The 144179-nt window shown below is 39.4% G+C and overlaps 1 protein-coding gene across 2 annotated transcripts; it reads left to right on the top strand.

The window, feature by feature from the left end:
- Positions 1 to 689: 689 nt before the first annotated feature.
- LOC126248501 (alpha-soluble NSF attachment protein) lies at positions 690 to 64670 on the top strand. Of its 2 annotated transcripts, XR_007545494.1 has the most exons (7): positions 690 to 857; positions 1007 to 1203; positions 31162 to 31427; positions 34448 to 34621; positions 37985 to 38107; positions 62614 to 62764; positions 64507 to 64670. XR_007545494.1 is itself a non-coding variant. In XM_049949539.1 (5 exons), the coding sequence occupies exons 1-5, from the start codon at positions 766 to 768 to the stop codon at positions 38132 to 38134; spliced, it is 879 nt and encodes a 292-aa protein (XP_049805496.1). In that variant the 5' UTR covers positions 690 to 765; the 3' UTR covers positions 38135 to 44641. The 2 variants fall into 2 exon arrangements, 1 of the variants encoding a protein (XP_049805496.1); XM_049949539.1 differs by lacking the exons at positions 62614 to 62764; positions 64507 to 64670 and having other exon boundaries at positions 37985 to 44641.
- Positions 64671 to 144179: the final 79509 nt, after the last annotated feature.

Consider the following 144179-nt stretch of genomic DNA (forward strand, 5'->3'; position numbering starts at 1 on the left):
TGTGAATGAAATTTAGATAATAACTAATTTCTAAACATAAATGAATGTCACTTGCCTTCTGTATAAGTAGTTTTCTGGTATCAAAAAAGCATTTTTTCTTATCAAAAATTACCTCAATAATACAGTAGTGCAGATTTGGTTATCAGAAAATATCCAAGATAGCGAGTGGCAGAATAACTCAAACACATGCGCTTTTAGAAACTGTCAGCTGTTGGACAAAATGAACGATGTTTGGAATTGTTTATTAAGATAATTACTAGATATGACTGAATCTTTTTTCATAGACGAAGCAAAGTTACTCCCCTGGGGGTAAAGAATCCCCGGTTTACCAGACCAGTCCGCAAATGAAACAAAATGTGTATGAAATTAACTGCGACCAGTGATTTCGCGGACGTTCTTGTAAGAGCGATATTTTGCAGTATAACCAAATTACACTTCACTTCGCGAATAATGACAGATTCTCTATCTCTACGAACAGTGCTATTCACGCAAAAGTAATTTGACAGTTTTGATTGATCACAATTTTGGCTGATTATACAAAATTAGCTAATCAATAATTAATTTCTATTTTGTTCGATCTATTTGGTTCAGTTTTCGTCGTTTAATCTGTGTGATAGCACTATTTCTTAATTGTGAGTAGGCTATCTGTGTGCAACTGCTTTGGTTTTTCGTATAGCAGTTCCCTCTAGTGGAAGATCATGAATTCATTTAGTCAATAAGTGAAGGTGTGTGTGTGGTGGGTTTGTGAATAATTTTCTGTGAAAAATGGCAGACAACGAACAGAAAGCGATGCAGCTGATGGCTGAAGCCGAAAAGAAGCTTAATTCTTCGAAAGGATTTTTCGGATCATTGTTTGGGTTAGTACCGTTCTGTCCGTACATGAATTTTACGTACGGGAGTTACGTCAAAGTTGCTTATGTTGCGAGTAGAGCCCACTGTGTGAATCAGCTGCCAAATGTCATTTTAGGATTGTGTACGTAATTCTTTCGTTTTCATTGTTCTGCAGAGGCTCATCGAAATTAGAAGAGGCAGTTGAGTGTTATCAAAGAGCTGCTAATATGTTCAAAATGGCAAAGAAGTGGGGGCAAGCGGGAAATGCGTTTTGTGAAGCTGCGAATCTTCATGCAAAGTCGGGCAGTCGGCATGATGCAGCCACTAACTTTGTTGATGCTGCCAATTGCTACAAAAAGTCGGAGCCAGAACGTAAGTATAGAGGTATTTGTGATGTAGGGTTGTAAAATTGTGTTAGGCCTTAGGTTTCTGGTCAGAATGTTTCCATAGCAATTCATGTTTACATGATTTTTACCGTCTCATTGTTAATATTCAGCCTCGCTAATGCCATATTTTAGGATTTCCGCAAATAAGCAAAGATTAAAACCAATATGCATATTGTGCTGAACATCGTGTGTAATTTTTCAAATGCTTTAAACTTACAGCATAAATGTCTGTACAAGAACTGCATAAATTCTTTCAAAGACTGCTTAACTTCGCGTCTTGGCCCTACGCATTTTAACGAATGTTTAATTTCGGATCACTCAGTTATGGCAGGATTCTATGTTATTAATCCATCCATCAGGGTTGTTTATAAACTGGCCGCGCCGTATTCCGCAAAGTGGGAAGCTGAACGTTTTGGAGAATCCATATAGTTGTTTTGAAAATAACGTAGTTCTTGATGGTATGTATCCGAGCCCTGTGTGCAGTATATGTTTGTGGAACTGTACTGAAATTGGGGCCTTTCTGCGTAAAGATTATCCTTATTACCGGTACATGTACAATGCAAGCTCATGTAGTGTAATGCAAAAATGGATGTTTATTTACATGTATATAGTAATAGTTGGAAAGTCAGGGAAATACAGTATAAATACTATGGCTGGTACAAATTTTCCTGATGATAATTTTGTAACGTACATACATCACAGTTAATTATTGTAACAGTGAGGTGTAATATGATGTGGACAGTAAGAAGTGTTCTGTACCCAGTAGTCCACTAGTTCATTATAAATATTCTTGATGAGGGTGATATAAAATTTTTTATAAAAAATATATATTGTGAGGCATAATATTGTAGTGCACGGGCATTTACGGTATGTTTTCATTTTTCACTGGTGAATGGACTTACTTTGTCCTGCTCACCAGGAGTTCTGCTGTTGTAACTGTGACTTCAACACAAACCAAGGGTGAGTGTGCAAACACAACCACCACCACCCCCACAAACTCACACGGTTACAAAGTTTCTGGAATATTACATGATGATATCCTAGTGGAGATCACATTTTGTCATTGTTCACCCACCTAGTTCACTGGTGGTACAAGTTCTGTCTTCTGGAGGGATTGTGTGTGTCAGAAGCCATGCATTAGTACTGAAGTTTTGATCTAAGACATTGTAACATATTGCTTGTAAGCAATTTTGAAAACCTTGTGGGTGTAAAATATAATATTATTAACAATTGTTACATTTTGTTTCTAAATGAAAGTTAACATTTCACCAATTTTGTGTAGTTTCATGAAGTGAAGTGTGTGGATGGCAGTGATGGCAGCATTGTAACTTTGTTGTGATGCTATATGAGAAAGAGGGGGCATATTGGGTGGTGGTACTAGTGGGGATTAGAGCTGTATGTATAATTTTACTTTGTTCAGAAAGATAGATAAGAATATGAGACAGAGTTAAGTGCACATGCTCTCACCTCCAGTCTTCCACACGTACTGTTGTTTGTTCTGCGTAACTAACTGTACGGATAATGTTGCAGCACTTGGTAGAATAGTGTCGTTGTCACTTCAGGACAATTTACTTTCTCGAACTACCGTATCTGAATTGTAAATGTTCCTTTATTGATTTCATTTTAATGTTTTCTGCCGGTAAGACTTTCCATCTATACTACATATAGTTGGTCATACACCAATCAATAAATTTGGCGATTGTTTTGTGAAACTGATGTGAAACATTAGTCTGAATTTGTCAAGACAACAATCACTTGAATGAGAGTCCATTGTATAGTGAAGGATGTAATTTGTTGCATGATTAACTTCATTAATTGTGTGGTATTTTGAAAATTTCAGAAGAATTAGGACTTCCTCTTTCTCCTCATACAAATTTGCAGACTTTATTAGCTTGTTTTAATATTGAAATTTTCTACAGGTCAATTGGGTCTAAATTCAGCTTCATGTAGTTAGTGGAGAGGTGAGACTCTTTGTGGAAGATAGCAGTGGTTACTGCTGGAAGTAAAATTCCTTGGTGTTAAACTTAAGATTTTGTAGTGAGTGAAGTTTATTGCCAGCACACCCACAATGGGGTGAAGGAAAATAAGATCATACTGATTCTGGGTAATAAGGAAGTTTCTGTTCATATCATATATTTTGTTCTGACTTTCTGCACATCACTGATCAAGCCAATGACTCACATTAAATACTCCTTTCTGTCCCAATTTTCATCACAACAAGAAAGAAAAGGCAATGTGTATTTGTAAGAGTGGAGGAATCGGTAAAGTGACAGACGTCGTGTTGTGAAATAAAATGCCAAATCAGGAAATTCAGTATGGCGAATGTTTTCATGTGATCCATCCTTCTCCGCCTTCCTCTTCCTCATCTCAAATTTCTCTCGTCGTATCTGTGTGGGAAAAAAGTCAACAATATCCATGTGCTTTATACAGCTTGTTTCTCACGACTATTTTGTATACTATGTACAGAGAATATGCACACTTTCGGGTGATGCTCATCCGGTTCTTGCATTCCACTGTTACACCATAATCGGAGCTTAGGTCATTCAGGAAAATGAAATGTAGACTATACTACAGTGCTACACTCGTTCCTTATTGAGATTTTCTAGTTACCATTACATCAAGGATAGTTTGTGTTCATGCTTCAGTGTTTTATATGCTGATAAAATTTTTATTGAATTATTTTACTGGCGTGTGAGGTGGAAGAAATTGGGGAAGGGGAGATAATGAAGCTACCCTAAACCTGAAGTTCGGTTAAAACACTGTGATGCTTTACTAACTACTGTCATTTTGGAGATGGTATGCTCTTGTCTTATTTCAAACTGACTTACCTAGCCAGTTGTTGAGGTGCATACTGTTTAACATTAGAATGGAACCATTTGACAGTTCGGAATTTTAACATATATAAATCATTATCAAGGATGAAAGAAGTTGTGATAGAAAAAGTCTTAGGACTTACTGTAGGTTGTACCTCAAACCTTTTAACTTGTCTGATGCTGAGTGTCAAACCCACTTGAAAACGATATCTTTACACTGTTGGTTACAGGAATGACTGAAACATCATGAGTGTTGTGTACTGTAAGGAAACAGGCTGGAAAGACATGTATTCTTTGTTTGCTAGAGGCTGTGTTGAAGGAACTGTATTTGGAGGGGGCAAGATACAGGAAAATTTGTAGTTAACATTAAGAATGATAAATTTGTTAGTATATTTGCATGCTTTGTTGAAGGGACAGACATCACTTTACTGGTATGATTCAGAAACATTTTGCGATTTCTGTAGCATTTTGTCAGTTTTATGAATAGGAAAGGTGGCAAAGAATATACCAAAGTAAGTTTATTGAAAAAGTAGTGGTAGTATCTGATTGTTGCTACACAGAGTGATCTGCAGATAGATAAGATAATCAGATTTGGAAGATGCTGACAAATAATGCAGTTTGCTCAAATTTTGACTGATGAAACAAAGTTACACTGGATGGTGATTCTTCAGTAATAATAATAATAATAATAATAATAATGGAAAAAGGTGAAAGTAGCATTGGTTGTTTCCCATGGAAGCATAACTGACCGTGTACGTCATTATTAGGTACAAATAAACTGTTTTCAAATATGGTCAGCTGTACTCAAATTGTTTGTGCTGTTTTACACATGAGTATTGTTGCTGGGTGAATATGAGGGGGTGCAGAATGATGTCCACTTCATATTTTAAATGACAGCCCCCTCCAAATTTGTAAAAATGCAGGATAAAACACCCCTCAGTAAGAGAATGAACCAAATACTAATCTAAAAGAAATGTCATAAAACACCATAATGCAATGTATTCTAGAGTATTGTTCCAGTGTCTCGAGTCGTGATCAAGTAGGCATGACAGTAGATGTGGAGTAAATTGAAAAGTATGCTTCTGATACTTCAGCTGATAAGTATAGCTCACTGGAGAGATCAGCTTAGTTAATCAGGAAACTTGAGTTGGCAATCATTGTGGAAGAGGTGCAACAGGATTCTTTTTAAATCTTTTGGGTAAATTAAGAGAACTGTTTGATGAAGAGAGCAACAGTTCTGCTGCCTCTTTCATGTCAAAAAAAAAAAAAAAAGGCGATAGTGGCCGAAGAGAGGTTAAGGCATCTACAGAGGCATGTATAATGTTCTACCCCCTTTGTACATCAATTGAATGTACGTGCTGATGGAGATTGTACAGTGGTTTGTGGAGTACGTATACAGGGTGGTCCATTGATCGTGACCGGGCAAAATATCTTATGAAATAAGCCTCAAACAAAAAAATTATAAAGGACAAAACTTGTCTAGCTTGAAGGGGGAAACCAGATGGCGCTGCCATAGGTCAAACGGGTATCAACTGAATTTTTTTTAAGTAGGAACCCCCATTTTCATTACATATTCGTGTAGTACATAAAAAAATGAATGTTTTAGTTGGACCACTTTTTTTGTTTTGTGATAGATGGCGCTGTAATAGTCACAAACATATAGCTCATAATTTTAGACAAACAGTTGGTAACAGGTAGGTTTTTAAATTAGAATACAGAATGTAGGTACATTTGAACATTTTATTTCGGTTGTTCCAATGTGATACATGTACCTTTGTGAACTTATCATTTCTGAGAACGCATGCTGTTACAGCGTGATTACCTGTAGATACCACATTAATGCAATAAATGTTCAAAATGATGTCCGTCATTCTCAATGCATTTGGCAATACGTGTAACGACATTCCTCTCAACAGCGAGTAGTTCACCTTCCGTAATGTTCGCACAATGCGCTAACACATGTTGTCAGGTGTTGTTGGTGGATCATGATAGCAAATATCCTTCAACTTGCTTCACGGAAAGAAATCTGGGGACTTCAGATGCAGTGAATGTGCGGGCCATGGTATGGTACTTCGAAGACCAATCCACCTGTCGTGAAATGTGCTATTCAATACAGCTTCAACTGCACACGAGCTATGTGCCGGACAGCCATCATGTGGGAAATACATTGCCATTCTGTCATGCAGTGAAACATCTTGCAGTAACATCAGTAGAACATTACGTAGGAAATCAGCATACATTGCACCCTCTATATTGCCATCGATAAAATGGGGGCCAATTATCCTTCCTCCCATAATGCCGCACCATACATTAACCCACCAAAGTCGCTGATGTTCCACTTGTCACACCCATCGTGGATTTTCCATTGCCCAATAGGGCATACTGTGCCGGTTTACGTTACCGCTGTTGGTGAATGATGCTTGGTTGCTAAATAGAATGTGTGCAGAAAATCTGTCATCATGTAATTTCTCTTGTGCCCAGTTGCAGAACTGTACACGAAGTTAAAAGTCGTCACCTTGCAATTGCTGGTGCATAGAAATATGGTGCGGGTGCAGTCGATGTTGATGTGGCATTCTCAACACTGACATTTTTGAGATTCTCGCGCAATTTGTCTGCTACTGATGTGCGGATTAGCCGCGACAGCAGCTAAAACACCTACTTGGGCATCATCATTTGTTGCTAGTCGTGGTTGACGTTTCACATGTGGCTGAACACTTCCTGTTTCCTTAAATAACGTAACTATCCGGCGAACGGTCCGGACACTTGGACAATCACATCCAGGATACCGAGCAGCATACATAGCACACGCCCGTTGGGCATTTTGATCACAATAGCCATACATCAACACAATATCAATCTTTTCTGCAGTTGGTGAACAGTCCATTTTAACACGGGTAATGTATCACGAAGCAAATACCGTCCGCACTGCCAAAAGTTAAGTGATACCACGCACTGACATGTTTGTGGCTATTGCAGTGCCATCTATCACAAAGCATACTACACGAATATGTAATAAAAAATGGGGGTTCCTATTAAAAAAACACAGTTGATATCCGTTTGACCTATGGCTGAGTCATCTAGCGGGCCAACCATAGCGTCATCTGGTTTCCCCTTTCAAGCAAGACTAGTTTCGTTATTTGTAGTTTTTTCGTTTGGTGCTTATTTCGGGAGATTTTTGGCCCGGTCACTATCAATGGACCACCCTGTATAGACATAATTTTCAGTGGGTATTTTCATACTAAAGTATCAGAAAGCTTAGCCTGTTGTTTGAGCATCTGATCCAATCATAATTTTAAATATGTTGTGGTTTCAAGGTGTTTGTCTTTCTGGCTGCATTAAATATTTTGTTGGTAGTATAGCATGTATTGAACACATTGGTCATCATGTATTGAACACATTGGTCATACCAATAGAATCAGCAAGAATTAATTGGGAAAGTTATTAATGTATTCAGTGGGCCATCCATTACTTTTTTGATTCTGATGGTGAGACCAGTACTTTATGATGTGAAATTTGTTTATTAGACTGGCATTAAGTAATGGCAACATTCTGGAGTACAAATTTTATTTAATCTTCGATATCAGTATGACACAGTAGTAGTAGTAGTAGTAGTAGTAGTAGTAGTAGTATTCTTCCAGCATGGCATAATGAGCCATGCCTGGATCAGTAAGTAATGAGTATCTTCAGTCATATGTGGAATGTACATTTAAGCATATCATTTACATGAGGAAGAAATGGTAAGGCTTTCTTGAAATGAGTAAGTGAAGTAACTTTTGCAAATAACATTTTTCACATAAGTGGGGAGTGGCTATCTGCAGTGCAACTTCTTTCCGAAGTTCATATATGGCAGTACTGAAAATTTTTTTGCCAGCTCCAATAATTGTTGGTGAATCAAAAGAATTTTTCTGCATAGTGTGTAATCTGATCAGATTACAGTAAGGCGGTGGGTTTGTCTAGAGGCACAGGTGTGATGAACCACATGACGTGAAGGGGTAAGATAAAAATTTGGAACATATTCTTATAGTAACAGTTTTTGTTTGTCTGTCGACCATTATGTGCAATGGTATTGGGCATATCACATTTACAAGGAGTTTATAAGTTAACCAATGACATGAATATATTGATAAAATGAATGATTATCATAGTATAAGTATCAAAAACACAAGTTTTTTTTTTTAGTGTGTTACATGGAGTTAGGTAGTACATATTGGTAGATGGAATGCTTATTTATCTTCAAATAACTACTTAGAAATGGAGAATACATACAGATTTAGTTATCATTCATTAAATTTAGATGAAGCTATCTGAAATAATTCTACACATCTTTATTTAATGTGACGAACTGTTGCATAGGAAGCATCTGGCACTTACAAGCTTTTCGTCAGTTAATTTGAGCTGATTTCTTCCAATATTATTATCATTTTTACTTGTTACAATCATGCTTATTTATGTTGAACAATGGAGCATGGTTAGGTTTTACATATATATTTGTTTCATATGGTTTTAGTGATCATACTATTAATATGTTTAGTTCCCTGAACTTATTTAACCAAGAATCTTTAGGAGGGACTTTTCCTATGTATCCTACGATTTCCTTTTGTAACTTTGTCTTCATATGTGCACAATTTTAGCACTTCCCTAGACAAGAATACCATATTATAGGTGTGACTGAATTAGTCCATAGAGCATTTGTACTAGTTTGTGTGTTTATTGTTCTCAACATTTTTTCATGAAAAATATGCTTGAATTTATTGTGCAACAGATGTTTTTATCCAGTATTTGATGTAGAAATACTTCCATAGTAGAGGAAGGTGACCATTCAGGTTTGGCACATCTTTGAAATAGAGAAAGGTCTTGACTGCACAATTCTTTATTAAGCATTACGCATTCCAAAATTTCATTGTCAGATTGAAGCTGTGGAATGAAATGTACAAGAAATTAATATTAGAAAATATACAATATTTAGATGCACACTTATGTATATTTTCTGTCATTAATTTCTTGTACACTTCATTCCACTGCTTCAGTCTGACGATGAAATTTTGAAGTGCATAACGCTTAATAAAGAATTGTACGATCAAGACCTTTGTATATCTCGAAGATATTTTTATGATTCTCTCATTTCGAATACCTATCCACACACACCCAGAAGTGGGAAATGCGTAAGCGTCCGATCCCGCCCGTCTGCTTTGACCCATGACGTCACAAATATGGTGGAAACAAAAACACACACACACTTTCCACAAGAAGCCTAATGACACTAACAGGACAAGTGCTGGAAATGGGGTGTTTTGGGTGGGGGGGCAAACTAAATATAAACAAATTTAGACGCCTTGCGTAAAACAGAACTGGAGACAGCCACACTCAAACCAAACTCTGCGCCGTCATGACGTCACACACGACAACACCCTTACGTCACGGGTCAAAGCCGACACGTGGGATCGGACGCTTCTGTCGACCCCAGAAGTGTATAACTTTCTCTCTCTTCGATCCAAGTCTCCAAGCTTGACAGTAATGTCATTCTTTGTGTGTTACATTTGCATGTATGTGGTTTTGGGAACATTTTATAGAATGATTATTTTCACTGAAGTAATTAGTTTCCATATTTCATATTTAGAACAGCTTTCTTTTGGAAGTTTCCCGTTGAAATGCTGTTAATGACAAATGAAGTATCGTCTGCGTACATGACAGCATTTTCACCTACTGTTGTGAGTGTCTTATTTATGTATAACAAGAAAAGCAGTGATCCTAGCACTTACAATAAAAGCACAGCATATTTAACAAATTCAGAGTTGTAATAGACATTTGTAATATTATTGTTTACTTTGTTTTATTTCTAAATGCTGTTCGCTATTTCCCATGAATGATTTCGTAATATCAACTGCTTTCCTCCTCGTATCATAGCACTGAGCTTCTCTAATAATGTTATGGCACACAACATGAAAGGTCAAGAAACATACAACAAACTTCCTTCTGTTCGTGTAGTTACTAACACTAACAAACTCAGCTATTGCAGTTTTAGTAGATCTACCACACCTTACCCATTCTGTGCCTTGTTCAAAATATTTTGTTCATATAAAATTTAATATTCTATCTTTAATGACACTTCCTGTTATTTTAGATGATACAGTTGTAATAATTATTGATCTTTAATTTCCCTGACTTTCTGTACTGCCTCCTTTGCATATTGGGATAACTTTACTCCTTTTTAAACGTGTTGGATCTATTCATTGTGTAATAGCTAAGGTTGTAAGAAAAGTCAAAGGCTGTGCTACCCACTGCAGGCAGCATTCAGTTAGTAATACTGTGTGGTGCTTAGTGTTTTTGTAAACTGCATAGTGTTCTTTCTTAATCAGTCATTTGTTGGGAAAAGCAATAAATATCTTGTCTTATGTGTAGTACTTTGTATGCATTTCATGACAAAAATTTTGCTTTATTTAATTTGACCATTTCCTCAACTTAATATTTCTGTAAATAGTACTGACTTCTTGAGGGTTCAGAATTTCCTTTCCTTTCTTTTAGACAGTTAAATTCCTCCTGTGTATGTGTTTACACCTTCCCTCTATTTCATCATGTAGGATGTTATGGTCTTTGTGATATTAGTAGAAGCTGCAGTTTTGTTTTTGCGGTTAATGGACTTGGTTTCTTTTAATAGTTTATGTAACCTCTTATTAACCCTATAGGCACAAGAATTTACTTAAGTTGGTTTAAACTGACACTTTGTGCACAGTTTTTGCCATTTCTCTTGTCCTTATTACACCTGTTGTGACCCAACTTTTTTTGTACTTACCATTTGTATGTCTACATACTATTGGACATGCAGGATTTAGGTTGTAGGCTAATGTTTTGCAAAATGATTCCCATCCCTTATTTATGTATCCCGTTATGCAAACATTTCTGGCCAGATGTTTTCGACCACCTATCGCAATTGTAGATAAAACAGGTATTCCATTTTGAATATTCAATCATATTCCTATTCTGATAGTAAGAGACACATAAAAATGTAAAGACGAGACAGTTCTATTCAGATAGGCCTCATTCCTTCAGCTGTCTGTGTAGCAACCAGTTTGCATTAGTTTACAGTACACTGTGTGTGTCTAGCACTGTGTTTGTATACCTGATCAATTTCATACCACATTACGTCGTAATTGGATGGAAGGAGGAGATTGGAATTAAAAATTTGCTGTAATTGTAGCTCTGCATCACAAAGGCTGTTCTAGCAGGACAGTAGTAATAAAAGTTGGCATAGCCCAATCTACAGTGGTTTACACATTGCAGCAGTTCAAGCAAACTAGTGCCAGTGGAAGTGTTTCACATTCTTTAAGACCCCAAGTAACACCATGCAGGGAATATCAGTATGTGTGTGTGTGTGTACAAAGCAAACAACAGAGGACATGTATTGCACTTGAAATTTGCAAGGAAGTAAATAGTATGTGAGGTGCTCCAATTTCTGTCTCAACAGTGTAATGCTGTCTTTGTGAATGAGGTTTAAACAGATAAATAGGGGTGGAAAAAACCTTCATTTTTTCAAACAAAATAAAGTGAAAAGATTGCGGTCAGCACAGCAACATAAAAACTGGAGTGTACTACAGTGGCCCTGAGTGTTATTCAAGGATGAACCTAAGTTTGATGTATTTTGAAGCAGTTGTCGAATATTTGCTTGTGGACTTTGTGCAGAACGTATGAAGAGTCAGTATGTGATGACCACAGTGGAGGATTGATCATGGTGTGGGGATATTTTGTGAGTGATGATTGATGATCTAGTGAAAATTCATAGAACATTAATGAAGAAAGGCTATCACAGGATATTGATAAACAGTTCTGTTTCATCTGACAAGAGACTTATTGATCATGAGTATGCAGTAGGACAGTGATCCCAAACATGCTTCTACATTGTGCAGAGCATATGCCATTAAAAATGAGAAGTGTAGGGAGCTGAAGACTGATTCAGCAGAGTCAGTCACCAGACTTAAATTTCATTGAAATCTTACAGGGTCAACTTGACAGGGAGGACAGAAAATTGAGCTTATCTAATGTTGAAGATCTGTGAAATAATTTACAGACATGTTGAACTGCAAAAACACTAAAGAATCTTATCTCCAGAATGCCAAGAGTTTATTCTGCAGTTCTGAGGGCAAAGGGTGAATGATACTGTACATAATGAGAGAGAGAGAGAATTTATTTTCTTCATCTATTTAGTTCGTACATTCAAATAAAGTATATAGTTTTTGTCATGGGTGATGGAAGACTTTAGACAGGTAGTGAACATTTTTCCACTCCTCAGATTTTAGTAACCTTTGTAGCCTGCCTAAGTTTTTGGCTGTCACAGTTCTTTAAAGATAAAAAGTTTTTGCTATATTGTCTGATACTATAATTGGGTCAACCAAAGTTTGCAGTCCCACCATCTGCTTTGACCTGTGATGTAACTGTGTTGTGTGTCATTATGGTGGCATGTTGTATAGAAGAGGGGTAAGCTGGAGTGTGCGGTGGCATTTTCTAATGGGGATCTCTGTTTCTAAAATGTTCGTTATTCTGTTAGTGATACAGTGGACTTCTCGAGTGCTGTTTGTGAGAATAGTATTGGAAGAGTTGTAGTCGGTTTGTTAGTGAATCATTTTGATGTTGTCAGTTATGGGCAATACTCTCATTTTTGGGTTTGGAATAGCTGGTGCTTTGTGTTATTTTTATTTTGTGTTTATTACAGAGATTACAATGAAGTTCACGAGTAGGTCCCTGCATGCTGCAATAGGGGACATGATGTTGACCACAGCTGAATTTCTACAGTTATGCAGTTCAATTGCTGAGTATGTGAAGTGTTAAATTTGTTGAGCAAGTGTGAGACTGAACAAAGGAGCTGCATTTCAGACCAGTGACCAGTATGCCTCTTTAACCGGAGGGGTTCCTGGTTTGAGATGTCTAGGCTGGCCATTTGAGATTGTGTCAGTGACATGTTATTTTTGCAGTCGCTAGATTGCTATATTTATGCATTGGCCGATGTTGGTTGGTAAGCGTGTTTTTTTTTTTTTTCCCTGGTGGACATGAGCTTTGACCTGTGACGTAATGTTGACAGCTGTTGTGATGTCACCTTTTGGTGCATATTCACAGTTGGGTTACTAGTTGGTGAATCCAACAAGTGCGAATGCAGAAAAACCTGGTTGTGATGGCAGACTGATCTGTAGCTTAGTCGTTAAAAGATCGGCACTACCACATTGTGGTCACCAGGAAGTGGCTATTGGGTAGTGGGGGCTGTGTAGAGGGGACTAGGTGGATTTTTAGGTTAGAGGGTCTAGAGAAAAGACAAAAAAAGTGTGTCTTCTAAAGGCATGGAGAGCAAACACAGGAAGGTAGACTTAGCAACAATCAGTATTGTAGCTGTAAATTGTTGTAGCCGTATTGGGGAAAGAACCAGACCACCTAATGCTAGTATGAGACACTGAAGTACGAATTGTAACAGCTATGGAAAGCTGACTACAACAGCAAATAAGTTTAGCCAAAATTTTTACAAAGTACTCAGGAAAGATTAATTAAATACAGTTGGTGGTAGACAATTTATTGCTGTCAGATGCAGTGAAACTGAAGTAAATAGTTCCTGTGAACTGGTATGGGTAGAGGTTATACTTAAACTCTGGAATAAATTAACAATTGATTCCTGTTACTGTCCCCCAGACTCAGATGATGCAACTACTGAACATTTCAAAGAAAACTTTAGTCTCATTTCAAACAGGTACCTGACTCAGTGGATGGTGACTTCAATCTAACCTTGATGTGTTGGTGAAAATACATGTTTAAAGTTGATGATAGGCATAAAATATCTTCCAAAATCATACTTAATACTTTCTCAGAAAATTATTTTGAATAATTAGTTCAGGAGCCCACTCAAAGTGTAAATAGTTGCAGAAACATACTTCACCTCCTGGTAACAAATAATCCTGAGCAAATAAGGAGCATTATGACATGAAGACAAGGACCTAGTGTCAACAAGGTTGTTGTACTGAGACTGAATACTGTAACATCCAAATGCACCAAAAATAAATGCAAAATTGCTTCAAAAAGTAGGTAAAAATTCGATTGACATCTTCCTAAGAGACAGTCTCCACTCCATCCATCTGATTTTGTAAGAATAGATTAGATGTGATTTAAAGTCAAAGAAATAGTATTGATGATAGTTGAATGACATACACCAAATAAATTATTAGGAGGTGCTACTGATATCTCCATGGTATACAAAACAGGTCAGAACACTGTTACAGAAGCAACGAAGAATGCAAGCAACATTTAAAAGAACGTAAAACTCACAATATTGGCAAAGTTTTATCGAAGCTCGAAATTTAGCGTGAATTTCAATGCGAGGTACTGTTAATAGTTTCCACCGTGAAACTTTGTCTCAAAATCTGGCAAAAAAACTGTACATTTTCTGGTTGTATGTAAAGTACATCAGTGGCAAGACACAACCAATACCTTCACTACGCAGTAACAGTGGTGAAATCACGACAATGCCACTAAAGCATAGTTATTAAACATGGGTTTCCAAAGTTCCTTCACCAAAGAATACAAAGTAAATATTCCAAAATTTGAATCAAGAAGAACTTCCAACATGAGTAACTTAGAAGTAGATATCCTTGGTGCAGTGGAGCAACTGAAATTACATAATGAAGGCAAGTCCTCTGGTCCAGATTGTATTGCAGTCAGATTCCTTTCAGAGTATGCTGATACAGTAGCTCCATACTCAGCAATAATGTACAACTACCCACTTGTCAGAAGTTGCACAAGTCACACCAATATCCAAGAGAGGAAATAAGCGTAATCTATTGAATTACAAACCTATATCATTAATGCTGATTTTCAGTAGGATTTTGGCACACATACTGTGTTTGAACATTAGAAATTACCTCAAAGAAAATGATTTATTGACAAACGGATTCAGAAAATATCATTCTTGCAAAACACAACAGGCTCTTTATTCTAGTGAAGTAATGTTGCTATTGGCAGGGGATGCCCAGTTCAGTCTAGATCTTCAGATTTCCGGGAGGCTGTTGACACAGTTGCTCATAAATGACTTGCAATCAAATTGCATGCTGATGGAGTATTGTCTCAATTGTGCACTGGACCCATGATTCCTTGTCAGAAAGGTTAAAGTTCATAATAATTGATGGAAAGTAGTAGAGTAAAACAGAAGTAATATCTGGCATTCACCAAGGAAGTGTTGTAGGGCCTTTGCTGTTCCTGATCTGATCTGCAAAAATGATTTAAGAGACAGTCTGAGCAATGTTCTTAGATTATCTGCAGATGATGCTGTCATTTACTGCCTTGTAAAGTCATCAGATGGTCAAAACCAATTGCCGTATGATGTAGAAAAGATATCTGTATATTCCAAAAAGTGGCAATTGACTCTCAGTAATGAAAATGGGAACTCGTCCACATGAGTACTAAAAGGAATCTGTTAAATCACAGTTACATGATAAATGGCACAAATATAGAGGCTGTAAATTCAAATAAATACATAAATTAAATAGGAATGATCACATAGGTGATACTCTGGGGAAAGGAAACCAAAGACAGTGTTTTATTGGTAAAACACATACGCAACAGGTCTACTAAAGAGACTGTTTACACTAGACGTGTCCGCCCGATTCTGGAGTATTGCTGTGCGGTTGGGGTCTGCATCAGATAAGATTGACAGAGGACATAAAAAAAGTTAAGAGAAGGGCAGTTCATTTTGTATTATCACAAAATAGAGGAAAGTGTGCTGCAGATATGATAACCAGATTGGGTTGGGAGTCTTAAAAACAAGGGTGCTTTTTGTTGTGGCGAGGTCTTTTCATGAAATTTCAGTCACTGAATTTCTTCCCTGAATGTGAAAATGTTATGTTGGCATCCACCTGCTTAGAAAGAAATGCTCTTTGTAGTAAGAGAAATGAGAGCTCACACGAAAAGATTAAGTTTCCATTTTTACCATGCACTGCTAGCAAGTGGGATAGGTAGAGAAATAGCTTGAAGGTGGTTTGACAAATCCTCTACCAATCACTTAATTGTGAATTACAGAGTACTCGTGTAGAGGTAAATGTTGTTTACGATGTTTGTCGTATGTTTCCTATGTCAATGGGAAAGGTCGACAACTAATATCCAATATTCGTCTCTTTGCAGAAATTGGTATGAAGGCAGTTTTCCATGAATTTTTTGTTATATTGTTCTTGTTGGGTTTTGATTGGAAAGTATCATGCAGTTTGTTTGACCTACTTTGGCGAGGATAGATTTTTTGCATAAATTATATGTGGGAATTTCAGTTTTGTGGTACTGTGGACTTCATTGTAGTTATATAGATCAAGTGAAGTGTTAGATTTTGAATATGTCGAGTTGTGTGGGGTTTTATGGTATTGCAGTTTTTGTATGAGCTATGTAGGTCAAATGGAATTTCAGATTCCAATTTTTGTTCAGCTTTTTAAATGTGGTTTTGTTGATTGCTGAGAATATAGCTTGTTTTATTTTTGTTTTAGTATTTATTTTGGTATGTCTTCATTATCAATATTGTCATATACTTAATTTGACCATGCCCAAAACCCTCTAATTTCCACAGTTAACCTATTATGTTCATGCTATTTCTGCTATTAAATATTTTCCATTTTGTTGGTATCTCTCCCACCAGCATCCCCTCTCCCACTTGGGGTGTTTGTGTGCACGTGTGCAATGAGTGATGTAATTGTCACCATATTGTATGAGCTTGAAATTGGCTATCCACCATCTTGAAGGTGTCAGTCATCAAATCTGACTTGTGATGCTTTAGTCTTTGGATTTGCCCTATAATTAATGCAGCATAGTTATCTGCAGTGACTGTGTTTAAGACATGTAGTTTGATAATTACATTATCTATTAACATGTCAGTATTGTTTCTGCACCTCGTGGTGCTATTTACTACAAGGTTAAGTTCATAAGTGTTGATTAGATCATTGACTCTCATTGTATAACAGTTTCCTTTCACTGTGTTAATGTTTACATCACTGGCTACTATTGTGTAAGGGAATTCCCGGATAGCTGTGGCTAACATTACTTAGAGTTCCTTTAGAAAACCATTTACATGACTGTTTGCTAATTTGTATAATCCTAATATTGAATGCTATTCCCCTTCCAACATTGTCAGTATTGTAGCCAGTTCAAGTAACATTGCTGTACAGGGGCCCACTGACTTTGAACGTCATCCTTCATTTCATTGTGTATATATACATCATCCCCCACCTTCATGATCAGAGCTGCATAAATTTGCCATCTTTTTAGTGAAGACATTAGATGCATGTAAGTAACACTTGTTGCCTGCCATTTCCTGAGCAATATTTTTGGGAATTCCACGCCGCAGATAGACTTCAGAAATTTGTAAAATGAAGTTTCAGTCCTTGTTTCCTGCACTAAATTGTATTTAATTATAAGACTGCAACCACTGTGCCCATTTTCTTTACACAGAAGTTGTCTTACGTGTACATCAGATCATTGAGTAATAAAATTTATAATTGTTGCAATAAGATGTGAAAACATTTCAAATTATTTACCACATGTGACAGAATAAACTGTTTAAATTGATAAATCGGCATTTTTGTGATAACCGATGCCCTCTAATTTTAAAACACTTGTGAGTGACACCTCTACAAGGTTATCTGGAAGAAATTTAAGTTGTTTGAACTAACACAGGTAAATAATTCCAAAGTGTGGAAAAAGATAAAGCACCTCTCACTTCACCTGTTACAATTTGACAGATTAAAGCTATGTATATTTTTTAGAATGAATTCAGAGTATTCAAGAAATTTCATTATTTATTATGTAAAATATCACTACAGTACGAAGCTGTTTATAGTACTGACATATTTCACTATAAATAAGTGTTGTCATATCTCAACTTCCAACAATTGGATTGATGAAATAAAATTGTGAAAGTAAAAGTGCACATAAACTTTTGTTGTTGTCTTTGCAGTACAATGAGGAAGCTATTTTGGCAACTGACAAGTGAGGATTATGTTGGATTTCACTGGAGTATATTCACTGTGTGAAAATAGTACATGGATTTGATTGAATACTTCTATGAAGTACTGAGTGAGACAGACCCAACTGTAACATTGGATTTCATCAGCATTATAAAGACAGAGAAACTTGAAATTGATGTTAACCTGGTATAATTGTTGAGTCCAACTGTTAATTAAAGCAGCAAAAACTAATGTGATAGCAAAGCTATTGAAAGTGGGGGGAGTTGAAGGAATGTCAGTTTACTGCAGTAATGAAGAGTAATTGTCATGTGTTTGTATTCGGTAGTTGGAGATGAAATAATTGTCAAAGGAAGGCAGATTTTGTGAATGGAATAGCAGAGTCACGGTGATTGTGTTAGCTACTAAATAGGTGCTATGCATGTTGTTGCTCTGGTGAGTGCAATATGAAGGTGATTCATACCATATTTTACAGACTATAAGACATACTTTTTTCCTTCGAAAAATTGCCTCCAAAATTGAAGTGTGCCTTATACTTGAGATGAATATAAAAAATGTCCAGTGTTTGATTTAAACTTCCTGTCAGTCATAAAAATGGCCATATATTCAGTGCCATGGGAAATCTATCTCTATCTGGCAACAATGGATTCAGCTGGCAGCAGCAGTACACTGATGCAACGAACATGAGTAGTGGGGATTCACAACTGTGATAATTCTGTCTGCCTCCCACCCCACCATCACAAACCCAGAACACTGTCTAGCCGATAATGCCTCACTGCAGTCTGTGGTGCCACTGAATTTGAATTGAAAGTGATTTATGTTATTGGTAACAGTACAATATTTTTATTAGCAGCTAGTTTCATAATGGAAAAAAATCAAGGTATTCATATGATGAGAGTTATAAATTGAAAGTAATAGAAAATGCAGAACAACATGGAAAAATAGCAGCTGAGCAGCATTTTGGCCCCCCACCAACAGAAAGTGCCATTCGTGATTGGCGGGCTAGTAAAGAAGAACTGAAAAACATGAGGAAGATTGAATGTGCAAATAGAAGACTGAATGCAAAATGGACAAAACTTGATGATGATGATGATTTTCAGGGATTTTAAAGGTCAGTTTGGTTTTATAAAGAAAGGTATTTTTAGTCTTGCTTTGCAACCAGACAATGAAAACAGTAAAAATGTGTTTTTTTTTTAAATGCTTGAAAATCTTAATTCAGTAAATTCCAGGGGGATTTGATTTGCGGACAGCATGTACCTCTTTTAACTGAAAAGAAAAAAAAAATGTGGAAAGTAACAAGACCTTATGGAATTCACCAGAATGTTTCTTTCCACCAACCATTATCTCGGCCTTAGAAGTCACATAACAACTTGTATTTCCTTCCTGATTTCTGGATCATCTCATTGTCTTAAGGCACTAAGACCCAAATGCCAGTAGAGTCGGGTCTTTGTGCCTAGAAACATTGGCCCGTGTGTGTGTGTGTGTGTGTGTGTTTTCCTACTTCTGAGGAAGGTCTTTGTCCAAAAGCTGAAATATTTCTAGCATTGTTTTTCATAATGCTTGCCTGTGACTCATAACTTCCTCCATGAGGTGAGTAGTGATCTATCCTTTCTACATTGTCTATAATCAGGTCCTTAACAAGAGGCTGTCTCCTCAGATGTTCCTCAGCAGAAGATTATTACTGACTGACACAAGTGACCAATTCTTAATGAGGACATACATGTGTGGGCAAATTGCTGGTTATGCAAAAATGTCATGCAGCATACAATTTTTTGAATTCAAATTTTTCATATTTTCTTTGAAACCTGAGATCAAGTATCATTATACAACTGATAATTGAATCAGTGAGCCCTGTTATGAAAGTTAAAATTATGCAAGTGATACATTTCCACATACTAAAAAAAAAGAATTTCCCAGAAATTTTGACTAAGTTGGAGTATGGGTCAGGATCCAATTGCAGCCTTAATTTTTCCTTGAAAGTATTCTGATAATGGCCATGTATTTAGCAATTTGCTATGGTCTGCTCAAAATTGTGACTCTTAGGGTCACTGAAGTGTAAACCATATTTTTTTGCGGAAGTTTACTGATGATGAGAATTAAAATTGCAAAAGTAACACAGTTCCTCATTCATTTGTTTCCTATGGAAATGCTAAATAGGTAGCTTCTTGATCTCTCAACAAAACAGGAAGAGGGGTACTCTGTGCCTAGCTTTTCCAACTCTACTATGAGGCCCAAGCATTTGAATACTGTGTGCAGATAAGTTGAGATTGAAAACTATGTTAGATCAACAGGTGTCAAGTGAATTTCACTCAGTTTTCAACCACTTGTGTGACCCTACCCCATCTCCAGCATTGTATTGTTATGGAAAAACATAATGCAATACACGGGTTGCGACCATTGTATGATGCAGTAAGCAGGATTCACATTGTCTAGCAGTTTGTGGTATTGTGCTACATTTTTAGTTCTTCTGTTTTGAATAGTCAGTGAATTTCAAAACTGTAATGAGAAACCTCCAACAGTTACAAAAGTTTAAATCACTCATACTGTTATCAGTGACACTTGAATATAGTCTCAGATTGTGAATTCCTGTTACATTGCGATCACTGTGAGGTTTTGGCCTACAGACAAACTTTGGTGTACTAATAAAGTAGTAATGGTGAAATTCATCACTTCCCCTTGCAACATGATGAAAATGTCAGTGAAATCTCATTTGGAGAGATTTGATAATGGACTGTGCAGCTTCCAAAAGTGGATCTAGCTTTTTAATGGTTCCGCTGCTAAAGGACCTCTGTGAGGTGGTGATGGGGTTTCCTACCTCCAGACATCACACTAACTGCCCTTCATTGGATCTTAACTTCAAAATCTGTTATACAATTGAATGAGCATTGTGTAAGTTATTTGATATGTATCACTTCTTCCCGAAAGTCATTGTTTTTGTAATGGGCTAATATTTGTTGTCATTGCCACAGGGCACACACATGACCAAATTGTAGTTTTGAGAGGGACTTCACATTTGTGTGTACTGCATCTTGAAAGAGGTGGTTGTGAGGTGCACAGTGCTGTTAGTGATCCTTTATGGGATGTTGCATGTTACTGCTACAGTGGTGGTGTTTGTGCCCATGATTTGCCAGTGTCTACTGTACTATTAACTGCATAGCCATATTCTTTTGCGTGGGATGCCCCTGACAGTAAAAACAAAGATGGACACCAGGTACTGTGAGCTTCCCAGTACAGACTGGCTGTACAGCACAAATGCTGTGTGTGTTGAGGCTCTTCTAATCTAGACTTCAGTGTTGTTGGAGTATGTGGGAAAGTTAAAAGGTTGAATGGCATCCCTCACATAACACCTATAATGATGCTTTGTAGTGCTATTGGGTATCATGAGATGCTACAGTTTCTAAAACCAGTGACTGCAGTGTCAGGAATTTTGGTTGGGAGTGGTACCATGCATTTCCTGATTTTCTGATAAGACATTACATATCACAGGTTTTAGCTGAGAGCAAGATTGGTGGCTACTTCCACATTATCCTTGTCTCCGAGGCCCATTGCCATTGGAACAGGGATTTTGTTCGACAAGTTCATCACATTTGAGATAACTAATAGTTCCTCTTCATTTTTACAGTCCATTGTTCATTGTTGTCCTTGACCCCTTCTGCTGCCAACTTTTGTGAGCAGTGAAACATTCCCTCAACATGTTTGTTGCATTCTAACTTCACTACAAAAGCTGGTTTGGGTATAGTCCAGTGTCTTCAATTTGAGAGTCGCAGGTTTCCTTACAGCAGGTAGACAGCAATCAAGGCAGCAAAAGATGTGTTGTAGCAGTTGCTGAGCTTTTAGAGTGTGTGTTGCATGTCCTTAGAATTTTGTGCCTGGTCACAGGGCAAAACTATGTACTGCCGATACACGAAGTTTTTCAGGACTTGCTCACTAAATGGAGATTGTGCATAAGACTTTTACCTGGTGGCCATTAGTGTGCTCCTTTCGCTGCTCAGAAGACAGCACAGGTGATTGTGGATAATACTTTAAACGATCAGCAATTTATGTTCAGATTTTTTGGTTTCATTTTATGATGTATGAGACATGCTGTCAGGTCACCAATTACGATTCGTGGAATTTTTGTTTTTGTTTGTACATTACTTTTCCTGTGTCATGTGTAGGATAAATGTCATTTATTTCTGACTAATTGACCTGTGTGAATAATTCACACGCTGTCATGATAAATCGCCAATAGATAACATAATAATGCAGAAATAAGTAAATACAAGCATTTATTAATAAAAGGTGTTATATTTCAAATAGTAGTAACAGATGTGTCTCTGTAAAAAATAAATATCATTATATACAGTATGATTAATTGCAAAAAAAATTAAAAAGGAGATACCATCTTTGTCTGTTTAATTTTATTTCTCAAAACTTCTTTATTTTGTGAAACATTCTTCAAAAACAATGTTAGCAGCTAGCATTTGATCATTGTTTGTATTTTGGCTGTATGTGTTTTTAGCACAAACTTAAATATAACTGAATGTATGGACTCATAAAAAAGCCATGTAGAACGGTCCATGTGGGGGGGGTGGGGACATGCGAAACAGGTTCTGGTGAATACACTCCTGAAGTGTGGGCCCTGTGCTTTTTTAATTGCCAGAGCAATGACAACTTTTACTGAGAATTGTTTTCTTATCATTTGGAAAGACTTGGTTGGATCAGAATGGGTGAGGTTAATGCGGAGTATGAGCACAGCTTCTTTGGAGTCAGTGAATTTTGACAGTGTTGATATACTTGTCTAAGGGAGTTTACACTAATCTTGCACAATTAATTAATCCCTGATTAGTGTTAATGTTTCTAATTAACATAATAGTAGCATTTTTCTTTAAAAGCAGTTATTAAGGTGGCAAACAGGACAGATTTAGAGTCCAAGAATTCTAAGGGTACAATTAGATGTTGTTCGTATCTTCAAGTTGGACAGAATCAGAACTGATTCACTATCACTGCCCGCCTGCTTCTTTCAGATATTTTGTTTGTGGATTCTCAGTAAACTCTAAAATATCAGTTTGTATGTGGTGTGTCTCACACCAAAAATCATAAAAACTGAGTATACAGCTGATTGATATATCTGCTCTCTGTGCAAGGGTTAGTTTTTATATTCACAAACATGCTGCTGCTCTAGGTGAGGTGATAGGAGAAGGTAGGGTCACAATATAAAGGTTTTCAAAGACAGTGTACTTACTGTGGGAAACTCTGACAAAAATACTGGATGATTTGTAATATTCTATACAACATGATTTGGTAAATATGGTGCTGGTGTTGAGGCATACCACTATTGGGTTAGTATTAATTTTGAGCCACCATGATTTATTTCATTTGAGCTCCTTCGTCGGCAAAGTTAGAACGGCTGCTTATATCGGATGTTTAGTCACATGTTGGTGCATTTCCTGTGTTTCCTATCATTAGCAGGGAACACATTACACTACAGCTTTGCCCCAACAGGAAAGCTGATTTAAGAACATTGATGGTGGTAGGAACCATCACAAGCAGTTTAATACTTGAATAGGAAAGTAGCTAAACAATATAAGTGTAGTATACTCAATTCATGCATCTATTACTCTAGGTAGAGTCTTAAGAGAATTTTTCTCTGAATATTTAAAACTTCTGCTCAGAGCCACATCTAGAAGCATGTGCCACATAAGTATAATTTAACAAATTCTTCACGGACAGAGCACCTATTGGCAATTTTAGCCCATTTATAAAACACCGTAAAGATTACTTGGCATATTTAACAGAAGAAAGTAGTGGTTGCTTGTTGTTTTAACACACATTAAAAAAAAAAAAAGAGATAAATTATTCTATGACTTCATTCTACTGTAAACAGCTGTTACATTAGATGCACTTTTCATTCAAATTGGTCCATAGTGAGGAGATCCCCCAAGATGAACACCATATCAGAAAACCAAAAATACAGAATAAGTACTTTAATGAAAAATAAATAAGTTAATGTACCTTCCACTGATCCCAAGTGAAATGATCACCATGAATTTGCAATTACCCAAAAAAATTTGTCATATTTTCATTTGAAAGGTAATAAACACTACATTTAAAAAATGGTTTTACAACACTTAAATGACCACATTACTGCACTGAATTCGAAAAGTCTGATTGTACTAATACTTGCAGTATTTGACACGCACGTACGCGTGCATGCCCATGCAGGAGTTGGACACCAATAAATCCTGAAGGCTCCTCTTAAGTTTTACTGGTAGTAAAACTTCTTATGGTTGCTGGCAAGTTATTAGATCTGTTTTCCTGAATAGGTGATGGCTTTCTGGATCAAAGTGACTGACTTTAAATATCTGTGAAGGTTTTTCTTATTTGTAGCCTTGATTCTAAGCTATCAGTTTGAAAAGGAGATACACTTTTAATGACAAATTTCGTTTAGAAATAAATATATTGGGAAGCAGTAGTTCCTACCTAGTTCCCTAAACAGGCCTGTGCATCATCTTCTTGAGTCTCACCACAAATAATTCTTATTACATGTTTTTGTACACAGAAAACTTAAACTTGGCTTGGTGAGACAAAAAAAAAGAAAAATCCTGAGAGAGAGTATGGAATAGAAGTAAGCACAGTATGCCAACTTTTTATTTTAATAACGTCTATATCTGACAACATGGAAATGGGGATTGGTGTAGGTGCTTTAGCATATTCCTCCCAGTTGGATCTATTATCAGGCTGTAATCCCAAGAATTTAACACTGTCCACTTTCTCTATATGTTTATCGTATTTTAGGCATATACTGGTGGGAAACCTCTTCAAAGCTCTGAACTACATGTAGTATGTCTTTCCAAAGTTCAGTGACAAAGAATTGGCTAGCAACCACCACTTGATCTTTTGAAGACTACACTTGATTTGCTATTTATTGCAATGTTTGTATTGTCTGCAAACAAAACAAACTTGCCATCTTGTAATGTTATTGATGAAAGGTCATTGACACACAAGAAAAACTAAGGATATTAAGATCTTGTGGGACACCACATGTAATTAGTTCTCAGATTAATGATGCCTTGTAACTTAATACACGTCTATTTCCTAACAACACTCTGTTTCCTGTCAGGTACAGGATTTAAACCATTTTGCAGCATTTCCTGTTGATGCACCACAATAATTAATCTATTTAAAAGGCTATTGTGATTTACAGTGTCAGATGCCTTCAACAGATTACAAAATATATCAGTAGCCTGTAATTCATTGTTTGATGAGTGAAGTACTTTTTCACTGTGTATGTAGATAGCCTGTGTCAGAACCCTTTAGAAATCTTGTGGGATGAATTTCCTTGAGACAGAGAAGTTACTGTCCATGCATCAGCACAGCTTTAGAAAGCATCACTCCTGCGAAACGCAACTCGCCCTTTTTTCACATGATATCTTGCGAACCACGGATGAAGGGTATCAGACGGATGCCATATTCCTTGACTTCCGGAAAGTGTTTGACTCGGTGCCCCACTGCAGACTCCTAACTAAGGTACGAGCATATGGGGTTGGTTCCCAAGTATGTGAGTGGCTCGAAGACATCTTAAGTAATAGAACCCAGTATGTTGTCCTCGATGGTGAGTGTTCATCGGAGGTGAGGGTATCATGTGGAGTGCCCCAGGGAAGTGTGGTAGGTCCGCTGTTGTTTTCTATCTACATAAACGATCTTTTGGGTAGGGTGGATAGCAATGTGCGGCTGTTTGCTGGTGATGCTGTGGTGTAGGAGGATACAAGATGACTTGGACAGGATTTGTGATTGGTGTAAGGAATGGCAGCTAACTCTAAATATAGGTAAATGTAAATTAATGCGGATGAATAGGAAAAAGAATTCTGTAATTTTTGAATACTCCATTAGTAGTGTAGCGCTTGACACAGTCACATCGATTAAATATTTGGACGTAACATTGCAGAGCAATATGAAGTGGGACAAGCATGTAATGGCAGTTGTGGGGAAGGCGGATAGTAGTCTTCGGTTCATTGGTAGAATTTTGGAAAGATGTGGTTCATCTGTAAAGGAGACCGCTAATAAAACACTAATATGACCTATTCTTGAGTACTGCTGGAGCATTTGGGATCCCTATCCGGTCGGATTGAGGGAGGACATAGAAGCAATTCAGAGGCGGGCTGCTAGATTTGTTACTGGTAGGTTTGTTCATCACACGAGTGTTACAGAAATGCCTCAGGAACTCGGGTGGGAGTCTCTGGAGGAAAGGAGGCATTCTTTTCGTGAATCGCTACTGAGGAAATTTAGAGAACCAGCATTTGATGCTGACTGCAGTACAGTTTTACTGCCGCTAACTTACATTTCGCGGAAAGACCACAAAAATGAGATAAGAGATATTAGGGGTCGTACAGAGGCATATAGGCAGTCATTTTTCCTTCATTCTGTTTGGTAGTGGAACAGAGAGAGAAGATGCTAGTTGTGGTACGAGGTACCCTCTGCCATGCACCGTATGGTGGATTGCAGAGTATGTATGTACATTTAGAAATCCAAAGTGCGACTTCGACAATACATTATTTGCTGTCAGTGGTTAAGAAGCCGATTGTAAGTTACCATTTCTAAAATTTTGCGAATGCTGCCTGACATGAAAGTAAACTGAAGTTTATTGGTATTTCTCTCTTTTCTTCTTGGTTGTGGATTTCTGGACAGGTCTTAGGAACAAAATCATGTTAGAAAATCAAGTGGCATCTCAGACCCTGACATGATGTTCCTTGTGATAAGTACTGATGCTTATCAGGATAAAAAATCTAAAACATGTGAGTTCATGATGGTCCTTATGAAATTAATGAAATATACAATTCATACATTAATAAGACCTCACATTGTATGGAAATTGCTTTCCTCCAAATGTAACTCAATTTAGACATGTTTACAAACAGTACTTGATTACTCAATAAATGAAATGTCTTATAACTTAAGAGGAACCCATATTTGCCAGCCAGGAACAGTTCTGCAAATAACATATTGTCAAAGTTAAGTTCTATAAAGATTTTTGATGTTCAGGAGGCTGTTTACGCGTGCAGTGAGTGTGTATTTAATTTGGTAGTTAATATAATAAATATTCTAAGATTAATCAAGGAAATTTGACCGTGTATGTCGCAACCCTCTTTTAAGTAAATGAGACTATTTAGGTGTGACAAATTCTTTGAAATGAGTAAAGTTATCTCTCAACAAGGAAACAAAAGGTGTAATGACTGCGAGTTCTGTGGCAAATTATTGGTATTCATGAAACAAACCAATTACACGTACTATCCACAAGGTTGTATACTGGGGTCTTTACTTTTCCTTGTGTATATTTAACAACCTGTTGTCTGCAATGTCATCTGATGCCAGGTTTGTCTTGTTTGAAGATAATATAGACATTGTGGTTAGTATTAAATCAAGTATAGTTGTAGAAAGAACTAGTAATTAATTTTCATATAAATTAATAATTATTTTTTAGTCAGTTTGTTGTTGTTAAACACCTAAAAACTCACTACATGCAGTTCAGAACACTCAAGATGTTTTCACCCAGCATATGCACAAAATGAGGAATTGCATACAGAAGAGGTCGAGAATGGTGAATTATTGTGATTGCATGTTCATAGATTTTGTAAGCACAAGAATAGTACAGAATTCTTGAAATGTCAAAGCAAATAATATGGACTGAATGTTGGCAGACATAGGTGATAGTCACTGAAACACAAAGGATGACATAATTTGCTTACTGTCATTTAATTATGCCATGTGGTATAGAATTTTGTCGTTACCCACCAGACCAAACCAAAGTTTTAAGCCCAGATGTTCAAAGTGTGTGTCATGGTATGAATCAAAGAACATTCTGTGGAAGCCTGTTTAATGAACTGGGTGTGCTTAACTTACTACTGCTTCTCAGTACATTTATTATTTAATGAAATTTGTCTTTTAAAATAAACTACTCACTTCACAGATCGATACTACAGACAAAAACAACCTAAATAAAGACAAAAACCTCTTTCTTTTGTCGATAAAGGTGTCACCTACTTGGGAACACCAGTTTTCAATTATTTGTTAGCAACTGTAAGAAATTTAGGTCACTGTTACAGCCCAATTCCAAGATAAGCTAAATGATTTGTTTGTGGCAACTCCTGCTCCAGTGACAATTTTCTCAGCAAAACCAATTGGGGCATATGTTACTTGTATCACAAAGCACGAGTTACATGTAATACCTGACTCCAGTTACATCATCAAAGTAGTGAGATCTGTGTAAGCATCCCTCCATGGTCTTACTTAATAATGTTTGGCCACAATAGCTTAGGAATTATGACAATTTTAATATTAATTTGTAAATTTTAGTTACAATTCATCAGGTTCAGTGGAACAGTGTGAGCCAAGGCCACTCTGTAATTGAACGAGTCATTAAATAAGTCACAGAAAGGTGATAAGAAAATTTAAAATGCTCTACACAAGAATATAAGAACTACAAGAAACACAGAAACCTTTAAAGTAGTGTATACAATAAATAATAGACAGTAATATGGTACTCCGAAGTACTGTGGGGTAACTCCTGTACAGAGGGAAAACATTTTTATTTCACATGTTACAGTAACATTTCACTTCTGATCTGTGGATTTTTTGTAATTTTGTTTTTATCATGTTCCACCTCCCGAAGGACCTACTCTCTGTGGGTCTGTGGAACAAACGGAGTACATTATTCCCTCTAATAACTACCAGCAGTGAAGTGCTTAAAAAAGCATGCGTAGAAACAAAACTTACAAACTCTTTACCCTGTTGAGTTCCAAAACTAGCCAAATCTTATTTAGTGCCATAATTTTGTCTCACAATGGCATATTAAAACTCGGTGTAGTACATAACCAGAGTTCATTAAATCCACCTCTTCACACATTTCAAAGCAGTTACATTGTTTATTGAGTATTTAAAAGTAATTGCAAGTAGACTGACTTTTATCTTACGTGTACAGCATATGTATGTAAACTGTAAGCCTGTTCTTCCAAAACTCCCCACTGATACCATCTTTTTCCAAATCTTTACAAGTAAAATCTTTTACATTACACTGATAAGCCAGAACATTATGACAACCTTCGTAATAGTTGGTAAGCCCACCTTTTTCATGTCTAACAGTGGCAACACGTCATGGCATGGAAGCAGTGAGACCTTGGTAGGTCACTGGAGGAAGGTGGCACCACATCTACACGCACACACGCGCACGCACATAACCAAATTCTTGTAAATTCTGAAATTCTGGGAAAGGGGGGGGGGGTAATTAGCTCTGATACCATGTTCAGTCACATCTCAGATGTGTTCAGTCAGGTTCAGATCTTGAGTTTGGGGGGGGGGGGGGGGGCGGCGGCATCACATCAATTGGAACTTGCCAGTGTGTTCCATAAAGCTCCATCAACTCCTTGCCTTGTGACATGATGCTTTATCTTGTTAAAGAATGCCACTGCCGTCGGGGAACAGGATCATCACAAAGGGGTGTATGTGGTCTATCACCAGTGTACAATACTCCTTGGCCATCATGGTGCCTTACACAAGCTCCACTGGACCCATACATGTCCACGTGAATGTTCCCCCAGAGCATAATGGAGCTGCCGCCATCTTGTCTCCATCCTGCGGTACGGGTGTCAAGGAGTTGTTCCCCCGGCAGACGACGGATTTGCGCAGTCCCATTGGCACAATGAGGAGGGTATTGGTATTACATCAGACCATGGAATGATATCCACTGTGTCAGTGTCCAACGCCGATGGTCATGTGCCCATTTCAGTCATAGTTGCCATTAATAGTGGCACATGCATTGGTCATTGACTGTGGAGGCCATTCGTCAGGAGTGTTCGGTGCACTGTATGCTTAGACACACTCGTACTCTGCCCAGTATTAAAGTCTGAGGTTAGTTCCACCACAGTTCGCCACCTGTCCTGTTCTACCAGTCTGCCCAGCCTATGATGTCCAACCTCTGTAATGAGGTGTGGCCGCCCAACCCCATGATGTCTGGATGTGGTTTCACCTTGGTTTCGCCATGTGTTGAAGACACTTGCCACAGCACTTCTTGAACACCTGTAAAATCTGTCATTGGTCAAACTTGGATATATTTCGCAGCTTTTCCATTCTACACTCGGACAGAAAGCTCACTGATACTACATGCGCCGTGTGTGTGTGTGTGTGTGTGTGTGTGGTGGGGGGGGGGAGAGAGAGAGAGAGAGAGAGAGAGAGAGAGAGAGAGAGAGAGAGAGAGAGAGAGAGAGAGAGAGAGAGACTAGCAATCATTTCTTGCCAGGTGACACTGCTATCGCCTGGTCTGGTTTATATCGGTAGTAGTTTGGTGACCATAATGTTCTGACCGATCAGTGTAAATATTACATAAAGAAATCTGTGTCTTATTAGTTTGGCTCTTTTGAACTCAGTTTTGGCACTCTTATAAGTAGCATAACACAGTTTGAAAGTAATTGGAAATGAGCTTGGCAATTGTTTACTCCTTCCATAAAATTTGGGCGAACAGAGTTTGTGAGTATTGTAATTCACTTTCATTGATGAGAACACACTCAACCATCTAACTGTTGTTGTTAGGCTCATTAGTCACACAATTTATCACATGAAGTGCAGCTGAATGTGTGACTGTTGTAAAGGTATAATGCAAAGTTTGTTTTTGTTGTAGGTTAACTGTAAAGAATAGAAACATTCTGCCCATTGTATAGTTGAGAGAAACTGAGATCTGTAATTACCCAGCAAAAATATTGTATGTTGAATTATATGCTGTACAGTTGGTCTTTTATTACTATGTAAATCAGTAGCTACAATATGTACGAATAATTTTTGTATGGAACATCATCTGTAGGGGAAAATTTTGAAGTGCCTAGTTAGTTGAAAGTGGATAATATGTTTTGTTCATTTCTCCAACCACCATTTCAGAATCATCCTGTGTGGATAGTCTGTACCTTTCATGAGAAACTGAATTTGTGTGTGTTAATTAGTTGACAGAAGGACTTGTTAATAATATTTCTTGCAGAGATTTGTGTGAATACTGGCGTCATCTACAACTTTATTGTGTTTCATTAAGCTGCTTACTGCCTCCAAACTCTGTAGCCACAAAAAATACTTGTAGAAAATGTGTGGGAAATGATTTGTTGCATATGAACAGCGTAACACATGCATTGTATATGATTTTGTACACAGGTGCTGTTGCAAGTCTATTGAGGGCCATTGAAATTTACACTGATATGGGACGATTTACAATGGCTGCAAAACACCATCAGTCAATTGCAGAATTATATGAAACAGAAAACGTTGACCTGGAACGTGCTGTACAACACTATGAACAAGCGGCAGACTATTTCAAAGGAGAAGAAAGTAACTCTTCAGCCAACAAATGCCTCTTGAAAGTTGCTCATTATGCAGCCCAGTTAGAAGATTATGAAAAAGCAATTAAAATATATGAACAGGTAATACTTGACACCCACTGCCAATGTTTTACATACTGTCTCTTCTTTCCATCCATCCATCCATCCATCTTTGTGTTCCTGTGTCTTCAGTAGTTCACATCATCAATCACCAGGGGAAATATGATGTTTAGAAATATCCAGTTTCAACTTAGACTGCCACTGAAGTGGAATAATCAATTTTAAAAGCATAGTGTTTCTCATACTGAAAATACTAAATTTTACCTAAGTTATTTAATTTAAAAATAGTAACTGCATGCGTATGTGCACATGCACACTTATAAGTGTAAAGTTTAATAATCAGACATTAATTTAAAGTACCAAAATAGGCATTCATAAACTTCCTGTTAAATTCTTGGGAATGTATTTAATTTTTTTATGACAACTGTGGGAAAGTAAAGCAGATTACACGTGAAATACAAAATTTAGCTGTCAATGAGCTGAAAGATGCTGCTGGATATGTAAAGAATATTTACTGATTTGCAGTTTGCAATTTGTCTTTCAATTTTTTGTATAGTTAGGTAGTTATTGTGTAGTTAGTTGGAATCACAGTTCTAACTTCCAGCAAAATGTTAGTCATCCTAATCATTGCTGTCACACCAGACAGTCATTTCATTTGTGTGTTGCATAAATGAACATAATGGACTTCTTCATAATTTGTGACTACAAGTTTTCATTCTGTGAGCATAATGTTGCAGTTAATTTGATCCTGTTATGCATTAATATTCAGTTTATTCTGTTGTTCAAATGTGTTGGAAAAGTCTCATGCTGCTTGGTTTCTTTCCCACCAAGAAGAGCCATTTGTGATCCTTTTGTATCCTTCCATTGTTAGCTGCAAAATAGAAGTGTGCATTAATCTGCTATCACCCACCTTTATCTGTGCTACTTGCAAAATTTGCAAAAAGCATCAGTTCCCATTCAAGAACTATGTGGCAGCTTGGAGAAGTATGAATGCTACCACATTGTCAGTACCAGTGCAGACAGTTACTGTCTGCTGTAACAACAAACATCAGTTACTGGAACGTATATATCAATGATGATAACCTATGCACATCATTCCATTGTTTATGAATCCAAATTCCTGGAATATAGGTTGTATAGTGGCTGCAGTAGTGTGAAATTGTGCATGAAATGAAAAGTAATTTGGCACAGATTTAGAAATGTTCGATAATTTCTTCTCCAGTCTAATTATAAGAGGAAGCAGAGCAAAGCATGTCAAATTTGAAAATAGCTCATACAAGTTTTTAAAAATATAATGTTAGTTGAAAAGGGAGTAAATGTGCAGTGTAACTTGCTGTGATCAAGTACTGGCTGGTTATAATTAAACTTTCCCTATTTAACATGTTATAACTTGGAAAGTACGTACCGTAATAGTACCAAACTTGGTAGCATTTATGTCCAGAGTATAGGGTGCATGATTTCCATGCATTCTAGCTCCCTCCATCCGGTTCCAATTATGGCCACCGGGTGCGTGATCAGTCATCGTGATTCATGGTCTCACACACCTGACCAGTTGCTGTGCACTTGTTGACTTGTCAACATGAACTTGGTCAAAAGGACCAGGGCATTATTGGTAAAGCTCTATTACTAAAACAACAGTGATGCTGCAGCTGCACTTCAAGAATCTCGTCAACTGAAGGGCTTACGGAAGGGTCCTCTTTCTCCACCTGCTGTGCGGAGAACTGGGCGTCGCTCCAGGAAGAGGCGGATGACAAGTTGCACCACAGATGGTTGATGAAATCGCTGTTGCTATGGTGGACAATGCTACATGCAATTTCCAATTGTCAGGCAGTGTGCTCGCTGTTTCATGACAGTTTAACATCCATTGGTCCCCTGCACGGAAGGTGCTTCGAATCATTCTTAAATGGTATCCGTAGAAGATCCATATTCTACAGCAGCTTGCACCCCAGGGCACATGACAACGTGTTGACTTGTCTCTCCACTTTCTCACAAGGATTGAAGTTGACGAGGACTGGCCCTGGATCATTTTATGGACAGACAAAGCTCTTTTTTTCTCCGAGGGGTGAGGTGAACACACAGAATTGCTGAGCATAGAGATCTTCACCACCAGTCACTGCATAAAGTTCTTCTGCATGGTGAATGTGGCACTCTATGATGTGGCTTCATGGTTAAATTCATCATTGGCCCACTCTTTTTGGCACTGAAGGACCGAAGAAGTGCAGTGTGACTGGTCATTGTTACTGTGATACGTTTCTCCAGCATGTCATACCCGCCCTACAGGAGAGAGAAGAATTGAACTCAACATTTTTCATGCAAGACGGCACCCTAGCGCACATCACTTGTGAAGTTCACCCTTTTCTATGAAACACGTTTGGAAACGTCAAATTAATAGCCAATCAAGTCCAAATGCTTGGTTGGCAAGGTCACCTGATCCCACTCCCTGTGGTTTTTGGTTGTGGGGCTACATGAAGGACAGGGTTTACCAGGGAAACATTCACACATGTGCTGATCTGAAGTGCAGCAGATCAAGAGAGGTAGCCAGCATACCTACAGACATGCTTCATTCTGATGTGAAGAATTCAATTGTGCTCTTTCAGACTCTCTTGTACGCTGATGGGCACCATATTAGCGCCTTTTGGAGCAGTAATGGTGCCTGTATGTAATGGTATGATGCACTATAGCAGTACATTAAAAATGTTTCAGTTGAATTGATTCTGCATTATTTCTCTTCCCCGTGTCCTTGACATTAATGCTACCAAGTTTGGTACTCATACGGTAATTAATTTCAGTGTTATAATTTGTTAAATAGGAAAAGTTATATTGTAACGACCCTGTACTACCCCATGCTTCAACCATATTTGGATTTAATTATCTCTGTGGCCTCAACATGGTGAGAATAGTTGTCGTTTCGCTAGTTGAAAAAGCAAACGAATATAAGAGTATTCAATCAGTGGGGTGTCATAAAATGGGGGCTATGTGAGTTTTTGTTCCTGTATTCGTTCCTGTACATATCCTTAAGTTTTATTTTGTGCATGTGGATTGTTTCGTATGTTTCTGTATAGGTTGCAGCCACATCACTCGATAGTTCACTGCTGAAATACAGTGCAAAAGAATACTTTTTCCGTGCTGCACTTTGTCATCTCTGTGTTGATGTGCTCAATGCCCAGCATGCTTTGGAACGTTACCAGTCCATGTATCCAGGCTTCCAGGATTCTAGGGAATATAAACTTATCAAGGTAGGCACCCCAGATTAATCTTTATAATAAAAGTATGAAAACTTTTTCTGTTTGAAAAAAATACTTACCATGTTAGCAATATTTTTAGTATAATGCTGTCTTATGCATTCTTTAAGTATTTTTTGTGCTTCCTTTGGGCTTTACACGAAGTATTTGTAAGGAATATTTAGTGTCATCTTTTTTTTACAAGAATTTTCCCCATTGAAATTCATTTTATGTATCAGTGACACTCTTTTGCAGACTCACTAGTTGTGAGTTTGTCCAACACACTTCCCTCATTTAATTCTATATGGTCTGTCTGTCTGTCTGTCTGTCTGTCTGACATGAATAAATCAGGCTGAACAAAAGCAAAGGTTGCTTCCATACTGAATGAACTCTTCACATTTCAGTAGTGAACACTTAATAGACATTCTGCATACTAATTTAGCTCCCCACAGTACATGTCACATAGTTAGAACTTGAGACTGCCAGTTATCAAAAATTTCCAGTCAGTCTTGGAACCTCTTATTGAATCACACTTGAAAACCCAGAACTTTATATTGGACATTAACATAATTCAGTTTTTGTAAGCTGAAATAGCTATTTACATATGTAATATCTGTAGGTTTTCCTGTGTTTCACAGTTCCTCTTGTAACACAATTGTGTGAATAAAAAATCTCTAAATGGGTGATTGTTGGTGATACTATGGGATACATCATCTAAGTTGATTTCTAAGAGTGGTACTAAAAAAGAAATCTTATAACTAATCCTCACAATTCAGCTTCTCTAATTTAGTGTTGCTGGAGGAGTGTAGAAATAAGTTTTCTCAATTTTTGTTAACATTTTGAGTCTAATTGCCAACAGCCTTGCTGCAGTGGTAACACCGGTTCCTGTCAGATCAACGAAGTTAAGTGCTTTCAGGTTTGGCCAGCACTTGGATGGGTGACCATCCGGTCTGTCTAGTGCTGTTGGCAAGCAGGGTACATTCAGCCATTGTGAGGCAAACTGAGGAGCTGGAGAAGTAGTGGGTTTGGTCTCATAAACCAACATGCAGCCAGGAGAGCGGTGTGTTGACCACATGCCCCTCCATATCTGCATCCGGTGGCCCCTGTGGGCTGAGGATGGCACGGCATCCGGTCTGTACCGTTGGGCCTTCATGGCCTGTTCGGACAGAGCTAGTTTGTTTTTGAGTCCAATCGCTTGAAAAATTTGGGGCCCAGAAAACCAGCCATTTATGCCCTTACTTAAAATGTTACTGGCACATCTATTTTTGAGGTGTATTTAAAGGTAATAATACTAAAGACAGTTGCAAGGTTTATTTTTTATCTTTTATTTTGGATCAATGGTAGATTACAAATTTTATGGTAATGATTAAACTACTGTATAACTAAACTTCAGGAAAAAAGAATAGTGTGAGGTGAGTTGTTGTGAAATTCCACACACAGTTGGCTTCTGTATGGAAGAGACAGAAACATTCTAGTGTGCAGAGAAGTATGTCGCAGTCAGGACAGTACCAGCTTCTTTCTTTCCTGCTTGATTGGCCAGCAGACTGTTCATTCTTCTGTGAACAATTCTTGCAAAACCATGTCGGATGTTACTTCATGTCAGTTACAAGAATTTTATGAGGGAAGTGTCATCCAACCAGCTGATAGTTGCACTAGGAACAATTTCTGGAGCCATTGTTGTGCCTTTGTGGAAGAGTCCTTCACCAGGTTCTTCAGACTGTTCCCACGCATATATTTCTCCTTCCAGTGCAGAATCGTTTGATTCTTTCTCTGCAGTTTCCAGAATTTCTTATATGTTAAGTAAATCTGACATATTTGTAGCAAAATTACAGGAAGCTTAAAATTCTAAAAAATACATGCAAAAATCTCACGACTCCACTAGCACGCAGGCGTTCTTATGTTTGCCACTGTTTCTATCAGAGGAATTCTATAAACTGACAACAGAGGGCAGCACCTGTCAAGGTACAGCATGTGAGATGTCAATATAATGTTCTCATACAAAGCCATTGCAGTTTTAAAGCTATAGATGCCTTTCATGTCGGAAAACATTGCATTGCAAGATATACTCGGACGTAGACCTATTAACAAAGTGTTGTGGCCTGTGCTGTGCCCATACTTAGATGCCAAAGTGTTAACTAAAAGTACATCATGATGTCAGGCTATAAAAAATTCTTAAATAATGGATGCGGAGTTTTTGCTAAGAAAGAGATTGTTTTGAAAGACGTCCCATTTGCATGTCAGCCATTCTTACAGACACTTTTCTTTATTTTGTTACTGTTACAGTGAACTGTGGGGAATACTACATAATTGAAATGTGTTTCTTTGCATTGTTCAGCAAAACTGTTAAATTTTGGAAGCTTGCTGTCTTCTAATAACTTCCCTGCTTCATTAAATGAATGACATGTACTTCAATGTTGGCCATCTCTAAATGCTTTGTCTACACATTAACAACCCAGCTTTTATGTTTAAGAAAGTTTTAGAAATTAATTCAGCAGTTCAGGTTTCAGAGGTGTTTCATATAATGTACAAATCATTGATCCAGGAAAAATTGTTTTTGAGTGAGAGTATTCATGACTCTGTGCCATACGTTCTTGTCACTTCTTCTTTAGCTTCCATGTATTATCTGAGATGCAGTAATCACATTTGGAAAATGATTCAGGAATTGTGTGTGACTTTAGCCTTGCTACTTCTGTATACAGGGTGGGCAAATTAATGCTGACCTGGAGAATATTTATAAGAAAGATATGGAATTGACCCTTGTTAATAAACAGAACTGCCCATCCTAGATAATGCTGGAAACTGTGGATTCAATTCACCAATCGGCTATCACATGTCTGCATGTGCACGTCGGCCGCACGCTCTGTATAGAATACTTTGATATGTCATTGGGTTTGAGCAAGTGAGAGGAGCAGACATGTTTAGTGACCAGTTGAAGGCAACATAAATTCGTGCTCACAGTAAAACAGTGCATCTTCAGTTTCTAGTGGTACATGAAGCTCCGTTTGAGGAAAACGTGTACAGACCTGTTTGTGCAAGAGTTAAAGACTGGAAGTGATTTGGCTGAATCTGCAGCGAAGTCAGCAATCCAAAACTTAGCGACAAAATGGCGTAAAATGGGATCTATAGAGAATAAAAACTGTAACTCTCGTAAAAGAGTTTGAATGCCAGAAAACAATGTTTGTGTCTTACTGTAAATACTTTCTCTGCATGTTTATTTTCCCTACCTTGCATTTTGTGCCCAAGGGAATAATTAATTCTGGGTAGTCCAACTTCCTAAGTATAGATGTATGTCTGAGAAAAAGTGGGGCTTTTTATTTGTAGACTATTAATAAGTGTGTTTTAAATTGATCATTAATGCCAGGAATTTTTAAATTTCAGGTTTTAATTGATCACATGGAGGAGCAGAATGTCGATGGTTTCACAGAAGCAGTGAAAGATTATGATTCAATTTCACGACTTGATCAGTGGTACACCACTATTCTGCTACGCATAAAGAAACAGGTTAATGACAACCCAGATCTTCGCTGAGTCAGAGCTTTCTATTTGTGTGCATCCTTTGTACTTGAACTGTCTTTTGGCACTTCCCACAGTAATTTTTTAGGGTGCAAACAACTTAAATATAGAAGAGACTATTAAAAAGCCAGAAAGAGCTGCTGTTTTATGGAGTTGGTATTAACTGAACTTTATTTACAAGTACAGTTAAGCATGTCTTATTTCTCCTCATTTTTAATGAAATTTCAGAATACCAAAGACACTATAGACAAAGGAAATCTTTTGTTCTAAAATAATGAATGGCCACTTTTTACACCATGCAATAAACAGACAATATTTTTCCGAAACACATTTATCTTGATACATGAATTCATGTATGATAAACTGTAGAGGTGTCACAAGCTTTCCAGAAGCAGCTTAATAAAACCACACACACACACACACACACACACACACACACACACACACACACACTACCTGCTTGTGTTTGTTAGTTTCTTGTAGCTAGTACCATTCCTACATTTTTATTCCAGTAAGGGCAGAGGTTTCTGTCAAAAGTTTACTGTAGTTAAACAGTGCATGTGTAGTATCTTAATTTCATTTTAACTATGGTTGATCCTGCTCCATACCCGTCAAGCAGTAGTTTTTGTTTCTAATATTAATTATTGATACATTTCTGGAAAGCTTGTAGTGAAACTACACTTTGTGTACTACTATGATGTTGGCTTTGAGAAAGTTGTTGAATTTTGCAGGTGAAAAATAATATAAAATATTGTCTAGTAGTGAAGTTGGTTTTTTGCACTTTTATTGTTAATGAATTCATAGAAAAATGGCCTTGTACTATTACTGCCACAAAGAACCAGTGATCAACAAATTAACACTTCACAATCAATAATTTAAGTATTAGAAAAGAAGTGTATTCAGTACATGTTCTGACTGAGCACTGTGCTGAATGAAACAAGCATTGTCTATTAATGTTTTTAGTCTTTATAAATGTTGTAAATTGAGCCTGCAGTGGTTAGATTCCCAGAATATTAGATCTTTTTGCATAATATATACAAGGTGGCAAATGCTGAAGTAGACATTGATTGGAAAGCATATTGTCTGTGTTAATTTCTTTTTTTTTAGTGGAGTTGTAATACTGACAGGTATTATCATTTTGTTGGTAATCATCACTGATTGTTTTCTACATGCATTGTGACATGTGTGCTCACATACATTTCTAAAGTTCATTGAAAAATCTGATCATGTATTTTTTTCCTTTTTCTAAATTATCATGTTGTTATTCTGTAATATTTTGATAAAATGTATTCATGTGGATGTTTCATGTGAGATGGAGGCACAGTTACTTATTATTTTATGTTTTTTTAGATAATTTTTAGTAATGTGTGCAGAATGTAGTTTTGGGTTAGTGCATCGGACAATGTCACTTGCAGTCACCTACTTTTGGAAGCAATAATTATGTAAAGTGCCCATTCATCACTAGTTACTGGCTTGCTGGCTTGGGGTGCCACATCTCTTCCTTACACTAATGGTGGTGGTGTACTTGTGTTTTTGTAACACAAGTTTTGTTTGTGTCATTCAAAGGTTTGAACCCATGGCTCTCCACAGTTCACTAGTCACATAATTATATTTTGGAGTTGGTTTTTAGAGTTTGATATAGGAAGCTGCAGAGGTGTATAATTTATAAAATATAAAGGATAACTGGATCCAAACCAATGAGTGCATAGATGGGGGACATGATCACAGATCACAGAAGAGGGAGGGAAAAATTTGGGAGGGGGAAACCCAGATACACAATTCAGGAAAATCAGATAATTCTATAGAAGCATGATAGTGAACACACAACAGAGTATGTGGTATGGTATTTGAGGAAAGATTTCTGAAGTAAAACGAGTGGCAGAAATTAATCATTCTTCGTATTGCAACCCAGTGTGTTCCTCCTTGTTACATCATATTTATAGTTTTAGATTTGTGTTCTCTCTATCTCTCTCTCTCTCTCTCTCTCTCTCTCTCTCTCTCTCTCTCTCTCTCTCTTCATTTGGGAAGAGCTTCTTGTTCTCTGCATGTATTCTATTACTTGTTCATTATATTTACTCTTATTGTGAGTTGTTCCTCAAAAATTGGAAATTTGTGGTAAGTTCTATGGGACCAAACTACTGAGGTCATTGGTCCCCAGGCTTACACACTAGTTAATCTAACTTAAACTAACTTACACTAAGGACAACGCCGGCCGCGGTGGCCGTGCGGTTCTGGCGCTGCAGTCTGGAACCGCGGGACTGCTACGGTCGCAGGTTCGAATCCTGCCTCGGGCATGGGTGTGTGTGATGTCCTTAGGTTAGTTAGGTTTAAGTAGTTCTGAGTTCTAGGGGACTTATGACCTAAGATGTTGAGTCCCATAGTGCTCAGAGCCATTTGAACTAAGGACAACACACACCCACACACCCACCCATGCCCAAGGGAGGACTCGAAGCTCCGATGGGGGCAGCCGCGCGGACTGTGGTGAGGCGCCTTAGACTGAATGGCTACCCTGCGCGGCTCGTTGTTCCTCAGCTGTATACAATACAGGTCCGATATTTCTTTGTTCCTATGTAGTCTGCAACAGTAATCCCGCTGTTTCTTTCTGAAAATTAAGTTTATATTTTGTATGTAGACAGAAGGTGTTATTGTGATTCTTTAAATAGCAGTTCCATTATAAGAATCCATGACTGTGAACACACATTGTGGAATGAGAAGGATGTGATTATTATGCACCAAATTAGCACTGTCTGATCAGCTGTATACTCCTGTATCAGTGTAAATAGATTTAATAATAATAATATTGTTGCCATTTATGTTGATTGTGCCTACTATTCAGGAAAAAATGGTTGACAGTGTTTATTACTGTAATGAGATTCTCTTTTTTGTGCACATATTTGATGCAAAGCACTTTTATATTAACCACCATTGTGGAAATTAATGGTTCTATATAAAAAGTAATTATGCTTGGAAAAAACTTATTTGAAAATAGATTCTTAATCCTCATACGATAATTTAGTATTATTGAAGTCTCATCAAGTATCTTACAAACAGAATGTTATTTTAAGATTATATTATTTAGGTATTGGTTCTTTTAATTCATTGTGGGGAAGTTTTTTATCACATAAGTTGCACCACATGAAGATTTGACTAGATGTGGAGAATTGTCAGAATGTGTAATTTGTAGCAGAAGGGAAACGATCACCATGATTATTACCTTGAATATCTAGACCATGTGCTTTACCTTATAAACTTCTAGCATTACAGAGGTAGTTAACTATTATTTTGACTTTAAAATGTTGAAAATTGCAGTGCACATGAATGTAGCACAGATGTTTCTCCAAATAAATGTGACCATTGAGTTTCGAAAAAACAGTTACAGCATTTTTCCCTGTAACTCCTGGTCTTGGACGGGTACTAAATAACTTCCCCTAACCTCCCCCCATGCACACGCGATTTGGGCTACTGACTTGTGATAAGTATGAATGCACAAGTTATGATCCCTTTTCCATCTCCCTTTCAGAACCTGTAATGGAATTTGAAATATATACTGAGCTGTTAGAATGATAAGACTTCATGTTGTGAGAACAGCTTCCAAAGTAAGGTTACTTTTACAATGGTTCATTTTATGTTTTTACTATCTGGTACATGGCCACATAAATGATTGTGTGAGGTAGGAGGATTAGTATTTCTCATTGCTGTTTTGAGATTTCTCGGCATCACTTTTCCTCTCTTAACTGTTAAGATTTAGTCTTGATGGATAACCACTAAAGAAATTTCTAGTTTGTCACACGATATAAGATTGATTGTGACCTTCCTAGCACTTCAGTCACTACTCAAGCATACTCAGTTTTCATTCTTGGAAGGCACAAAAGTCACTAATGGTGAAATTTACAAATGAAATTTTTCTCTCTTTCTGATTTCTTCCTACGCAGTTAGCAACATTTTAAAATGATTGCTCTCTTCCTAAAACTATGACTAGAAGGGTTTCTTGTATTTAGACCAAGCAGATTTTGATATCTCGTTCCTTTATTTCTTTCATATTTGTATGCCATTATGATTTGTATTTTAAGGAAGCAATGCAAATTGAGAATAATTTTAATTTATGGAACACATTAAACATTTGGTAATTCTGCCACTTAGTGTGTACCCAATCTGTAATGATGAAGAAAGGTACTTGTACTATGGCACTGATAAAACTTCAAAGAGTGTGAACTATTTGATATTGCAAATATGTTGGTCTTGGCAGTGTTTGCAGTTACTTTCGGCTCAGAAATAGTTAAACTGTATCAGTTTTTTTTTCTTCTTGTAATGTTAATTTGGTGTCGGGATAGGAGATGTTGGGTGTTGTCTTTGCATATTGTGTATGGGGGAAGTGTGTATCAACATTTATATTGGACTGTATTCTTCAGCAATGCATTATTTACTGTAGTGTGTTCTAGCTCTCAAACACTTTACTTCACCATTCAACACAAGACTCTAAAAGATGGATGTTTATATAACATCCTATGTGTGTTTTCCATCTGTACGTAAGTTTTCATAATGGGGTATCTTATATTTCTGTTTTATATGAAGCATAATTGGAGAAACCAGTCATGTAGCTAGTGTTTTATTTGATTGGAAAAACAAACTTTTTTGGGTTGATGGTATTAAGCTGCTATCGTGTTAACTACATAATCTTCATTGTTTCTAGTAGTTGGACATATTGACGTTGGGTAATAATCCAGGTAGCAGACATTTTATAAGAGTATATTGCTACCTTTAAGAGCTCTTAAAAGTATGGGTAAAGTAGCATTCATGATGGTTAGCTAATCAGTCATGAGCATGAGCATTGCATTCAGGTGCACAGAGATAACTGTCAAATTTTACATATTTCTGTGGCCCTTGCAGAGAATCCATTAAATAATCTTTCCCTAACGACATCAAATTTTTGTCCTGTCCTCCATTTGTAATTCAAATTATTAAGCTGTTCTTGTATTTTCATTGTTCATACAATGCTTAATGCCCAAAATTGATTTGTATTTTTTAGATTTTCAGTACTGTATGTCTTAAGCCATATTTTTAATGTTGAGTGAATAACTTTAACATTCCTTATGTATCCTGAAATACTTCCTTAGAACTTAAGCAGTTTCGTTTCCCATTTCTATGCAGAGCAGTGCATAGTTGGTAGATACTTTGGGGAAACTGTATCAACGTTTGGTTTTTGTCTCCCCTTTTTTAGATGTCAGAGGACAATATTTCATAGACTGCCATAGGTGCTGTTACAGATCTGTTAGCAATTTCACTGCCAGAATGTTTGTTTTGGACTCATCATATACTTAATTCATAGAAAGCAATTTTGTCAGTGTGCTGCAAAGTTCACACACTTAAGTGTTCACATATTGTAGTTTTATGAAATCCTTCATGAGCCTGTGTTCACTTAATGTAGTTATATGAAATTCTCCATGAACCTTTGTGCCTTGAATGTCCATTATCTTGCACAAAAGTATTGTCACCTGCAGTATTTTTGTTGTGCTTCTGTAATTAAGGAAAGAATTTTCTGAGTAAGTGTCTTCGGTGAGGATAGAAAAAGGGAGATCTAACCACTGAAAAAGTGTGGTAGAGTTCAAAATACACCCAGGATATACTAAAATTAAAAATTTTAAAACATTGTAAGTTAGAATTAACTGTCATATCCTTATTTTAAGTTGAGCACATAGTGACATGGTAAATTATGAAATTTGATAGGACACATGAGTGGGAGGACTTAGAACATTTTTTATTTTACTTTCTCTCTTTGCTGTTGTGTACCCAGCATGGCAGTTGGTCATCACGATCCTATGGGTTTCGTAAAAATATAGTCTAGCAAAAGGCTGCATTTCTGTTCCATTGTATTTTTTCCATAAACATGAGATTATACATGTTTTGTAAACTGTTGCTGAAATCATATCTTTGTTCTTTTTGACATTTATAAATGTAATCGCAAAGCACATTTCAGTATAGTTAAGGCACGACTGAAAAATTACACTTTGGTGCACTGATTTTTCGTTGTTAATTTTTATACTGTCTTCATGAATTACATGCTTTATGTACTGATAACCTTTCAATTAGCATGTGAGATTCAGTGCAGCTTCTGGTGTGCGATTGCCATGTAATGAAATTTTGTGACCATTTCTCAGATCTCTGACAAAGATTTAAAGCAAATAACATATAATACAGTTTACAGGTTTCCTGAAAAAAAAAAAAAACCAAGTGATAAGAATTTTTTCAGCCTATATTGATATGCACATATAATGTAGGTTATTTGACACTTATTTATAATAATGTAACAATGTATTTGTTATTGCAAATTGTTCAAGTGTCATTGAAGACTGTGAGACAATGTAGATACTGTGAATATTGTGAAATATTAGATGATGTATAAGCTTAGCATTTTGTATTTATTTATGCTTGTAGAATTTTTGATTTAATGAGGAGAAAATATTTATTTTACAATGTGGTACTGTATCATAATGCCTTTAAAATTAAATACTTTGTGAAATCTTATGGATATTGTCAGTGTTCTCATGAAATATAAAAATGACAGATACATGCAAAACAATATTTTTCCTCAGGCTTAGGCACACATTCCTGGTCTGCCTCCAAAGATAATTACGTATAGTAATGGTGATGCAGTACTACCTTTTAGGTACCCATGATTACAGTGCTCCTGTTTTATTTGTGTGAAGAATTCATACACTTCTGTGATTTTGGGCTGAAAGCAGCAGTTGTCTGAAGGATTTCTTAGGCTGGTACTTGAAACATAATTGGATAGGTTATTTGAATGAAATCACTGCAATATAAACTAGCACTTAGAGCACATAGAAAGATTAGTGATAAGTGATTATAATCACAGGGAGATGGTTTGTACTTCGGTTCTGCGGTGTCTTATTTTATGTGAATAGGAAAGTTAGTGTTACACCAGTGACATTCAGATTAGTTGCCAAAGGAAACAGACGTGAAAACAAGTCACATTACGCCTTTTCACCATCAAAGTGCCCAGTGGCATCAGGGGAAGGAGTTCGATCAGGGCAGATTCACCTGCCTGCAGGAACTACGTTTGTCATACCGTGATATTTCCACTCGGAAGAGGGCTTGATTTTATGGCAGTAGTACGTGTGGAACCATTGAATATGAGGTGGTTGCTGGCTGCAGTGAGTAGGTGCTGGAACACAAATTCTTAGCAGCTGATGGAATCTTGTTTTGTATAGATAATGATTCTTACAGCTTTTTCCATAAAGTTAACTTTTCTGACAGTGAGTGTAAACTTGACTGTGTCAGTACTTTGATACGGTCTGTGCAGTGGATTGATGGTATGAATACCATTCTGTTGGTTTCCATTGTCTTGGAGCCATGCACACCACCTTTGACTCAAATGTACATCCTAATACCATCACTGCTGTGCTGAATGGCAAGATTTAGTGTTCACAGGCAAGTTCTGCCTCAGCCTGTGCTACAGTAAAATGTCCATACATGTTCAACACTGTCGAGGACTGCAGTGTGACAGTCTACAGTGTTGATAGGCATAGTGGGAAATCACTATGTTAAGATGATTTGGTGATTCCACTGAATAAATTGTGATCTTAACTATTACATACTGAGGGAAAAACTGAACAAGAAGTAGGTTCTGGATTCTGTGAAACTACTACTACTTTCGGCAATACCACATACTATATTCCAGAAGGTTGTTGCATGTGGTGGAGAATATGCAATTCTTTTCAGTACCTAAGCTTCCCTAGCATGCATGTTTGCTCACCATGTTATCCATCAAATATGTCAGGAATGTGGTAAAGCCATTTGTCGTAATCTAGCAACCACATTTTGTTCTGTGGACTTGCATAAAAATTATAGGGGTGATTCCCGAGAAATATATGTAGGTCCTTACTGATCACATGCTACAGTGTGTAGGTGTTCACATCATAGCACATAGGATAATGTTGCATTGTCAGAAATAACATGTCATTTAGTAGAGATGGTGATAAATGGGGTCAAACATTGTAGCGCATTGCTGCTTATGTAGGCCCATATGCCGTAGGTGCTGTTGTTGAGCTGTTTCAGGAAAAATATGGAGAAACTTGGGCATAAATTTGTTGGTTGTGTTATGGTAATGGTTTTGCATTTACCAGCAATAGAAAATACATAATCATATATTCCCTTGAGCAGTTGGTTGGAGAAATTCAGTGTTAAGATAACACATTAGATAACAAAGGGAATTAGTAAAACACAGCTACCGCAGTTGTCATTGGCTATGTGAGTTGAGACAGATATTTAAAGATGATGGAAAACATGTTTGGCAAGTGCAACATCAAATGATAGTTGGTTAATTAAGCAGCAAACATTCTATCTTCGGGCCTGCAAATGTGAAGTATGAATGGAAGGTATTCAATAACATTGTACAACAGAGACATGTGCCACACAAAGTTGAGAGGAATGAGAATGAAACGCTAAGTTGAACCCACTTCCCTCCCCTCCCCTCTGCCCCCCCCCCCTCCATAAAGTCATGCAAAAGAGGAAAGACAAATGGAACTGATTCAGTGCTGATTTGATAATATATAAATTATACAAAAGAACCTACCTACTACCCTTACATCAAACATTTATTGTAGGTTGAGGAGGAACAAAATTTCTTGATTAGTGAAAAAAGTGCAGGATGATGTAAACTATGTAATTGTGTAACAGACGTACTCACCCAATTTCATTGGCAGATAGTACACATAACACTGTTTGCATATGGAGAGACTTCACCTTCCGGCCATGGGAAGTGTGAACGTTTGAGTTCAGCTCTTTCCCGAAAATTTCATGGACTCCATTGTTTTTGCGTCAGACATAATTTCTCTGCTGTTTTCATGTCAGATGTCATGATTTGCATAGGGAGTACTTTCCTGTTGCTCTGGAGCATCATAGGATGCCATTGTCCCCTCAAATATATTTGTGCTACTCCAGAACATTGGAGATTGCAGTTTTCCCATCAGATATTTTTCTTTTGTTCTAAAACATTGGGAGTCGCGTTTGTGTAATTCTCCTTTGTCATTCACATATTTACAAGTATATGTTCTTGCACCAGCAACTTTGCAACCATATTCTGTATGGAATGTTGCTTCAACAATTACAACACTCAGAGAAATTAATGACTAAGTGTAATGTATTTTTGCATTTCACGTATTATTTACATTAAATGTCAGGTAAAAAGCAATTGTAAATTAAATTTTTGGTATTGTTAAATTCCTTCAGTTTTATCCTTCCAACTTTTCTAATTATGAAATAACAATGCCCACAATTTCGTGTGAATAAATTGAAAAATTGCCCATGATTAGAGGGTTAATGTTCCAATGTTTAGAGTGCCCTTTCAAAGAGGATTCAAGCAACATGTCACATCCACTCGTGTAGATCTCAACATAATGACAAAAGTGATAAATTCAGAAGTTGAGTTTATGCAATTTTATTTTTCATCCAGACAATGTAAGTTACAAGTTTACTATCGTTTGCTTATCACTGGATAATTTTCATGCCATGTGCTCTACTGACCTGTATACAGGGTGTTACAAAAATGTACGGCCAAACTTTCAGGAACCATTCCTCACACGTAAATAAAGAAAAGATGTTATGCGGACATGTGTCCGGAAACGTTTAGTTTCCATGTTAGAGCTCATTTTAGTTTCGCCAGTATGTAATGTACTTCCTCGATTCGCCGCCATGATTTCATACGGTATACTCTACCTGTGCTGCTAGAACATGTGCCTTTACAAGTACGACACAACATGTGGTTCATGCACGATGGAGCTCCTGCACATTTCAGTCGAAGTGTTCGTACGCTTCTCAACAACAGATTCGGTGACCGATGGAATGGTAGAGGCGGACCAATTCCATGGCCTCCACGCTCTCCTGACCTCAACCCTCTTGACTTTCATTTATGGGGGCATTTGAAAGCTCTTGTCTACGCAACCCCGGTACCAAATGTAGAGACTCTTCGTGCTCGTATTGTGGACGGCTGTGATACAATATGCAATTCTCCAGGGCTGCGTCAGTGCATCAGGGATTCCATGCGACGGAGGGTGGATGCATGTATCCTCGCTAACGGAGGACATTTTCAACATTTCCTGTAACAAAGTGTTTGAAGTCACGCTGGTACGTTCTGCTGCTGTGTGTTTTCATTCCATGATTAATGTGATTTGAAGAGAAGTAATAAAATGAGCTCTAACATGGGAAGTAGGCGTTTCGGGACACATGTCCACATAACATACTTTCTTTCTTTGTGTATGAGAAATGTTTCCTGAAAGTTTGGCCGTACCTTTTTGTAACACCCTGTATTTATACTCTGCAAGTGGAGTATACACCGTGGTTCACTTTCATTTCCCTGTGTGACTAGTAAAGCACTGTATACACTCCACTTATGGAGTATAAATATATTTATCAGTAGAGCATGGAGCATGAAAAATTCTCAAGTGATAAGCAAAAGAAAGTGAACTTGTAACTTAGATTTTCCATATTAAAAATGAGAACACTGTAGTATTTGCTAAGGTTTGGTAATTTGAGTTTGCTCTGTTTTATGAATAATAGCTTAAAATCAAAAGAAGGGGCTGTGTACCATACTGTGTGATTACAAAATGATGACATGAGTAGTTCTGACACGAGAACCAGTCTTTGTCCTAAAATTAGTTGAAAGGTGTTACAAGGAAAGTAGAATTCCTGAAGTGATAATTGTCTCCTGACATTGGCAAGTCAGACTTGTTTTTAAGAGGGTCAACATCTAAAATGGATTAGATTTTGTTTTTCCTGTGGTATTCCTGTATAGTTATGGATGTGGTGGTGTTTTTTTAGCAAGACTCACTTATTTGACTTCTTCAGGTATCAGTAACAGCCCATTCTGTCACAATCTCATCATCGATATGTGGTCCTGTTGTACCAGGTCTTACATTATGAATCCTTATAAAAATGTATCAAAGTGGTTGGAGGGATTTTGGTGAACACACACAATTTATTGTGTGTTGTTGGAATTTTAACACTGGTAATTTACATGATTTATAAAAGTATGTGTTCACATAATGCCATCTGTAATCTGTAACCAAAACCATGTGGATACTATCATAATGAGCTTATAATGAATTAGGGGAAATAAACATAAACCTTTCACTGTGTGCTCCTCAGCCACTTACCTGCACTTGACTTTATTATGTTGAATCTTTTCTTCAATTGATGCCCGAAACACATCTTTGTATGAAAGGTAAGCTGGATTTAATGTTTTGTGTAGTCAAAGCAGTTGCTTAACTCATAAATGTCTAGTGAGGTTAAAGAGATAGCGAACATTTGGGTACAATATGTTGTAGTTATAAAATTTCATTTTACAATTGTGTAATGCCTCAAACATAAACAAGTTGCCAATACTACCACAGCAATTTGACAAGGAGCCCATTGAGTGCATCAGTAGGGCTCACTTGAAAGTGTTGCATTAGCAGTTACAGCAGGAAATATATTAGCTGCTCATGCCTCACCATGTGCATCTGGAGGGCAGCAGAAAATGTATGGAGATACTTTCTGTGGTATGTAACAGTCGAGAAATGTTCAAAACAAATGATGAACTTGCACTGTGAACACTGAGTGAAAATGGTGGGCACAGTGGTCAAAAATATTTACACCACCAAGATTGTAGATGAACTCCTGGGGTGTTAGAAACTGTGTGGGATATCCAGCTAGGTATCCACTCTTCAAGAAAGCATGTTAGAATCATACTGGTGTAAGGAGGTGATGAAAACTTATGGAATGTGATGGCTCGCAATCGAATGTGAAACAGTCTGGTGTGGTTCTTATTGTGAACTGGCTTTTCTTTAAGGCGTAGTGTGATAGTATTGTCATGTAGAAGAAGGTTTACTTACATGAATGATGAACACTAACTTCACTTAACAAAGGTTTATTCAACATTTGCACATACAAGATCATGGAGGGAACTGCGTCCGGCCAGAACACATACAGCATATATACAGCTACAGAACATTCCATCACAATGATTCTTGACATTTGTGGATACTCATAGAATGAACTCAAACTGAATATAGAAATAAAAGTTGTACAGCCAAGGTGAGTTTTGAACTCGCGACCCTCCATACAACAGTTTAGTATCGTAACTACTACACCACAGTGCTGCTCAGCTTCTGCGACATTGCTCCCTCCTTAAGAGAATAGCGTCTCAGTGTTACGTCCTCCTACTCCGGGAACGAGTCATCAGTCTTGCATACTCCAACTCCCGATGACTGATTCTTGCCCTGGCGGTGATATTCTTAGAACTTCTTTCGCCACTTCGCTCTTTGCCACTTGTCCGCTAGTTGCCTGTCACTGGAGCTTTGAATTTACCCTGGGTTGCAGCATCCTTATAGGGCTTCATTCGAAGGACATGGACCATATCTTTGATCTTTCGTCGTCTTGTGTTGGGGTCAAAATCTTCAACTTCATAAGTAACATCAGACAACTGTCTTACAACCTTACAAAGTCCAAAGTAGCACATGAGGAGCTTCTCAGAGAGACCAACCTTCCGAACAGGAGTGAAGATCCAGAAGAGGTAACCAGGCTGGTAGACAACAGGGCGGTCGCTTACGTCATACCTTCGGCAATCGTTTTCTTGAGCCTGCGGTGTGTGGAGTTGAACTAACTGCCGAGCTTCCTCAGGTCTGGTTAACACCTGGCCGATGTAGTTGTCGCCCAAGTCATCAGGATGTAACGGAAACACAGTGTCCATCGTCGACGTCCCGTCACGCCCATACACCAGGAAAAATGGCGTAAATCCTTTGGTGTCTTGTTTGGTGGTGTTGTAGGCAAATTTCATGAAAGGTAACACCTCATCCCAGTTCCTCTGCTCAACATTGACCAACATTGATAGCATCTTGGCCAAGGTCTTGTTAAGGCGTTCAGTAAGCCCGTTAGTTTGCGGATGGTAGGCAGTTGTCATGTGATAAGTAATGTTGCACCGACGGTTTCTCTCTGTCACAAGATTTGAATGAAAAAACTTTCCTTCAATCCGTAATTAACGACCTTGGGGCACTGTGTTTTAATACAATGTCTACCATGATTTATTTGGCAACCTTGGATGCTTCGGCTGTTTTCATGGCTTTTTTAATGGCATAGTGTGTCAGATAATCATTGCAAACAATAATCCATCTATTGCCACTAGCAGATGTTGGAAATCATCCGAGGAGGTCAATCCCAACGTGCTGGAAAGGTGTTTCAGCTGGTGGGATTGGTATGAGTTGGCCAGGTAGTTTATGAGGAACTGCCTTTCTCCTCTGGCACTCTCAACAGTGCTACACATCGTCATAGACATTTCTAAATAAACCTGACCAGAAAAGTCTCTTGCGGATTCTATCATATATCTTAATAAATCCTAAATGTCCGGCCTCAGGTGTGTCGTGGAATTTCTGTAAAACATCAAAGCTCATGTAAGGAATCACAGGTAGCCACCTCTTCCCAAACGGATCGAAGTTTTTCTTGCAAAGTAATCCATTAACTACCTTAAATTGTCCTTTCACATCCTCTGACCGATTTAAGGCAAGAATAATTTGAGACACCTTGGCGTCCTCCTCCAGCTCAACAGAGAGACCTTGGAGTGCAGCGAGACAGTCAATATCTTATTCAAAGTATTGATTGTCTTGCACAGGGTTTCTTGAGAGACAGTCAACATCTTGGTGTTTTCTTCCACTTTTGTACACTATGGTAATGTCATACTCTTGAAGACATAGTGCGCACCTGGCGAGTCGTCCTGTTGGATCCTTAAGACCTCTCAACCGACAAAGTGAATGATGGTCTGTAAAAACTGTGAATGGCCTTCCATAGAGACACTGTCAAAATCTGCACATGGCCCAGATCACAGCAAGACGTTCTCTTTCTGTAGTTGAGTAGTTTCTCTCAGCTTTTGTATGTGTCCTAGAGGCATAGGCTATAACTTTCTCTTTTCCATCTGAAATTTGCACCAGAACAGCACCGATCCCATACCCGCTGGCATTTGTATGTAGTTCTGTAGCTGCTCTCTCATCATACAGACCAAGTACAGGGTCAGTCGCCAGAGCTTTTCACAGCACATCGAAAGAAACTTGTTGAGCACCACCCCAGATAAATTTAGCATAAGCTTTTTAACAACTCTTGGAGTGGCCTGGCTTTGATACAAAGGTGTTTGATAAAACAACAGTAATAAGAACATAATCCGAGGAAGCTTCTCACATCTCCAATACTTATAGGAATAGGAAATTCCATTATAGATATCACCTTTGTTGCATGTGGCCGCACTCCTTTATTTGACACAAGGTGTCCAAGTATTTTGACTTCTTTTTCTCCAAAGAGACTTTCTTGGATTAAGTTTCAGTCCGCCTTGTTGGAGACCCGTAAGAATGGCCCTCAGTCTTTTTATATGTTCATCAAATGTCTCTGTTATGTAGATTACAGTACAGTGTTCTCAAAGACACATTGTCCACTTCAGGTGCCTTAGAAGATTATCCATCATCCATTCAGAAGTTGCTGGTGCATTACACAAACAAAAAGGGCATCACCTTAAACTCATACAGGCCCTCAGGGGTGATGAATGAAGGTTTCTCACGATCAGCCCCATCCACTTCGATTTGCCAGTATCCCGAGTACATGTCCGTGGTTGAGAAAAACTTAGCCCACTTCAGACAATCTAGTGTCTCGTCAATTCGTGGAAGACAGTAAATGTCCTTTTCAGTTATCTTATTAAGCTTCCTACAATCAACACAAAAGCGCTGACTGCCATCCTTCTTCCTGACGATGACCACTGGTGACAACCATGGGCTCTGTGAAGCCTGAGTGATGTTATTCTTCCTCATTTCCTCTACCTCATCGCGAACGATTTGATGTTACATTGCTGACACAAGGTATGGTCTCTGGCTTGTTGGTTGATGGTCTCCAGTGCTAATCTGGTGCTTCACTCTCGATTTGTCTAATTTGCTCTTCACCTGTGGACTGAAGCATTCAGAGAACTCTTGAAGAATGGCAAGTAGCTTCTTCTGAGAAGATCTTGTCTCGTAGTGGTAGCACTAATTTCGCCCACAGACTCGGCATAGGTGGTTTATATGATGCTCAGCTGTTCTTCAATTAATGACTCAGCGTTTGCTACACACATGCGTCTTGGAAGGATCTTCTGTTCTCGGTGACAGTTAACTATCCACAATTCACCGAATCCGTTCTTAAACGAGATGACAGAGGCTGGGATGACCAAATTATTCTTCAGTGGTATGCTTCTCTTACATTCCACTACAAGATCCATGGGCTGATGCATGGCATGACACGTGACAGTTACCTTTCTAGTGCTCACTGCAGGAATGATCACTTCATCCAGCACACACAGTCTCCACATGCATGCGTGCGCATCTTCCTGTACACAGTATCTCATCTCGTCTAGCATAATCTTCGAGCGGCCACAATCTATAATTGCCTGAGAAGCTTTCAAAAAGTCCCATCCGTGAATGACGTCATGACTACACTCATGTAAGATGGCGAATTCTAAGGGCCGTGTATGGCCACTTATACCCACACGAATGGTACATCTTCCTGTAGGTTTTACATATTTCCCATTAGCTATCTTAAGCAGACGTTTTGTTGTCGACGAGTACGGTTTCTGCAACTGGCGGTGGTACTTCTCTGAAACGACTGAATATGATGCTCCAGAGTCCACAAGAGCTTGGGCTGGTTGGCCATCCATGATGATATCGACGTAGTTTCCTATCATTTTTGTAGTGATTGACGGTGGAGGATTTTTCTCTTCGGCAGCCTCACCTCCAAGGAAGTTTTCCAGGTTGCAGTGGCTAGGTGATCGGCTGGAGCTTCTAAACGGTGATGGAGACCTTGATCAGCATGTTGCGGAGCGTCCTTTCCAGCAGCTAGCTTGCGACGCTGGTGACCTACATCGTCCTGCACCCACATCTTGTTCATCTTCGTCGTTCTGGAGTCGGCGTCAGCTAAGATCGGTCTGCTGTCTGCCGTCTTCTGGCGCAGGCATCGTCAATATCCGCTGCCTTTCTTGACAATAGCGCACAACGTGTCCTGGTCATCCACTGTGGAAACATCCTGTGTCCTCCAGACGTCAGTCTTCCTTGGTGCCCAAACAGGTTCCTCATGCGGCATTGTAGGAACGTAACTCCACCTGGGTCTTGACTTTTTCACCGTTTTAAAGGGAAGTGAAGGATGAGAGATTGGGTTCAATGTCTGTTCCACTTCCTCCCTTATGACCTCTTGAAGCGTTTAAGTTTTTTGATCACTTGTGCAATCCTAGTGCCTTCTGAACTTCCTCTCTCACTATCTGACGAACACTCGTGAAATCGGTTGCTTCCTCCATCACAGACATCGATACTACAGTTTGGAAACTGTTCAAACTTCTTGCATGTAATTCTTCTTTGGTGCATTGTTTCGGTGTACTGGCACCATTTTGTGAAGTCGTCTGCTGTCGAAACCTCCTTCAAGAGTAGGGCTTGATACATGTCCTCAGCAACACCCTACATGGGATGTGCAACCTTATCTGCCTCCTTCATTCTAGTATCCACTATTTTACACAGCTCCAAGACATCTTCAATGTACAATGCTGTAGTTTCTCCTGGACACTCTGCCCTGCACTTGAATGTATCTTCAGCCTTGCACATCTGTTGTTTTGTGTCGCCAAAATACTTGGCAGTTCTGCCTGGAATACTTCCCAGTGTGTGAACTTCTCCTCGTTGCTCTAATACCATTGCTTGGCAGTGCCCTCCAAGTAGAAAAATATGTTAGCCAAACACACGGTGTCATACCATTTGTTAAATTTGGCTATACACTCATATACCTTCAGCCACTTGTTTGGATCTTGGCCATCGTCACCAGAAAACCTGGAAGGATGTCTCATGTGGTGGCACACAGTTGCTGTCATCGTAACATCGTCTTCTTCTGTCTCCGATAGATGGCGATCTGTTGAATATGGCTTGAACTCGGGTCTCTCACCACGTAAACGGCTGCTCTGTCGTGGCATGATGGGAGCCACTGTGTCATCGATAATGTGCACTATCACAAGTTCCAGTACCTGGTGCCTCCACCATAATAATGTCACATAGAAGAAGGTGTACTTAGATGAATGACAAACACTAACTTCATTTAACGAAGGTTTATTCAGCACTTGCACATACAAGTGCACGGGGCGAACTGCCTCCGGCCAGAATACATACAGTATATATACACACCTACAGAACATTCCAGTACAATGATTCTTGACATTTGTGGATACTTCTAGAATGTACTCGAACCAAATATAGAAATTAAAATTGTACAGTCCAGGTGAGTTTTGAACTCACGACCCTCCATGCAACAGTTTAGTATCATAACCACTGAACCACGGTGCTACTCAGCTTCTTCTGCGGCAGTATGTTTTATATGCAGCGAAAAACAAACACCCATATGCTGAATTTGTCCATTGGTTCCAGGTGGTAAGAAATGCAATGTAACACGCTTTTCAGGAGGTGTAGTTTGCTCTAAAGGAGTAAGATTTTTACACGCAGACCAGGAACTGAGCAAAAGCAAGTTATTTTGACAATTTTTTGGCCAAAAGTAGTACTCGTACTATAGTTGTAGTTCTGTTACACCCATTTACCCACTCTTGCTTCCTGTGATGTAAGTATTCTCTAATGCCCTTGCTATATCACACACATGAGGAAGAATCTCTTGAGGTTCCCTTTCATATGCATTTCCTTTTCAAATCCCAATTTTTTGGAGTTGAAAACAAATTCCTTACTGGACAATGGGATAAGTTTGTTTATCCCATTTACAAATTTTTGGGCACATTCTGTAGTTTTCTGTGCATCATCAGATTGATTGCTTTGTCTGAAATTCTGTTATCCTAAGTCTTCCAATTCTGTAGCACTCTTTGAAGTTACGCAACCATCCACTGTTAACCTTGAAATCACTGTAATCTATGTCACACGCTATTTGATGTGCATAAGGTAGAAGACCACTGTCATGCCACCACTAGTTTTTGTAACCAGTGCGCCTTGTCCACCTTGAGTATCCTTAGTTTTTATTATGTTTTACATAGCCATATTTCTGCAGAATTATTCAAAATCTGTTCATAATTTTTTACCATGCTGTGGATGATCTTTGATGTTCCTAATTATGTTTTGTACCCGCTCTTTGGATGATGATTGTCCTTTACTACCTTTCACTGGAAACTGGATTTCTCTCTCCCTGTATGACGAGGATGATGAACTACGTGATTCAACACCTGTTCCAAAATCACCTTCACTTTGTAAGTGTGTGTACAGTATATGTGCTTTTTATGGGGAATGCAATGTTACAGCATTTCTGTACTGACTCCAGAAACATGTGATACAAAAGTACACACATTCACAAGGAACCACTTGACTGGAATACATGAAATTTCCCACTTACTGTGAGTGGTTGTCTTACTATTTGGCTCACGGTCAGGCCCAAACTCCCATATGTTGACAACCATGTGTCTACAACCTGTACTCGTACATCCATTATGTATAATCCTCTACATGGAGACATTTTACTTGACACTCGCTTGCCCGGTGTCAGCAGATAAATATGATATTGCAGTGCGCGTGTTATTTCGAATTACGAATTCAGAATCATACAGATACTTTAGTATCATACTTGAGTGCGAGGTTGCAAAAGGCCAATGATGTTTATGGTATTCAGTGTCCCACATGTTGTCTAACACGCAACCACAATATTGACTGCTAATGGTAACAGGGGCTGGAACTGGAGGTATCCAATGGTGAGTGCAGTATGAGGCTACGGAGTGTAGTTGCACTCCTTAGTTGACAAGGAACTCGTAACAGCTCTACAGTGCTAGTGGTGTCGATACAAAGCAGAGCGACAGCAACGATAAACAAAGCAAACATTGCATTATATTTACAATGGGTGCCGAAGTTGAAGTTTCATCAGTAGCCATCCATCTGTTAGAGGCACTAATTTAATGTTTATGCTCCAACAAGATACACACTGAATATTCACCGACACTTTCAAACCATTATGCCCACCGGAATAGATGAAAAATATTAGGTACGTAGACAGCGAGGTGCCTAGCAGTTGTTTGGAAGAAATTTTGCCATGGTAACACAATGAAGTTATACTCTGATTACAAATGACATATTAGCAGGTGATCTTCATTTGCTTATTCATGACATAACATCACAGTAGTTCCACCTTAATTGTCATAAATATTCTATACAGTTTGAACAGACAGCGATGTTATTGCAGTGAGGGTACATATGCGAATTTGCATTCTATTTCTGTATTGATACAGTGAAAACGATATAGTTTACTGCATATGTGCAGTGTGTCTTCAGAACAGTTAGCACATAAACATTTTTAAGCTATTGGTAAATGTTTTTCACTAACTGATGTTCCAGCTAGTATTAGACAATAACGATTCATAGTATGCGATAATACTTTTCAACTCTCTATAGTAAGTGAAACATTTCTGTGAAATTAATACATAAGCTGTACTATTGTGCATGTAGTGTTTTGCAGAGTTCATTACATTTTGTGCATTTCATGTAACTTTTTTAGTAACCTATGTATATGTGAATAGGCAATTGTTTTTATGGAATAGAGGGCATGTCTGGGTTAATTTAGGAATTTGTAGGTAACCAGCTAGTTTAGAGACAGCCAGCTTTCAAAATATTAGCTGGTTATTTTTGTGGTGTGCTACAGTTGGAGGTTTCTAGCAGCTAGATGCACATCATTGCACATGTTGAAGGTGAGGTTGCAGCATTGAAAGTAATTGTGAGAACAGTTCACATGTTGGTGCTATATTTCGTTGAATCATACCTCCTGGCAAAGTTGCTTTCAACATCTGTCTAAATATGCACAGAATGTAATCACATTGTATCCTGCATGTTGTATGACTGGCCATGAGCGTCTTTATGGTTGTCAACATTTTTAAACATTTAGTTGTGTATGAAAAAGTGATGCAAACTTACTGCTGTGGCTTTGGTTTGTGCGTGATAAGTTTTTTTGCAGCACTATTGGGGTAACAGCGTGCATAACTTTCACATCATTTGCTTATTATATTATCCAAAATATTGCAACCTTTTTTTCTAAATTTGTGGTAAAAAGTGAGCATTGTAATTATGCATTGCCTTTGATACACATCTAATGGAGTTCTTGGTGGTGTGATGTTTGCTTTCTTTGAGCTTTAAAACAGAAGTGAGTATTAATGCTAATCTGTGTTGTTATCCATGTTCATTGCCAAGAATGTGTGTTTGGAGAACAGCTTTGTATGGCAGTGAAAACAGGAACGGAAGAGAATTGAAGCATTTGAGAAGTGATGCTACAAAAGAATGATGAAAATTAGGTGGACTGATATGGTAACAAATGAGGAGATAGTCTATAAAATCTGTGAGGAAAGGAATATATGAAAAACACCAACAAGAAGAAGGGACTGGATGGCATGAAATGTATTCAGGCATCAGGGAATAACCTCTATAAGATTCAAGTGAACTGTAGAGGGTAAAAGCTGTAAGGGAAGAAAGATTGGAAAACATCCAATAAGTAACTGGTGTAAGTTGCAAGTGCTACTTCTTGATGAAAAAGCTTTGCGCAGGAGAGGAATTTGAGTCAGACCAGTAAGAAAATTGACTGTAGCTGCAAGGGATGCTGTATGCTCTACTCCATGAAGTGTCGATTTCAACCAAAGCAGATGCAATTATATTGGCACCTAACATGAACACTGCAGTAGGAAATAAGCAACAGTGATATGGAAGACAAGAAATCTGAGCCATAGCATATGTTGTAGAGACAATGACAGTCTACCAAGGCCAGTAGAGAATGGAATGGAATATCAAAGATTTCCTGGGTGTATACAGAGACTGTTTGGAGGCTGTCAGACTAGTGTGATGGTATGCATCTGATCTGTTTCACCTTGTTGTGGATTAGAGAGAATTTATTTTCCACAGAAATTCATCATATGCTGAGGCCTGTTCACTGGTCAAGTGAGATGTTGCAAGAGATGGTGTATGACAAACATTCTATCAGAATGACACATTTTACTGGGCTGTGATATGTATATAGAGATAACCTTTTCTGTGGCTCTTGTAGGGTGTTAAATGTGGTCTGTGCTCGGCCACAGATCTTGATATAATCAACAGCACTCACTCACTTCCATTTTTCTTCAAACAGAGTACCTGTTCTTGCAAAGTGATACATACTGAGTCATGATCTATAAGGGGCAGTCAAAAAGTTCCCATTTGAGGGCATTGTTGCAGCATATATACAATGTACTGCAACTCCAATGCGGTTACATAAGCACAGGCATGTAGACAAGGAATGTGTGGCATTCATGTCTTTCTAATGTGCAGTAAATGCGAAAACATGAACTATGGTGACATTGACAAATGCATCCATACAGGACATATGCGCTGTTACTCTTTTCTTGGCTGTTGAAAGACAAACATTGGTGTATGTACATCAGAGAATGTGTGAAATTAAGATGAAACATCCAGGAAAACTGTGACTAGGAGTGCTGTTGCTTCATGATTATCAATGTCCCCATATTGCAAATGTCATCATGCAGAACTTAAGCCAAGTCAAGTGGGAGACACTAGAGCACACGCCCAGTAGTCCTGATCCCTCCCCTGGTAACTATCATGCTTCCGGTCCCTTAAAAAAGGCCTCGAAGGGTTCGCGATTTGTGTCAGACAAGGATGTGCAGGAGGCAGTTACAGGCTCCTTTAATCAACAGCACACAATGTTTTATCAATGTTTTACCTGAGACCTTAGGCTGCATTCTGGACAATGCACAAAATGTCAAAATCTTTGTAACACACATCTCGTAGCTAAAACAGAGATCAGGTTTGGACTTGAAATATCTGCTGCCCTGTTGTCTGCATATAAAATAATTTTATTACAAAATAACTTAGTCAGTTTTACACCACAGATATGACAGATTGGAGGATACCCTTGCCAAAGAAGGAAGTTATTCAGAGGTCTGTCACGGTGAGTTCATTCCATTGGAGTGATCAGTATGAGGTATGTCAGAAATGGTTGATGTCACTGATCTCAGGTTATTGTCCCACATGTGTTATCACTCCTCCTTCCATGGTTGCATGACTTTTTGACCTAACAGTGAGATGATAGCCTGCAGGAGTTGGTTAAATAGAGCCACATTAAGTTTCCTGGAGGCTTGCTTTGCTGCTACATCTGCTGTCTCCTGCCTCTGAATTTTTACATGTCCAGGAAATCCAGTAGAACCATACTTGTTTCCCTTGGTGTTGAAGAAGGGCAGTCAGCCCTGAATCATTTTCTCTGCTCTGTGCATTTGCTGCTGGGCTTGTATGGCACTAAGGGAAATGGAGCAGATGTTAAACATTTTCCTTCAGCAACATCCTCCAACAAAGGTATCAGCATATGGAATAGGTTACTAGATATGTGAGTGGCTCAAAGACTTCTTAAGTAATAGAACCTAGTATGTTGTTCTTGATGACGAGTGTTCATCAGAGACAAGGGTATCATCAGAAGTGCCCAAGAGAAACATGATAGGATTACTGTTATTTTCTGTATACGTAAATGATCTGGTGGACAGGGTGGGCAGCAATTTGTGACTGATTGCTGATGATACTGTGGTGTACGGGAAGGTGTCAAAGTTGAGAAACTGTAGGATCATACATGAATGGCAGCTATCTCTAAATGTAGCAAAATATAAGTTAATGCAGATGGGGAGGGAAAACAAACCCATAATATTTGGATACAGTGTTAGTGGTGTCCTGCTCAACACTGTCATGTCATTTAAATATCTGGACATAATGTTGCAAAGCTATATGAAATGGAATGAGCATGTGAGGACTGCAGTTGGGAAGGGAATGGTCAACTCCAGTTTACTGGGAGAATTTTAAGAAAGTGTGGTTCATCTGTAACGGAGATCACATATAGGATGCTGGTGCAACCTGTTCTTGAGTACTATTTGATTGTTTGGGATCCACACCAGGTCGGATTAGAGGAAGACATTGAAGCAATTCAGACGCAGGTTTCTAGGTCTGAACGACATGCAAGTATTATGGCGATGCTGTGTGAACTCAAATGGGAATCACTGGAGAGAAGACGATAATCTTTTTGAGGAACCCTATTGAGAAAATTTAGAGAACTGACTTCAGAATGATTCTACTGCTGCCAACATACATTTCTTGTAAGGATAAGATATGAGAGGCATGTAGAAAGTCCATTTTCCCCATGCTTTGTCAGTGGAACAGGAAAGAAAATGGCCAGTAGTGGTACAGGGTACCCTCTGCCATGTGCAATACGGTGGCTTGCGGCATATAGACTGAGCAGCTAAGGAAGCTAAAAGGACTCTGACTCCAATCTTGGCATACAACTTCAACATCGGCCACACTCATTTCTAAAAGAAAATCCTTTGCACATTTCCCAAAACACTTTGTTCTTGTCAACAGATGTTGAAGAGTTGTTCAAAGGGTGGACAAGCGACAGCGTGGTATGAAAGTTACAGGGTAAAGGGATATATTTTGTATGTGTGTTGCACCATGAGTTGTCACTGCTTGATGTGAAATGGTAGCGCAACAGCCTTGGCACAGAGATTGGGAATGGTGCTGGTCCGAAGTGTCTATCACCAGTCAGATGACGTTAAGGTGGATGGCATTTGTTATTTTTAACAATGATTCACTAACTGACCCATTTATTTTGCTGCAAATATGTCCATTTCCTGAATGAAGGTACGTGATGTGGCTCTGCTACCCTGCATGGCTGGGCAAACATTATCTCTCTCCTCTTAGGCAGTAATCATGTGGGTCTATTGAGATCCTGCATGACACTATCATCCTCCTGAACTTGCCAATACGTACTTGCAAAACAGTCATGTGATTCCAATCAATGAGAGCAGCTGTCTCACTGAATGCTAAACAGCAGTCTTATTGGCCATGATCCTGTCACTGTCGTATTTCTGACACATGCTGGTAGACATTTTCCTGTACCTGAGGCATAATATAATCTTCTCGCAAACAAATACATACAAATGTGACTTCTGAATGAGAAACCTGCTGTGTGATCTTTTGTTATACACAGAACGTTAATACCATTCTCCCTTCCTACTTTGTGCACTTGTCCTGAAATGCTAATCATTTGCATTTACAAGCATGTAGATCATTTTATGCTGCTATGACCATTGTTGCAATTTTAATGGCCAGCTTTATATTTACTAATAGGGAAAGAATAATGTAATGTTCCACATCAGTAAACATAATACTGAATGTTCATTTTCTGAATTATAATTTCAGTATTTGTTTATTGTAATGGCCTATGTGCTGATGATGTTATTGACTGAACTTTGCTTGAGCCTAAGTTTTTCAATTCTTGTCAGTGCTTCATTGACATTGGTCAATGTAGGATACTGAGATTCTTTCACATCCTCAATTTTGTCATGGCTGTGTTGTTAGTCAAGTTCATTTTTTAGTTCCCTTTTACCTACTAAGTATCTTGTAATTTTTTTACAGCTTTTGGAGAGTTTGTAACAGCAGCTGAGTATTCCATTTTGAGGTGCTGTTAGGAGAATCTGGGAAAGTAAACCCTGTAAATTTTGTGTTCTGGCAAGAGCTTATTTGAAGCTTTTTCCTTCAATGCACCAAGATATTAATTCATTTACATGTGAGTATTCATTTTAATGCCTCAAAAATTCAATGCAAGACATGCATAATTCCAGTCACTTGTTCTAAGTTACAGCTCATTGACTCTAGGTCCAAAAACATTTGTGCCATGTCATATGTTTAGCCTACAAGCAATAGCCCTATTCAGTCATAGTTCATTCCATCAACTCCCAGTACACAATGTACGGTGGTGGAAAAAAATTGCAACACCAAAAATAATTAATTTAGAGTAATGAAATTTTGGGAATACATTTGTCTAGGAAACATATGTAAGTGATTAACATTGCAAGATCACAGGTTAATGTAAGCACAAGATAAGCCATTGCAAATGTGAAATGCTGGTACATTAGTAACTGGTGTAACTGCCATAATGTTGAGTGCAAGCATGCAAATGTGCATGCATTGTGTTTTACAGGTGGCAGTTATCAGTTTGTTGGATGGAGTTCCATGGGTGTTGCATGTGGTTGGTCAATACAGGGATGGTTAGTGCTGTTTGTGGATGACGTTGGAGTTGTCGTCTAATGAGGTCCCATATGTGCTCGATTGGGGACAGATCAGGTGATCAAGCAGGCCAAGACAACATGTCGACATCCTTTAGAGTATGTTGGGTTACAACAGCGGTATGTGGGCAAGTGTTACCTGTTGGAAAACACCCCCTGGAATGCTGTTTATGAATGGCAGCAGGTCAAATCGTCAAGCTGATGTCCAAATTTGCATTCAGGGGGCAGGGGATAACCATGAGAGTGCTCCTGCTGTCATACAAAATCACATCCCAAATGATAACTCAAGGTGTAGGTCCAGTGTATTTAGCATGCAGATAGGCTGGTTGCAGAGCTTTAACTGACCACCTCCTAACCAACACACAGCTATCACCAGCACCAAGGTAGAACCCACTTTCATTGGAAAACACAACAGACCTCCACCCTGCCTCCATTGAGCTCTTGCTGGACACCACTGAAATTGCAAATGGTGGCGGTTTGTGGTCAATGGAATGCATACTACAGGGCCTCTGGCTCGGAGCTGTCCTTGAAGTAACCAATTTGTAACAGTTCGTTGTGGTGCTCTTGTGACAGCTGTTGCTGAATTTGGTGCTGCAGATGCAGTATGATGTGCCAGAGGTATACGCCAAACATTATGGTGCAACGTGGCCATCCAGAGCCTGGTCTTCTTGCAACCGTACATTTTTGTGACCACTGCTACCAGCAATAATGTACAGTGATTCGTGCAAAGTCTTTCTCCAATACCGCAGAAGGAATATTAAGCTTCTTGTAGCTGTAGTCCACAACCTCGTTCAAACTCAGTGGCACCTTTTTCACCTTAAAGGCATTATTGAAACTCACTACTTCCAGTCTCAAAGGTAACTAACACTCATGACCATTACAGTGTGTATTTAAAGCAAAGTTGATTTGCTTCCTCATAGTGGCGCTGCTAATGCCACTTTTATGCGACTAGTGTGAAATTTGAATATACATCGTCTTTCAGATGTAGAAACATGTGTACCAACTTTTGTTTATGTCACACAACTCCATCTTGGTGTCGCAATTTTTTTTTGCTGTGAGTCTGTGCTACCGAAACTTTGCATCATAATGTCATTGTTTATTTTAGGAACAAAAAGAAAAAAAAATCATGGGTATTACTTGTTTTACAGTAAAGGATCCCATTAAAATGTTCAATACATATGTGATCTCCTGATCATCAGCTTTGTTAATGGTAAAATGCACTCAGTTGAAAGTCTTGTTACAGGAGGTGTTGAATGGCTCTGAAGATACTTTGGACTTTGCCAGCCTAAATTGTCATTTTGAATTGAACAAATGAGAGAAAGTTGGATGGGAGTAAACTACAAAGGAGATTTGAGGGTTCACAGCTTAATTGTGCAATTTAAGGGCATTGACAATGTACAAAATTTATGTAAGGTACTATTTCGTTTGTTTGTAAATAATAAATTTGTGTAAAACAGAGAAAAACATTAGTATTCATTGGTGTCATATTCACATCATGAATCATTGCACTTTTGCCTCTGATATTTGTAACAATAAAGTAAAGCATCTTAAATTTCTTAATAAGTAATCAGTTGATATTATCAATTGGGAATATACTGTCGGATTGTAAACAGAAACAAGCCAAATACGAAGACAGCATTATTAGTGAAGTACACCACTTATAATTGAAATCATGTTTATTACTGACACCAATGTAAAACCAGGACAGAAGTGAACTCCTGGATGGATATTACAACTATTCCAGAATGCTGGTATTTATACAAACATTGTACACTGCAAAATATACACACAATACAAACATACAACTTCTTAAGAACCTCCCAGAAATGATAAATGTTAAGTAACAAATAATTGACTGTGGTCGGGTTTGAACTAGTGACTCACAGCATGCCTACCAGTAATGCTAACCATTATGCCACACTGTATGCACCACATCTTATGACATTGCTCCCTCTTGTGGAGAAACAGCAGCCTACTGTTTGAGAAGCTCTTATCAAAGCCAACTACAGCATCCTGGATCTGGATCTTGTCAGTCGTCCTCTGTACAGTGACACTTACGGATCCTTATGTTCAGGTTGTCTTGTTGCATCCTCTTCACTGTGGTCAGCATCAATGATAGCTCTTCCTGTCAACACTTCATGACCATTAAATAAGTCTTGAGTTTCCCTGAACTTCCCATTGTTAATCAGCAACTGTGATCAGTATCAGAGATAGCCCTTCCTGTTCAAGCTTCATGATCACTGAATGGGTCTTCAGTTTCCTGGAACTTTCCATTGTTAATCAGCAACTCTGGACTGTAGTAGGGCTTCTTACGGAGTACATGGACAACTTCTGTGTGATTTTGTATTCTTGACAGGTTCATTATTATTATTATTTTTTTTTTTTTTTTTTTTCATACGTGAAATCTGACAAGTGACAAAGGGTATGATACAGCATGAAGTACTGCTTTAGTAACTTTTCCAGTAGTTAGTTTTCCACTCCCAAGCTGTATCTCACTGGCTGGTGCTTGCCATTGCAGTGCTCTCAGTCTTTATTCTGGGTATCTGGTGTCCGTGTGGAGCCCAGCTGCCTTCGTTCTGTGATCCTGGTGATGAGGTGTTTCACACAGTCATCTCAAGTATCATCCCACTGAAACACAGACAGCATATCCATGGTCATTTCAGTCTTATGACCATCGAGCACAAAGAACAGAGTGACTCTTGTAGTGACTTGCTTCTCTCTGTTGTATGCAAATGTTATAACAGGCAGTATTATATCTCATTGTTTCTGTTCTACATCAACACACATCAAGAACATCTTTCCATTGTCTTATTAAAGCATTCTGTAAGGCCATTTGTCTATGAGTGGTAGGCGGTTATGATCCTGTGTGTGATGTTGAAATATGAAATTACCTCTAATACTATAGTTCAATTCTTTTATCTTGGCGGTTCGCACATGCCCGCCCAGACGTGGGAGATTGCTGCGTTGCCAGTTGCACGCACCAAGAGAAGCAGCGCCATAGTATAGTTCGCAAACTTACGTTTAGGGGGGAGCGTGCAGTTTATGAAGTAAATCCACCACGGCCGCATTAACCCTTTCGTTGCTACAGAGACGTGCTCCCCGCATTCCGCGCTGTGCGCGATTTTGTCATCACTGCACTGCTCGCCTGTGCAGACACATGGTGTTTCGACTGCTTTGACACACTTTATCATTCGATTTCACAAAAACTATTTGGCCCAATAATTTGATTTTTACACATCTTCTTGACTGATACCTTCCACCCATAAATGACTTAATTTTGTTTCGATGTTCAACGCAGTTATTGTGCAGCATTAGATGTAGTAAACAATTGCATGAAATTTTGAAGAGTTTGCAGAGGTAAAAGTCCATAGCGTATACTTTCTGTATGGTCAATTTTAGTTGCCACTAGAAATTTCAAAAAATTACATTCAAACGAATAAAATTCATGAAATAACACACTTCGATATTGTTTTTAAATAAAGAAAATATTATGCACTGAACAAGATTTGAACTCAGAACCATTCGCTTTCCAGCAAATCACTTTAACCATTACGCTAACGCATCTCGTCAATCAATGAACCATTCGAAGGACTTTAAAAGAGCACGCAAAATACCGACAAACACTGTTGATATGACTATGAATTACTCATGTTTCGTCGAAGTACAATAGGAAAGAAACAATTACCGCTGTTCTTTATTGCGGAAAAGCGGTTAGTGAGAATGATACAAACACCTTTCCTTGGTATCACCTGAATTAGGAGGCTTATTGCTTGTTTGGTTTAATTAATTAACAGAATATGAAGCAATTGTTATAAAAATGCTTTTTCCAAACTTTCTATGAAAGAAAGTCTGCTATCAATACATTGCTTTTGTTCAATTACGTTATTTATGACTGAACGTTTCTAAAACTGACGACACTCGTGCGTGCTCTGCACTGCAGTTGAGCCCTGGCAACGTCGTTCTCTGTTCATTGGCTGACTGTGTTTTGTGATGTTAGTTGTGCTGAACGAACCTAAACTTGGCCTCCGTCGTAAATGACGCGCACTTTAATCTTCCCTGGAAAACTTTTATATGATCAGAGATCTTCCCACTGGGTACACCATACTTGAAAATGATGTGTTCTGCAAGGAACTTCGCAATTTCTGGAGCATCATCTCTTGACACAGATTGAGTTTGAGTCTAGCAGGTGAGGCTGTCATTGCAGATTGTTATCCATGGACTCCATTTATTGACTGGGAATCTCCCAAAGAGGTTGATTCACATCTGGTGGAATGGCACTGCTTCAGATGGAATTGTTATCAAATGTTCTGGTGGTAACTGTGGCATGTGCTACTGTCATTGGAATTCCTCACATTGGCTCACAGTGGCTAATGGATCAGAAGAGACCTGGTCAGCGATGCCTGCATATTATTCTGTTTACAGTCTTCATGAATTCCAGGTGACCAGATGCTGGAGTGTCATGGAAATAGTTTAGAATAACTGGCTGCGGACGAGCTGGTATAATTTGTGACGATTTCCACCTCATTGAATACTAGTTCCTCTTATACAATGTTCCATTTATTAATTAGACTTCTTCTTTAGTTTGTTCCTCCTCCTTCAAGATTTATATGGTTTACAGCAGTGCTGTATCTTTCCTCTGTTCATTAGCAATGTTATTTAATGCAGTAATGACTGAGATTTCATCCATACTGCTGTGTTCTGCCAAAAGATTTGTTGAAAGACAGACAGTGTCCTTGCATTTGTATCCTCTTTTTGTATACCACTGTGATCTTATACCCCTGAAGCCTTGGTGCTCATCTCACCATTAGACCTGATGGATCCTTTAAGCTAGTCAGTCACCATAGCGAATTGTGGTCCATCACAACAGTGAATGGTTTTCTGAGTAAATATGGTTGAAACTTGTTGATTTGATTAGATTAGATTAGTACTTGTTCCATAGATCATGAGTACGACACTTCGTAATGATGTGGAATGTGTCAGGTTAATAGAAGTGTCTATACAAGATATTACATTACACAAAATATTACGACACTGAATATTTTTAATTTTTTTTTTTTTTTTTTTTTTTGTGGGGTTTGCAGAAATTACCCACTTACTATAACCAAAAATTCATCTAATGAGTAGAAGGAGTTGCCATTAAGAAATTTTTTTAATTTCCTTTTAAATGCTATATGGCTATCTGACAGACTTTTGATGTTATTATGTAAGTGACCAAAGACTTTTGTGGGAGCATCATTTACCCCCTTCTGAGCCAAAGTTAGATTTAACCTTGAGTAGTGAGGATCATCCTTTCTCCTAGTGTTGTAGCCATGTACACTGCTATTACTTTTGAATTTGTTCGGATTGTTAATAACAAATTTCATATGTGAATATATACATTGTGAGGCTACAGTGAAGCGCTCTAGCTCTTTAAATAAGTGCCTGCAGGATGATCTTGGATTAGCTCTAGCAATTATTCTGATTACACACTTTTGTGCAATGAACACTCTTTTACTCAATGATGAGTTACTCCAGAATATGATGCCATACGAAAGCAGAGAATGAAAATAGGCATGGTAAGCTAATTTACTGAGATCTCCAAAATTAGCAATGACCCTAATAGCATAAGTAGCTCTTCAGTGATCTTCAATCCCTCATCAATGTACACATAGGAATTTTGAATATTCTACCTTAGCTACCCATTTCTGATCGAAGTCTATATTTATTGATGGTGTCATTCCATTTACTGTGTGGAACTGTATGTACTGTGTTTTGCCCCAAACAACTGCAAGGCACTTATTCTCAGTTGTAGGATAGCTCCTCTCAGATTTGGAGAATACTCTGGAGGCATAAGCTATCACTTTTTCGGTGCTTTTTTAAATTTGCACTAGAGCTGTACCTATCCCATCACCTCTAGCACCAGTGTGCAGTTCTGTCTCATCATTCTTGTTGTACAATGCTAGGGTGGGAGATGTTAAGGCATCTCTAAGGGCAAAGAAAGACCTTCCCTGCACTTTCTTCCAGGAAAATTTGGCCTGTCCTTGCAGGAAATCTTTGAAAGGATGTGCCTTGGTGCATAAGTTCTTTTTGAACTGCTGGTAGTATGAACATATTCCAAGAAAACTTCTCACATCACAAATGTGTGGAGGAGTTGGAAAATGTGTAATTCCCTTATTTTCTCTGGACTGGGGTGGACTACATTGCCATTCACTAGATGATCCAAGATTTTTATTTCTTGAGCAGCAAAGGGGCTTTTTTTCACATTTAGGTGAAAGCCTGCAGTCTGAACACACTTTAACATGATTCTCAAGTGGCTTTACACATTTTTCAAACATCTTAAAAAAATGATTGTGTCAGCCAGAGTGCAGAGACACATTGTCCATCATTCATTTGAAGCTGTCTGGAAAATTGCACAGTCCAAACAGCATAACTTTAAAACTCACAGAGGGGAACAGGAGTCATGAAGGCAGTCATTTCCCAGTCAGACTCATCTACGTCAATTTCTCACTAGCCGCCCTACATGACCATAGTTGAGAAATAGTTTGCTCCTTTATAATTTTCTAGGGTGTTATCTGTGTGTGACAATGGATAGAAATCTTTCTTCCTAATTTGGTTGACTCATCAGTAGTTGACTCAGAAATGCCATGTGCAATCCTCCTCCTCCCCTAGGACCACAGGAGAGGGCCAAAGACACTCTAAAGATTCAGTGCTGTCATCTTGCAGCATCTTCTCCACTTCCTCCTGCATTATCTGTTGTTCAGCCGGTGACACTCCTAATTGGTGGATGATGTTAGTCTGCTGCTTTAACATTGCTTGCTTGATCTGTCCTTTCTCCACTCTGGATTTGAGAGCTTCTAAAAATTGACACAGAATGACTGTAATATGTTGATGTTTCTTCGTCAGTCCAGAACCTATTGACAATTCAATTGTAGCTTGCTCCCTTGCATCAATAGTAGAGCACAATTCTTTATCAGTGGCCCTAAGCAACACTTCCTGGACTGGTTCAGTTATCCATATACACATACCTTTAGGGATGAGTTTTGCTGCTCATGAAAATTAGTAATCTGAAGTTCTCCTTGCCCACCTACAGAATGGATGAGTTTTGGATGCTCATGAAAATGAGTAAACTAAATTTCTCCTTGCCCACCTACAGAACTTATTATAATCATGGGTGTCTAAATTTCTTTTGTAAGCCTCAGCAGCTTTTTTCACTCAACAAAATCTTCACAGTGTAACTGAGCATCTCAAATAATGACTAACCCTTATCTCATTGATGATGGCTAGATAACAATGTCTTCAATGGCAAGCAGCCTCCCAGTGCAATCTGCGTTGTGTGTGCTAGTTGGAATAACTGTATCAGTCTGGAGCTCTGATCTTTGCAGTCTATGATTTCTTGTGATGCTTCCAAAGAGTCCCATCTGAGTACATTATGACTACATTCTACTAGATAACAAACTTGAAGGGCTATATTCTGTCATTGACAGTTATTCTTCTTATACATGTTCATGGCAGATAAGCAAATTTCCCATTTGCAATATTCAGCACAATCATTTTTGTATCACAGAACACAGTCTTTTGCTGACGTCAACAAACATCCGACCTAACAGATAAAGAATCCACTGAGTTGACTAGTGTCCAGACAGGTTGGCCATCAATGAGATTTTCTGATGTCTTGGTGACTGTCATCCATGGAGAATTTTCATCTGTAGTGGCCACACCTCTATAGATGGTCTCCTCATGTAGTTTTCCTAAATTCAGTGACTGGGTGAGCAGCTAGTGCCTCTTTAGGGAGACGGGGGAATGGCTAGTGTGTGTTGAGGAGCAACCTCATTGAGGGTGCAGTGATCTGCTTTGTCCTACAGGTTGACTACAATTGTCTGCAGTTGAGTGGCAGTGGTAGAACTATTATGATGGTTGACTTTTGTGGTGCAATAGTCATGATACAGTCATCTTCTCTCTCTAGAGTAGAGCACATGTTTAGGACGTTCACAGTGAAAACATACTGGTGTGTTGTTCTCCTGCATCCAAATGTCTGTTTTTCCACTAGGTGTTATTCTTGATGGAGGAGTTGGTTGTACCTGTGTTGGTCCTATGCTGGGTGGTTGTTTCGTAGTTAGTCAGTATAAGTCCAAGTTGGCAGAGTCCATTCTTCATGGCATGTTTAACTGTGGTGGAGATTGATGCCAAAGATTTGACATTTGCTACTACCTCCTGGAGTATGGGATTGACATTCATGACTGCTATCTCTTGGGTACATGGTTTGACATTTCAGGTGGCCATACACTATTGTATCTCTTCTTTTACTATTTGGGCTATGAGAGAGGCAAGTTTGTTGTATCCTGCCCACTTGTCTAATATAGGGCGCCTAGGAAATCTGCTTTCTCAGATTGCTAGACAACAGTTCAAGCAAATTGTTTTATTTCAGAAAATTAAATGACAACACTTAACTTTGAGGATTTGCAATGATGATTTGCAAGCAAATGGTGATAAACAAATAAGAACTCTCTTCAGTATATACAACTCATAATACAAGAGAAGGGATACAGTTATTAAGTCACTGCTGTAGAGCTCGTAGAACGGCTAGTATTCAACTGGGCCATGGCCAGGCAGTGCAGCACTTATGTTCTCTTCGCCTAGAGGCTGCTGCTGCCTCGGTGTCATCCTAGAGAGGGGTCGGTCAGCATACTATTGGCTGACATTGTCTTCACAGCCCTTTCTGCTCTGCTGTTCCTGACCGTCGTGCTGGAACTTGACTTTTACGCTGAAACAAAGCCCATGGTAGTTCTACAGTTGCTATAGGGACAAATTTCGGCAGTCAGTCATACTTCTTTTGTCCAACACTTTTCTATTGCATTTGCTCAATTTTCTGGCATCATTTGATAAATTCCTCTTTTGTAGTGACATCCTTTACCAGAAGAGCTTCATACATATCTTCTATGATTTCTTTCATCAAGTGTGAGATTTTGTCACCTTCTGTCATATTCAGGTGTGATATAGAGGCAAAACATTCAGTATGTATGAGTGTCTCATTTCACCATGACATTAGTCATTGTTCCTCAATTGTTTGTCTGCTAAGTGGACTTGCTGCCGATCGTTGCCAAAAGTTTTCCTTAGTTCAGGTAGGAGCTAGGTGTTCTCTCACCTACTGAGCTTCTCTTTGTTGTTCTCGAACCAACGCTGGGCTGTACCCTCCAAGTGAGTCACACTTTCCAAAAATATCATGTCATCCCTCCTGTTGTATTTTGTGACTTGGTCAAATCCTTTCAGCGATTTCATCAGATCATGACCACCATCTCTGGAAAATACTTATGGATGCCTGATGTACAGCTGACTTACTGCTGTTTTGGAATCCATTGGTTGCCTGAGTGTGTAAATCTTAAGAGTGGTGTTCTGTTTATATTCTGGTGCCTTTACATGCAGGTGATGGCTTTTACATTACTTAATTGGAGCCACAGTGATATATATGTTTTGAAATATCTATTGTCTCCACCAAACATTATAACATCATAATCAGAATCAAATCCAAATCCAAAGCCTGGCTTATCAGTGAAATATAACACTTAGCGCTGAAAGCACACTTACTACTGACGCCAACACACTGCCAGAAGAGAACTGAACTCCTGGACAGCGAGTGAAGCAATTTGTATGAACGTAGGATAACCCAGAAAGTTAGTATTCATAAAACATAAAATATTCCAGGATATACTCACATTACAAACATAAGATCTTTCAAGAACCTTCCAATAATGATAAATACTAAATAAAAAATAACTGCTGGTGCTCAGGTTTGAAATGGTGACTTGCAGCATGCCTTCCAGCAATGCTAACCACTGCACCACACTGCATGCCCCATGGCTCACAACACAGTGGCATTTCACATAGTTGGTAGGTAGTTATTTGTGTCCATCAGTGCATCCACAGAACTGAACTGAAGTCCATGTCTTTTGTCAGTTACAATTTTTCTCACTGTACTGAAACACCTTTTAGCACTTTTAGTGACATGTGGAGTGTACCAATTGGCAAAGTATCAGGAGTTCACCATCCCTACCCTGTACTTTGTTACCATTTGAATCGATGCACAAATATGCTCAACATGTTACACCTTACAAATCAGCCTCAAAGACTCATCTTAATCACAAATAAAATCTATAGACTTCTTTGTATTGTGGTCTTTGTAACAAATTCAAATTGTGTTTTTCCTTTAGCAAATATTCAACATAGTGTAAAATACAAAAAAGTGAAAGAACAACTTCATGATTTAAACACACCATATTTCAGTCGCTCAATAGTTTTTGCCCAACATACAAAGTCTGACTTCTTTATCAAGAGATTTCTTAGTTTATATGGCTGGATGCATCTCTGCCATATTTTCAATTGCAGAATGACCACAAAAATTGAATTTTCTCATACCTGTTCAGATAGAGCTACAAAAAGTGCTGACAAAAATCTATGCTTGTGATGTGATTAGTGGCCCAGTACCTGACAGGATTTTCTCTCTCTCTCTCTCTCTCTCTCTCTCTCTCTCTCTCTCTCTCTCCCCCTCTCTCCCTCTATCTATCTATCTATCTGCCACCCCCCACCCCTCCAATGCTCATATAGATATGTATCGCAATTGTGTAACAGATTTTATGCAGTGTGCTAGTTACAGGCATAGCCAGCAAACACAGCAGAAAAATGACAAGCAAGTTGTGTACATCAGCCTATAGTAGTCTAGTCAGTTTAACACTATGCAGTTTAGTGTTTATGATAGCTTCTCTCTTGCTGGTGAATATGATTCCATTTGCCTGTTGTATCTACAACAATTGAGACATTACCAACTCAGGATATTTTACAGATATCTAATGCTGGTACTATAACTATTAAAATGTTCTGCAATATTATAATACAATCATTGTGATTTTTGTCATAATGCACGCAGAAAGAATAAGAATTTACTTTTAAAACAGCATGAAAAGAAAAAAAGAACTACTTGTCTGTATAAGAACTATTTATACAGATCGTGTGTAACTTATTATTTACCTTTTCTTTAAGAAAAGTTACAAATTTTAAAAACTGAAAGGATTTTAACGGCTGCCATTCTGGTTACATATAATGCTTCCTGCAGTGAGCTTGTACATTAAATGCAACATGATTCTGCTTAATAGTGCACGACAATTTCTTATAAATATTCCAACCTTGTTTTCAACTTTGCAAATTGAAGCTGAAGAATAAAATATTATTTTCTTTTGAATAAACTGTTATTTTCTTTTATTGCTACACAGTCCACCTTATTATCTGATTTCTAGAGAGAGAGAGAGAGAGAGAGAGAGAGAGAGAGAGAGAGGTAGGTGCACATAACTTTTCTGCATGCGAAATTTAACTTTAAGATATGTGTAAGTTAGTAATTATTACTCTGTTATCCTGTGTACTTCTACCAAGACTGAGGTCAAACAACTGCCTCTTCATCTCCTTGTATTTAATCTTGCTTTTTGCATTCTTTGGTGAAGAATGGACAAAAAAATTAAATTAGTGGAAACCATCCTTTGAAATTTAGCATTTGAGTACTATGATTTGTTCCATTCATATGTGTAAATCATGTTGAATTTTATAACTCAGCAAATAATCTAATTTCTCCTCTATTATCTAACCAGACTAGTACATTTTGTTGGGGACAGTTCAGATTGATGATCAAATCCTTATCTGCAGAACATTTATACAATAAGAGTTGGAGCTCTCATTTCATCTATCCCATTTTTTCACAAGGAATTAGTATTAGGGACCTGCTAATAGTGTGTTTTCTCATGTTTGTTTGTCTTTGGAAATGTTCTTGACAGCTGTCCATTGACAAACATGATGCAGAGATTGAGCAGTGTTGGACCAGTGCAGTTGCTTAGCATTATGCAGATTTTATAACATGCCAAGCCTGTACCATTATAAAGATAAAAGAGAGTACTTTGTTGTATTAGGAAATTTTGCTTATCAGTGTAATATGGCAATAATATGTCTTGTCTGTAGACCTTTGTCGCCACAGGATGTTTTTTAATTGTCAGAAAAATTGTAACCATACACAAAAAGACATAATAACACTTTATTAAAATACTAGAACAGTTTATGAAAAACATTCTATTACTTTAGTGCACTCTAGTGGGCACAATCGAAACTAAAATCACAGTCCACGTATCCAGTATCGTCCTCTATCGGCTGATACATAAACTACGTGCGCGTCCAGTCTCGCGTCACCATCTGTCACTATCCAGCCCTGAGACACATCTCCCACTTAACCGCCTCCAAGGCAGGATCGTTATACAGTGCCACGCCTCAACCTGTGCTTTTATTATCACTACTAATCAAGGAATTAATTTTCTTAAGATGCTTATCTCTTTGAAGTCCTGAATTTTATATATCTTAATATCTATGAAATTGAGGACCACTGACAAAAATCAAGTACACCTCCATAGCTTTGTGATCAGCATTACACAGATAACCTGGGTTATTCCCGTTACTGTCAGGGATTTGTCCTTGGTGGGAGGACCAGAGAGGGGTGGACTCAGCATCGTGATGCCAGTTGAGGACCTACTTGAAAGAGAGGTTGTGGCTCCAAGATCAAGAAACGTGACAATGACTAGGAGAGTGGTTTGTTGATCTCATGCCCCTTCATATCGCATCCAAATGATGTCATTGGAAGAGGATGACATGGTGATCAGTGCAGAGTTTTGATTTGCTTTTGCTTTGAAGAAGTCAAAGATGATAGTTGACTAATAAAGAGTAAATGCAATCCCTACTTTCCCTATTTAAATATTCTTTTAAATAATGTACTTACCTAAGTTTGTTTTTAAGTCAACGCAAACTGCTCCTCTGTTGAACAAATGTGGCTGCAGGTGAATTAACATTAATGTTAACTCTTGCATATCTTGGAATAACATTTACTCCAAGACATTGTTTGTTACTTTTCATATTATGCTTTATTATTTTCCCTGCCCACAGAAATTTCTTAAATCCCTAAATTGCTACATATTTGCAGCAAGATTCCGCAGAAAACCAGGAAATATTTATTTTACTTTTAAATACAGTCATGGACCACAAAACTTTAGTAATCAGGTAATTATTGGTAGTCAATGATGACTATCATTATTTAGTATACTGGATTCTGAAGATGGAAATTGTTGATAGACTGAATTATTAGCAAAATAAACTTCTTAAATCTTCCAAATGACTGACTAGGCAATAAGCTAATAATTTTTGATGTCATAGTGGAATGCCAGAATAACAGAAACAGCCAGTCCAAATTGCAAAACAATGTATTTATTAATTGTACTAATCAGTTTCAGCCAAAGCTACCCTCTTCAAACCAGAGGCTCTGTGTGTGGTGGTGACACCCTCCTTGCTACCAATATGCCTGAGTATCTCTACTATTCCTCCAAATTGGTACTCAGGCTGGGTGGGAAATCTGTATCAGTGTTGGGTACTAGACCCATCCCCCCTTAATTGGTGTATATTACCAGAAATGGCTTGGTCTGTACTGACTTCATTGAGGATGGAGAGAGAATGGTGCTGTAATTCCTGTTGAAAGCTCCTGTGGCATTACCTCATCATGTTCAGATGGGTTGGATTTTGGTACTGTCTTTGGAATTCCTGGCCAATTAACAGTTTCTGGGATGCTATTTGGTTTTTCCTGCAGGGGAGTGGGTGCTGGTAATGGTCCAGATTGTAACAATGGTTCAGCTTCCATGTGCACCTCAGTCTGGATATGTTCAACTTCCACCGATAGCTTAGTGTGGGGGGTCTGTGGGATTGGTGTCATTGTTGACCCCCCTGTTGGCACCTAAAACAAAGTCAGAGGTTGTAGCAATGGCAGACAGTCTATTAGTCAGGCTTGTCTCACAACTAGTTGCACGAGTCACACCCAGTTGGCTGCAGAAGGGGGGCAGAAAGGAGGCATTATTTCTCGCTCTGGTTGTGGCTGGCACTGAATTTGATGTCTGGCTATTTGCTCCTATCCAGCTGCAACCTCAAACATTTGGTGCTCCCTATAGCTGTCAATGGAGCTTTGTGTCTGCCTGGTTGAAAATGAGCCCAGGTATGGGAGCTCATGTGGTAATAAGGCTATGTGCATGTTCAGTGTGTTTGCTCAGTCGGGCACAGCAGGTCAAAGAGGGCACTGGGTCTACACATGTGTAAAATTTCAGCTGGACTACATCCAGTCAAAGGGATGGACCAGTATGTTGCAAGGAACTTGGTGATTGCTTCCCTGGAGCTGGCTGCCATTATCTTCCTGACTTGCATTTTGAAGGTCCTGACAGTCAACTCATTCTCAGAATTTGAGGCTGGATGAAATGACATGGTGGTCAGGTGCTCAGTGCTGTTATGATAACAAGAACTCTGAAACACAGATGCCATGAATAGGCAAAAACCAAGGTGGATGGTGCCCCCTCTGTAGCGAATATGATGAAGAGGACACAGATTGTTGTGGCTAATAATATGACACCATCAGTTGCATCGAATTACTCTCATAACAAAAATTAGGTTTGCTGTGTCAGGTCTATGCCCTCAAACAGGTGTATAGTGGTTCATGAACTGTTCCTACTGCTACTTTTTGTTTGGGGATTCATCAAGGGCCTGTTGCTGATTGCAGTACAAGTCAAAACAGTTTGCTTTGTGCCTGTCAAACTTTGTATCTGAGCTGCATACCAAGTAACAAAGAGGACCCATGTTTGAGTATTGCATGGCAGGCCTGAAATGGATCTCATAGCTATAATTACTAAGGAACCATTCCCACTGTTGCAGCCACTGTGCTGTCTTATTGGGAAGTTTAAAGGGGAAATGAATAGCAAAACGAGGGGCCAGTGATCAATGATCAGATGAAACACTCTACCGCAGAGATGTATATGAAACTTCTTGATGTCATATATGAGAGCCAACATGTCTTTCTCTATATGTGTGTATGTTTTCTGTGTCACATTTAATGTTTTAAATTCAAATGCAATCGACTGTCCTGTGTGGAATGCCTCCAATTACATGAATTTAACTCATTTTTTATGGAATTGATTAATCAGGTAGGAAATTTATGTACATTGGAAATGAATTTGGCATAATAATTAACTTTGTCCAAGAATAACTGCAGTTCTTTGAGGTTCTTGGCAGGTGGTAAGTTACTGACTTCATTCACGATTCTTTGTGGGCATAATTCCTTCTGTACTCTATACAGGTTGTGGAAAAACAATTTGGCCAAAAGTGTAGGGCAGAAAGAAGGAATCAAACAAAGGAATTTCAGTATAGGAACTAGGGGTCGAAGTTGTATATTTTGGCACTACAGGAACATAATTGAAATTTGACATATGGACAGTTTTACTCCAAATGAAATATAATTCACAGAAAATGTATACATAAACAAAATGTTTGCAGTAACCAAGTCCCATGATGAGAACAAGAAAAACTTAAAAGTATCACACACGTGTTTCATACTTAGCTGACGTACTATGTAGCATTTCTTTGGAAAGGAAAACAATCACATGTCCATGTTTCATATTTCAGTATGTCCAAAAAAAGTCAAAGTAAATGAAAAATGAATATGCTCTTGTACACAGACTTGCCACCACTTAACCAACATAAGTATGCCATCACAACTGTTCAAACTGACCACTGTTTTCACACCGATGTAGCACAGTAAACATTCAGCTGCAACCTGTAGTTCCTATGCTCAAATTCTTTTGTTTGATGTCATCTTTATGCCCTACAGTTTTGATCATTTTGTTTTTCTGCATGCTGTATATGTCCTAGGTATTTTACACTTGGCTCAAGGGAACTACACTTGTCAAGCCAGTAACACAAACCATTGGCTGGAAGCCACTCAAACATCATCTGTAAGTTTTACATGTGCTGCTTTCATGTGGCACTACTAATTAGCAGGTCATTAGAATAACTAGCACCATTGGGGATACATTGGATGAGTTACTCGAGGTGCCTCTGAGAAACTGTGGGAGCACTTACAACCCCAAATGATAATTTGTTATAACATTTCATGCCAAATGGTGTATCAATTACTAAAAATAGTTCAATCATCTCCACGTAATTGAAAGTAGACATCAGCAAATTTTTTTAGGAAAATAAAGCCCCCAGCCAATTTTGCTAACAATCCCTCAGAAGTATTGACACCTAGAAATTAATATGTGGATCTCATTCATGAAGAAAACTGTGACCCAAACAACTCCCAAAAAATGATCGATGCAAACAATGAAGTACGCCATTTGTGGAGGGATGCAAATATGAGCTCCCTGCAAGATGAGTGCTTCACGTCATGTGAATTAAAACAAAGTGCAGACTCAATAGGCATAAATACTACATATAAATGGACAAGTGAAAAGTTCGAGAGCAAAAGACGTCATAGTAATAAAAGTGTAGCTGAAAAGGAATTTCTCATAATTGGCGATATGTTGAAGAATGTTATAGTACCAACCTGTGAAGCTGAAGTGCACCCAGGAATTAGGTCCCATCAGCTTAGTACCTATTTTAAAAACAATACAAATTCAAGAGAAAAAATCGAAAAAGAAGTGAACAAAAATTATAAATCCATTTTCACCCATGTTGGGACAAATTCCCTCTGAGGATACAGCAAAGAGGAAATTATTAACGAATCAAAAAATATAATCCGATCAGCCAGAAAAATTTACCCCGCTTCCAGAATAGTGATCAGTGAAATTGTAAACAGGAGGTCAGTGAGTGACAGTTATATCAATTGAATTAACTGCAGAATTAATTTTTACAGACTAGGTGCTATATTTATATACTCAAATAAGCTTTTGGCCAAGGATGGACTGCATCCAAACAGACTAGGATCGATGACCTTAAGCAAAATGTTTACGGATGTTTGTAAAATCATTAAAACTAAGGGAAATTAATGTTTACTGGAGGGGATATAAAAGAAAAATGCCTGTCAATGAAAATGTGTGCTTAATACCATTAAAACAAGCGAAAATTCTTATTTGATGCACTGTTATATAAATGGCTTAAATACTAAATCTTCCAGGAGCCTAAGCTACAAACTCGATGAGTTACAAATTCTTCTCTCAGAATGTAAAAACATAAAAATTATTTGTTTAAATGAACATTGGCTTAGCTCTAATACAATATATATTTTAAATAAAATTGAAAATTTCAATGTTGCAAGCGGCTATTGCATGGAGGAAAAAATCTCATGGAGGTTGCTGCATACTCCTGGAATCTTCTATAAGCTATGAAGTGAAAACAGATTTTAATTGTTTAAATGAAGATTGCATATTTGAAAGTTGTTGTTCCAGAAAGGGCTTTAGTCACATCATTCCTCTCTAAATTCCAGTGCTTGCTAGATAAACTAAAGAAAGAAGAGAAGAAAAAAATTGTAATAGCTACAGATTTTAATATAAACACTGCAAATGACAACAAAGAGTCAACAAAATTTATTGATTCAATTAAAAAATCTGGTTTTAAAATAAATTTTTTGGTGTTCATCAGAGAAAATATTCACTCAGCAACATGCATCGACAAAATTGTAATAAATTACTACTTTGATAATGTATAAAAATTCTGTCTAGATTTTGGACTGATCACTCAGCCTTGTTTCCCTCACTGCCAAAAACTGATGAACGTAATATAAGGAAAATTTTTATCAAAAGAAGTTTCAATAAAACAAATATTCAAATATTCTATGAGAAACTAAGTAAAGTTAAGTGGTGTTTTGGGGATGGTGATTCAACAAATGAAAACTGTAGTATATTCTTAAACAGTTTTCTTGAAGTATTTAACCACCAAGCGAGGTGGCGCAGTGGTTAGCACACTGGACTCGCATTCGGGAGGACGACGGTTCAATCCCGTCTCCGGCCATCCTGATTTAGGTTTTCCATGATTTCCCTAAATCGCTTCAGGCAAATGCCGGGATGGTTCCTTTGAAAGGGCACGGCCAATTTCCTTCCTCATCCTTCCCTCACCCGAGCTTGCGCTCCGTCTCTAATGACCTCGTTGTCGACGGGACGTTAAACACTAATATCCTCCTCCTCCTCCTCCTCTTGAAATATTTAATTAAAATTTCCCATTGAGATCATATTGCAACAAAACATCAAGTAAGATAAGATGGATCACATCAGGAATAAAAATATCCAGTGAGAGAAAAGGAAGCTACACAATCAGCTGAAATACAGCAAAGATCCTGATTTTGTAAAATATGTTAGAAACTATAAAACTATTTTTTCAGAAGTTGTGAAAGCTGCAAAACAAATGGGAAATAACAAATTCATTCTAGGGCAGAAAAATAAAACAAGGGCAGTATGATCTGTAGTTCAGTCTGATTTAGGTGTCCAAAATCACAAAGAAGACATGTCAAAAAGCAAACTTAAGGAAAAATCAGTTGTAAATTCAGCTCAAATATCTGAGTGCTTCAATGAGTACTTCATAAATGTAGCAAAATCTGATTTAGACATAGCAAATTATGAGCAGAAAATAAATAGTTTTGGGTTAAAAGACAATGCCACTGAATGTCTTAAAACATTCAACACAGTCTCAGCAAAATTTGTTGAAAATGTCATACTCTCCTTAAAAGACAAAAACTCTGCTGGCTGGGATGGGATACGCACCAAAATAATTAAAAAAGTTTACAACATAATAGCTCCTTCCCCTCTCTCTCTCTCTCTCTCTCTCTCTCTCTCTCTCTCTCATAATAAACAAATCCTTTGAAGAAGGTTACTTCCATGATCTCCTGAAATATGCAGAAGTAAAATCATTGTTTAAAAAAGGTTAAAAAGACCACATGGGAAATTATCGTTCCATCTCTATACTCCTTGCCATATCCAAAATATTTGAAAAAATTGCTACTTTACAGATACAAAGCTTCATCATGCAGAATGATATCATTTCACAAAACCAATTTGGTTTCCAACAAGTCAAAAACACAGTAGATGCGATAAATGAGTTTATTGAAAAAATTACTTCTTCACTAGATAGGAAAGCTAAGGTCACAGAAATATTCTGTGATCTTACAAAAACATTCGACTCTGTAATCCATACCCTGATGCTTTTCAAATTCAACGGGGATGGAATAAGTGATATTGCTTTTAAATGGTTTGAATCATATCTCTTGGAGATGAAACAAAGGGTAGTAATCACAGAAAATGGAGCAGAGTGGAAAACTGTGAGACAAGGTGTTCCTCAAGGCTCAATCCTTGGAACCATTTTATTCCTGTTTATGTAAATGACTTGCCTCTCAATATGAATACTCGTTTAGCTTTGTTTGCAGATGATGCTTCTGCCATAATTGAAAGCGAAAATTCTGACAATATACCACAGTGTGTCATGAATACTTTAAGTAACCTGGAAACATGGTTCAGTCAAATGGCTTAAGGCTAAACATTTCAAAAACTCACATGATGAGTTTTAAAACCAAACAGGCAACAACTGAAGAAATCTGTATCACTCATAACAATCAAAAACTGGAAGAACTTGACTCAGTCAGGTTCCTGGGACCAAACTTAGACAGAACTTTGAGTTGGAATTCTCATGTAGAATATCTAGCAAATAAATTAAACAGCCTTGCATTTGCAATGGAAATTTTAGCCTGTGCCACTGATAGGGCAACCAGGAAAATAGCATATTATAGCTACTTTGAATCAGTTATTCAATATGGCAGAATTTTTTGGGGAAACTTGGGAAGCATTACACGAATTTTAAAGTTGCAAAAAAGAATCATTCACAACATGTCTGCATGGCCGAGGGCATTATGTTGAACATTATTGAAAGACCTAAAAATATTAACTGTCCCTTCTTTATAGAGCTTTTCCTATGCCACAGAGCTGATCTATTAAAAAAAATCATTTTGAACACTCATACAACACAAGACATAAAGAAAACTTTATGCTCACCTCTCATCACTTAAATCTGCATGCTCAGTCTCCTCAGTATGTAGCCATGAAAATTCACAACACAATAAAAGGTTGTGACATAATGAATATGAAGGTAAATAGTTTAAAAAGCAAGTTACATGATTTTCTAACTAAACGATGCTAATACTCTGGAAGATTTCAAGAAGGACGAAGTGATACTTTGAGTTGGATCCCTAAAATGGAATAAAAATTTATGAGAGTTACAGTAGATGTAAATACTGTAAGTTTGACATATTTTAAGTAAATAAATTCTCCGCAAAGTATTATTGTAAGTGTGACAAAATTTTAAATTAGCAAATTGTAACCTTGACATGTCTCCTGTACTTCAGACATATGTTCTGAAATTATGTACGTTATGAGATGAATAAAACACATTACACATTTCACCAAAGAATTTTACACAAATCTGTGTGAGCTTGAGCATTAATGACAGACTTAAAACTGTCACATACTGGTATTCTAAGTGATTCATTTGGCATCTTTACTAATAGCATGGGCCACTGAGTAGATGATATTGGGGATATTGTTCCCATACTTTATAAATCATCTTCTTATACTTAAACCCAATCACACATGGGCATGATCTACAAAACTTAGGCATTGCAGGTTGCTTGAAAGATATGAGGGTCATTCCAAACGAAATGCACACTATTTTTGTAAAAATACAGTTTTCTGTTCCCGTGAGTGGTGCCGTCACAGCATGTCTTCAAGATGGCTGCTACACTTAACGTTCGTCAGAAGCAATGTGCTGCCACAGAATTCCTGTGCTGTGAAAACAAGACAAGGGGAAACATCCACAAGAGGTTGAAAAAGGTGTATGGAGATGCTGCTATCGATCGCAATACAATTAGTCGGTGGGCAAGCAGGTTACGTGATGAAAGTGGGCACGGCAATATTGAGGATTTTCCTCGCAGTGGCAGGCCTCATACTGCACACACTCCAGACAATGTGCAAAGAATTAATGAATTGGTGACTGCTGACAGACACATCACAGTGAACGAATTGTCACGCTACGTTGGGATAGGGGAAGGAAGTGTTTGTAGAATACTGAAAGTGTTGGCGTTAAAAAAGGTTTATGCCAGGTGGGTTCCCAGGATGTTGACAGTGGCTCACAAAGAAACAAGAAAAACGGTATGCAGTGATCTTTTGGAACAGTGCGAGAATGATGGAGATGAATTTCTTGGAAGAATTGTGACAGGTGATGAAACATGTCTCCATCATTTTTCACCAGAGACGAAGAGGCAATCAATGGAGTGGCATCATGCAAATTCACCCAAGAAAAAAAAATTCAAAACCATACCTTCTGCTGGAAAAGTTATTGCTACCGTGTTTTTCGATTCCGAAAGACTCTTGCTTGTGGACATCATGCCAAGTGCAACCACTAATTCTGATGTATATGTGACAACATTGAAGAAAATTCAAGCTCGACTGAGTCATGTTCGACCATATCAGCAAAAGCAGGATGATTTGCTGTTGCATGACAATGCAGAGCTACATGTCAGTCTAAAAACCATGGAAGCGATCACAAAACTCAGATGGACAACACTGAAACCACCTGCTGTATAATCCTGACCTGGCTCCATGTGACTATCATCTCTTTGGGAAACTGAAAGACACTCTTCGTGGAACAAGGATTGAAGATGATGACTCCCTTGTGCACGCTGCCAAACAGTGGCTCCAACAGGTTGGTCCAAAATTTTACAGTGCAGGTATACAGGCGCTGGTTCCAAGATGGCATAATGCAGTTGAGAGGGATGGAAATTATGTGGAGAAATGAAAATATTGTTCCTAAAGGATGTATCTAAACACTGTAAAACTTTCGAACATGTAGAATAAAAGATCGATTAAAAAAAAAAATAGTGTGCATTTCTTTTGGAGTGGCCCTTGTACATGGGCTTGAAACCCTGTTGCACAACCTACAGCAGGTTCAAATAGCTGCTTATATTGCATACATAAAATATCAAGTTCTTTGAATGGAATTGTGGTTGTAATTAGATTCACTTGGTCTTGAATTTGGAAACCAAAATGCTCAAAAGCATCAAAGCCAAAAATGTATGTTGTCATCCAGAGTTCACTACTAATAGTGTTAGTTGCCTAGCTACATTTTTATGCTTAGCTTGGACTATGATTTGACCTTGCAGTGGGATCGACTTTCCATTGTATGTCACAGCCGTGCGCTGAGGCCACGGCATCTGTCGTAAGCCGATGCACCAGTACGAGTCTGTTAATAATAGATACAGCTGCGCCTGTGCTCAGCTGGTATTCTGCCATTACTTCATTAATTTCTAGTTCCAGCATGAGCTTCTGCAGCCTGTATGCTGCTGCTCTTGGCAGTGGTGAGATAGAATGTATCTCACTGCCAGCCATTGTCATCCGCTGGCCAAGGCAAACATTCACTAGATACCTCAGTTTGAAAAATGCAAAACAGGTGACGTCACAGAATGGGAAGTAAAATTGTCTATGTGTTGGGTCAGAATCTGGACATGATTTGATTACACTAACTTTCCTGGGACTCTTAGACAATGATGTGGTGGTAAATTTCGTATGTGCTTGCGTCTGCTTTGGAACATGACAATGACATACAAAAAACTTCTGTTTGGGTGCATCTACCTATCATGACTGCAGTGGATCACTAACTACTGCTTTGACTGCTGAAGCCCACCTTGCCAGAACATTTGAAAAACAAGTGCTGAACAAATTCATTTATGATGTTGATTGGTTGTCATCAGTTGATCATATAATACAACAGTGACTACAGTACAAAGAAAATTAACACCAGTAGTATGTCAAAGATAGCTTGCACTGAAGCTGTTACTTTGTGAGCTTTGGAAATTTTCAGCAAATCACTCATGGTTGGATCTGTTGATCCTAAAGCCTTCACACTAACTTCTCTATCGGACAAACCACTGGCTCTGCTGGGTAGTCCACCCTTCCTCCATGGTGGTGTGCAGGCTAAAACTACATCAAAGTGAAGCCAGTGTACTGATTACTTCACTGATCTTCTGCAGAGGCCATAAGCAGTGGTCCTGCTACTTTCCACTCCTTTTCATGTGTTCCATTTGGGTAGAGGGATGACATGACACCATCTGAGAAACCAACGCAAAGGACATGTGTTATCACTTTACAGCCACAGCCAATAGCATGGATTCCCAGTATCTGTCTATATGTGCAGCTATTTAACTCATGTCCCCAAGATTTAATGCCAGTTTGTAATAGAGTTTGTATGTGATTCGCATCAAGTGTGAGTGCTATCAGGCAGCAGCCATTCTGGAATCAGGAATCTACCGTAAACAGTCCTTGAGGATAGCAGCCACCTTTGTAACAGTCACTCAGTGATGCTGGTATCTCTGGATGTTGTTTACTTTGGGAATATGACTATATTGTGTATTGGATTTAGTCTCTGCCAGGACAGATCCTTGTTAGTATTTAGCAGGAACTGGATGTAATGGTTGTGTGTGTTGCAGTGAATGAGTTTTCAGTTACACTGTACTAATTTGGTAGTGTTGTTCCAGAACCAAATCACTGCAGTAGCACAAAAACAAAAAGGAACACTAACATCAGTGGCGCAGTCATTCAGCATTTCAAATGTAGACAACACTTTCAGTCGAAATAGTATTTGTAACAAGGAAGGGCAGTTACCTGCAGCAATTGAAGATGATGTCCCTCAGTGGCAATCAACACAGATTGTATCAATGAGGTATTTCAAACCATCAAGGGTACGTGGTACAGAGTATTATTTTATGTTTGCTGACTAAAGAGTGTTGATGTCAAGAAAGTCAGTAGTCATAGTGGTGCTCAATATTATTATATTTCATGCACTCAGGAACTTTTCTGCTATTTTTCTTGTTGGAACATTCTTTTGTGCCCCATCTCATCACATTATATTTGGCTGAGCACATTAATATGTCTTCAGTTCATTCCAAATGGTACAGCAACTTGATCTCACAATTCAAATCTTGAACTTATTGCAGTCCATTGGTACTAGCCAGGAAAAGCTGTTACAAAGATTAGACGAACAGGAGCAACGGCAACAGGGTGTCAGTCAAACACCAGTGGCATTCCACCCATTTGACTCGACAAAACAAAATTCACCCAGCTACTTAGCCAGGCTGGAGAAACACTTCACAGCACACAAGACAGTAGGTGAATTGCCAGACATTTTTTCTTATTATTCAATGTTGCAACTGAATATTTTTAATGTAAGATTCTAGTGGTGGCTCCATGGCATAACTTCTATAGGGCATATAAGAAAAATGGACAATCTTTTAAGAAATGGGTAGCCATGTTCTTGTGTCTCATCTGAGACTGTAAATTCAAGTGAGAAAGTCAGGACTGTAATGTTTTCTAAGCTGATAAAGCAGTCAGGTACATGCTTATCATTCACACACCAGATTCAGGACTGTGTAATGATCTTAGTTGTGTAAATAATCCCTCATTGGAAGACTGTTTATCTGTTATTCAAGCTTCTGAACAAAAAAATCAAACAGTGTGAGCTCTTGATCATGGAGAAACCATGATTTTTAAGAGGGACTTGACAAATCTGTCAATCACAGGGGTAAATGGAATGGTAACACCCATGGAAATCCTGGGGGTATTCATACCCCATCAAATGGGCGTAAGTCTAAATTAATTGGAAATCAGTCCTCTAAAGATAAATCTTTTGCTCAATGCTTTGTTACATATGATAAATAGATATGATGTTACAAAAACATGAAATGCTTATACTGTCAAAAAGCGGGATCTAAGGCAGAGGTTTGTTTACAGAAACAGTGTCGCACTGTCAAGTACCATAACTGCACATGTGATGCTGAACACAAGGAGGGTGGCTTTGAAAATAGTGTTTGTGTTATTCTTTTTCTAGGTGACAGCACTGTTTTAGTGGATGTTGGGCTCAGTGGACAAAATATACAATACAAGTTCATAAACAGTGGTATGTATGATTTTCTTGATTCTCCACACTTTTCCAAATTTCAAGGCACTCTAAAGAGTTGTACTGATCAGCCAATCCAAATCAAAGGTCATTTTACTGTGGCTACTAGGTATGAACACAAACAGGTGCTGGTACCACTGTTGGTGACAGTCACAAACAGCTGCCACCATCATGGAACTGGATCTTTTTCAGCAGATTGGATTCATAGTTCAGGGTTCAGCCAAACAAATCCAGGATGGGAATGTTGAATGTGTTCAAGGCAACTCTGTGCCAAGTACCAAGCGGTACCCCAAAATCGTGCTTTCCCTGGCTTGAAATCTGGGAGTCACCTCCACCTTGATAACGCCAGAATTTTCCTGGGGGCTAATTGGATAATACTTATCACACAAGCTATCGGTATGTCATCAAGATGTGCAATACAAGGGCACTCCAAACAGTCCGTACTCTGAAACAGATTTTGTCTGTGGAGGGTCCCGCAGTGGCTATTATTATGGCTGTTGCCACAAAGTTCACAAGTCAATAATTAGAGTCTTTCTGCACAACTCGTGGGATATGGCACTTTCACAGAACGCCATTTCATCTGGAGTGAAACAGGGTTGCAGGACCTACCATTCAGACATCTGAGGCCCAAATGAAAAGTCTCACTTCTGATTATGCATTAGAGGATGACTTGATAATGTTTCTCACATCTTACAGAGGCTCTCCTCACAAGGATATATCTCTTACAGAGATGCTGCATGATGGAAGGATGAGGAACATTCTGACACCCCCAGGGGCTCTCAGTTCTTTTCTTTCGTGAGTTTGTCTGTGGCGCTCATGGGGCCCTAAGCTATTGCAGCGCATTCTTCCTTCCTGGGCTGCGTGCCACCCCCCCCCCCTCTCCACCTCTCCCCACCTTTCAGTGTTCCTGTAGTAACCAAAACCAACAGCGGGAACGCCTTGGGCTGCGGATCGGAGCCGCCAGGCGAGGAAGCACACACCTCCGGGTAAACACAAGGACGAGTCGGCGACAGACCAACAACAGCCAACAACAACTGACCACGACCGACTATGACTGACACAACAAGGAAGAGATACACAATGGAGGCTTGTAGAAACCACAACACCAAACACCAACAGTAAATCCACTCGGAATCAGAGCCAGGCAAATGTCAACAATGAGAAATGACCAGAACGCAGTACCGCCGAGATAGAAACGCAATCCAGAGCGAGTACCAGACTGACTGGACTAGGGCAGAGCGGGTCCCTATATACGAAACCTGAGGGAGCGGCTATTGGCCGCTGTCTGCACGTGGCGTAGCGGTGGCGCCCTCGCTGTGCGAGAGCTGCTGCTAGGAATAGCTGCCGTGGACGCGGAGCCGTCTATGGGCTGACCACGTCCATTTGTTCTGGCGCGTGTTCGACTTCTGCGGCGGGAGGTACTACAGTTCTTATTTACGTTGACTTGACTGTTCACTTGGTTTCCTGTATTACTTGTGGTTTTATTTCCCTTTGCTTTTCTCTTTCATCCTTTTTGGCACTTTGGTCTCTCTTTGGTATTTGACTTCCATTTCTAAATTTTCTGTCTGTAGTGTGAGCCATTTGGTGAAGAACTTCATCCCTAGTGTCTACGGCATGGATTCCTCTCCTCCTTTGAGGGCTGCCCTTGCTGTTGCTGGGTGGCACCCATGGGGGCAGCCCCTAATTGGAGTAGGTGGCATCAGGGTCGATGCTTCCTGCATGAAGCATATCAAACTCGAACAATCTGGCCATTCTCCTGCATCCATCTCTTCCAGTGGTAACGGATCATTGAATGCTGCTTCTTACGGCCCTGCAGCTTTCCCTTCTCTGGCTGCACCTTGGGAGGAGGGCCCGGCTCGCCTGCTTGGAGTGAAACACTTTCCCTGCTACCTGGTCTGTACTAAGACTGATAGGGGAACTTTTAACGCCACAAAGCCACTATTTTTTGTGAAAAATATCGAAGACAAGTTTCATTAAGATGTGGTTGGGTTCCCTGCTCATCAAAGCTTCATCTGCTGCACAATCTGCAGCTCTTCATGTTTGTGATCATCTTGGCGACATCCTGGTGTCTATTACACCTCACAAGTCTCTGAATATGGTCCAGGGAGTCACATTTCATCGGGATTTCATCCTTCAAACTGATGAGCCACTTACTGATTTAACGTAAGACCAGAACTTCCTAGGATTTTCTGTCAACTCGGTACATAGAATTTTACTTTCGAATTCACTGAATGCTTCACGCATAGCCCTCCTTACACTAACTTTGACATCAATTAGCTTCTGTTTGTCTGAGAGGTTTTGGCTGCATTTACACTTGGAGTGAAGCTCTCTTTGCTTTCGCAGTAGTATCCTAACTTTGTTGTTGAACCACGGTGGGTTTTTCCCGTCCCTCACAGTTTTACTCAGCACATACCTGTCTAAAATGCATTTTACGATTACCTTGAACTTTTTCCATAAACACTCAACATTGTCAGTGTCGGAACAGAAATTTTCGTTTTGATCTGTTAGGTAGTCTGAAATCTGCCTTCTATTACTCTTGCTAAACAGATAAACCTTTCTCCCTTTTTTTATATTCCTATTAACTTCCATATTCAGGGATGCTGCAACGGCCTTATGATCACTGATTCCCTGTTCTGCACTTACAGAGTCGAAAAGTTCGGGTCTGTTTGTGATCAGTAGGTCCAAGATGTTATCTCCACGAGTCGGTTCTCTGTTTAATTGCTCGAGGTAATTTTTGGATAGTGCACTCAGTATAATGTCACTCGATGCTCTGTCCCTACCACCTGTCCTAAACATCTGAGTGTCCCAGTCTATATCTGGTAAATTGAAATCTCCACCTAAGACTTTAACATGCTGAGAAAATTTATGTGAAATGTATTCCAAATTTTCCTTCAGTTGTTCTGCCACTAATGCTGCTGAGTCGGGGTGTCAGTAAAAGGAGCCAACTATTAACCTAGCTCGGTTGTTGAGTGTAACCTCCACCCATAATAATTCACAGGAACTATCCATTTCTACTTCACTACAGGATAAACTACTACTAACAGCAACAAACACGCCACCACCGGTTGCATGCAATCTATCCTTTCTAAACACCGTCTGTGCCTTTGTAAAAATTTCGGCAGAATTTATCTCTGGCTTCAGCCAGCTTTCTGTACCTATAACGATTTCAGCTTTGGTGCTTTCTATCAGCGCTTGAAGTTCCGGTACTTTACCAATGCAGCTTCGACAGTTTACAATTACAATACCGATTGCTGCTTGGCCCCCCGCATGTCCTGACTTTGGCCCGCACCCTTTGAGGCTGCTGCCCTTTCTGTACTTGCCCGAGACCATTTAACCTAAAAAACTGCCCAGTCCATGCCACACAACCCCTGCTACCAGTGTAGCCGCTTGCTGCATGTAGTGGACTCCTGACCTATCCAGCAGAACCCGAAACCCCACCGCCCTATGACGCAAGTTGAGGAATCTGCAGTCCACATGGTCGCAGAACTATCTGAGCCTCCAATTCAGACCCTCCACTCGACTCTGTACCAAAGGTCCGCAGTCAGTCCTGTCGATGATGCTGCAAATGGTGAGCTCTGCTTTCATCCCGCTAGCGAGACTGGCAGTCTTCACCAAATCAGATAGCCGCCGGAAGCCAGAGAGGATTTCCTCCTATCCATAGCGACACACATCATTGGTGCCAACATGAGCGACCACCTGCAGATGGGTGCACCCTGTACCCTTCATGGCATCCGGAAGGACCCTTTCCACATCTGTAATGACTCCCCCCCCCCCCAGTACGCACACGGAGTGCACATTGCTTTTCTTCCCCTCTCTTGCTGCCATATCCCTGAGGGGCCCCATTACGCACCTGACGTTGGAGCTCCCAACTACCAGTAAGCCCATCCTCTGCGACCACCTGGATCTTGCAGACTGAGGGGCAACCTCTGGAACAGGACAAGCAGCCATGTCTGGCCGAAGATCAGTATCAGCATGAGACAGAGCCTGAAACCGGTTCGTCAGACAAACTGGAGAGGCCTTCCGTTCAGCCCTCCGGAATGTCTTTCGCCCCCTGCCACACATCAAGACGACCTCTCACTCTACCACAGGTGAGGGATCAGCTTCAATGTGGGCAGTATCCTGGGCAGCCACAGTCGTAGTCCGATCGGGGGATGCGTGGGATGAGCTGGCCGTCCCCGACAAACCCCCATCCGAACCCCCACAGTGATGCCCATTGGCAACAGCCTCAAGCTGTGTGACCGAAGCCAACACTGCCTGAAGCTGGGAGCAAAGGGATGCCAACTCAGCCTGCATCCGAACACAGCAGTTGCAGTCCCTATCCATGCTAAAACTGTTGTGCAAAGAACGTCTGAACTAATCTACAGATAGCACAAACAATTCGACACAAAATTTAAAAGGTTATTAAAATAGAAGAGTGCCTAGTAAATGCAGTAATGCTGCTACTTGCACACTGCTGACACACTGCTCAGCGGCGGAAGGAGACTACACGATTTTACACCATTCAGGTACTAAAACGCGATGCTACAACTCTCAAATACTATAATACGCCCGAAATTTATGAATTAAACAATGCAAATACCAAAAACACGCAAAGAAATTAAGAATTAAACTATGTAACAAATAAGTGAGCTAAAAGTATATGACTTGCTGCTGCAGCTGCTTTGCCGGCCGCTGGTGGCCGAGCGGTTCTGGCGCTACGGTCTGGAACCGCGCGACTGCTACGGTCGCAGGTTCGAATCCTGCCTCGGGCATGGATGTGTGTGTTGTCCTTAGGTTAGTTAGGTTTAAGTAGTTCTAAGTTCTAGGGGACTTATGACCTCAGAAGTTGAGTCCCATAGTGTTCAGAGCCATTTGAACCATTTTTTGCAGCTGCTTATCCAACGGCAGCAGGGAGCACACTGGCTGTGACCAACCGACACTGGCCGTTCAAAACAAAAACAGAAGACAGACGACTACGCGAATTTACACTATTCAGGTAGTAAAACACGATGCTACAACTCTCAAATACTGTGTGAGTCAGGTACATGTTTGAAATTAAACTCAAGTTATCTTTTAAACTTTCAGCAATTATATCGCCTGAGTTGAGAAGCTGGTAAAAGGATCCAGTTATTATTTATACCTTCCAGGTCGTGTTCCCGTGTTTCCACATTCTTTGTCAGATTGTATTGATGAAGTACAAAAAATGGCTCTGAGCACTATGGGACTTAACTTCTGAGGTCATCAGTCCCCTAGAACTTAGAGCTACTTAAACCTAACTAACCTAAGGACATCACACACATCCCTGCCTAAGGCAGGATTCAAACCTGCAACCGTAGCGGTCGCACGGTTCCAGACTGTAGTGCCTAGAACCACTCGGCCACTCCGGCCGGGTATTGATGAAGTCATCTGTGATCTGTCCGATAAGATAATCTGCACTGCAAGCATTGGTGTTCTGCGCATGACAGGCCCCGTTCAACGTCAGCCAGTTCGACGGTAGAGCACTGCTATTGCTACTGCTATCTGTGACTGCTGTTGCGCCTCGCAACATCTTAAGTGGCACCTGTCCTTCGCCGGTCATGTTACCTTTAAACATCTTCGTGCCAAAGCCTCTTGCTTAATCAGACAGAGCAAACAGGTGAGTTGGGATCACTTTGTATCCTCTCTAGGTGCTTCTGTCCCTTTCTCATGGGTGTGGGCTACACTCCACACCCTCCAAGGTTGTCAGTGACAGTCTTCCATTCTGGGACTTGATCTTCCAAGTGGCCTTTGTACAGATCCATCAGTTCTTATGGAACACTTCACAACCCATTCAACCCATTTTACAATGGCATTGGTGACAGCCTCCTATCCATCTGTCTCCCTCTCCTGGCTTATATTTTACCCTTTGTCAGGTGAAATCCTACAGTGGACATTTTACCGAATGGGAGCTGCTTCTGGCCCTCTCTTCTTCTCATGATTCAGCTCCTGGCACTGACTCCATCCATAACCAATTGCTTCAACCCTTCAGTCCTCCGCAACGGCAATATGTCCTCCAAGGTGTTTAACCATATTTATCTACAAGGAATTTTCCCCTCTCAATGGAGAGACAATATTGTGTTTTCTGTCCTTAAGTGTGGCAAGGATTTGTCATCCCTTGATGGTTACCAACCCATGAGCCTGACAAATGTCCCCATCAAGTTAATAGAATGGATGGTGGCTTGTCAGTTCCATCGAGTACTTGAACCTTGGAGACTTTTATCTCCTTGCCAGCATGGTTTTCGAGAAGGTCGGTCTCTGATTTAGCATCTGCTGTGATTAGGAACCACTATCCAATAGGCCTTTTCTCAGCACTGCCATCTTGTTGCAGTTTTCTTTGGTCTTCATAAGGCCTGCGACACATTTTGGCACCATCACATACTCCTCACACTTCAGGACCCTTCCCAATTCTTAATTGCCAGTTCCTGTCCCAATGGTCGTTCAGAGTCCAGGTAAGCACTGTTCTCAGCTCTTCACAGACCCAGGAGAATGGCATTCCACAGGGCTCCGTGTTAAGTGTCCTTCTTTTACTAACCACTATGAATGGACTTGTGGCCTCTGCTGGACCGTTGGTCACCCCTGCTCTGTTTGTGGATGATTCCTGTATTTGGGCTAGCTCCCACTTGGTGACCTCTGGAGCTGCAGCTCCATGTTGCCCTCTGGTGTGCTCTGATGTGGACACTCTAACACTGTTTTCAGTTCTCTCCCCTTTCATTTCTGCCTCTGTATTACAACCCATCCTGATCTGGAGCTCTGCTTCAATTCCTAACACTTGACCATGGTCCCCCATTTCCATTTCTTACGTCTACTTTTTGACAACAAGCTTACTTGGATGTCCCAAATCCCTCATCTGAAGTTTGGCTGTTTTCATAAACTCAATGTTCTTTGCTTCCTTGCCCATGCCTCTTGGGGTGCAGATCATTCGACCCTTTTGCCTCTTTACTGGGCATTAGTTCTGTCCTGTCTGGACTATGGTTGTCAATTTTATGGACCAGGTTCCCCTTCCATACTGTTCCTCTTGGACCTGGTTCACCACTATGGTATCCATGTTGCCATTGGTGCCTTTCGCACTAGCCCTGTTGATAGTCTTCTGATTGATGCTGGGCTCCCTTCCCTTTTGATTCAATGGTCCCAGCTCCTGGGATATGCCATCACTATCTGCTCTTCCCCTGCTCACCCTTCCTATTTTATCCTTTTCACATCTTCAGGCCATCGCCCACCTACTGTCTGCCCCCAGGTGGGTTTACTGATTGGGCTACACTTCCCTTCTCTCCACCATGACTTCCATTTCCCCTCCTTGCCTTCTTACCCACATTCCAGTGCCCCCCGCCCCCCCTCTTCTTTTGTTAGTTCCTTGGTGACAGATTCGGATGGATCTCTTCCAGGGACCAAAAGCCTCAATCACCCCAGTAATGTTCTGTGGTTTGTTCCGAACACTCTCACAGGAATTTCAGGATGTCATTGTTTTTTACATTGATGGCTCTAAATCCGCTGATCATATGGGATATGCCTCCATATCTTCTGTAGGCACAGAACACCATCTCACATCTGCTGTATGTGGAGTGTTTACTGCAGAATTGATGGCCATCTGTCGGGCCCTCTGTTATATTAAATGGTCCTCCATCACCTGAATTTTGTTATGTATGGACTGAATGAGTGGCCTTCAGTGTATCTCTCTGTGTTTTTCCCACCACCCCTTTGTCTCTGCCATCTACATTTGCATAGATACTCCGCAAGCCACCTTACAGTGCATGGTGAAGGGTACCCTGTACCATTACTTGTCATTTCCTATACTGTTCCTTTTGCAAATAGGGTGAGGGAAAATTGACTGTCTGTATGTCTCTGTATGAGCTCTGATTTCTCGTTTCTTATCTTCGTAGTCCTTACGCGCAATGTATGTTGACAGAAGTAGAATCATTCTGCATTCAGCTTCAAATGCCAGTTCTCGAAATTTTCTCAATAGTGTTTCTCGAAAAGAAGGTCGCCTTTCCTCCAGGGATTCCCATTTGAGTTTCCATAGCATCTGCGTAACACTTACGTGTTGTTCAAACCAACTGCTAACATATCTAGCAGCCCGTCTCTGAACTGCTTTGATATCTTCCTTCAATCTGACCTGGTATGGATCCAAAACACTCAAGCAGCACTCAAGAATAGGTTGCATCAGCATCCTATATGTTGTCTCCTTTACAGGTGAACCACTCTTTCCTAAAACTCTCCCAATCAACCAAAGTTGACCATTTGCCTTCCCTATCACAGTTTTCGCATGCTCGTTCTTGCTCCTATCACTTTGCAACATTATGCCCAGATATTTAAATGACTTGACTGTGTCAAGCAGGATACTAGTAATGTTGTATCTGAACATTAAAGGTTTGATCTTTTGACTCATCTGCATTAACTTAGATTTTTCCACACTTAGGCCTAGCTGTCATTCATCACATCAACTGGAAATTTTGTGTAAGTTGTCCTGTATCTTCCTACAGTCACTCAACTTTGTCACCTTACCGTACACCAAGGCATCATCAGCTAGTATTAAATGAAGAATTTAGGTTTTTTTTCATTACACATGTATTTAGTAGAGCTGTATCTACTTGGGGAATTAAGGTTTTAAGTTCTATCTTTTATTTCCTTTCAAAACATGTGAAGTACATATCGCGCATACGCGATCTTAGGCCTAATTTTTCAGGTACACAGGTTCTGATTTTTAACATTAGTTTAAGCGCATTACATTACTATATTAGTAGTTGTTGTTGTTGTGGTCTTCAGTCCTGAGACTGGTTTGATGCAGCTCTCCATGCTACTCTATCCTGTGCAATCTTCTTCATCTCCCAGTACCTACTGCAGCCTACATCCTTCTGAATCTGCTTAGTGTATTCATCTCTTGGTCTCCCTCTACGATTTTTACCCTCCACACTGCCCTCCAATGCTAAATTTGTGATCCCTTGATGCCTCAAAACATGTCCTACCAACCTATCCCTTCTTCTAGTCAAGTTGTGCCACAAACTTCTCTTCTCCCCAATCCTATTCAATACCTCCTCATTAGTTACGTGATCTACCCACCTTATCTTCAGCATTCTTCTGTAGCACCACATTTCGAAAGCTTCTATTCTCTTCTTGTCCAAACTAGTTATCGTCCATGTTTCACTTCCATACATGGCTACACTCCATACAAATACTTTCGGAAACGATTTCCTGACACTTAAATCTATACCCGATGTTAACAAATTTCTCTTCTTCAGAAACGATTTCCTTGCCATTGCCAGTCTACATTTTATATCCTCTCTACTTCGACCATCATCAGTTATTTTACTCCCTAAATAGCAAAACTCCTTTACTACTTTAAGTGTCTCATTTCCTAATCTAATTCCCTCAGCATCACCCGATTTAATTTGACTACATTCCATTATCCTCGTTTTGCTATTGTTGATGTTCATCTTATATCCTCCTTTCAAGACACTGTCCATTCCGTTCAACTGCTCTTCCAAGTCCTTTGCTGTCTCTGACAGAATTACAATGTCATCGGCAAACCTCAAAGTTTTTACTTCTTCTCCATGAATTTAAATACCTACTCCGAATTTTTCTTTTGTTTCCTTTACTGCTTGCTCAATATACAGATTGAATAACATCGGGGAGAGGCTACAACCCTGTCTCACTCCTTTCCCAACCACTGCTTCCCTTTCATGCCCCTCGACTTTTATAACTGCCATCTGGTTTCTGTACAAATTGTAAATAGCCTTTTGCTCCCTGTATTTTACCCCTGCCACCTTCAGAATGTGAAAGAGAGTATTCCAGTTAACATTGTCAAAAACTTTCTCTAAGTCTACAAATGCTAGAAACGTAGGTTTGCCTTTCCTTAATCTTTCTTCTAAGATAAGTCGTAAGGTTAGTATTGCCTCACGTGTTCCAACATTTCTACAGAATCCAAACTGATCTTCCCCGAGGTCTGCTTCTACCAGTTTTTCCATTCGTCTGTAAAGAGTTCGCGTTAGTATTTTGCAGCTGTGACTTATTAAACTGATAGTTTGGTAATTTTCACATCTGTCAACACCTGCTTTCTTTGGGATTGGAATTATTATATTCTTCTTGAAGTCTGAGGGTATTTCGCCTGTCTCATACATCTTGCTCACCAGATGGTAGAGTTTTGTCAGGACTGGCTCTCCCAAGGCCATCAGTAGTTCTAATGGAATGTTGTCTACTCCTGGGGCCTTGTTTTGACTCAGGTCTTTCAGTGCTCTGTCAAACTCTTCACGCAGTATCTTATCTCCCATTTTGTCTTCGTCTACATCCTCTTCCATTTCCATAATATTGTCCTCAAGTACATCGCCCTTGTATAAACCCTCTATATACTCCTTCCACCTTTCTGCCTTCCCTTCTTTGCTTAGAACTGGGTTTCCATCTGATCTCTTGATATTCATGCAAGTGGTTCTCTTTTCTCCAAATGTCTCTTTAATTTTCCTGTAGGCAGTATCTATCTTATCCCTAGTGAGATAAGCCTCTACATCCTTACATTTGTCCTCCAGCCATCCCTGCTTAGCCATTTTGCACTTCCTGTCGATCTCATTTTTGAGACGTTTGTATTCCTTTTTGCCTGCTTCATTCACTGCATTTTTATATTTTCTTCTTTCATCAATTAAATTCAATATTTCTTCTGTTACTCAAGGATTTCTATTAGCCCTCGTCTTTTTACCTACTTGATCGTCTGCTGCCTTCACTACTTCATCCCTCAGAGCTACCCATTCTTCTTCTACTGTATTTCTTTCCCCCATTCCTGTCAATTGTTCCCTTATGCTCTCCCTGAAACTCTCTACAACCTCTGGTTCTTTCAGTTTATCCAGGTCCCATCTCCTTAAATTCCCACCTTTTTGCAGTTTCTTCAGTTTCAATCTGCAGTTCATAACCAATAGATTGTGGTCAGAATCCACATCTGCCCGTGGAAATGTCTTGCAGTTTAAAACCTGGTTGCTAAATCTCTGTCTTACCATTATATAATCTATCTGATACCTTTTAGTATCTCCAGGATTCTTCCAGGTATACAACCTTCTTTTATGATTCTTGAACCAAGTGTTAGCTGTGATTAAGTTATGCTCTGTGCAAAGTTCTACAATGTGGCTTCCTCTTCCATTTCTTCCCCCCAAATCCATATTCACCTACTATGTTTCCTTCTCTCCCTTTTCCTACTGACGAATTCCAGTCACCCATGACTATTAAATTTTTGTCTCCCTTCACTATCTGAATAATTTCTTTTATCTCGTCATACATTTCTTCAATTTCTTCATCATCTGCAGAGCTAGTTGGCATATAAACTTGTACTACTGTAGTAGGCATGGGCTTTGTGTCTATCTTGGCCACAATAATGCATTCACTATGCTGCTTGTAGTAGCTAACCCGCACTCCTATTTTTTTATTCATTATGAAACCTACTCCTGCATTACCCCTATTTGATTTTGTATTTATAACCCTGTATTCACCTGACCAAAAGTCTTGTTCCTCCTGCCACCGAACTTCACTAATTCCCACTATATCTAACTTTAACCTATCCATTTCCCTTTTTAAATTTTCTAACCTACCTGCCCGATTAAGGGATCCGACATTCCACACTCCGATCTGTAGAATGCCAGTTTTCTTTCTCCTGATAATGACGTCCCCTTGAGTAGTCCCTGCCCAGAGATCCGAATGGGGGACTATTTTACCTCCGAAATATTTTACCCAAGAGGATGCCATCATCATTTAATCATACAGTAAAGCTGCATGTCCTCGGGAAAAATTACGGCCGTAGTTTCCCCTTGCTTTCAGCCGTTCGCAGTACCAGCACAGCAAGGCCATTTTGGTTAATGTTACAAGGCCAGATCAGTCAATCATCCAGACTGTTGCCCCTGCAACTACTGAAAAGGCTGCTGCCCCTCTTCAGGAACCACATGTTTGTCTGGCCTCTCAACAGATAACCCTCCGTTGTGGTTGCACCTATGGTACAGCCATCTGTATCGTTGAGGCATGCAAGCCTCCGCACCGACGGCAAGGTCCATGGCTCATTGGGGGGATATTAGTAGTATATATGTATATTAGTGTTCCACATAACTTTAGTGACTATTGTGATCTGTAGTTAATTTAATATTACTGTTATTGCCTAGATAAATTTTGTAAAACTATTGTGAACAACCATGAGCGAGAAGTGTTTGAGCTGTTGTAGGAAAGTTAGTTCTGGGGTTCTGTGCAGTTGTTGTGACAGATGGTTACACTGGGGGAAATTTAGTGGCATGGTAATTGGGGAAGTAAATGGGTCTCTTTCATGGTATTGCAGAGTATGTTCAAGGGATAGGAAAATAGCTGGGCAGGGAGGGAAGATTAGAGCCCTTAAGGCTGAACTGGATAGTGCTAGTCAGGAACTGATGAGGTTAAGGGGAGAGAAGGGTGAAGACAGGTGGGAAGTGGTAGAAAGGAACAGGGGCCACAGAAAGAGATCAATATCTGACAGTTTCAACATTTGCACAAACAATAGATTTTCCTTGCTACCTCAGTCAACTAAGGAAAAGGCTCAAGTGGATGTAAGTGTAGTCAGCTCTAAATATACTTTCACTAGGAAACCAACTGCTTCAAAAAAAGTAGAAAGTAGGGGGAAACTTGAGTTGTTAGGTAGTAGCCATGGAAGAGGTGTGGGCCAGATCTTGTAGGAAAAATTGGGTGACAGGTACTAGGTAACAGGTATTTTCAAGCCCAGTGCATGTCTTAGCCAAGTGATAGAGGGTGTAGGACATTGTGTAACAGTTTTACAAACAATATTGAGTGTGACCTAGTAAAAGTAGCATCTGCAAAGAACCATAAAAATGTTGGCTTGGTTCCTGCTCTCATGTAGTATGATCAGCCCCAAATGAACAGTTCTGTCAGGATGGACAGTATGGAGCTAGATTACTGCTTCTGGCGGCTACTTTGTCAGGCGTAGGTTTGTTTCCTGTTGATGGCATTAGTAGGGGGGACTTCACAAGACATGGACTGCATCTCAGTAGGTAAGGGAAGGGTAAATTGGCTGGGATGATAGCAAAATCTTTAATGGGGAGCACTGAATCTCATGGAAGTACCTCTTTTTTAGGCTATATCATTGTCCAATCATCCAGCATTGATTGAAATTAAGCTTAATGAGAAGCTCAGACAGGCAGGTACTAGAGATGTTCAAATATCTCATAACAGTATAGTGAAAAATAATGTTAGAATGTCACAAGATTCTCACAAAAGCACAGTGAAAAATAATGTTAGTATATTGCATCAGAATATCAGGGGATGAAAAAACAAAGTAGATGACCTTCGTGTTTGTTTAGAAGATTTAGAAACAGAGTGGAATAGATGTACTCTCCTGTCTGATCATCATGTTTGATTAGAAGTTTTAGAAACTGAGGGTGGAATAGATGTACTATCCTGTCTGATCATCATGTAGTCACAGGTATAGAAATGGTAAATGTAGGTGGATATAAGTTTTCAGCACATGTAAGTAAAGACACTATGGAGAGAGGAGGAGTTGCCATATACACTGTGTAATCAAAAGTATCCGCACACGCCAAAAAACATACGTTTTTCATATAAGGTGCATTGTGCTGCCACCTACTGCCAGTTATCCCACATCAGTGACCTCAGTAGTCATTAGACATCATGAGAGAGCAGACTGGTGTGCTCTGTGGAACTCACCGAATTCCAACGTGGTCAGGTGATTGGGTGTCACTTGTGCCATACATCTGTATGCAAGATTTCCACGCTCATAAACATCCCTAGGTCCACTGTTTACGATGTGATAGTGAAGTGGAAATGTGAAGGGACAAGTACTGCACAAAAGCATACAGGCTGACCTCGTCTGTCAACTGACAGGGACAGCCAACAGTTGAAGAGGGTTGTAATATGTAATAGGCGTACATCTATCCAGATCATCACACAAGAATTCCAAACTGCATCAGGATCCACTGCAAGTACTATGACAGTTAGGTGAGAAAACTTGGATTTCATGGTCGAATGGCTGTTCATAAGCCACACATCATGTCGGTAAATGCCAAATAATGACTCGCCTGCTGTAAGGAGCATAAACATTGCATGCATGAACAGTGGAAAAACGTTGTGTCAAGTCATTAATCATGGTACACAATGTGGAAATCCAGTAGCAGGGTGTGGGAATGGCAAATGCCTGGTGAATGTCATATGCTAGCGTGTGTAGTGCCAACAGTAAAATTCAGAGGTGGTGGTGTTATGGTGTGGTTGTGTTTTTCATGGAGGGGGCTTGCACCCATTGTTGTTTTGCATGGTACTATCGCAGCACAGGCCTACATTGATGTTTTAAGCACCTTGTTGCTTCCTACTGTTGAAGAGCAATTCAGTGTTGCCAATGCATCTTTCAACACAATTGACCACCTGTTCATAATGCACAGCCTTTGGCGGAGTGGTTACACGATAATAACATCCTTTTGATGGACTGGCCTGCACAGAGTCTTGACCTGAATCCTGTAGAACACGTTTGGGATGTTTTGGAATGCCGACTTCATGCCAGGTCTCATCGACTGACACTGATATCTGTCCTCAGTGCAGCACTCCATGAAGAATGGGCTGCCATTCCCCAAGAAACCTTCCAGCACCTGATTCAGTGTATGGCTGCAAGAGTGGAAGCTTTCATTAAGGCTAAGGGTGGGCCAATACCATATTGAACTCCAGCATTACCAGTGGAGGGCGCCATGAACTTTTAAGTCATTTTCAGCCAGGTGTCCAGATACATTTGATTACATAGTGTATGTTAAAATCTATGATAGTATGAAAAATTTGGAAACTAAAAAATTTTGTGTAGAGAAACATACAGAAGCATGTGCATGTGAGTTTAAACTAAGTAATGGTACTTTTATAGTTGTAGCCATGTATAGGTCCCCATTGGGAAATTTTTTGAAAGAGTCCAGTAGAAAGCTTGACCTTGAAGTATTACTTGGTTCTTTCAATTTGTCATCAGTTATTGATTTTCCTACTCGGGTGGTGCAGGAAAGCACCACACTAATAGATAATGTTTTTATAGACAAAGATAAATTTAGTCAAATAAAAACTTTTCCTGTTAAGAATTGTCTGTCTGATCATGATGCACAGCTGTTTACAGTATATGACATAGCTCCATATGTTAATGCAAAACAGCCCTCCAAAATAGTGCATTCAGTTAATGATTTAACAATTTAAAATTCTGGGGAAAGCCTGTAACAGTTAGACTGGGATGAGGTACACAGGGAACCTGATGCTAATTTAAAATTTAACCTATTTCATGATATCATTGTGAGTATATTTGAAAACAGTTTCCCTAAGAAAATGGTGAAATGTAATTGTGAGAAACCATATAAAAAGCCATGTCTTGTTAACAGAAAAGGGAAATATATCTTATACCTAGGGGAAGTAATGATCCAGAAACAGTGAAACATTAAAAAACTACTGTACTGTATTAAGAAAGTTATAAAAAAAGTCCAGAAGTATGTGCATTATGTCTGAGATTAGCACATCTGATAATAAAATTAAAATGATTTGGACTATTCTTAAAAGGGAAACAGGGCAACCGAGAGTACAAGAAGACTGTATTTCTATCAAACTCAATGCAAAGTTTGTTAACAAGAAGTCAGAAATAGAAAACATTTTAATAATCATTTTTAAGTGTTGTAGAGAAAATAGGATCCAGTTATTCATTAGAAAATGCAAGGCAGCATATGGAACAGTCACTACCCATGCAATTTGATAAAACTGAAATTCAGCCCATCTTGTCTACTGAAATTTGGAAAATAATAAATTCACTCAAAAGTAAAAGCTCACATGGTATTGATGGCATTTCCAACAGAATGCTAAAAGCTTTTTCCCAACAGATAACTAGGATTCTCAGCCACATGTGTAGTTGCTCACTGAAACAGGGCATTTTACCAGATAGACTGAAATTGTTAAACCACTGCATAAAAAAAAAGGGGATAAGTTTGATGCTAACAACTACCACCCAATATAACTTTTGACGGCTTAATCCAAAATTCTTGAAAAAGTAGTGTATTCAACAGTAACACAACATACTTGAAAAAAATTACGTATTAACAAAATGTCAAGTTGTTTTTCAGAAAGGCATTTCCACAGAAAATGCTATATCTGCTTTCACTGATCAAATATTAAATGCATTGAGTAACTGAGTATCACCCATTGGGATATTTTGTGGTCTCTCAAAGGCTTTTGATTTTGTGAATCATGAAATTCTTCTAGATAACCTTAAGTATTGTGGTATGAATGGGGCAGTGCACAAATGATTTATTTCATATTTGACTGGAAGAGTGCAGAAGGTTGAAATTAACAATACAGATAGTCTGCAAAAATCAGAAGAGTCCTGTAACTGGGGAGGTATAAACAATGGTGTCCCACTGGGTTCAGTCTTGGGTCCCTTATTGTTCTTAATATACGAGGTTTGGAAATTTAACAGTGGCAATTATTTATTATTTACAGCTCATATAAAATAGATATGTGTTTCAAAGTTTTACTGACCTTGAAAGTAGTCACCAGCATCGTGAATAACCCATTGCCAGTGATGTGAAAGTCATAGGATACTCTTAGCAGTGCCAGTTGTGTTGACAGTTCGAGCAGTGTTGTCTGTTGCCCGACAAATTTGTAGCAATTCTGAAGCTAACGGCGTGAAGTGTTTCCTTCAGTTTAGAAATCAAGTTGAACTCACAAGGGCTTAGGTTACGGGAGTGCACTAGGTGGTATAGCATTTAGCAGCCCCATCAGTCAAACAAATCAGTAACAGCTTGCACTGTACATGCTTGAGCATTGTCCTGCAAAATGATGGTCAGGTCCTGCAGAACGTGTCATCTCTTCTGTCTCTAAGCTGGTCATAGGTTGTGTTCCAAAAATGAACAGCATAGAGACAGAAGTGACGACACTGTCTGCAGGACCTGATCATCATTTTGCGGGACAATGCTCAAGCACGTACAGTGCAAGCTGTTACTGATTTGTTTGACTGATGGGGCTGCTAAATGCTATACCACTTACTGCACACCCCTGATTTAAGCTCTTGTATGTTAAACTCGATTTCTAAACTGATAGAAACACTTCATGGCATTCACTTCAGAACTTCTACAAATTCGCTGGGCAATAGACGACACTGCTTGAACTGTCAACACAACTGGCACTGCTAAGAGTATCCTGTGACTTCCACATCGCTGGCAATGGGTTATACACAATGCTGGTGACTGCTTTGAAGGTCAGTAAAACTATGAAACATGTATCTATTTTGTACGAGCTGTAAATAAATAGTTGCCACAATTACAGTTCCAACCCTCGTATATTAATGGACTTTCCAGTTTATATTCATGAAGATGTGAAGCTAGTTCATTTTGCTGATGATAGAAGTATAGTAATCATGCCAACAAACAAAAATCAGCTGAGGAAAGTGTAAATAATGTCTTTCAGAAAATTATTAAGTGGTTCTATGAAAACTGACTCTTACTAAATTTTGAGAAAACACAGAGTATGCAATTATCTACAGTAAATGGCATAACACTATTGATAAATGAAGACTATGAACAGAAGTCTGTTGCTAAGGCAAAATATTGAAAAATTCTGGGTGTGTGCACTGATGAGGAATTGAACTGGAAGGAACACATTGATGATCTGGTGAAACTGTTAGGTTCAGCTACTTATGCTATTAGGGTTATTGCAAAGTTTGGTGATAAACATATCAGTAAATTAGCCTACTTTACCTATTTTCATTCACTGCTTTCATATGGCATCATATTTTGGGGTAATTCATCATTGAGAGAAAAAGTATTCATTGCACAAATGTGTGTAATCAGAATAATAGCTGGAGCTTATCTAAGATCGCCTTGCAGACATTTATTTAAGGAACTCGAGATATTCACAGTACCCTCACAATAATTATGTTCACTTATGAAATTTGTTATTAATAAGCCATCCCATTAAAAAAATAACAACAAAGTGCATAGCTAAAACATTAGAAGAAAGTATGATCTTTACTATTCTGGATTAAATCTGACTCTGGCACAGAAAGGGTTCAATTATGCTGCCCCAAAAGTCTTTGGTCATTTGCCAAATGGTATTAAAAATCTGACAGATAGCCAACCAACATTTTAAAACAAATTAAAAGAATTTCTGAATGACAACTCGTTCTACTCAATAGATGAATTCTTAGACATGAAGTAGTAACTGAAAAAAAATAGTTATTTTGTGTAAAGGAAACTTATGTTAAAGTGACACCTTTTACATCATTATGAAATGTCGTATTCATGCTCTATGGAACAAGTATTAATGTATGTATATATGTAACAACCGGAGATTGCTGCCCACCCTGTCCACCAAATAATTTGTGTTAGAGAACAATAGTGGTCCTATCATACTTCCCTGGGGTACTCCTGATGATATCCTCATCTCTGGTGAACACTCGCAGTCAAGGGCAACATTCTGGGTTCTATTATTAAAGAAGTCTTGGAGCCACTCCCGTATCTGCAGTCTAATTACATATGTTCATAGTTTCATTAACAGCCTACAATGGGGCACCATGTCAAATGATTTCTAGAAATCTAGAAACATGGAATCTGCCTGTTACTCTTCACCTATACTTCTTAATATATCATGTGAGGAAAGAGCAAACTGAGTTTCGCATGAGTGATGCTTTCTAAAACCCTGCTGATTCATGCACATAAGATTCTCAGTCTCAAGAACTGAGAATATGTTCAAGAATTCTACAGCAAACAGAAGTTAGGGATATTGGTCTGTACTTTTGTGGGTCTATTCTTTTACTTTTCTCATATACTGGAGTCACCTGCACTTTTTTGTAGTCTCTTGGGAGTTGGCACTGGGCGAGTGATTCACGTTACATGCAAGCTAGGCAAGGGGCCAATGCCATAGAGTTCTCACTGTAAAATCACACTGGGATTCCATCTGGACATGGCGATTTATTTGCTTCCAAATTATTCAGTTGTTTTTCTATGCCAGGCATGCTTATTACTATGTCATCCATAAGGCAGTCAGTCCAATGGCCAAATGATGGTATGTTTGTATGATTCTCCTGTGTGAACAGTTTCTTGAATGTGAACTTCTCACTGATCTTTGTGATGCCACTTGTTCAGTTGATTTCCTGAACAAGTAGGTATTCTGGGTAATGTACTTGCTGACCACAACCCTTTTTGCAATCGTAGGCTGACTCTGTCTAATAAAATCAAGGAGACTGCCACCATGTGACATTCTTCCTTGTGCCTCTCCCCACAGGAATCTACAATCTTCTGCCATCTTTGCATTGACCAAACTAGGTTCATTCATGGTTTTTCACTCCACAGTGAGATGCCCACCTCTTTGTGGTTGTGGGGCTCCACTCACCGTGATCCCTATTTTGCTAGAGTGTCCCTGCCTTTTGGTCCTTCACACTAAATATGCCCTCCCACCTTCCTTGTCTCAGGTATTAGTACAACCCTTGCTTGTTTATGTCTGCCCTCAGTATTCTTTGCGAAAGTGGTTTGTACCCTCTGATTGAAGTCTCTGAATTTTTCTCTGGCATTTGAGACCCTCAGTTAGCATGAGGATTGGTTGTGGAAGCCTTGATCTCGCCTCCCCCTGCCTTCTCCTGACATTTTGTTTGTCCCCTTTGAATCATGCTAATGGTATGGTGTGGGTGTTGGAACAGTTCAGTGGCAGAGCTGGTGCTTCACTGTGCGTAACATTCTTGGGGCACCTCTGCTCTCCCTGTTCCCACCCACCTCCCTCTTGTTCTGTCCTCATCCTGTTGCCATGACATCCCTTTTCCCTCTTTGTTTGCATGTTATCCCTTCCCTTTGACTGGACTGTGCTGTTTATGTTGTTCCTCCCTTGATTTCTGCCATCCTCAATCATGGGACCAATGACCTTATACCAAGATCTCCCATTCTGGGTTATGGCATGGCAAGAAGGAAGTATCCTGGCTTAATGGTATGTCATGTGGGCTGCACAATGTATATCATACTGATGGCTGGCAGGGCTATGCAATACTAACTTCTAGGTCAGCTCCACCCATGAGTCGATACATTCTTCTTTCCAGGAATAGCAGCCCTTTTCCAGTTGATGGCAGTGCTGCTCCCCTGGTAGGGATGAGGAGGAGGGAACTACAAAACTACACACAGAGCTCAGCAGCAACAGCATGGAGGCCAGGATGGAGATGGAAATCATCCACTAATCATAGTAGCAGCTGAAGAAGAAGAGTATTTGCCTCTTTTTTTTGGGGGGGGGGGGGGGGGAGGTGGACGGGTATGTCGGGTCCCACACTACTACTGCTGCTGCTGCTGTATAGTCTGCCCTTTCGTTGTGGTTGTGTGTGAGCTCGGCCTATGTCAAGGCAAAACTAGTGCAGCAGGTACTTCTGTGGTCTTCCACATAGGCCACCAGCAGTGACCATACTACTTTGCATGCCTTGCTATGTGCACCATTTGGGGAGAGGGATGATATCACTCCTTCTGGGAATCCAGTTATGTGTGTTGTTACTCTATGGCCACAGCCAATCACATGGATTGTCACCATTAGTCCGCTTGGATATTTAACTTGCACCCCATCAAATTAGTGCTAGCTCATATGGAGTTCATATGCAGTTCGCATCAAGTTTGGGTGCTAATCAGCAGCAGCCAGTCTGGAATCAGCAGTCCAGACTAAACAGTCCATGAGGGTAGCAGCTGCCGCTACCACTATCACCCACTGATGTTGGTAACAGACTTAGCTCTGGACAGTGTTTATTTTGAGGAAGTATATTGTGTATTGGACTTAGTCTCTGCCAGGGTACATCCATTTCGTGTTTAACATGAACTGGATGTTACAGTTGTGTGTGTTGCAATAAATGTGCACTCATTCCTGTTGTACTAATTAATTTGGTAGTCATGTTCCACAATCCAGTCACTGCAGTGGTGCAGTGGCATGTAAACAAACAGTAATACATCAACATTATGAATTAATGACTCCACATATGATATGTCACTGCAGGAAAAAACACAATTGGGTGCTAAGCCTTGTACATCTGTAGCCCATGCTGTCTATGTTTGCTTATGTTGATGAAGACATTGATTAAATTTGAGCCTAGTCGCAATAATGTGGGCTTGGTGACTGTAATAGTCAGTTCAGAAAAACTCAAACTTATGGAGAGTGAATGTGGGCATAGTTTTTGCATGACTTTGTACAATTTATTACTAGTAGATAGTGAAAGTGCAGACCTATGTTCAGGATCAGTTATTTGACTTACCATTCAGTGAAGAACATAACAATGTAAATAAACCTCCCCACTCTTGTTTGCCTTGTCAAACCAAGCAAATGGCTGAGGGGGATGCAGTCATGCTGTGACTGCAGTTTTGCGGTAATTGTAACAGAAATCCATGTTTTGTCATTGGAATTGTGACTGTTTTTCATGTTGCTGCCACCGCCACTGCCACCTCCACAACCTCAAAAACTTGGGCTCCATGTTTCAAACTGAATATTTGCATTGTGAGAAAGCCATTATCATCACTTTTGTGCCCTACTATGCATCAGTAGAACACAGTTCATGATCACTTACACTGGTGGTGATACAGAGGGACACAGAGTCTGATGGAACAGTCAGTTGCTGTGCCCAATGATGGCAGAGTGTACCAAGTGATAGGCTATCCAAAAGCAGTCCCTAGGGTAGTGGAATTAGCTGTGAGCATGCACTAAACAGCCCAGGGAGCAATCTGAATCATGAAAAGTAGCCAAAGGCAAGGTCAATCACTCTACTATCAATACCACATACTGACAGCTTCAGAGAATAGCGAAGAACAGAGAATAGCGAGGAACTGAGTGCCAAGTGCAGGGCCATGGTATTTACTGCTGCTCTCAAATCAGTTGACAGGACCATGTGATGTGCTTGCAGCATCAGTGGCACACTCTGCGGGAACAGATTAAGACCATGCTAACAAAACCTGAGTACCCCTGACTTCTCCTCCAAATTAATACTCAGGATGGGCAGAGAATCCAAATCATTGTCATGTACTAAAGCATTGACGTTTGAAAGAAGTGCCACTACCAATTAAATAACTATTACATGTTTTTAGCTATATTTCACTTGCAGTAATATATGTTCTAAAACGTAACATTATTGCTGAAAGGAATCCATTAAACTTCAGTTACATGATAAATCAGTCAAATCTAAAGGTCATAAATTCAACTAAATATCCAGGAATTACAAACAACTCTAAATTGGAAGAAACACACAGGACACTTAGAAAATGTAACATATCTACTAGAGAGACTGCCTACTCTACACTTGTCTGCCCTCTTTTAGAATACTGCTGCATGGTGGGGATCCTTACAAGATAGGATTGACCGAGTACGTCAAGAAAGTTCAAAGAAGGGCAGCATGTTTTGTATCATCACGAAATAGGGGAGAGAGTGTCACCGAAATGATACAGGATTTGGGGTAGACATAATTAAAACAAAGGCATTTTTGGCTATGGCAGAATCTTCTTGCAAAATTTCAGTCATCAATTTTCTCCTCCGAATGCGATAATATTTTGTTGATGATGAACTACACAGGAAGAAATGATCACATTGAAATAAAATAAAGGAAATAAGAGCTCTCACAGAATTATTGTTAAGGTGATTCAATGAACCCTGTGCCAGGCACTTAAATGTGATTTGCAGAGTATCCATGTACATGTATATATAACGAACAGTGAGTTACTGGCAGTTATACTTCTTTGGTACAATGTTAGTAAGTAATGTGCATACAGTTACCAATTAAGAAAAGAAGTGTAGTTCATGATGAAGCTAAGACATTACACTACCTTGTTTAAAAAAGAACTCACATGTTTTAAATGGAATACTTTCTTCAGAACCAGTTGAGAAATATTAGAGAAGTGATGAAATGAAAAGTAATCATTTATGTATTTTACACTGAAAGAAAAATATTTGTTTAAAAATAAGAAGTCAAGAAATGGGTGTGATATAATCTCAAATACGTTAAAAAGTTTTCACAGTATCAAAATTAGAAATGTGGGTTTCCCCTAATATGCATCCCAAACTGATATATATTGTGAACACCCAGCACCCATAATGATGACTTGAGCCAGCTCAACACAATCTGGCATTGCACATCTCACCCTGGTATTTCATAGTGTGAGTGCAGCTTAAAATGGCACCAAGAGAGTTGACACAGTAATAAAGACAGTGGACTCACATTCAGGAGAATGGCTGTTCAAAACCCACCTGACCCTCAAGATTTAGGTTTTCTATGGTCTCCCTAATTTATTGAAGGAGTATGCCATAATGGTTTCTTTGAAAATTACATGATCCCCATTTTTTCCTGTTTTTGTCGGGTGTGGAGAGCTGTTTATTATCTCTAGGGGATAGTAATTTATGTTTCTCAGTTAAAGAAAACGGTAGAGATTCCTGAAATTTCAGGATCGTGAGCCTAGAATGACTAACCATAGGTGCATAGGTTTTGGATTCATTAACCTGTATTCAAACTTTCTGTGCCCATTTTAATAACTGAGTTAGATCAGAATTGACATTCTTTATAAATGTCCAGAAGTTAAGTGGTTTTGCACTCAGTGTACATGTGGTTCTTAAAGTGGGATGGAACTGTTGACACATCATTGACATGTAATGAGAAGAGCATTGAACCTGAAATCAAACCAGGGATGGCACACGATACTACCTGCTTCCACTTCTATTTTGTGGTTCCATGCTTAACATTTAGCTGGGAAAAAAACAAGTATAAGTAAAACTAATGTTTGGAACTTCTAGGAAACTTAGGCTGCTACATTTGGCAAGTAATGTGCCAACATCAACAGTATGAAAGGCTTTGCTAAAATCTAAAAAGCACATGATTATCGCCACTTGCTTGTCCATTGCTAGCTTCAGAGTCCATTACTTTTATTAAAGCAGATATATTTTGATATCTGCAAAAGCCTGATTGGTAATAATCTGGTATGTAACAAACACAGGCTAAATAGTTCACTAATAGAATTGTTTGTCTCATTTGGATACTGATCACAAGGTATTGCAGACCAAGTGTTGCAAATGGTGGGGTGACAGCTATGTTAGAGTCAATCTACTTGCAAAGTACACAGATATGTATGTTAGTAATCTGTGTCTAGGAGGTATATTTCAAATAGTTGTAGTGATACTACACACACAAGAAACTGTAACTGGCTCTCTGTGTCGTACATCAGGTACTGATGAAAAGACTTTCCTAGACAAACTCAGCACTCTAATAGTATGTTTCAAGATTCAGATGATACAAACTTTTTGTAGCCAGTGATATTAACATAGAGGTAAGGGAAAAAAGGAAGAATGTGTCTCACTTAATAAAAGCAATAGAAGTCACTTAATCTCTTCTGCATCAATGAACAACCCACAAGACTAGGAACATGCTTGGACAACATAATTACCAATGAGCATAGAGGCTATTTAGAATGTAGTATGGTTAAGTTAGGAATATCTTATCATGGAAGGCTATGTCTAAAAACAAGAAACTGACTTTCTGAATGTACCAGAAGTTTTGAAAAGTACAGACATTAAAAATATGATAAGGGAACTAAAGTCAATGGCCTGTCAAGGGGACACCAGCTTGTTGAAGTATTTACTGTGCAGATGGAGAGGCTCTCATGTTTGCGTGAAGCTGCAGGCTATGCCAGCTGTAGTACAGCTAGTGGCAGGGTCTTCTATGTTGGACACGCCTCAGCAGATGAACCAGACAAAGTGTGTCCCACATTGTTCCATCTCTCCAGTATTCATGCCTACAGTCCTTCACCAATTCCCCAGGTACCAACCCAAGTTCTGATGTGGCCTATACCAAGAGGTGCAAGGCTAGTGGCAACAGGCGACCTCCAAGAGTAGTTAGCCTGCACCATGTGGGGTTCCATGGGGTTGACTGAATAGATTAAGAATTCTTGTGGGACCAAAATGGAGAACATGGAAAGCAAAACAAGAACTGGAGTACTTGATGAGACCTCAAACATCGAAGCATTGGGGCTGAAACTGATGGAAATTGTTTCTGTGTTGGGTCTGGCAATAGACCAGTCCAAGAAGTGGAAACTTTTACTGAGAAGTAGGAACAGGTTAAGATCAAATCCTCATCTGAGGTCAGAGGAGAAAACTTCTCAAAGTATGAAAAGAAAGAAAGGAAAGAATGAAAAGAATGAAAGGAAAGAATAAAAAGAAAAGGAAGGTGAAGAACAGCAACCTAAACATAAATGGAGGAAACTAAAAGGTTTTGAGCTGAAGACCTAAAAAAGGACCCTGTGTCAGGGTGAAAGAGATAATCTGATCCCTTCTAACTCTAACAAGGGGAGGCCGCCAGTTGTGAAATTGAGATTCGATTCATACTGCGCATAATAAAAGCTCATGGCCAGAGGTGTAATGTGGCAAAGCACCAAGATGCACTTCTCAGCCGTTGTCGAGAAAATCGACAGTTAAAAGAAACCATTGCGGTCAAACACTCTCTACGGTTAATGGTTTTCTACAGCGTCGTGGCGCAGCGGTAAGTGCTCGGGCTCGTAATCCGAAGGTCGTCAGATCGTATCTCGCCCCATGCAATTTTTTTTTATTATTAGTTTTTTTGTAATTCAAATATATATATATATATATTGCTTATGCATGTTGGTGAAGGCGAATCGCTCTCCAACTGTACCGCCTCCATTTTTCCGTTTGTTTAACAGGGTGTACCAAAGCTCTCCCATCCGCACTGATTTTCGACGATGTTATAAGTTGCGCTAGGGACCACATCTACCTTCTTTCGAAGTTAGCAGGCAACTACGCTGTTATGCGGCGGCTCGTTTCGGCCCATTCAGCATCTGTCCTTCAAGTGTAACGAGCGAGTAATGGAGTTTATATTTCATACCTGCCACAGCAAATTTGTGTTCGTGGGGTCTCTATTCTAATTCGAACGCTTGACTTACGCTATACGTATTCATTTCGGAATATCGTTTCTACGTCTTCCGTTAACTATACGTGGTTAACATTATGAAGACAATTAATAACATTTGTGAAATACAACTTTGTTTGCGGAAAACATAATGATGTTCGAAGTCGCCAGTTTTTCCACGACAAACGACTTATTATATGCATAATTGTTGCAACTGATTGCCGGGAATTATATATATATATATATATATATATATATATATATATATATATATATATATATATATATATATATATATATATATGCATGAGTGCCATACAAAGACTTGTGATTGCTGCATTTTGATGGCGTCCTGCTGGCAGTGCACTGATTTATCTTTGTGGGTCAGGCTTGTATCATAATTTGGAATATATATATATATATATATATATATATATATATATATATATATATATATATATATATGAATTACAAAGAACAAATACTTAAAAAAAAAAGTTGCATAGCGCGAGATTCGATCCGGCGACCTTCGGATTACGAACCCGAGCGCTTACCGCTGCACCACGACGCTGTAGAAAATCATTAATCGTAGAGAGTATTTCACTGCAACGGTTTCTTTTAACTGTCGATTTTCTTGACAACGGCTGAGAAGTGCATCTTGGTGCTTTGCTTCATTACACTTCTGGCCATGAGCTTTTATTATGCGGAGTATGAATCGAATCTGAATTTCACAATTGGCGGCCTCCCCTTGTAAGACAGGGAACAAGAGAACAAGTGAAGAGTGTAATATTCCTACTTCTCAGGATAACAGATCCAGCAAAAGCCAAGGCAGGAAATAGGAAAATAGATCTTTAAAGCTTCTCTTTTGTTTATCAGGATGGGGCTATCCAGCAGGGACATCCACTTGCCAGTATCACTTCACAGCAGATGGAACTTGTTTAGATATCTCTCTTCAAGAGGATGGGGGAGGGGGGGACAAGTCCAGGACCCAAATTCAGTAGGGTCTATCAGGACAAAGGTGCTCTTATCTTCGTCTATGAGGGACTGGAAATAGTGGCTTGGCTTGAGGAGATGGTGCCTAAGATGGTAGGAGGCAAAGCTACTGGTCAAGACACTGGCTGAGCTCTTCAAGATTACAAATGTTTCAATTTTGGTACCAAAATGTCTTAAGGATACTCCTCCAAATACTATGTTCAAGAAAATAAGGATGCAGAACCAGAAGGTCTCCGCAGAGGATTGGAGGTTAGTCAGTGGAAAGGTTTTACTGGCTAGCAAAATCCTTGTGGAAGAAGTCAGCAAAAAATCTCTGGTAGAAATGCGAGAAGAGGACCTGAAATATTCTTAGGGTTTTCGTAGGTTGCTGTTAGGGTAATCAGAGCTATTGGAAGCAACAGTGGCAGCAAGCTGAAGGCTGCAACACAACTAAAGGACCAACTGCCACCCTGAGTCATCATCTGTGAAGACAGGAGGTGGATGTGGCCTTGATCAAGGAACCATATCTATATAAAAGGGGTATCCAGGCCTCGGAGCAACCGGAGACAAGTTGATGTATGCTAGAAAGCTAAAAAACTCCAGAACATGCATCTAAGTTAAAAATGCAATTTTGTTCTTGCTTATCGTAGACTTACATCCCAGGGACTCAGTGACCATAAGGGGGAACAATGTGAAGAAGCAAGCATGAGGTAAATTGTATTGGCCTCAAGTTACTTGCCTTGCAAGGACAGTTCTCCTCCTTACCAGGAATAGAGGAGACTTGTAGATAGCTGCTCACAACAGAATTAACAACTGCAGATTGTTTGTGATGCCAATGTCCACCTGGTGAAGGGAAGCAGCAACACCAACAATAAAGATGAGCACCTACTCTAACTTCTGGTAGAGGATGATTTGGAAATCTTAAATAGGGGTAGGGAACCTACATTCAGGAATAGAAGCAATTGACATTACTTTCAGATTCACTCTAAAGGGTAGGTATGTCAAACAGTGGCATGTGGTGATGGAGCCATTCTTATCTGACCACATGTATATCAAATTTGAGGTTGAAATGGATGTTGAATAGACAATGGCCTATAAGAATCCTAGGAAAACAGACTGTGACTTATATAGCAAAGAACTATACTGAGGTGCCAAAGGAACTGATATAGGCATGCATATTCAAATACAGAGATATGTAAACAGGCAGAATACAGTGCAACAGTCAGTGATGCCTATATAAGACAACAAGTGTCTGGTGAGTTGTTAGATCAGTTACTGCTGCTACAATGGCAAGTTGTCAAGATTTTGAACATGGTGTTATAGATGGCACATGAGTGATGGGATACAGCATCTCTGAGGCAGCAATGAATTGGGGATTTTGCCATGTGATCATTTCACGAGTGTACTGTGAATGTCAGGAAACCTGGTAAAACATCAAATCTCTGACACTGCTGTGGCTGGAAAAAGATCCTGCAAGAATGGGACCAATGAAGACTGAAGAGAATCAGTCAATGTGACCAAAGTGCAACCTTCTGCAGATTGCTGTAGATTTCAATGCTGGGCCACTAACAAGTGTCAGCGTGCGATCCATTCAACAAAACGTCATTAATATGGGCTTTCGGAGCTGAAGGCCCACTCATGTATGTTTGATGACTGCATGAAACAAAGCTTTATGCCTCGTCTGGGCCCATCAATGCCAACATTGGACTGTTGATGGCTGGAAACATGTTATCTTGTTGGAAGAATCTCATTTCAAATTGTATCAAGTGGGTGGACATGTATGGTATGAAGACAACCTCATGAATTCATGGACCACGCATGTCAGCAGGGGACTGTTCAACCTGATGGAGGCTCTGTAATGGTATGGAGCATCTGCAGTTGGAATGATATGGGACCCCTGATACATCTAGATGTACATCTAGATATGACTCTGACAGGTGACATGTACATAAGCATCCTGTCTCATCACCTGCATCCATTCATGTCCACTGTGCATTCTGATGGACTTGGGCAATTCCAGCAGGACAATGCGACACACCACATGTCCGGAATTGCTACAGAGTGCCTCCAGGAACACTCTTCTGAGTCTAAACACTTCTGATGGCCACCAAACACCCCAGACATGAACATTATTGAGCATATCTGGTATGCCTTGCAATGTGCTGTTCAGAAGAGATCTCCACCCCCTTGTACTCTTACAAATTTATGGACAGCCCTGCAGGATTCATGGTGTCAATTCTATCAAGCACTACTTCAGACATTAGTCATGCCACATCATGTTCCAGCACTTATACATGCTTACGGGGCCCCTACACGAGATTATGCAGGTGTACCAGTTTCTTTGGCTCTTCAGCATAAATTCACACGTATCTGAAGTCAGAACTTCAATAAGAATCCCAGTAGATTTTGAGCAAATGGCAGATCAGTTGCATCTGTCATTACGACCTCATATTTAGAAAACTACCCACTCACCAAGAAGTGCACAGCCCCTGAGAGGCACTGGCTATGGGTAATGAATGGGAATCCATCAGAGAAAGTGTTGATTCAAAAAGGAATCCAGTGGGCAGTGAGAACATTTCAACCATTCAAGTAACAATGCCTAGATTGTATCTTTCCAGCTGTACTACAACAAGCAGGGGAGGATTTAATTAGATTTCTATACAGAATGTTTAGGGTCTGCCTAGCAGCAGGAAACATTCCTAACATTCTGAAGCCAGGGAGAATTGATCATACCAATGCTAAAGATATGAGACTGATCAGTCCATCCCCCTTTCTTATAAGACATTAGGAAAACTGGTTAATGTGCATGTTAAGAAGAAGAGGTTAACTGAGCTTCCTCTTCATGTAAACCAACACACATATGAAGCAGGTAAATCATGTGAAACTGCACTTACCAATTTGTTGAGAACATGGATAAAGACCTACGCTTTCAGTAAATAGCTCTATGCATCCTCCTGATATTGATGGGGCTTTAGTAATACAACCTTTGAATCCATGGTTAGAGCTGCAGTAGAACATGGCACTGATACTACCATATCCAGGTGGAGTCAGACCATGCTAAATAGAAGAAACGTGGAAGCCATCATTCTGAATAAGAAAATGATGATCAACACACCAGCAGGTGTCCACAAGGAGGGGTTTTGTCCTCACTAATGTAGAACCTGGTGGTGGATGAACTGTCTGAAGAGTTAAATACTGGAGGTTGCTTTTGCCAAGGATGTGCAGATGACTTAAGTCATAGTAATACTTAGCAGATTTGCTAGTACTCTTAGAACAGTGGCACAATGTGCACTAGACATTGTGGAAAACTGGTGCAGAAAACAGGATCTGAGCGTCAATCCCAAGGAAACTGTTCTATTACTGTTTACAAGTAAACAAATCCCATACACATACCAGAATCTCCTTGACAAAACTCTACCAGTAGAGGGGATAGTGAAATATCTAGGGGTAACCCTGGATGCAAAACTATTATGGCACCTCTAAATTCCAAATTCCAAGACCCACACAGTCTGCCTACCAGATGATGTTGTCCTCACAGCCGCACTTGCTCTTTCTCCAAAGAGCCTGTGCTTGATGGGCAACTGCCAATAGGAATGTCTTTTCCCCCACCACCACATGCAAAAAAGTACTCTTCTGCTGGATTTTCTGCTAGCTGAAAATGACACCATTCTCATGTGTGTGCAAGCGTGGAGGAGGAGCAACAGCAGCTTCATGGGGCTGTCAGTTACAAATTCAGTTAATGAGCAGTGTTTTTAATGAGGACATGAGTGCCATACAAAGACTTGTGATTGCTGCATTTTGATGGCGTCCTGCTGGCAGTGCACTGATTTATCTTTGTGGGTCAGGCTTGTATCATAATTTGGAAATAGCTTGCAGGTGCCTCATTTACCAAACAGAACCAGTGGCATACCCATCAGCATGACTCGATTGTGCAGCTACCTACCTTAATGCAAACACCTTGTTGTTGGCCCCTTTTCAGACACCAGGACAGTAAATTACATGCCAACAAGGACATGAGTGGATGGTCAAACAGTTTGTAAGTAGTTTTTGAATGTGTGTAGTTTGTGCTTAAATAAACAATCATGTGAGTAAGACAAGCGCACCATTCCATTGCATTCCCAACTACTTCTGTAAATTAAGTGTAAAGCACACCATGCTGTAAGCACTGAGAGCACGGCACATGTATCCACACTATCATGAAACTTTCATATATGTTCCAAGGCAAAAAGTATCATATGAGCACTAGAAGGGCCAGTAGTAAAAACTGGGGTCTAAACCCTGGGGAATGTACTGGATATACTCTAATGTGATAAGACCTGTGACAGTTTATGGGGCTACAGTATGGTGGAATAAAGTAGAACAGAAGGTGGCTGCTAAGGAGCTTGGCAAGGTGCAGAGATTGGTCTGCTTAAGCGTAACAGGCAGAATCAGCAGCGCTGTCACTGCTGGGATAGATACTGTGCTGGACGTGCTGCCATTACATCTATGGCTTCAGTGGAGGCAGGGGCATACAGGTTAAAAACTGGAAATAATTGGATTCCTGTAGGATATCCAGAATCTCTCACTCCACAGTACCACTCAGGAGACATAGTCAGGTTTATTAACAGGTCAAAAACAGTTGAAGACACTGGGGCCAGAGAATATGGGGTACAGCCTAGACCAGAGAGAGAGCAGTTTCTCTAGGGAAGCTGCCCGTAGTATCATCATAGAAATATCCACTGTCATTGTGTGTGGAGGAGAATTTGTGTAGGTGCTACAAGGATCATATCATCTACATTTACTGAGTGAGCTGAACAGCTCTGAAATCCATATCAGCTCTTGCAATCAGCTCAAAGACCATTGCAGAATGCTTTGAAGCACTTGGGACACTAGAAGAAAGCAACATGGTCCCTGCTCATTTAGGAATTAGTGGCAATGGACAAGAGGTAGGTTGGTCAGGATGTGTGCAATGACTCCATTTATTGGACCAGAACCTATCCTAACCATCACTAAGGTGATGATAAATCGAAACTGTGTAGCTGGATCAGGAGGCAGCATGTAGAATATTGGTCTGTAATCCAAAAACAAAAACATGGCAAGCTAATGATGCTGAAGCCATGTTTCAAAAGGAGTTGTGTAATGCAACACTTGAACAGGAAACAGATTAATCTCATGGTATAACTCATGACTGGCTACGGGAACTTTAAGAAACACTTACATGTGGTGCGCATATGGGATGGAGCCTCTAAGTGTAAAGTGTGTGGTGAGGAGGTTGAAACCACATCACATCTAATCTTCCAATGCAAAGCTCTATAGGGCAAAAGACACAGAATATTCAGGTCATTAGAGCCTGAAGAAATTGTGTCTAATAAGGAACTACTAAAAGTTCTCCTACTAATTCTTAAAGGTATTCGTTGGCTTTAATAGTATCACAGGGAGGAAAACCACACAATAAAGTTTATGTTATTTGTAGTTAAGTTATCAGAGAGCTGCTTTTGGAGTATATATATCCTAAGGCCTTGGGACAGTACCGGAAGAATACAAATGGGGTAGCAGTCAGAAAATCTTTTGGCACTGTCCTACTTGGGTGATGGCTTGAGAGGTCCATGTTTTCAAGCCCCTGGTAAAAGACTTCCAGTGAAAGTGTGGTTGATGATATCTGTTATTGTGGGCAGTAGTGAGTCAATAATAAGATCCATCATTTGGGCTATAACACCACTATGTCTAGTAGAAGCTGATGTGATATGCTTTATAGATTTTCTCAATGATGACATCAGCAGATTGCTAAAGAAAGGGTATTTCATGGGTACTGTGTTCTGACACCATGAAATAGTCAATAAGTCTTCTTTTTTTTAACAGGAATTACTGCTTTAAAGTAGAATCTCTATTAACCATCACTTTTGGGTCCAGGTGGTGGTTGGAACACTAAAAGTCTGGATAATCAGAGGAGAATGAAACAAGTCACTTAAAGGGCTCAAAATGATGAAATAATCAAAATTAAGTAAAAGAATTGCGTTCCTAATAAAGAGAAAGGGAAGCAGAAAATTTTAGACACTGAAAATCTGTTCAAGAAAGTGTAAAACGATTTTTTTGTTTCAATTTCTTAAACCTTGACTTTGTGGCTGCATCACACTGCTTTGATACCCACAATATTTCCACAGCTGTAGTGGTTGGCTGTTGTTCCAAATATGTGATGGCAGTCTCGAATGCATCCTTTGCTGCAGAGTGGGCAATCTTTTTGTCTTTTTCCTTTTCATCATCATCTGACTCCTCTTACTCGAGACTACTCTGTTATCAAACAAGATTGATGATCTGATCATCTTCAAGTTCTTCATTGGCAGCAATAGCAATGTCACATTCTATAGCCATTCCTCTACATCTGTAGGCTGGATGTCATTCTGCATAGTTTGCAAATAAGTGACTTAATCTGCAGTGTCTGACTCAGTTTCGGGAAGTTCTTTGCCTTGATTTAGGCTATGACAAACCTTCTTCCATGATTTTTGTTGAGTGGTTTTCTTTAGTTCTTCCCAACCTTCATCATTAGGGTAAATTTTATATTTTATGTTGAGGCTTTTCATTGTTTCAAAATGATCACAATCCTCTTCTGTTTTCTCTAACAAAGTGTAGATGCATTTCCTCCTGTAATGCCATTTTAACTACTCAATAACACTCTGGTCCATTAGTTAGATTATTGAAGTCATGTTTGGTGGGTGGGGGGGGGGGGGGGGGGGAGGCAAAAACATAACTTTTATGTCACCTTGTAGAGGTTCAGACTCAGAGGGGTTCTTGGAGCTTTGTCAAGCAGTACAGTTACATAGGTGGCAGGTTTTTTGATGTCAAGATTTTTTTAACAGCTGGAACAAGTGCATTAAAATATTCTTTAAACAAATTGTTATTGGTTTCTTAGATTTGCTAATTACAAAAGATGGCAATTTACAGTCACTATTTGCATTACTGCATGTTGCAATTGTCAGCCTGCCCTTTGCTAGTTTCATGCCTGTGACTTCCATTCTTTGAGGCAAGCATTTTTTGTGGGAGCATTTTATAGTTTAGCCTTGTCTCATCAGAGCTGTATAATTGATCAGCTACCAGTTTGTTTTCTGAGATGAGTTTCTGAAATTTTTCAACAAACTTCCTAACTGCATTATCGCCATCAGCAGAAAGTTTTTCCCCCCGAAAAAGCAATTTATCTAATGTCATGACGATTTTTCCACCAGTGAAGCTGACTTTCACTTGCTTGGAGTCTGTCTTTTCACTCCCCCCTCCCTCCTAGCCAAATTTCTGATGAAATGATTTTTCTTTGGTGGTAGCAACTGAAAGTGGGGTCCCATTTTATCTGTCCTGACAAAACCATACCCACAAGGCATAATCCAAGAGCTCAAGTATTTGATTTTTCCAATGCTTTTCTAGTTTTTAAAGCATTTTCACCATCTAAAGTTAATGGAAAAGCCTTAAGATCTTTTGTGATCCTTTTCCAGTCTTCAGTGGTTGTCACTTTAATGCCCATTCCAGAGGTTAATTTAGTAAATGACTCACGTTTGACAAGTCTTTGCACCATACTTAGTTTCTGTTTGACTGTGCACACAATTATGTTTCCTTTTATGATTTGTAGCCATTTTTAGTCTTTCAGAATCCCTTACACTTCTTAAAACTTAATAAATAGTATAAAACTACACTGCAACTTTAAAATTAAAGGAATTCAGTAATAAAGATAAAACAGATAAAACAGATAAAGCAGTGGAATAAAGAGTACATTATAGTGAACAGTCAGACAGTACAGTTGTCTATCAACTGAGCATGTGTGAAGAGTGTACACTCATTTGGACACCTGAGACATCAGTGAAATTTTTTGGTAATGCTGGCAAGCTGTTTCGTTCAGAGCATAGATGGAGGGTGGGACACATGGTCGGATAATCCATTGAGTTGGTTAATTGGAGATCAGATAATCGAGGTTATACTGTTACTTGACTGGGAAAACGGGATCAGCGGTAGCCTTTACTTTGCATACATCTATACCCCTGCAGACTTTTCCATTAGACAGCTGGTTTATGCCTGTTGTTGGTTAGGATGTTGACATGGGCGAGTGTTCTGATTTTGACAGATTTACTGATGTTGTTATTCAAAGATAAGACCTCATTTGTATGCCACATGTAAAATTTTCTGAGATTCATGACGTGTTATCCTGGATACAGGTTTTATTCTCACTTTTCTGCACTTACGAGGAATGTGTTTGTCACATAGTTCAGTAAATTCACCTATAAATTCATACTGTTTGCTTTTTTATGTCCAGGAATGGATCAGTAATTTCCTCCCAAGCTGTATTTTGCACTGTGGCCACAAGTACAAACACAATGATGCATTTAAAGTGTCTATAGATAGTCTGTTTTTGTCAATTTCACAAAAAAAAAAAAAAAAAAAAAAAAAAAAAAAAAAAGGCAGGCATGTCCGACTTGTAAGAATTATTCTGTTTGGGTATTTTGTGTCAAGTATATCTATGTGGTTGTGACTATTGAGAGGTTACTGGGTAGATATAAACTGAAGTAGCATCACATTTAAAGAAGAAATACAGTGCATGAATTTAACAGTGAAGGTACTTTATGGTAAGGTGAAGAAGCTTTTTCAGTGCCACTGACAGTATTTATGTACTCACATGCTAATCTTGGGACTGAAAGGTCAGTTTCAAGAGTGGCCATCCTGTCTACTTTTGGGGTTGGTGGAAAACACAAATTAGGAACTTTCTCTTAAAACAGTGGTTTTCAACTATTTCTAGCTGGTGCCCCCCTTTGCAACCCAGAATATCTCATGGTCCCCTATATTCATTAATTTATTATTTTGTTGCTTCTTTTGAAAAACTTTATTTGATGGTAATCTGCACTTTAGTAAAAGAGGTTTATCAAATGTAGAGTGACACAACAATATAGTGTTTCAAAGGACTTGGTAGCTGAAATAGAAATGTTTTTATGTTCTACTTAAATACCTAGTGATATCAAACTTCCTGGCAGATTAAAACTGTGTGCCGGACCGAGACTCGAACTCGGGACCTTTGCCTTTCACGGGCAAGTGGACCTAATGATATTGTTTTCACTGGAACAAAATTATTTTTAATGTGGTTTTTATGTGATGGAAAGTCAAGAAAAATTCATAACATCTATGAGATGACTGAAATTGCTTTTCTGTAAGCAGCTCCTGAATGTTTAGCTTCAAACAAGTTAAAGATAATATATAATCACTCTTTACATTCAGCCAACTGCAGTATTTAGTTTTCATGATTACTAGTGTCGAGAATCTAGTCTCCTACGTACATAGATGAGAACTGTATGAGGACTTTTAAGGCTATCTTTGGCACTGCTGGATAAATGGAAAGGAAACTGGCCAAAATTGTTCCAACCTGATTTATTGAAACTGTTCTTCACCACTTGTATCACATTTCAATTCAGTTGAATTCCCTTGTATTTAATCAGTAAGTGCATGCACTTTAATTGTGAAAGGTGATCTTGCTAATGTTTCTGCTTTCTTCCGAGCTCCCCCCCCCCCCACCCACCCACCCCCCAATACATCTCTTTGTGCACTCCCACTGGGCTTGCCCCCCTGTTTGGGAACCACTATCTTAGGGGATATGATCTTATTAAACACGTGTTTGACCTTTTGTATTAATTGCTGTTGGTTGTATGTACAGTGGTGTGCTAGGTAATAAGTTGGAAGCTGTGTATGTTCCTACTCATGTATCAGAAAGACATAGATATGTAGGTCTACAGTGCAGTATAATCAGTGCCTGCCCCAAAGCACCTGCCATTGTGCAGCTACAGTGGTAGATCACATGTCACATATACATCTACATACATACTCCACAAGCCACTGTATGATGCATGGTGTAGAGTACCCTTACCACTACTGGCCATTTCCTTTCCTGTTCCACTCGCAAATAGAATGAGGGAAAAATGACTGTCCGTATGCTTCCGTACAACCCCCTAACCATTATAATCTTACGTGAATATACGTTGGTGGCAATAGCATTGTTCTGCAGTCCACCTCAAAAGCTTGTTATCTACAGTTTCTCAATAGTGCTCCCCAAAAAGAATGTCACCTTCCCTCCAATGATTCCCATTCGAGTTCCCAAAGGATTTTAGTAATACTTGCTTGTTATCCAAACCTGCTGGTAACAAATCTAGCAGCCTTACTTAGAATTCCCTCAATGTCTTCTTTTAATCATACCTTCACAGCAAACATAAATATAGCCAAAGCCTTGCAAACAAACAAAAATTACGTGAAGCAAAATGTAGTGTGAGGAGGGCTATGCGAGAGGCATTCAATGAATTCGAAAGTAAAGTTCTATGTACTGACTTGGCAGAAAATCCTAAGAAATTTTGGTCTTATGTCAAAGCGGTAGGTGGATCAAAACAAAATATCCAGACACTCTGTTACCAAAATGGTTCTGAAACAGAGGATGACAGACTAAAGACCGAGATACTAAATGTCTTTTTCCAAAGCTGTTTCACAGAGGAAGACTGCACTGTAGTTCCTTCTCTTGATTGTCGCACAGATGACAAAATGGTAAATATCGAAATACATGACAGAGGGATAGAGAAACAATTAAAATCGCTCAAAAGAGGAAAGACTGTTGGACCTGATGGGATACCAGTTCGATTTTACACAGAGTATGTGAAGGAACTTGCCCCCCTTCTTGCAGCGGTGTACCATAGGTGTCTAGAAGAGCATAGCGTTCCAAAGGATTGGAAAAGGGCACAGGTCATCCCTGTTTTCAAGAAAGGATGTCAAACAGATGTGCAGAACTATAGACCTTTATCTCTAACGTCGATTAGTTGTAGAATTTTGGAACACGTATTATGTTGGAGTATAATGACTTTTCTGGAGACTAGAAATCTACTCTGTAGGAATCAGCATGGGTTTCGAAAAAGACGATCGTGTGAAACCCAGCTCGCGCTATTCGTTCACGAGACTCAGAGGGCCATAGAGACGGGTTCCCAGGTAGATGCCGTGTTTTTTGACTTTCACAAGGCGTTTGATACAGTTCCCTACATTCGTTTAATGAACAAAGTAAGACCATATGGACTATCAGACCAATTGCGTGATTGGATTGAAGTGTTCCTAGATAACAGGACGCAGCATGTCATTCTCAATGGAGAGATGTCTTCCAAAGTAAGAGTGATTTCAGGTGTGCCGCAAAGGAGTCTTGTAGGACCATTGCTATTCACAATATATATAAATGGCCTTGTGGATAACATCGGAAGTTCACTGAGGCTTTTAGCGGATGATGATGTAGTATATCGAGATGTTGTAACAATGGAAAATTGTACTGAAATGTAGGAGGATCTGCAACGAATTGACGCATGGTGCAGGGAATGGCAATTGAATCTCAATGTAGACAAGTGTAATGTACTGCGAATACATAGGAAGAAAGATCCTTTATCATTTAGCTACAATATAGCAGGTCAGCAACTGCAGATGCCAGACAGATTCACAGGAAGAATCCTAAGGAAATGCAGTCCGAAAGCAAAGGAAGTAGGTTACAGTACACTTGTTCACCCACTGCTTGAATACTGCGCACCAGTGTGGGATCCGTACCAGATAGGGTTGATAGAAGAGATAGAGAAGATCCAACGGAGAGCAGCGCGCTTCGTTACAGGATCATTTAGTAATTGCGAAAGCGTTACGGAGATGATAGATAAACTCCAGTGGAAGACTCTGCAAGAGAGGCGCTCAGTAGCTCGGTACGGGCTGTTGTTGAAGTTTCGAGAACATACCTTCACCAAGGAGTCAAGCAGTATATTGCTCCCTCCTATGTATATCTCGTGATGAGACCATGATGATAAAATCAGTGAGATTAGAGCCCACACAGAGGCTTACTGACAATCCCTCTTTCCACGAACAATACGAGACTGGAATAGAAGGGAGGACCGATAGACGTACTCAAAGTACCCACCGCCACACACCGTCAGGTGGCTTGCGGAGTATGGATGTGGATGTAAATGTAGATGGTGTGGATCCCAAACACTTGAACAGTCCTCAGCAGTGGGTCACACTAGTGTCCTACATGTGGTCTCCTTTACAGATAAATCACACTTTCCTAAAATTCTCCGAATAAACCAAAGCTGACCATCCTCACATGCTCATGCCTAGATATTTAATTGATATGACTGTGTCAAGTAGCACACTACTAAGGCTGTACTCGAACATGATGGCTTTGTTTTTCCTATTCATCTGCATTAACTTACATTTTTCTGCATTTAGAGCTAGTTGACATTCATCACACCAACTAAAAATATTGCCTAAGTCATCTTGTATCCTTCTACAGTCAGTCATGATACCGTACCATACACCACAGAATCATCTGAAAACAGCCACAGACTGCTGTCTTGATACCTCACCACTCAGATAAATCTCATCTGTGTTTCTTCTCTACTTGGTACTGGTTTTTCTTGGGATTTATGCTACATGGCAACTCATCATATGGATTCATCCATTGACTTCCTTACTCACTGTCATAGCTGCAGTACTCAGCCCAGTCATCAAAAGTTAAATATATTTCTAATTCTGTCTTCATTCTGGAGAAATAAACTGTGTTGCTTACTCATGCCTTCTTTTATTTGTTTCACCTCCATTCTTGTTTACAACAAATTAGTGGTGACAGAGGCTGTTTCTTGTTTTTGTTTCAGTTGCTTTGCCCGTGATACCACCCTCTCCACAACAATATAGCTGGAGCGGTAGTGGTACAGGTTCAATTTCAATTTCTATGTCTAATGATCACTGATAGAGGAACTTTTTTTTTTTTTTTTGTTTCAGGAGCACATGGCATTTAACTTTAAATTTTTGGGAGCTATTTTTCTATCTTTTTGTTGTCAATGTTGTCACAATTTGTTGCTTATTCTTTTTCACCAAGTGTTCCACCCACCAAGAGGGATCTGTTTTGTTACATGATACCACGTCTATCACCCCATAAATGCGATCTGTATCATCACATGATCTTCTTAATTTTCATGTTATACAATTTACACAACTGATGTACACTGATAGCTCCTGCAGAAAGCCCTGGTTCAACACATCACTAAGGCTGTTGACAAGAGCGGCAGACACTGATCATCCCGACCATTCTGCAATTTGATGCTGCCGCAGAGGAGTGGGTCGAATACAAACTGTAGGTTTTTCAACATTTTGCATCCTACAACATTGTGGATGGTGTCAAAAAATCATATTTTTTTCTTGAGTTGGCGTAGATATCTTGCAACAAGCTTTTTCCTCAGTCTCAATCAGTTTCCTTCGTAGAGATAATTGCGAATATAGATAGGTATTTCAACTCCTAAGTGTTGGTCACCACTGCAAAGTATAAATTCTTCTGAATGAGTGCGAACCTCCTCAGTCCTATTGGCAGTGGCTCATGGCGTTACGTGTCATGTTCCACACCTGCAAATTTGAATGTACCCACTGTCAGTTGTATGCTGACACCATGTTGTGGGGCATTATAGTTCAAAGTGTTACTGATTCCAGACTTAAGGCAGAAGATCTCAAACTATTAGGCCCACTCTTCAGGATTTCATTTGCATAACCAAGGTACAGGAGTTGTTTGACACTGCAGAGCTGGAAATGTTGCCACTTGTGGTAGCCACTCTTGACACCTATCAGTCTTCTCAACGTGGGGTCACTGGTCCCCCCCGGGCACCACAAACAGCCTAAGGCATGCCTACTGCAGCAACATCATGGCAGCAAATTACAATCCTGCCATAAGTGCTACATATCCCATTATAGAGGCACTTCTCGCTATCGGCGAAGCACATGTATGTTTTGCAAAAAGATTGATCATATACACAATGTTTGCTCAAAGAAATTACAGGGCCAATCTGTTAAAGTGCCAACCCAATTTTCTGAAGCAAACAACATCCCTCAGGTCGATGTCGACAATGCCAGGCTTCTGAAGTGTTCAGTTCCTGAAGAGCCTTTACCATTTAAAACCTGCTACAGCTTTCCCTCTACGAATAAAACATCATGGTCTGTTGGTTGTCTCCAGCATCCTTCTGTGCTTGTATGTGAGCCAAAAAGGGTTTTCACTCAGCTGCAAATTCAGGACTATGATGTCACATTCCAGTTGTGTACTGGGGGCTTCCGTTACATTGATCAGTAGATGTACATTCCAAAACCTTAGCTCTCCATGGCTCAAAGTTCAAACAAAGCACCTCACTATGTACAACTGGGATAACATGAACGTCCTCAGTACAGGCCTGTAATCAAGGCATTTACAGTCACGATGCTTCAGTCTTACTACAGTCCTAAAACTTTAAGCCTCAATGTCTTTGACGTTTACGGCTTCAAAATCTCGGATAAAGTGGCTACCATCAATTGCCATGTTCCCCATGACAGCGTCGCAAAGCTATGTGACAAGTACTTTCAGCTTTTTGAGGACTATCTGGATGACTTTTCCATCCATATCACCTTAAAAGAAACTGAACAACCACGATCGATCAAAGAATGAGACTTTACCCTCGCCATTTGGGGTGGAGGTTACGCAGAGTTGAGTTGAGATCAGTGGAAGAACTGGGGATTATTACACCCAGTGGGCATAACCTCTTGTCCCAGTCAGAATGCCCAACAGACAACTCCGCCTTCGGGAGATTTTAAGTTCACAGTCATTGCACTGTCTGTCGTGGATTCATACTCACTTCCTCGGCCTCAACAGTTAATGGACAAATGACAATAGGCCTTTTTTTTTTCTCGAAGATAGATCTCAAAGACACCTATGTGCAACTCCCGATGGATGATGTAATGGACTCCACCCATGTCATCAACACTCACAGCATGCTGTTCCAATATCAGCGTATACCCTTTGGCAGCACCTCTGCTCCAGCCATCTTGCTATAGTTTTTAGCACAACCGACATCGAAAGTCCCTTCCTGCTCCAATTATGTGGATCACATCATCATCTCCAGCAGTATTCCAGATGAGCACCTCCAAAACCTGGAATGCCTCTTTCAAATCCTCATCGATGTGGGACTCAGATGCAATTGGGAGAAATACGAATTTTTCTGTACCCAAATAGAATATCTTGGTCATGTCATCGAGTCCCATGGAGTTTGCGCTACCACCAACCATTTAGAAGGTATTCTTGAGCTCTCTTCCTCAAAAAATCTCGCCGAGTTTCAGGTTGTTCATGACAAGAACTCTTATTTATATTCGATTCATGCCTAATGCTGCTAAGATTACTGCACCCTTATGTGCACTCAGATGGAAAAAAAAGTTCCTTTCGTCTGGTCGACTCAGCAAGAAACGACTTTCCACAGATTTAAAAACATCTTGCTTAGTGACAGATGTCTAGTCCACTTTGATAATGCAAAACCTATCGTCCTCACAGTGGATACTTCTTCCTGGGAAGGTGCTGTCACACAGAAATGACTTAAAAAAGCTTAGGTGAATTACAGTCAATTAGTGGAGGAGGCCTTGGAAATGGTCTACAGCATCTAAAAGTTTCACAAGCCTCTCACCAGTTTACTCAAAACAGCCAAACCTTTGCCCACAGTGACTGCTCAAAAATTCCAACAATGCACACTAAATCTGGCCAATTACAATTATGAAATCTTTATTGCCACACAACACACCACACCAACGTCGATACTTTATCTCGTCTTCCTGTTGGATCAGATGCAGAGTTTCATTTTTCTGAGGAAGCTTGCTTTCACGTTGACCAGATTGATGAAGCCACAGTGGATACCTTTCTGACTGATCACCACTGAACCGCCATGGTCACAAGGCAAGACAGTTCTTGGCAGCTCCTTCACCAGTTTATTCATACAGGGTGGCCCGCAGATAAGAAGCAGCTTCTCGGTGAGTCTCTTTGGCATTGATTTTCCCACTGAGATGCCTTCTCAGTCCAAAATATGGAATTGCCCTCTTACACACACTGAACGAACGGACCCATGTGGTGGTCCCCACATTTCTCGAGCAGCAGGTGTTGGGACTACTTTATAAAAGACATAAGCATTGGGACATTGTCCACACAAAGCACTTGCCCAGACGGTACTGTAGGTGGCTGAAGATGGACAAGAACACTGAACACATGGTCATAAATTCCAAGGAATGCACAGAGAACCAGCCGGCTCCTCATCAACAGGTTTTCAACTGGCCCTGAATGGTTTATCATAGTGGATGTATTTTCCAAATTTCACAACAGCAGCCGGAACGATTAGGGCTTTAGCGCCCATATTCTACCAAGAAGGATTACCAAGCACTGTTCTATCAGATGATAGCCCCCAAATGATTTCAACAGAATTCACTTCTTTCTATAGACCCAACGGCATCACAAAAATCAGATCAGCACTCTTCTCACCACACTCCACCGACAAAGCAGAACAGTTAGTGGATACCTTCAAGGTGTGAATGTTCAAATTAAGGCAGTCCCACTCGAAAAAAATGCTCCAGTCCTGTTCTTATTGGCATGCTGTACGATGCCTGAGGGGGATAATTCACTGGATGAACTTCTGCGTGTCATATCACCAGACTACACTGCATCACTCCATCCTCTACTGTCCTCTGGCATTCCTCTGTAAATTCCAGGCCCATGCCATGGTGTACACAGTCACATTCGTGGGGACCCAGAATGATAGTGAGGCCATTGGGTAGAGCAACATTTTTTTCAGGGCAGATCGAGATACCATCGTCACAGACACCAGAGTCAGCTGCACTATCATGCAGCTGCCAATCCTGCTGCAGACCTTTCTGTTCTGGGACATGTTAAAGCAGACGTTTTCTTCCCTTTTAGTCTTCCAAGGCGGGTTTCATACCAGCTGCCCAGCACTGCCTGCAAGTTTCCCACATCATAACCACAGTTGCTGCATCTACAGTCATCAGAGCCTATGTCACATCAGCACCCTCCACTGCCACACACTCCGCTGCTGCAGCCCAAAGTGCTGCAAACCCTGGTGCTAGAGCCTCAATACTCACAGTCCAGGGCACCACTGCTGTTGCGGATGCTGCCACAGGTGCCACAGCTCCTGCCACAGCCGTTCTTTTTGTTACTGAGTAGTTCTCAAGGCTGGCTGGACAAATGAGAGATGAAGGCTGGCTATTACACCCAGATATGTTGGTGGTTGTTGAATTCTACCATATGCCTGAAAGCAGCCCACACAGTGCTTCCTAAGATTGTAGGGATGTATAACAACATTCTTAAAATAATAACAGCCACTCTATGGAAACACAGTTTATTAATACTTGAGACAAGTAAATGATCCCTAATTTGACTCAGATACAAATTCGCAGCACATTCTCCATCTAGCCACAATGTACAATTTACATTGAACAGTACATTTTGAAGGGAAACTGACTGACACCACATATAACTTCTTCAATACCCAGTAACGTCAACAGTCACTTTATTAATGTTTAAAGACCCACGTGCCATTAATGGCAGCAACACACACAATGCATTTTTCACTCTGCACTGGAGTATCCACTAATGTGAAACTTTGTGGCAGATTAAAACTGTGTGTCGGACCGAGACGTGAACTCGGCAGAATGAGGGGAGAGTTTCTGTGAAGTTTGGAAGGTAGGAGACGAGGTACTAATGGAAGTGAAATTGCGACGAATGCATTGGTGTGTGTGTGTGTGCTGATGTGAATCTTCGTGGCAGATTAAAAGTGTATGCCAGACCAAGACTTGAACTCGGGAAAGTGAGGGGAGAGCTTCTGTGAAGTTTGGATAGTAGGAGACGAGATATTGGTGGAAATGAAGCTGTGAGGACGCGTCGTGAATCATGCTTGGAAGCTCAGTCGTTAGAGCACTTGGCCAAGAAAGGCAAAGGTCCTGAGTTCGAGTCTCGGTCTGGCACACAGTTTTAATCAGCCAGGAAGTTTCAAAACACATAATATACGGGAATCTAATGTTCACCTTAATCATGTGGGTCTTTCTTCAAATTTTCATTTACTGACCGCGAGTGGGTAGCATCCCAACTGTCATCATTGGTCTCCCATCTCCAATTGAACTTCTTGACCCGCATCCGTCCAAAGTGCGTGATCTAAGTGGGGAGTCCCCGCCAGTTAGCATAATCTGTTACATACTTCAACCTTCCAGAAGGTTAGTGATATGATATCCACCGGAAGTATAAGTAGGTGTTTCTAATCGATTGCTTAGTAAGAATATTGACGACGATATCCTTAAACACCTACCCTTCTTTGTTTTTCAAAATTGTAAATTTTGTGAAAGTAACATATCTGAAGCCTCCAAAATCAAATGCTCTCAACTGTTACTAAGTGACTAGATCATCATTCATCATTTTACACATTTACAATTCTGAGAGCAACACAGTCACATTAACTGAGTCGCACCCTAAAATTTGAAATAAAAATTAGGTTTAAGCATCCTTTGTGAGAGACACTTAATATTCACGCAAAACAGATTCATTATTCAAAATGTTCAACTGCGATCAAAAAGCTAAGTAAGTGTGAAAGTAAATGGAAGTTTCAAAAATCTTACTTAGTTACAAAAAAAGGTCAGTGCACTAGGACTTGCATAAACCATACAAAGAAATGACGAAGGGCTGACCGACATTTCGGTTTCGGCCAGTTTCGCCCAAAAATCTTGGTTTCCGTCGCTGTATCAGTTTCGGCCAGAAAACAGTCGATCGAGTCTTTGGCTTGGCGGAAACCAGATTTCGTGAACTCACGGACAAGTCGGTTCGCGTTGGGAATGGATTCAGTCAACAATAATGGTTGAGTTCATTTTGCAGGGCGCCATTTAAATGTTGGGAGAGTCTTTCCTCAAAAGTAAAAAGTGTGACTACTTTGTTGTTAATCACAATATAATGTAATCGTATCCGCTTATGATATTCTTATACTGAGTTAATAACAAATTAACTTAATATTGTACTTAATGGAACAGGCTATGCTGAAAGGTTTTATTAATGAGTTTCCTTGAAAGCGAAGGGCGTTTTTTTAATAACCAGCATTGGTTTAGAAAACATTGGTCATATGGTACACAGCTTTTCCGGTTCAGTTAGCGTAAATTTACACTGACGACAATCATACTATTAGTCGAAAGTGTGACGTTATTTTTCGAACTACTTTCCGCAGCACTGCTTGAAGTTGATTTAACTAACTGTAATTACTATGCATTACGTAATTATGAATGACAAACAGGAGATACGTCAGGTTGTTTGTCGACTGGAAAAACGGAAGTGAAGATGATTTTTTAAAGTTAGCGTCCCCAAGAAAGGAATTGTAAAGGCTACTTATGGAAACAATTTATTCCTTTCCGCGTATTTTGTATTGTCATGTAATATGCCATAAGTCATGCCCAGGTTGTAACATTTCGTAGTATCTACTTGGAAGGTTTGTAGTACACCTAAAGAGTATCTTCCTACAACAAAATATGCGGGACTGTAATGTTTTAATATAATGTGAAATTTTTTGTGGTAGCTGTATCTAGTTCAGTTTATATATTCTGTAACTTACTTTAATTTTTTTAGATATAAAATCTCACAACAAGGAGAAAAGAATCCAGTTGTGAAGCATTTTAATAACAGTGTCGCCTCTTTATCTAAAGCCGTTTGCACAGTTCGCAACAAAAGAATTTCGTTGGGCAACCGTGAACCCAAAAGAAAAGAACATTGCCTGGACTGAAGCAACATTTATCAATATCAGGACATAAACAGAACTGGACGGTTTGAAAAATGAAAGGAAATCAAACCGGATGTATTCCACAGTCGTCTTGAATACTGGTACCGAGGAGGATGAAGAACTCAGTGTAATTCAGTGAACCATACCGAGTTTGACTACTAAATCTGCACACTGGGCAGACGACGAAAAGAGTAGTGAAAGCTATTATGGAGTCAGTAATTTTTGATATGCTGCTGTATTCTTTGGTAGATGGCGATGCACTCAGATGGCTCAATTTTCCTGTTCACAAATATTGGCTTTAATTTGAAAAGTTCTTTAGAACAATGTTGATGCCGCAGACCTACGACAAAGTGAAAGCCAAAGTGAAGAATCTGATTGCGAAATGCGAGGGATTAAGTGCCACCACCGACATAGGGACAAACGTAAGCAAAACATGCTCACTCCTCAGCTTTACAGGGTATATCATTGAGCACCAACGTTTGAAAGTTGTGCTGGGTGCAACTGTTTTAGAATAACATCATATTTGTCAGTATATCGAACAAAAGTTAACAGAGATGGCTCATAAACGGAGCATAAGCGGCAAAATTCTTCTATTAGGCGACAATGCATCAAATATAGTTTGTGTAACGCGTGGGCAATTTGAGTCTATACGTTGTGTGTCACATACGCTGGAAATGGCGATAAAAGACACCCTCTTCTCAAATGAAAAAACCAAAGTCATAATAAAAAAGTACTGGAAAGTCGTGGGCCACTTCCATTAGAGTGGCCAAGATTCCACAACACTAACAGACTCTCAGAATCTGTGTGGAGTTCCAAAACATGCTTCGACACAAGATATCCATGTGAGATGGAACAGCACATACCTGGTGTTGCAAAGACTTTTGGTATAAAAAAGGACAGTAAACTTGTATAGTTTTGAAGGTGGAATTACCACACTTCCCCGTTCTGAGTGGAATGTTATAAAACATCACATATGCGTCCTGAAATTTTTCTACGATGCCACATTGGACTTATCTCTCAGCGAAGAAAGTATTTCTGTTATAATACCTCTGTTATCTTTGATGAACCGCAAATTGCAAGTTCGATGCGAAAATGATGATGAGACAGTGGCAAATATGAGAAATGCACTGCATGAATTTTTAAAGAAGGAATTCTCGTATGTTAAAGCACATCCTTCAGCGATTGTTGCTACATTACTCGACCCCAAGGTTTAAAGCTAAATATTTTACTTCCGACAAAGTGGACACTGCAGTGTCTGAAATAATTGAATACTTGAAGGGGCATAACGATAGTGTACTGGTAGACAGAGGCAATAAGCCTTCAACTTCTGCAGAACAGAGCCAGTCTGCAATCAGTATTCACCAGGAAGAGGAAAGTCTATGGGATTCACTCTAGCACGTCTCTGATCAGATGCAGTCAGACATACATTCAACAGTACTGCTGGATCCAACTTCGATATTCAAGCAGAGCATCCACTGTTATCTTTCGGAACCACTGTTACAACGCAGTGGCGACATATACTCATACTGGAACTCTAGTCCGTATCCCACTCTAAGACAGCAGTCTTGAAGTACCTTTGTGCACCACCAACTAGCGTTCCTAGTGAACAGCTGTTCCGTGCCACTGGACAAATTTATGCAGATCATAATTTGCTCTGTGAAAACGTGGAAACACTTCTTTTCGTAGCTTACTTTTTAATTACGATTACTGGAACTGCTGAATTAGCTAAATATTTGAAGTGTTTCTGGTGTTATTTCTGTCTATAAATAATTGTTATTTTTATGTTATTTTGCTAATAATTTTGTTTTGTACGTTGATTCAATTTTCTTTGTCTCGAAGAGATGACGATATCATTATTTTGAGGCTGATAGTACAAATTCATATAATGCGTATGTTGTTGGATTAAAGCAAAATGCTTTCAAAGGCACAAATCTCATGACAATTAAAAGGGTGAATAAATAATATGTGGAACGGTTTCATTTAATGGGGTAGCAGTGTCCGACCGAAATATGAGGGCAGTTCAATAAGTAATGCAACACATTTTTTTTCTGAAACAGGGGTTGTTTTATTCAGCATTGAAATACACCAGGTTATTCCCCAATCTTTTAGCTACACAACACTATTTTTCAACGTAATCTCCATTCAATGCTACGGCCTTACGCCACCTTGAAATGAGGGCCTGTATGCCTGCACGGTACCATTCCACTGGTCGATGTCGGAGCCAACGTCGTACTGCATCAATAGCTTCTTCATCATCCGCGTAGTGCCTCCCACGGATTGCGTCCTTCATTGGGCCAAACATATGGAACTCCGACGGTGCGAAATCGGGGCTGTAGGGTGCATGAGGAAGAACAGTCTACTGAAGTTTTGTGAGCTCCTCTCGGGTGCGAAGACTTGTGTGAGGTCTTGTGTTGTCATGAAGAAGGAGAAGTTCGTTCAGATTTTTGTGCCTACGAACACGCTTAAGTCGTTTCTTCAATTTCTGAAGAGTAGCACAATACACTTCAGAGTTGATCGTTTGACCATGGGGAAGGACATCGAACAGAATAACCCCTTCAGCGTCCCAGAAGACTGTAACCATGACATTACCGGCTGAGGGTATGGCTTTAAACTTTTTCTTGGTAGGGAAGTGGGTGTGGCGCCACTCCATTGATTGCCGTTTTGTTTCAGGTTAGAAGTGATGAACCCATGTTTCATCGCCTGTAACAATCTTTGACAAGAAATTGTCACCCTCAGCCACATGACGAGCAAGCAATTCCGCACAGATGGTTCTCCTTTGCTCTTTATGGTGTTCGGTTAGACAACGAGGGACCCAGCGGGAACAAACCTTTGAATATCCCAACTGGTGAACAATTGTGACAGCACTACCAACAGAGATGTCAAGTTGAGCACTGAGTTGTTTGATGGTGATCCGTCGGTCATCTCGAACGAGTGTGTTCGCACGCTCCACCATTGCAGGAGTCACATCTGTGCACGGCCGGCCCGCACGCGGGAGATCAGACAGTCTTGCTTGACCTTGCGGTGATGATGACACACGCTTTGCCCAATGACTCACCGTGCTTTTGTCCACTGCCAGATCACCGTAGACATTCTGCAAGCGCCTATGAATATCTGAGATGCCCTGGTTTTTCGCCAAAAGAAACTCGATCACTGCCCGTTGTTTGCAACGCACATCCGTTACAGACGCAATTTTAACAGCTCCGTACAGCGCTGCCACCTGTCGGAAGTCAATGAAACTATACGAGACGAAGCGGGAATGTTTGAAAATATTCCACAAGAAATTTCCGGTTTTTTCAACCAAAATTGGCCGAGAAAAAAATGTGTTGCATTACTTATTGAACTGCCCTCGTACAATTTGCAGTCGAAACCGTAACCGAATATTCGGCTCCTGTTCTTGTTCCGGCCGAAATCATAACCGAAGCAGAAACTTACGTAATTAAGTTCAAATTTCGCAGAATTTACATTATACCTCAAATCACTATATTATATGAATATGAAAATATCTCACTGATTTAATTAAAGACTTGTTTAATTAAGGAAAGGATATTTTTATAGGAGACTACCTATTATAATAAAAATTATAAAGTATATTACGGAACAAGCATTTAGTTAGCTATCAATCTGTTAGTAACCAAAAGTTCTTGAGAACGCTCTTTGGTTGTTATAAATAACAGGAGACTTTAAAAAATTGATTTAAATTGTAAATCAAAGGATTTCTTTCTTTATTTACATTGTATTATAAAAATAAGGTGATTTACCAATAAATTGAAAACTTTTATTTTACCTTAGTCGGATAGTCTGTTGCAAAGTTCGAAAAAAAACTAGTGATTTGGGGTGTAACGTAAATTTTGCGAAATTTGAACTTAATTACGTAAGTTTCTGTTTCGGTTATGATTTCGGCCGGAACAAGAAGAGGAGCCGAATATTCGGTTACGGTTTCGACTGCAAATTGTATTTCGGTCGGACACTGCTACCGCATTAAATGAAACCGTTCCACATATTATTTTTTCACCCTTTTAATTGTCATGAGATTTGTGCCTTTGAAAGCATTTTACTTTAATCCAACAATGTACGCATTATATGAATTAGACATAGACTTCAACTGCTTACATACATAAAAAAATGCATTAAAATTTTGTTATTATATCTACTCCTTTCTGTAGTTAGATATTCATTAAATCATTCAATGGCAAATATTGATCATAGACAAGGCATCATAAAGTATGAAGAGAAGTTTAATTCAAAACAGGAAGATGTAGTATCATATGTCAAAGTTTGCTAAAACAAAACACACAATGGCAAATAAATAGCACTGACACTCGCACTTAATATGGTAATAGTCTTTTGATAATTGTTAATGAGCTCATAATCACTTCAATTAACAAAACACCTAACAAACGCTCTCGCATATTGTCATGTTGTGTGGACACCTCTCCAGCCTAGCGCACGGTTGACAGCACTTACCAGCTGACTAGATGCACTGAGCCAGTTTTTCATGGCTTCCAGCCTTAGACCACCATCTGCACATGAGTTGTAGGCTGACCTTGAGTTTGGCACAGGCTGCCCGCATCACGTCGTCTATGCCTGTCAACAATGCAGCCCCATCATGTGCACTCAGTCATGTCGCCGTTCACCGCCATTCTTGCAATAATCAAGCATGGTTTCAGTAATATTTCTCATGAAACAACTCGTGCAGCGTATGCAAGTGATACTCAGAAGTGTTGTACCCTACATCACTATACATCCGTATTCAATCGTACTTCAGTTTCTTAGACACTTAGCATAGATATTGCTGCTTAGAAGTATTAGAAATAACACAAAAACTTTGAGAGTTTGATGTCTCTGTGGTCAGCATTCATCACTCGAATCACTAAAAACATACATACTAGTTATTGCCACTGTCTTCATCACTGTTGCTGCTTTTATTGTCGCAGTCTTCTCTCATACCTGTCGATGATTTCTTTTCTACAGCTATCTTCTTTAATTGCTATGTTGTATATGGGTGACAATAGATTGGTGAGTGTGGTCTGAGCAACAAGGGAAAAGACAGAGAAATACCTCACCACTAAGATGGCATCCATACTACAGTGGACTCTGTGATCTTTTAATGTTGCCTAGTAACTTAGAAAACAGATCATCATACTTGACTAACATATTACATACTTTATGTTTCACATCACGTGCTACTCCTTCGATTGCATGGATTTTGTTGACAGATTTTCTTATTTACCACAACTTCTTGTGTACTGCTTAGTACAGTGAAATCTTCACGAACATATTCACATCATCATCTTCAGTAACCTGCAGATCTTTCATCCACACATCACATACTCTGGTAAAATTAGTGTCTCTCATAATAATTATCTTCTCATTAAAGCGAATAATCTCTGTCGCCTCTTCATTATTTATTTCCATGGTTTCATTATCAAAATTCAAACTCACTCTATGTCCGAGACATCCACTCAGCACTGATAGTTATCGACTCACAAAGCTGTGGAATTACTATCACATCAATATTATATTTTGGTTCTCCCACGGCAGCGTCCAATAATATATGTATGCTTCTTAATAGGCTTACTTTGTTCTACCATTGTCACTGCACACTTAATTCCTCTAACTGGTAATTCAGCAATATCCGCTTATTTCTTCAAAGGTTTGAAACTACTGTCACTTGATTTACAGAATACTAAATAACACAAGTTTCTTCACCACACACTTTTGCTTCAATAATAGGAGTAATAGAGTCCTTCCTAAACGGTATTTCTTCTTCACCATAATTCTTCCTGTTCATCACTCAAGCCTTCTGTTTTAATCACGGTTACTTGTCTCTGTCCTTGTTCTACCTCTCTGTTTATATTGCTTCTATTGTGACAGTTACTTAAAAAAGATAATCCTATGTGCGAAGTTCTGAACTGAGTGTAATTCGGAACAACTGCTCGTTTTTCAACACATCATTCACCTCTTGTCTCCATCCATTAGGTGATCTTCTGTTATCAAATTGAGCTTGCTCCCTATGTGCTTGATTTTCATTGTCAGTTTCTGTCCTAGGTCTGCGCTGAAATTCATCATCTCTGAGTGCATTGATTCTTCTTTCGTGAAATTGTGGTCGATTACTCCATTGTAGTCTCTGATTCTGCCTATAAATGGGTCTGATATCTCTGTACCTATTTGGTTCTGGCCCATTATTTCACCGTGGTGAATCTCTAAGAGTACTGTAGTTAGCTCTTATTTCTTCATTCTCTCACTTTCTGAAAATCTGTTACGCGTGATCAACTGTATTAATAATGTTTCCCACCAAATGCCCTCGTATTTCGGAGGCTAGCTGCCTGGTGAGCCATTTTACGCTATCATCTTCCTCAAATGATTTATCCAAGTGACGGTTCTTACCCAATTCCTTTTCCAAAATTTTGGTTAATGTTCCATTGACTTCTGTTGAATATTCTTAACTATACAATCCATCTATAACACAATCCTGCATGCGTTTTGACGAACACTTGTAAGTAGGCTGTTTAGGTTTTTATGTTGATAACGTCACCTAGCGCTCTGTATGAAAATCACTGGCTGTGCTGTGTGAAGTCTGAGGCTGGTTGGCATTGTTGGAATGTTCGCTATTGTAGTGTTGGGCAGTTGGATGTTAACAGCGCGTAGCGTTGCGCAGTTGGAGGTGAGCTTCCAGCAGTGGCGGATGTGGGGAGTGAGATGGCGCAGTTTTGAGAGCGAATGATCTGGACGTGTGCCCATCAGAGACAGTAAATTTGTAAGACTGGATGTCATGAACTGATATATACATTATGACTTTTGAACACTGTTGTTGTTGTTATGGTTTTCAGTCCTGAGACTGGTTTGATGCAGCTCTCCATGCTACTCTATCCTGTGCAAGCTTCTTCATCTCCCAGTATCTACTGCAGCCTACATCCTTCTGAATCTGCTTAGTGTATTCATCTCTTGGTCTCCCTCTTCGATTTTTACCCTCCACGCTGCCCTCCAATACTAAATTGGTGATCCCTCGATGTCTCAGAACATGTCCTACCAACCGATCCCTTCTTCTAGTCAAGTAGTGCCACAAGCTCCTCTTCTCCCCAATTCTATTCAGTACCTCCTCATTAGTTATGTGATCTACCCATCTAATCTTCAGCATTATTCTGTAGCACCACATTTCGGAAGCTTCTATTCTCTTCTTGTCTAAACTATTTATCGTCCACGTTTCACTTCCATACATGGCTACACTCCATACAAATACTTCCAGAAACGACTTCCTGACATTTAAATCTATACTCGATGTTAACAAATTTTTCTTCTTCAGAAACGCTTTCCTTGCCATTGCCAGTCTACATTTTATATCCTCTCTACTTCGACCATCGTCAGTTATTTTGCTCCCCAAATAGCAAAACTCCTTTACTACTTTAAGTGTCTCATTTCCTAATCTAATTCCCTCAGCATCACCCGACTTAATTCGACTACATTCCATTATCCTCGTTTTGCTTTTGTTGATGTTCATCTTACACCTTCCTTTCATGACACTGTCCATTCCGTTCAGTTGCTCATCCAAGTCCTTTGTTGTCTCTGACAGAATTACAATGTCATCGGCGAACCTCAAAGTTTTAATTTCGTCTCCATGGATTTTAATACCTACTCCGATCTTTTCTTTTGTTTCCTTTATTGCTTGCTCAATATACAGATTGAATAACATCGGGGAGAGGCTACAACCCTGTCTCACTCCTTTCCCAACCACTGCTTCCCTTTCATGCCCCTCGACTCTTATAACTGCCATCTGGTTTCTGTACAAATTGTAAATAGCCTTTCGCTCCCTGTATTTTACCCCTGCCACCTTCAGAATTTGAAAGAGAGTATTCCAATCAACATTATCAAAAGCTTTTTCTAAGTCTACAAATGCTAGAAACGTAGGTTTGCCTTTCCTTAATCTTTCTTCTAAGATAAGTCGTAGGGTCAGTATTGCCTCACGTGTTCCAACATTTCTGCGGAATCCAAATTAATCTTCCCCGAGGTCGGCTTCTATCAGTTTTTCCATTCGTCTGTAAAGAATTCGCGTTAGTATTTTGCAGCTATGACTTATTAAACTGAACACTATTAAGGTAAATAAATTGTTTGTTCTCTATCAAAATCTTTCATTTGCTAACTAGGCCTATCAGTAGTTAGTGACTTCAGTTGTTAAAATCTTTTATTTAGCTGCCAGTATTGGCGCTCGCTGTATTGCAGTAGTTCGAGTAACGAAGATTTTTGTGAGGTAAGAATTCATGAAAGGTACAGGTTATTGTTAGTCAGGGCCATTCTTTTGTAGGGATTACTGAAAGTCAGATTGCGTTGCGCTAAAAATATTGTGTCAGTTTAGTGAATGTCTGAGTACGTTCAGTTTTGCTCAGCTGTTTGAAAATTAAATAACGTAGGGGTTTATCAACACAGTAATTCACAAATTTTTCTATGGGGACGTTTCATATGTCGACCCTTAGCCGAGGATACCACACTGGAATCTTCTGATTTTTTCTTGTAGCTTGTGTAATCAGTGTAGCTATTGTTTATTGCTAGCGCGTAATTATAGAGAGAATTTCCTTCGTAGTTGTAGTTTTTCATTGTTGTACAGTAAAACAGTTGTGGCATGCATGTAGATTTGCACAAAGTATTTCGCAGCTGCGCTTGCAATTAACGAGATATTATTTTCAGTGCTATGCTAATGTGTTTTCTTGTTTTTGCTCTTCAAATTGTGCTATTCTTGTTATCGTGTGAAATATGTGATAATTATAGTCTTTAATCATATTAGGTGAATGCTTGGGTGATTTCATGTATTGTCCCTAATGACGTCGATGTTCTCGGGACATTGAGTTCTAACTTTTATTCCTTCCTCAATTCCAAACAGGACCTATGACTTCGTGAACGTGAAACATTTCTCAGAATGAAAGCCCTATTTCTCTGGCTTCTACGTCTATGTTTTTACTAACTAATGTTATTGTTTTAGTCTCATTGTCTCATATTTGCAGTAGACACTGCTGGTATGCCATATTCTACGTGACTAGTATCCTTCTTTTACCTTGTGATTTAATCATCACACGTCGCAGTTTTACTTATTACCTTGTCTTGCATTTGTTTACTTTTTTCCTGTTTGTTCGCGTATTTTCTGTTGCATTTGCCCGGAACATACCAAGTTAAAGTTTGCTATTTTGAAGCATGTAAAGGAAACACATATTAAAATTACAGACGATGAGAATTTTGGCTAGCAATTCACTGGACGATATTCCTCCGCTTTTATGGTGAGAGAAGTACACGTCAACAGAAGATCTGCAACAGGAAAAATTTACTAGAGCCCTATTCTTTAACGAATGTACCTTTCTCATACCACTTAATGAAGTGGCAATCCTACTTTGCAAATTAATAGGGAAACAGTACCGACTCCAGTATTAAATAGGAAGGAAAAGTATGCATATTTCTTCCGTTACACAGCTGTATTTTCATTCACAAGCTACACTTCATATATTTTTAATTAGTGGCTGCGTTTCGCCTACCTTTTCTTTTTTTCTAGTCGTCGAATTTCCTTATTTCTCTTACACTCTCTCACTTTTAACATCATCAGGAAATTATCTGACAACCGCGAAACCTATGTAGCATAGCGCTAAAATTCTTACTATTCAGTGACTGAGGTTTCAGGTCAATACATCCACCTGGCAGGCTCCAATTCAGCAT

The sequence above is a fragment of the Schistocerca nitens genome, chromosome 3 (genome assembly GCF_023898315.1).
Source record: "Schistocerca nitens isolate TAMUIC-IGC-003100 chromosome 3, iqSchNite1.1, whole genome shotgun sequence".
Taxonomy (NCBI): domain Eukaryota; kingdom Metazoa; phylum Arthropoda; class Insecta; order Orthoptera; family Acrididae; genus Schistocerca; species Schistocerca nitens.

What these genes read in the sequence shown, in the direction of transcription:
- LOC126248501 (XM_049949539.1), top strand. Translation starts at nt 766, where the DNA reads ATGGCAGACAACGAACAGAAAGCGATGCAGCTGATGGCTGAAGCCGAA. An exon ending in CAAAAAGTCGGAGCCAGAAC is followed by an intron (nt 1,204 to 31,161) that starts GTAAGTATAGAG and finishes TTTTGTACACAG; the next exon opens with GTGCTGTTGCAAGTCTATTG. An exon ending in GGGAATATAAACTTATCAAG is followed by an intron (nt 34,622 to 37,984) that starts GTAGGCACCCCA and finishes TTTAAATTTCAG; the next exon opens with GTTTTAATTGATCACATGGA.